The 144,179-nt window shown below is 36.4% G+C and overlaps 1 protein-coding gene across 2 annotated transcripts; it reads right to left on the reverse strand.

The window, feature by feature from the left end:
* Window positions 1-14,516: 14,516 nt before the first annotated feature.
* On the reverse strand, window positions 14,517-74,783 carry LOC131061494 (uncharacterized). 2 transcript variants are annotated; one of them, XM_057995196.2, is made up of 9 exons: window positions 74,624-74,783; window positions 74,344-74,508; window positions 71,957-71,978; window positions 48,893-48,949; window positions 48,680-48,761; window positions 15,630-15,725; window positions 15,357-15,481; window positions 15,211-15,229; window positions 14,517-15,117 (listed from the first exon to the last, which is right to left on the reverse strand). In XM_057995196.2, exons 2-9 carry the CDS (start codon window positions 74,441-74,443, stop codon window positions 14,863-14,865), a joined length of 756 nt encoding a protein of 251 aa, XP_057851179.1. In that variant the 5' UTR covers window positions 74,444-74,508; window positions 74,624-74,783; the 3' UTR covers window positions 14,517-14,862. The 2 variants fall into 2 exon arrangements, with proteins under 2 accessions (XP_057851179.1, XP_057851177.1); XM_057995194.2 differs by having other exon boundaries at window positions 74,601-74,779.
* Window positions 74,784-144,179: the final 69,396 nt, after the last annotated feature.

The raw sequence follows: 144,179 nt of genomic DNA on the forward strand, positions 1-144,179 counted from the left end.
CCCAAGGTAAGCTCCTCAACTAGAACCTACATTCAGGCCACTTCAAGCGGATGTCGGATACAAGAGTGGCACAATCTGTGGTTCTTCCCTATTTGATCACGCAGGTTTAGGTCATCCCACTCCTTAATTAGGGTCTGCCCTAAGAGGTTATGCCTATAAAGAGGATAATTGATCATTTCATTTGATCAGCCATCCAATTCAATCTTATTTATCTCTTTTTCTACCAGACAATGAATATGAGCTAGGGAAAAAAAATTGAGCAATAAAATTCATTATAAGAAGGATACAACTTGATCATCAACCAAGACAAATGCAACCTCCTATGTAAAATTCAAACAATTTCATCACTAAATCAAGCAAATTCGACACATTGTCACAAACATAACGATTTTTTCTTCAAAAAAACATCTTGTGAATGAATTGGTTGATTACCCTACCTTTTTTCTTCAACCGGATCTTGGCGGCACCCCAATCCAGAACTGTTTCCCTCCTTGTAATGCCCAATTTTTTTGTGATGGCAGAGGTTGACGAGACGAAGAGGTGAGATTAATGTTTATCAAATGATTTGGTCTTTTGTTTGTTTTTTTAAGTAATGCCTGCGATCGTCGGAATTTTGACGAACGCGGGCACTTTTTCTCAAAAAACACAAATTTCATTGCCAATTCCTTCTTCGTCAAAACCAAATGTTGAATTATTGTCGGAATTCCAACGAATGCGAGCATTTTTTCAAAAAAAAATCAAATTTGGTCACAATATACCTTCTCCGTCGGAATTTTAGGCCAAATGTATTAGTGTTAGATTGCACTTTCATTTACTCTTACATTTGCCTTGCATCTTTGGAACTCAAATCCTTCACGATATATATCAAACATTTATACCAAACTATTTTATATTAATCCAAGGTTAATTATTGACTATTTGGACCTTGCATTTTACATATCACTAGTTTGGCCTTTATCTAAAGTAAGATCAGTTTATCAACATCTCTTATCTATTGGGCTTGTACTTATTAGTCTAGTGTAAGTTTGACAGATTAGTCATAATCCTAATCATTATCACTCAAAGTCTAGACATAATATTTGATAATCTTGGATCATCCTGTAGGTTGCATATTAGTCTTCATTTAAACTTTTCAAAAATACAAAAATATTAAAAAAAAATCAAAATCCCAAAAAATTAAAAAAAAATCATAAAATCCAATTTTATTTTTATTTTCCCTATATTAGATCCAATTCACACATCACTACAATTAGAACAATAACTCGTGCTCTTTAGCTCTCTTTTATGCCTGTTGTATAAGATCCCAAAGCAAGAAACCATAGATGGACCCAACACAACCAGAGCCTACAATTAGATAGTGTAGATTGTGTTGCATTGGTAGACTCGTGGACTTTGCTTTGACATTGATATGCAATCTATGAACCTCTACCTTCTCATCCACCTTTATATATCAACACACTTTAATCCCATAATTTGTGAAGCCTAAGAGATGAGAACATATCTTGATGTAGTTATTTTTAAAATTTATTTTGGAAATGCAGCATTTCACGATCCTTTTAAATTTTATTTTATTTATTTTATTTTATCTAGATCTAAAGCATATTAGAAAAAAAGTTTTTTGAAATTAAAAGATTCCTTGCATAAGATTTTCAAATAATGGAAGACACTCAAATGAGTTTTGTGGAAGACTCTCATATTGCTTTCTTCCATTTCATGTTCATTTCATTACTCTTAATAGAAAAGAAGAAATTATATATTTTTTCTTTAAAACTGAGAAAAAAAACTCATGGAAGAATCATTCACCTCTACCACTTCTCTTGTAATGTCTCCATTTTTGGATTCCTTAGAATTTCTGAAAATGTCGGTGCCCTCAGATTGTCCAAAAAATCACATTAAGAGACGTGAGTTGTTTTCTTCTATGGAAATTCAAACATTTGTGCGTGCAGGACGAAAAGTTTCGTGGAGGTGAGGACAGAAACTCTCCTGCAACAGAGCGGATCAACATGGCTTTTCAAATTCCCCGCTCTTGCTGCTCACTCAGAGTTCCTACTTGTAAACAAAAAGAAATCTCTTTAGGTGAATCAATCCATTGATAGTTTATTTTGAAATTTGTGAAATCTTATGTTAAGACTCGGAGACTTTTAAGACATATTGCCATCTGATATGCATAGGCAAGTATTTATTGGACGCCATGGAAAATATAATATTTGAATATGTTGGGCGATTCACATTGGGTTTGAGCAATAAATTCAAATATTTATTAGTGATCAATGCTTACCACTGCGGGAAACTTGCTGGAGATTGGCGTGTTATTTCTCCTAGTCGACTATAGTGTGTATTTACTCCTTATCACTGTGCATAAACAGGAATATTTCCGCATTCTCAGGAGGTCGTTGGTACTAGTGTGAATCATGTGAGTTTGTTTGAGTCTAAGACGTGAATCATTGTGGCGTTTATACAATTAGGTTTTTTGGAAACCCTTTGCACTTTATATTCAGCGCTTTAAGCTTTGTAGTGGGACGTAGTAAGCAGTTTTGACTTGGAACTTGAAGAGGGAGGAACCTTTTTAGCCGCCATTACTTCTCCTCATCTTGCTGTTAGAAGCTATCATTTAGAAGTGGGTTGTTTTCACATTGTTTGCTGATTGTGTGTGGAACAGTTGGACGTACACCTGCAAGGTAGCATTTTTTATATATATTGGATTGGGGTTGGAAATCACTAAGCTTCAGCAAGATTGTGGGGTTTATGCTAAACTTCATTTGCTGCTGTTCGAAAATATATTATACTCCATCCAGCTTATACATCAAATTATATATTGAGCACTTGAAAATTCCATTTTCTTGTGGCTTGCATCAGGTCAGATACAGTTTGTTATTTCTGGGCTTTGGAGGATTTATTTGCATGGATGTTCCTGTTATTTTTAAAAGAACTCTGCTTAGACATATTAACTCTTTCAAAGTAAAACACACCTCTGCAAATAAACGATATAAGTACTTCTGGAAGTTGCAAACCGTTTGACAAAATTACTGAGGGAAAAAGCAAAATTTTGGGTCAAAATCCATAGGGGATCTTACATCTCTTGTTAGCTCACTCCTCACAAATTCAAATTGTATCTTCAAACCCCGTTCAAAATAAAAAAAATTCATTCAACTTGGCTGCAATTTTTTTCATGTAAAAATGAGATAGAATGAGGGAGGCTTCTTTTTGTTCATTTTGGGTAAAAAGAATTTAAAATAATTTGAAAAATGGTTGATTTGTCGTGGGACAATTAGTCATTTTGGTGTTAAGAAATAAGGTTTACATTTAATAAATTAAGTTAAGTTAGTTAGTTTGGCTGAATAATTAACTCCTCTAAATTAGTTTTGTAGGGAAATACATTAGATTTTATTTATAATGTAGATTTTTATATTACTATTCCAACATTAGTATCAGAGGTGCTATGATCTATGATCTGAGGTGTGGCATAAATGGAAAGGCAAGATCGAGGGATTTGTATGGAGAGGCTCCCTCCAGGCTCCAATGTTCAGTGCATAAAAGGGTGAGGGATTTGTGTGTCGTGAATCAAATCAACATATTTATTCGTTGAAGAGAAAGGCATCCAAAACATCTGCAAAGCCTTTTTATCATTTGCAAATAAACCTACACCAGTTATCGTACTTTAGTGGAAGCTTAGTGGAAGCGTGGGATTCTATTTGAGTGGCATTGAAGTTGTACTCAGAACGCTGCCCATTTTGCATCTCCATATTACCAGCCAGTCAATGATTTATAAATTTGTAAGAAGATTTAATGGTTACCTTGCCTTCCATTTTTGAAGTGGCATACTAATTTTCTAGTGGAGTAATAAAGGGTTTTGGCAGGAAATTAATTGTTTATACATTTCAAAACTTACAAGGGAGATATTTAGATTTTTTTTTTTAATTTTGAATTTGCATATTTTAGGGTGGTTAGTAGGTGAAGAGTTCAATTCTAATCAAATTTATGTCTTTTTTTTACAAGAGGATTTATAAGAATTTCATTGTAAAGGTGTATTATCGTTTGAATGTGACACCTCTCTTGATTTTAATTATGGTCATACATATTGATTGTATTATAGGGGCTATCAATGGAACACTTGATAGGGGAGACTCATATGTCAAATTTGTTAGATAGAGTGTAAAAATATTTGTTGTAGGTTGGAGGATATTTATCATCCTGAACTAGCTTCTCATTCAGGGATGGTACATTGCATGAGAAGCATCTTTTTGTCGCTAGTCCTTCCAAGAGAAAGAGGGGGCATGTAGTGGTATGTTGGTTTGTGGATTGTTGAATCCACAAAATTGGTGAGTTGTTGGTCTATGGATAGTTGGAATCCACAAACTAATTATGGACAGTTGTGTGTTGGATGATCAGCGTATTTACCCAAACATGAGGAGTTTGGGTTGATCCAGCTACAAAGTTGGAGATTCATTTACCTAGACCAAGAATTTTAGGTTGATGTTGATGAAGAGTTGGAGATTCAAGACATTTGCCTAGACCAGGAAGTTTAGGCTGATGCAACCCAAACTAAAGGGTAATGACATGGCAACCTCCGATATACCCACCATAGTCTCCTCTAGATTGTTTTATAGCTAGCATCCAAATAAATTTGACACAAGATGAAACTGATAATGTGTTACAAGACCCTAGAATCCAAACAATCATGGATGCACACAAAATGGAGCCAAATTACCACCAAAACAACTTGTCATCGAGTATAGATCCCTTTAATTCAACACCCCCACTAGACAACTCAATCCTACTACCAAACAATCTGCAACCAAACATGTCCTTGTCACCATCATTTGACCTTCAATTCAACTATCCCCTTTTCAACTTACCATCAACACTTGAAACAAACACAATACCCTTCAATCAAAACACATCTTTCAATCAAAATACAACACCTGTCAATCAAAACACAAAAACATTGAATCAATAGCATGATTTGATTAATAATTTGCCTCTTTATTTGCCTCTCGATATATATTCCTTATTGAATAATCCATTCCATTCAAAATCCCTTGGAGCCTATTCACCCACATGGTCGATTTCCAACTTGGAGCTTTATCAAAAATATCTGCTCAAATTACATTGAGAGAGTCACTTTCGATAATAATATGTCAAAGGTTCTTCTTCATGCGTAGTTTCAAGCTAACAAGAAGAGTCGCATATTCAACATCGTTATTAGTGTCATTGAGGAGTTTGACCAATCCCCCCATATCAATTCTCCTCTTCCATTTCTTATTATGAAGCTAGCACTAAATGATCCACGATTACCCCTAGATGCACTGTCAAAATTGAGTTTCAATTGGAAAATAGAAGATTAGTTAAGAAAGGAATGAAAAAAAAAACATTTTTGGAAGAAAATTAAAGGAGAAAAAAATGTTTTTGTTTCAAACTAATGGGTTCACGAAAAATGTGTTGAATAATTTAAGATACTATTAAAATTATATGACACTAATTGAATTGGTAAAGAATTTGAGAGATGTTTAACAAAAAAAATTGGAGATTACAAAAAATAGGGTACAAAAGCGACAAAATATATGTAAAATGGAAATAGCAAAAAATAAAGAACTTGACACCAAAAATGGAGCTCATTGTCTTAAATGTTGTTGTAATGTGTGAACATCCATGCGATGCATTATAGTCCTTATGTCTTGATGTTCCATTCTCATGTTATCATCCAAAAAAGTTAAGAAATCCAAAGTGTTTGCTAGGTTTTTAATTTGTCTACAAAACATGAAATAAGGAAAACCAAAACAACAAACTACGGAAGACCGGATGATATAGAAATGAAATGAAATTAATTTAATCTATGAATTCAAGAAAAAAATGATAAATAAGAGGGAAGGGAAAATACAAACCCTGTTTTAATGAAATCGTCTAATGAAAACCTGTAACTGAGAACGGAGAAATTGTTGAGGCTACTAAGGACCTTGACAAGAATGGTCAAGCTCCTTTTTTTTATATTTTGAACTATACAAGAAACCAAGATGTAGATATAACATAAATAGTGTGTATTTGTTTCCTAATTATGTTTACAGTTCAACAAAGTAGTGACAATACAATCTAGAATCTAAAATGAAAGTGATCAAATAGAAATGAGATCCCAAGGTATCAAGGGCACTACAAAAGGATTCTATAATAATAATAAATGAGATATATTGAAAAAGTTGGAGAAAAAAAATCCAAACTCACCTCACAAGCCTAGTGAATGCAAGAAATAAAAGAACTTGTTGTAAATGTCATTGAGCTTTCAAGGAGTGTATTAGTATATTGTGGTCTTCACATAGAGATCTCAAATGCTCAATAATGCTAGCATGAAGCTAGAAATGCTAGTAAGAGAGTGATATAAAGCTAAGACACTAAAATATTGAGTGTTAGATTGCAAGATAGATTCAAAAATGAGGAATAGAATGGAGATAAGAGAGTTAGGTAGCCATCATATTCACTCCAGACTAGTTACCATCAACCTACGTAGGTAGCAAGTGGAAAAAACTCCAAAATGGTCATTGAATTACAAATTAGCATGGAATGCAAGCACATCACACTAGTGTCCAAATAGTTCCAACTTTTAAATGGGCAGAACACCAAGAAGTGACTAGAAAAAGATAGTTATAACATCAAATTTGATAAAAACAACCACAAATGGCTAGGCATTAGCACCATGGGCAAAACATTGATGAGGCAAGGGCTGAAATGAACCTAAAAACATGCCAAGAAAGATGGACACCAAATTGAGTCCAAAAAAATATACAAAATTATAAGAGTATATATTTTCATCATTACATATATATTAAAAATTATAGCAAAATATGTTCATTATTGTAAACTTCATGTATTACAATTAAGCCAAATAATTATAAAAATTGGGACTTTATCAGCCACTTCCACTCCCAAATCACCCATTAGAGAACATTTTAATGTATATTTTTTAAGGGATACCTATGACACAAAAAGGGAATTATTATTTATTTGTTGTGGCTAAAAAGTTTAGCAAGATGTGTGTTTTAATTCCATGTAAAAATTCTTTTGCGGGTAGCAATGAAGCTTAAATATTAATTATTAATGTGCTTCAAAGTGTAATTTTACATCAATATTCCAATTCGCCAAGTAAGTTTGTGTGCACAATTTAAGAGAGAATAAATACTAAGCTAAAGACAAGTGCCAGTTTTCATCCACAAATAGATGGATGAACTGAAGTAATTAATAAGACACGGATTCAACTACTTCATTGTCATAATTTGAAGCATCTAAAGACATGGGATAAGGGAATATCATATGTTCAACATTATTTTATCTAGGCAATGAATTCATCTATGAGTATTTCACCATCTGAGACATGCTACATCTTCTTAACTCCTAGCTTGCTAGATGTGCTTGTGGGATAACCATGTGAAAGGGGAAAAAATTTTGATGTAAGTTCCTACCCCTTCCTTGTTTACTCTTATTCTATTAGCTAATTGGGTGTTTTAATAAAGCTTTGTCACCCTTATACTAGTATGCTTGTGATGACATATACTTCAATGGTTCATCTAATTGTTGTTTTGATAAAGAAATATATGTTAAACATAAATCATGTGATGGTACGTACCAAGTGGACTATTCTAATGTCATGATAAATCAATGAAAGGGGAGAAAAATGTGTGATCCTATTATCAATTAATTTTAAGTTCATGAACTTCCTTTGGGGAATATATATATATATATATATATATATATATATATATATATATATATATATATATATATATATATATATATATATATATATATATATATATATATATATATATATATATATATATATATATATATATATATATATATATATATATATGGTGACAATGGTTCAAAGTGAATAGTAATTTTTATATAGAAGTAAATAGTTATATGGAATTGTGTATGGATCCCATATGAATTGTGGTTAAGCTGATTTAGTTGTTTTATGATATAATTGTATCACATGTGATTATGTCATCCTTTAGTGTGTCTGTGTGTGTGTGTGTGTGTGTGTGTGTGTGTGTGTGTGTGTGTGTGTGTGTGTGTGTGTGTGTGTGTGTGTGTGTGTGTGTGTGTGTGTGTGTGTGTGTGAGACCTCTAACCCCAAATTATGCATATGCCTTTAATGAGGAATTCGAAGTGTTTTGTTTAAGTGTGTCTATAAATTATTATAATATTATAGGATTAATGCTCTTGTGATTGATTTAAAATACAACATAATTAGAAATTGATTATTCAAAATCATTACCATAAACTAAAGACAAAAGTTGGAAAATGTGTTATGGATTATTATGATGATATATATGAGCGTATACATATTGGATTAGATTGTGTTGACTCATAATATTTTATTTAACATGTTATGATGGGTCATAGATTTTGCACATGTGATTTGTCTCAATTATTGCAGTTGAGTAAAGTAGTTTTAATCATATTGCCTCAACTATAACACATATCTTGGATATATTGTATGTGCACTTTGAGTGTTTAGGTACAAGTCAACCAATGGGAGAACAAGACAATAAACAAGAACCCCATTTTTTCATTCCAACTTCACCTCTTGAAGGAAGAGGTAACTTGATTGTAACTCTTAGTTACACGTCAACTAGTCTTGGTCTAGTGTGATTAATGTTGGAGTAATTAAGACATTTATCTAATTATTTATTAATTAGGTTCTTCGTTACTTATTCACCTAACCTAAACTTAGCTACCTTTCCTTATCTAGAGTTTGTTTTTCTAGATGTAGTTGAGCTTAATTTGGCTCCTACTTCGCATTTATTTAGTTCTCCTAATTTTAGCTTAGGCTTTTGTACCTAGGATTTTGTTCATCCTTTATAAGGATTCATTCATTCATTATAATTGTATCTCCAATATTATTTTGTGCACTAATACATAATTCTATGGTTATTATAGAGTAGACAATCTTTTCTTGATCTCTTCTGTGTGGCAGGTGCTTTGCTTGCACATGATTCCTGGCTCCTATGGTTTAAAAGGGGGGTAAAGTTAATTTTTTAATTTACAAAAGTCAAACCTTTTTCACGTGAATAAAAAAAATGCAGCATTTAATTTCCTTGAGTAGAAGGTACAGAAGTCCTTACAACGGCAATCTTTAACTTTTCCACTTGGAGGTTTTCCCTAAATTTAGGGGTACCTCTATATTTAGTGACCCCTTACTATATTTACCTGGAGAACCTTTGGAGAATATTTGAAGGGAACATTTTGAGGGTGTGATTTTTTATGGTGGCCTGATTTTTTTCAAAGGTGATTTTTTTCGGAAAAGAGAATATTTTGCTGACATCAGCAGTTGACTTTTTGACCTAGTTCGCCCTCCAAGCCCTAAAAATCAATACCCTCATTTTTTTTGCTAACTTCATCATACAAAGTCAAAATCAAGCAAAAGAGATATCGTTGTAAATTTGGTTTTGGTGCTGATTTTCTCATGGAGGTGGTTTGATCAAATTTTGTACCAATTTTCTATACTGAGCCTCCAAAGTCATCCTTTAGTTTCACGCTTTCGGGGCCATATCTTGCACATCTGAACTCCGTTTTTTGAAAACCAAATATCCTCGGAAAGCTCTCATAGTCCCCTATTCAAATCTTAGGTCCTTTTTTGTATATTTTTCATCTTGTATGCAGAGATCTCAATCTTGTCCTTTTGGGCTACATGCAAATCAAGTATATTTGTATTGAGGGTTTCTATTTTTGTATCTTTTTGGAGATTATATTAAAGAGTAAATCATGTATAAGTGTTGTAGGTGTAAATATTGTGGGAGCAATGAGCATGGGCATGAAATGTGTCCTAATATCTCACATAATGTTTTTCAACTCTTCCTTGAGAGTGCATTAAAATCTCAAGTTGCTCCTTTAGTTGTAGAGATAGTTGTACCTTCATTTATTGAAACTCTTATTCCTGTTAAGCAAGATAATTCAATTATTTGTCTTCCTGGTTGGGATTTCTATTTGACAAGCATTGCTTCATTGTTTGTGGAGTCTCACATTTCAAATTTGGGAGACACATTTGAGGGTTTATCTCTCCTATTTGATGATAGTTGTGATGCACCTATTCTCACTTCTTATTTGTATTTGGAGCTTGTTTAAGGTTAGTTCCCAGTGGTTCCTTGTTTGCCACCTATTGTGATTTAGAATGCACCTAATTGGTTTGTGGCATCATCTTCCAAGGTCTTGGCGACACATGAGCATATTTCAAAGACATCATCATCCTACATTTGGATTTCACTTCCTATCAATTCTTATCCAAAATGGGAAGCATTCCTGCATTTGTACTTGGTTTATCTTCTTCCCAAGGAAAGAAATGTTGTTTGTAGACATTAGACTATATTTTGTCTTCAAGCACTCACCATTTCTATAGGACATTATACATTATTGGGGTCTATGTAGTATCTCTCTTTTCTTCCTATGGAGGGATACTTGATTGTATATACATGATGTATGTAATTCTTGGGGAGTATCATTGAGTCCTCCATGCATCATCTTGTTATTTTATTTTCTCTCTTTTGGATTGTTTTGTCCCATGGGGTTCTCTTTTTCTCTGTTTCTAAGAGTTGCATTGATTTGTACATGAGTACCTAACCAATCCTAGTTCTCGGGACTCATTCATGCATGCATTTTGCATTCATCATTAGCCATTTATCTTATCCCTAAATTAATCTTAAGGGGGGTATTGGAGTAATTAGGGCATTTGTCTAATTATTTGTTAATTAGGTCTTTTATTACTTTTTCACTTAACCTAAACTTAGGTGCTTTTGTTATCTAGAGTGTTCTTGTTTAGATGTAGTTGAGCTTAATTTAGCTCCTTCTTTACATTGCTTTATTTCCCCTAATTTTAGCATTAGGGTTTCATTCATCCTTTATAAGGATTCATTCATTCATTGTAATTGTATCTCTAATATTGTTTTGTGCAATAATACAAAATTCCTTGGTTGTTATAGAGCATACAATACTTTTTTGATCTCTTTTGTGTGACATGTGTTTTGCTTGCAGATGATTCTTGGCTCCTAAGGTTGAATCATCAACTCCTACAATTAAGACCCCTCATTGTTGCCTAGAGTTACATACGATTTATATATTTGGATAATTATATGTAGTTGTGAAGTGTCCTTAGTGTTTTTTATTATTCAAATTTATTTCCAACTTATAATTTTGGATGGATGCTAGGGATACTTGTTTAGGTGAATCTAAGTATGAGTCAAGGGTCTTTGTACCTAATTATGACCTTGGAAACATCATACAATTATGAAGCATGGTGAGCTTGTATGTGAAATATTTGGTCAAGCCTCTCATTCTTTTATGTTTATTATTTTTTAAAGTACATTAAACTTTCATATTTTTGCATAATAAATCCATGTGGTTTTCATATGGGCTTGTAATGTGCATTTATGTGATGTATGTTGCGGTTGTATGGGGGTGTGGGGAAGTCATGTATAGGTGACATGTCACTCCATATAACCCTTCTTTCGTTTGGGAAGGTTGTTTTTTCTCAATCCTATTTTCCACTTAAAGAACAAAGAAAGAAGAAAGACGGCCTCTTCAAAAGAGTTTCCAATCTTTTTTGGGAAGAACTTCAAGATGATTTGGTTGGTATGTGAAAGCTTAAAAGGGGAGTTTATGGAGGGCATCTCCCAGATAAGCGTAGGATTGTTAGGAACCTTATGAAGAAACATAATCCTATTACTTTACTTTTTTAAGAGACAAAGTTAGCAAAAAGTAGTTTTTTTATTATTATTAAGAAAAAAAATCTAGAAGAAGTCCCCAGGAGTTGGTGTTAATGTTGTAGGATCTTTGAGAGTTATGGCTACTTTATTGAACCCTCAAATGATGGGCAAATGGGGAAGTTTCATTGGAGACTAGTAACCACCTAATAGTTATATTCACCTACAAACATTATAGTGAAAATTAGATTGTCTAATATTTATGCTCCTAATTCTCAATCAAGGAGAAGAGTTATTTGGATTTAAATATATTCTTTCAGGATTTCTTGAAGAGATTTGACAAGATGGTGATAGGGGACTTTAATTGCCCTTGTATCCCCTAGAGAAGCAAGGGGGCTCTTTCAATTACTTGGACAACGTGGAAGACTTGGTTGTTGTTTTTTTATGGAGACTAGTCTTATGAAGTTAAATTTCAAAGTCTCTATGTTCACATGGGCGAATAGGAGATTGGTGATAAAGTTATTCAAGTGAGACTACTTCCTTCTATCACTAGGTTAGTTACCAAAATAGTGTAACTTGCTTTCCTCTCTACCTAAGATTGGCTCAAACCACAATCCTTTAATTCTTCATCCATAAGAGGAAACAAAGTCTAACCATCCATTTAGATTAGAGAAGATGTGGCTTCAACATGTGAGCCTATGAAGCAAAATCAAAGAACAGTGGGAGGAACAATTCCAAGGTTCCAAAATTTTGAAGGTTTTGAGAAAGCTACAAAATGTAAAATTTAATTTGAAAAAAATGGAAGAAATAAAACTTTGACAATAGTTTTTAGCAAAATAGAAACATTATTGATGAATAATTGACTATTGTGAGCATTATTGGTAATTGAGGTTCAAACCATGAGCTGTTGTAGAAAGAAAAATCAGTTAATAAGCAACCATCATTTGCTTGAGTTCAAAGATAAAAAGCTCTTTGAAAAGAATATATCAAGATGCCTTTGGCTTGACGAGGAAAAGAAACTCTAGTCTTTTCACATATCCACAATCATGCACAAAAACTCAAATGAGATTAATGAGCTAGTTATAATGATGGGTCAATTTTCTCTAAGGAGGTTGTTGAAGTGGTCCTTTTATTTAAGAACCTTCTGTAAGGAAGGTTTTGTTGGTGCACAAAGTAGTAGATCTCAAATCCCTAAAGCCAAATCTCCTCCTAAGTGCCAGGGGTATCAAACTCAATTTGAAAAAATGGAAGAACTAAACCTTTGGTAATAGTTTTGAGCAAAGGAGAAATATTATTGAGAGCATTATATATAATTCAGGTTCAAACCATGAGTTTTTGTTTAAAATAAATAAATAAATAGTTAATAAGCAACCATCATTAACTTGAGTTCAAAGACAAAGCTTTTTGAAAAAAAATATCAAGATGGCTTTGGCTTGAGGAGACAAACTCTTTTATTCACATATCCACAATTCATGCACAAAAACTCAAATGGGATTAATGAGCTAGTTATAAATGATGGGTCAATTTCTTGGGGAGGAGGATCTTCTTGAAGAAGTGGTCTTTTTCTTTAAGAACCTTCTATAAGGAAGGTTTTGTTGGTTCTCAAATTTATAAGGTTTTGTTGGTGCACAAAGTTGTATGTCTCAAATTCCTAAAACCAAATCTTCTCCAAAGTGCCAAGGGTATCAAACTTGAGACAAAAACTTCAAACTTATGATTAAATTGGGAAACAATGGACCAATTTATTGTGGGTAAAACCTTCTTCAAATTTTGCCTCTACTAGACCATGGGAGGATGATTCTCTAAGGTGCTACTTCTAGATACAAATACATGTACCTTACCACAAGCCATGCCCAATGCAAAGCTAATGATCGTGCATAGCACCTTCCAACTTCAAATATGACAAACTCCAAAATATCAACAAACTCCAACTTTACAATGACATGTTGATCTCAAAAATGCCACATAGATTGGTATAGTAATGCATAAGGGATTGGTTTGGGTTCCATTCGATGAGACAACTTTTCATAGTAGCAGTGACTTAGACTCCAATTTTAATGCAATGTTATATATTTTTGCCATTTTTGTAACTGAAATTTACAGCCTCGAACATTTTGTTTTAATTTTTATAGACATTGACAATGAAACAATTAAATTTTGATAATTTATTTATCAACTCTTATGAAATCTCAATTTAACTCCAATATTATGTATTTAAATTCATATATATATATGAAATTTCCTATATTTTTTAATTTTTCCTAAAACAAATTTCCCAAAAATCAGTCCTGCAAAAAAACACGTCCACATATCCCCTACCATCCTCGTACACATCCCCATCCCAACAACTTGGTGTAACATATAATTAATCAAACAAAATCACGTCGCACAATTTTATATCAGATACTAGGCCCGATACGATACTACTACAAAACAGAAATCGTATTACCATACATTGAGCGAAAGTCGATGGTAGTGATACTAATCAAGAGTTTGTATATCCATTCATTGTGATAAGCAGTTACCTATACAGAGTTAAATTTTAAGTATGGAATTGAATATAAAAAGAAGTTGCATTCTACCCTCGTGTCATTATTAATGCTTTGCACAATTTGGTACATAAATTTGCGGAGAAGCATAAAACATCTCTACATATATGTGCACTTCTTTAGAACTATGGATTAAATACTATGTACACATTGTTACCGTTAAAGCTAAGCTTCTGAAAAAAAACAAATACAGGAGTGGAAACCATACATTATGTCTTATATTACTAGGTACTACCTGCCATTTAATACGGTCTCCATTCATCATGTACTCTCTTGAAAATTTAAATAATTAATAGGGATTTCCAAATAACCACTTTACACACTCATAATAATATTTAATCCTTAAAAACATCCACATTACAAACCCACAGAAGCTGATCCCTGCCACTAGCGCTAATTCGATGTGCAATACCTTATGAAACTCTTTATCATTTTACTATTATCTCCACAGAAATGCAAAGTTTCCCTACACAACTAATACAACAAAGCAGTTTGTAATATGTTCATACTGTTAACAAAACAGTAATATGACACCGTAGTTTAAGAGTACGTACAATTCAGTCAAAGAATCAGATCGTTCACATGCCAGAAGACAGAACATAGATAAATGGTCTCCCCAAACATTACTTAGGAGGATATCCTGCGGGAGGGTATCCAGATGGAGGATATCCTTGAGGAGGATAGGTCTGATTTGGGTAACCATATGGTTGTGGATATGCAGGCTGTCCATACGCAGGCTGAGCGGGATAAGTAGGAGCGTATCCAACAGGAGGTGGTATAGCCTGATCAATGCGAGACATCTGTTGCATGGGAGGTGCTTGCATTCCAACTGGTCCGAACTTGCCATCTCGTTTGTCCATTTCGACTTTGTGTTGTGTCTGTAGACAGATCAAACAAAGTAATTAAACATAATTGTGTATATCTGCTAAATAGGATGCTTCGTTATTGCTAACTAGTAATGACGCACATACCTGCATGCATGCACAAACCCTGCAGAATACATAAAACAATTCTCAGTTACATATGCAGCAATGATTTAAACAAAAAGTGAGATTCAAGGACAAAAAATACATGCTTTTAGCATATTCAAACAAGGTTACAGTTTAATTTATCATACGTGCAATAAACACCGTCTGACAAACAGTTCAACAATTGTGAAGCAGCTTGGATTTCATCACTGCCAACAATAGCTGCAATGATAGAGAAGATACAAGCCAATTGTTGGAGGCACAACATGAACCCCTGCAATACCATTAGACTTCTTATCATCTATCAAAGTTGGAAAAATCAATCAGAAGATAATAGTTGCTTCTGATAAAGTCAAGGAGGTTATGGATAAGTTCCCAGTTGACAATCATCGGTAAAGGAACACAAATTTGTTACTGCTTACAATGATAAAATTGTCACACTTTGTTGTTTGGATATTGAACTCATCTTGAAGGAGGAAGCGTGTAGAAGCAACAGAGTTTCCAAAGCATAAGAAAACCTGGCATACAGGGAAAGAATTAGACCCATGACACATTTAAAACAAAACTAACACGAACAGCAGAGCTTATACGATGCAACAAACACTTACTGGATATGAATGAATGTAGATACATTACATGTGAGCTCAATTATAAGGTAAAGAATACTGGAAAGGAATTGGCAACAAAACACATTCTTGTCTAGCAGCAAAAGTGAAGATATGTTTTCCATTGTGCAATCATTTATAAAAGAAGTTTACATTTTCTTTTCAGCTGATATATCCAGGTAAATTCAATCTTGTATCAGTAATGTTCTAGACTAGCAATATCTCCTGAATTATCAAAAGAAAAAAATAGGGTAACTACTTTCCAGCATGGTTGTTTGTATACTAAGCACTTATGTTACAAAATATATGCAAATTTCCTCACTCAGCATTTCCTATTTGTGGCAAATTAGCTGGAGTATAGACTCATTATACAAGACTTGTAGTGGCTCACACCCAAATCTGCCGTTGTATTACAACTCATAAGCCTTCCAATTGTGTGGTTAAATAAGTGTTTTAAGCAATACTAGGGACACCCTCGAGATCCCTACCCTGTTTTTTCCAGGACCTAAGAGAAAAAGAATAGGAGAATGGGAGCATGCATTATTAGAACTCAGGAATCTCATGGGGAATTTTTCCCACATCCCGCCAGTGTCCCCAAAACAGGGACTGAGTTTCTGTTCATGTTTTCAGGGAAACTTATCCCCAGAACCAAGAGACTTCTCTACCCTACTATAAGAAATTTGACTTGGTCAAAGATCAAATAAAATGAATGCATGATTAATTTTGAAATAGGAAAACAATAACAATATTCAAATATACAAATTTTAATATATTGCAAAATTAACAAATTTAATACAAAAATATACCATCAGATTTAAAATTTTATTAATGTATTATAATCTTAATTAAATGCAAGCTTAAGAACCCTTTTCCACCCACTCTCGAATGTTCAGCAGAGTTTGAAAAAGGGAATTACACCAAAAACAAAAAGCTTTCTTCATTGGGACACCTAGCTCCCCTACAATCTGGGAACCAGAAAAAATAAAGGTGTGATGCACAGATGAAAGTGCAATATTTCTAGGCATCCATAGAAAGACGATTATAGTAGGCTTGTTTGTCATTTTATCAGCATCACTAGCAGAGAAATGACATTATGAACCGGCATCTCTGTTAATAAAAGAATTGAAATGATTAAGCTACAAAATGTGGTTGAATTTATGGGAAACTTTTCTAGCAGAAATATCACAAAATTTAATGTGTTTAAAAGGGCGCAGGTAACAACAATGTTGTGCCTCAACAAAATAGTACCAGAGCTCTAACTACAAACTTCCAAGAGTAAGGCCCAACTTGGCAGCTCACTCACAGGAATAATAATATGAAGGATAAAGGGGAAAGTAGATGAATACATTCCAGTTCTTTTATGCAATGACATTGCCTCGAGTGTTGCTAGTCGGAGAAGTAGAATAAAAAGCCACAATACAAGTCCAACTTAAAACTTTCTATAGCTATTCAAAACCTTAAAAATCTAAAACTAGAAAACATCAGATCTCTGAATCTGACAGGAAATATGAGACAAGCGTGATGCTCTAAAACAATGCCTAGAATCTCTGTTATGTAAGTGTCATCTGAAAACGTTGTAAACTACAATCTGAAACTTATGAAAAACTGAAATGAGTTCTTAAAAAAAACAATCTGTGGTTCTAATATTTCTGAAAATAAAAAAACCGGTCAAGAACAGAAACAGATCTTCTTTTTTAAATAAAGTGTGTGTGTCGAAAAAGGTCAAATCCAGGGCTGCATGGGCAAATGCCTTGACCAAACATGGTCTTTCAACACATGCAGAAGTACTTGTTTTCTGCAGATACATACTTCACTCCACTCTTTATGAATATATTTATAACATTTTCCCCAGTTTAGGTATCTTGTTTTATCATGTGGGATAATTAGTCTTTCCATAAAAAACTACCTAGAGTTCCAAACACAATGGCATTTTGATACACCTGAGAACTTCCCAAGAGTTTCAAACTCAGGATGTTCTGTAGTGCATTGAGGAAATATCTTTATTCCTAGGTATATCTCAGTTTCTCAAATAGTGAGTACCGAGGCAATCTGAAATCAAGAGACCCTAAGAAATCCTAATTCCAAGGCAATCTTCCAATACTGAGAATGTACCCAGAGTTCCAAACTCTTAGGCAATCTTATACACCTGAGAACTTCCCCAAACAAAGTTCCAAGATCTTAGGCAATCTCTTCATTTCTCCTTGCCACTTCCTCCATATCACACATGAGAATACACATATACAGGCATAACAAGCAAGGATAATCACAGTGTTCACAATTTGCCGTACCAGGGAGGTGCCGGATTCATGAAACGACCGAACATGATGAGATCAATTGCTTGACATTCTTGTCAAGGTTAGAATTGGCTCTACAAGGAAAAATTTTCTTTTGGGATGTTCCAAAACCAGAATTGTGCATAAAGCCTGACGATGAGGGCAATGGAAATGATCCTTTCTCAAGGTTTGTACTTAGAATTCAAAATCAGATAGAACAAGGTAATATTCACTTGAAGGGCATGTTGCTTCCTCGTTGGTGTAGGATTCACAATGAACCACATTCAGAATTCACTTGTTCTATATGTGAGGAGGCCATCAACCAAGCTAGATGTTACTTAGGATTATCAGAATTGCCAAGGAAATGCATCTGGAACGAGCATCTTAACCCTGCATCAAAAGAACAAAGCATCGTGACATCATCAGGTTATGAAGGAAGAAAATCGGAAGAAGATATTGAATCAAGCATTCAAGTGGATGAAGATTGTTCCTACATCACACTAAAACGAGAAGCCATTGGAATAAAGATCAAAGAAGAAATGGAATAAATCCAAGCAAGGGGAACCGCCTAAGGCAGTTGTCAGCATATGGAAGCAAATGAATATACAGAATTGTAAGTTATTGAAGATCATCAAGAGCCAGAAATAAAGGACTTAGTTCAAAATAGAGAAGGTGCACTTCAAGAAGGAATAGTCCTTGAGGAAAAAGTCCAATCATGCATGAACAAGATGGAATGTTTGACAATCAATGGGCTACCAAGATGGAAACAGAATATGAAATGCATTTCGCGTCGGCGCTTGATCCAATGTTCACAGTCATGGAGGAATTGCTGGATGAAATTGAAAAAAATGGAACGCTACCTAATTAACAAGTAACCGTGACAGAGACAGAAAATGAAGAACAATTCGGGCTGGCAGCGAGGCTCTATCCAAGGCTGCTTTTGGAGTTAAGACAAAACACTTAAAACTACATAACTTGCCATGATGGAACCGAAGAGTCATCTTGCTCTTTTGAGACGGGAATGAATGCATTTGCACACACTTGTAATTGAAGGACGAAAGATCTTGATACAATCTAGGATTCCTCTTCCTTTTTGAGTACCCTTTCTTAGCCGACGGGTAAGTTTGTTGAAAATGTTAGCTAGTTTGGATACCTGATTATCGAATTTTAATGTTGTCAAATGACAATTAAAATTCATATGTATTATCTCAATTAAATTTGTTATTGGGCTGGACCCAAATGTAACGTGGGAAGCAATTAAATATATTATTGGGCTGGACCCAAATGTAACGTGTAAAGGGAATTACATATGTTATTGGGCTGGGCCCAAAGGCAATGTAGAAAGGCAATTCAATGACTATTGGGCTGGACCCAAATGTCTAACGTGGGAAATGTACAATGACAATATAACATTATTAACATGCAAGCCGACTTTAGGATAATTGGCGCCAAAATATTGATATATAACCACTTCAAGATGAAGTCATTTGAACACACAATAATAATCAAATGCTATCTGCTCTCCTAGCAGCGATCCTTCCTCATGCAAACTTGTATAAGGCGATTGTGCAAACTCTTCAAAGTTGATTGTGGCGAAGATGTCAAAGCTCTTCATAAGATCTCTTTTGCGAATCTGATCTGAACATCTGCTGCTCCTCCTAATCAGCGGATGTTAATGAAGGGCTGCATTCATCACCGATATCTTGAACAGCAATCTTAGATAAGTCATTGCCTTGTAAACTGTCTACATTTGAGATAATACAAATCACATTTAAAGGCTGGGTTTTTCACCTCCAAGAGGAAGGTTTTCCAAGGGTATTGGTGTCTTGTGTCTTGTGTCTTGTGTTTTATTGCTGTTACTGTTTATGCACACTCTGATTATAATCTAATTGGTTAAATTAACATCTGATTGCTTAAAATTAACAAAGTTAGCTATAATTAATTTTTGATTCTAGGTTTGAAATAGGTTTTATCTTAGGAATGTTCAAGAACATTTATTCGGGTTGGCGCTAGATGTTGTGACCTTTTTCACACATTGCCCCATTGCAAATGGGGACCCTCCCTTTTTCCTGCTTTCTAGGGTTTTTGTTAGAGCCTTGGGACCTTCCAGCATCAATACTGCCAAGATTGTTAGTTTTGAGTGGCCTGAGTTTTGAACATTATGAGTCAGTGTGTGCAAACCATGCTTAGAACAGAGTCTAGACGTCATCATTGTGTCTAGAAAGCCCAAAGGACGAAGTTCACATTTGATATGAGCTAATTTGGACAACTTTCTATTTTTGGAAAGTTTTGCTTTTTTGCTTTTTCCTATTTTTTAGGAAGTTTCGTTTTTGGCATTTTAAGTGCAATCCCTAAAGTGGCTGTTTTTAGAAAGTTTTTTCCTATTTTTTAGGGATGCTTGTTTTTTTCTATTTTTGGAAAGGGGTTCTAGGGTTTGCATTGTTGGCTCTGAGATTCACTGAAAATAATCGGCAAATTCCTCCTAAAATCCAAGTTTTAACCCAAAAAGCTGAGTTCCTAAATTTTAGGGATCCTGAGGAATTTGATGGATAAATGGGAGGTGGTTTTCAAATTTCAAGATGATCCGACAAAAATTGCACAAGTTATGGAAATTTCAAGTTTTGATCATGTGGTTCCTGAAATTCACAAAGTCCGCCCTCCTTGGTCCCTGATTTTGGTGAAATCCGCCTTGAAAATGAAGCAATGGGTTATGAAGTTCATGAAGGCCACCCTTGTCTTGGTTCCTGAAGTTGGCAAAGTCCGCCCTATCAAGAGTTGAGTGCACAAATTTGATGAAGTCCGCTCTCCATGGTTCCTAAGGTTCACCAAGTCCGCCCTTGTCTAAGAGAAAGATGATCCAACTCCGCCCTCACCATGGTGCAAGGAAGTGATAAAGTCTGCCCAAGGTGATAAGTCATGATGCCTAAATCTCATGAACTCCGCCCTTAGTTGATGATATGGTGCACAAGAATGATGAACTCCGCCCTTAACTTGGTACACAAGATTCTTGAAGTCCGCTTATCCTTGGTTCCTAACGATCACAAAGTCCGCCCAAGGACATGAAGATGGTTCCTAAGTCAAGGCAAGTCCACCTAGCAAAGAAGCAAACTGGCATGAAGCTGATGAAGTTCGCTCTCCATGGTTCCTAAGGTTCACCAAGTCCGCCTGTTGTGACCTAATCACACATCACCCCATCCCAGATAGAGACCCCCTAACTTTTGGGCCCTTTTGGTCGTTTGGCCTTGGTTTTTGTGGGTTTTGGTGGCGGTCTTGTCAATCTCTCTGCTTTGCAAGTGTTCGAAGGTCATTTTTGATTTAGTCTACTTTTCGTTTGAGCGACTTTGGTGAAGTCTAGGGCATGTTTTTTTTTTAGGGTTTTTGCCTTTTGTCCTAGATTTTAGGGGTTTATGTTAGGGTTTTGAAGAAACTAAACATACAACTGGAATCAGGACCCTTCAAGGAACCTCCCCGTTAAATTTGAGCCAAAACGGAGCCACTTTCTATTTTTAGAAAGTTCCTATTTTTTAGGGATTTTATTGAGTCCCAGAATGTCATCATTTTGCCAAAAATCAAACTTACTATTTTTAGTAATTTATATTTTTAGTAAGTTTCTATTTATAGTAAGTCATTCATGTGTCCTGTCTAGGGATCTAACACTGACACTTCAAAGGATTCTGTTTTTGGAAAGTTTGTTCTGACATGACCATTCGGGCAAGGTGACAAAGATCAGGCATTTGCAACTACTTCTAATTCCAGAAAGTCAGAAAGCAGACAGGGAGAGTCAGAAAATGGTTAAGTGCTAGAAGCCCATTCCTGAAATGGAAAGCTCAAGAAATTTGTCTAAGTCTGAGAAATCACCTCAAGTTCTTCTATGGTGGCCCGATCCGAAAGAGGCTCAAAATCCATCCAAGTCCGAAAGAAACATGAAAAGATGAATTCCTCCTTCATAGTAAAAATTCGCCCCAAGCCAAGGACAGGCGCCAGAATGAAGCATGCAAGGAGAGGTTGAAAATTGCAAGAATCCATGGATGTGAAGAAATAGCACCATGAAATGGAATTGGGCGCTAAAGTTTATATGCCCTGGAATTCACAAAGAACAATGAAATTCCTCCTTCACAATAAAATTCCGCCCAAACACTCAGCAGGGCGCCAAAATGGAGGGGTCATGGAGGATTCAATATTCAAATAAATTCCGCCCAAACACTCAACAGGGCGCCAAAATGGAGGGGTCATGGAGGATTCAACATTCAATGAAATTCCTCCACAAGCAAGAATTCATGAAAAGTCAAGTAATCCTTGACTTGGTCAAAATAGCCTCTAAGGCATGAAGAAGGCGCTAGGCTTAGGTAGTCATGGAAAATGTGAAAAGCATGAAATTTCCTTCCCAACTGGAATCTGCGCCCATGCACACAAATGTGCTCGTAAATGATTAATTCCAAGACATGGTGAATTCCATGCTCAAGCTTGAAAATCGAAAATTTATCTAAGGCATGAATGAAAGTCAAAAGGGTCAAGAAGGAATCAAGAGTAAAAAACCCATCGGAAAAATTTTTGGATTTTCTATTTTTTAGACACTGAATCTTATCAAAATGTGGAAAATTATATAGATTCGGAATCGTGGGGAATTTCTCTATCCAATGAATGTGGCTCCTAAATCTTAGGAGGATCCCTAAAAAATAGGGGATGATGAAAAGAGGGTGAAAATTCCTTCAGAAGCAAAAGGCAACAAATTAGAATGAAAATCAAGCGAATCTTAAAGAATCTTTCAATTTCCCTCTGAAATTTGAAAGAGTGGGAGTTAATGAGTTGGCAAAGGGAATCTTCCAAGTATGACGCATAACTTAGTGCATTAAATGAAACTTCTAAATTTGAACTCACTCACAAGGGAAGTTTCTTTTGCATGGTGTAGTGATTGGGAAAGTATGACGCATCATAAATTCAATTGCTAAATTGATGCCTCCTAACTTAGCAGTACGATTTGTGAAGGTTTCTATATAAGCATGGAGAGGCATTTCATTTCTCATGTGAAGGATTCAAGAAAGAAGAATTGGAGAAGTGAAGAGAAGTCATACTTAGTCTTTGTTTTCATCATTTCCAAGGTGCTTTTTCACGATGTCGGAATCAAGCAAGGCAGCTACCCTCTCCAAGCAGGCATTGATCAAGGCAGAGATGAAAGGTTTCCTTCCTCATTCCCAGATGAATTCCAGATGGGAGGAAATTAGTGATACACATTTGGGCACATTCAATCTGGCTACATTCAAGTTCAGAATGCTCGGGACAGCGGGGCACAGTCCATCACCAACAGCTGTCAAAATTGTCAAGAGTGGAATTGTTGCGGCAGCTCGTTTTCCTTCTGCTATTCAGTGTCCAAACTTGATTCTGGAGTGTGCAGAACATTATAATCTGGAGCGGAAGACAATTTCAACGTCAGATGGCAAGTTGCTGGCGACATTGACTCCGTAGTCAATTGGTGAGGCTTTTGGAATTCCTTCACACTATTCCATGACATACAGGACCAGCAGCAGAGCTAAGGCAGTATATGAAGCAGGTCCACCTTGATTAATAAACAATGGTTGTTGAAGCCTAGAATGCATGCCTCCAAGATGCCAAAGACTCTCACTATCTTTGAGTTCAAGCAGGAGTATGTGGACCTGATAAAGATGTTGAGCAGAGTAATGGGGTGTTCACATTCTGTGAACTTTGAAACATGGATGTTCTTCTACATAGGCGAGATCATGAATGCAAATGGGTTAGTTGACTGGGCCAGATTGATTAGTCATTACTTGCACGAACAGCTAAAAAACTTTTTAAAAAAAAGGTCTCAGTCCTTCTATATGAGCTCCTATCTAATCTATATGCTTGCGCGAAAGGGAGGATTTGATGGTCTGCCAGTAAGTGGAATCATGGGTTGCGGACCAGCGTAGCTGAAAGTATACGAGTGTTATCCTCAGTTGCATCTTCACAATGTTAGTTCTTATAGGTTGGCGAATGACACCTTCACTATGTACTTGACACGGCTTATGCAAAAGAAGTTGCACGTAAGGGTGTCGCCGCAAGCAAGTGCCTTGGTCCAAGAGTATGGTGCTACATTCTTACAATTCCCTAAATTCACCTACATCAAGACGTAGAGATTTTCGTTTCAGTCATACAAGCTGCCGAGGTATCCATCAAACAAGCTCATATTGTTGGAGATCATGAGGCAATTAACAGCCTATGATCAACTGCAAAAGAAGAAGAAGAAGCAATCAATTGAATTCTCAGTTGTCCTAGGTCACTTCATGGAAATATGCCCAGGCTTGGAGGCCGCTGAGAGTGCAGCAGGGGATTTGGCATTCTATCGCCTACCATTTTATATCTCCAGGGCCCAATATGATCCTTGCCGCCAAATCAGGAAGGTTGTTGGCATGAAATTCATACGCAAATTTCACTTAGAAGATTATTGGGCATGTGTCGAGGATGACCTTGAGGTTCGGAAGAAAATGCATTCCAGACTACCCCTTGACACCATCAGGATAAGTGAAATTTATCAGGTACCAGATCAGGTGAAGGAGGATTCAGATTTAGTGCAACCTGAATTTGAGAAAGTAAAAGATCAGCCCATTCAGTTGCCAGATTGGTCAAAGCCCGAAATTGATGATTTGAATGTCCTGGCCAGACCAGTGCTGAAATTCACTAGGCATTGGGTTGACCGGTAGATAAGGAGGTTGGCAGAAGGAAATGTTCATTTGACTCATTAGCTAATGGGAAGTCTAGATTCCCATAGTGAGGCAACGAAGGCCTCTTCACAGGCCCAGGCAGGAGGGGAAGTCCAGATTGATAAGGGGAAAAATGCCCCGAAGAGACCAAGGACAACAAGGAAGAAGGATATTCAGCAGGAAGTTCCATAGGAGGTTCAACAAGAAGTCCAGCAGGAGGAACCTCCACAAAAGAGAGCAAGGATAGAGAGGGAGCATTCACCAGCGAGTTCCTCGAGTGTACAAGAAGTAGAAAAAAATTTCACATCCAACAGGTCCACCTCCAGAAAACATTTCGGCACCAGATATACTCAGCATTAACACTTCACACGGACACAATCAGCCAAGAAGTCAAAGACTAGAAAGTCCCCCACACCAGGAAGAGACTCGTCAGGATAGCTTCGTGGAAGTTATCCTTGGCAAAATGGAAGAAGAATCACAGGAGCAGGAGCATGTGGAGGTTCATAGTCACTCCATCCCCGCTCCAGATTGGTTGATAGGAAGACTAAGAAAGGAACCAAAAAAAGAAATCGATCCAGCCCAAGAGTTAGAAGAATTGTTGAAAAGGATGGATCAACAAGCAAAAAAGAAGGCTCCCCGGAAATTCTCTAAGGTTGTAAGGGATGAGTCTGGATACCGGACCCTGCACATTGTTGAGCCTGCAGTGGACAAAGACAGGAACGAAATCAGGCAGGAAGATTATGTTATCAGACAGATTGATCTTGGCCATGCTTCCACAAGTCAAGTAATGGGAGACTTTGAAGAATCTTCCTTAGCCGTGAAGGAAAAGATGCTGAAATCAAACGCGAAGTGTAAGAGGTTGAGGGAAGAAAATAGAGCCCTATGCCAATACATCAGAAGTTTTAAAAGGCCACTCAGGGAGGCAGGTCCTTCATTCATTCCTCTTTCTTCCCTTCCTAAGGAAGTTGTTGATGATGCGGAAGTTATTAGAGCAATAGCATAGAATTCCAGGGAATGGATAAAGGATGTTTACATTGAAGTGGGAAAATTCATCGAAGACCTGGCTCAGCTTCATTCAAAGTTTGTGGCCCTCCTGAGCAGATTGGAGACAGCAGAAGGATTGTGGGAAGATGTGCATGTATACCAAGACTTAACCATTCCGCAGCTCGGGGCTCTGACAAAGATTCCAAGGCAAATTCTAATTGATGGGAAAGTAATTCAGGAGAATGAAGCTTATGACTTTCCCCGATGGTTCTACATCGTTTGCTCAGGAAAGAACACCTTCGATAAATTCAGCATAGAGTCCTTAACTTTGAAAGATTCCATCAGAGGGGTACAAAAGGAAATCATCAGTGCAATTGAGGCATTGTTCGTAAGGAAACTCAATGACGATGGAATAAGAGTGAACTCCCTGAAATCTCAGTTGCACGAGTTCTTTTTCGTAGGTTCATTCCCTAAGGAACACTTTGCAAATGTTTCTTCATTTTCCAGTATAATGAAGAAGACACAGGAAATCGTGATGGAATGGGAAAGCTTATTTTCCAAGAGCGGGGAAAAAAATGCCTTGATGGAATTCGATATTGAAAATGTGCCAAGTGTCTCCATCGGAGAGCTGAAAGCGGTCGTCAATAAATTCATTGCCTACGCCATAAATCAACGGGATAATGGTCGTCCATTCTTGGACGAGAATCTTTTAGTTGAATAGGGGTGGCATATTTACTGCTGGGGGAATTTTTGACTAAGTGGTGGTCCAGTCAATGCATGTCGTCATCGCATGAGGAATCTTCTTGCATGCAGCCACCTTATTTATGATTCTATCACAGATTCTTCGTTCATGTCGTTGTCGCATGAAGAATGATGGGCATTTATTTCTTGCAAGGGGATGTTTATTGTATTTTGGGCATGACCGGTATAGTGGGGTGCATTTAATGCACTAGTGGACGCCATTTTGGGTTCATGAAATAATTGTATATGGGCTTTATGGGGCATTCATTGTTGATTCCCACCTTGTTGCATCTTGAGTGGGGAATCTTCTAAGGTGAAACCCTAATTAGGGTTTGCATGGCCTGAGGCCTATATAAAGGGGTGACCCCCCTCATTTGTAAGGGAGAGAGATTATTATCTGAGATTGTTGCATCAGGATTGTTGAAGTAGCCAACTTAATACATTGTTCGATTTTGATGGTGTATTCTTGTTCTATTTTAGCAATTTGCATGGTCTTGGTCTCTTCAGTTAGAATAGATTTGCTTACATGTTGTTAGGAGAACCAGATTTGATAGGATTACTTGTTGCACAATCCGAGCTCATACTTTTGGTGTGCAGTTGATTGTTGCATACCATGCAAAGTTAGCCTGAGCCTTTTTGTTATGTGTGTACACTTAACTTCGATCATCAGTGAAGATTGTTCGATTCGATGGTCAATATTGGTGATCTGAAAAACCTCTACATACCCTTTGAAGATTGCACCGCCTTCGCGTAGTTGTGCTCTGTTGGTGAAGCGAAGTGTGGTTTGATTCTACATGAGTGATCATGTCTCCTGTTCTTAGGATTAGATTAGCTCTAGCCTAGTTCTCTCTACCCTACTCTCATTTACTTTCTGCATATTTCGAAAAATCAAAAAATCAAAAATTACGGCTTTCATTGCAAATCATCCATATAGAAATCCTTGAGCTTGCATAAGTTTATTATCTTCTTCAATTGAACACACGTAAGGCCCCTTGGGTTAACAGCAAACCCATCAATCAACTGAGTCACGTCCACGCACTGGAGGAACCTTGGAATTAGCCGTTTGAACTTTTGTGCAATCTTAGCATACGGACTAATTTTGATCAAGAGAGGGTAAGGTGACCGTTGGTAACTTTATTCGGTGTTCGATGCTGTCAAAAAAACAGGTCAACACTGCCCTTGATTGAGTGTAAGGTGCATGAAGTTAAGAAAGTTCGCCCAAGGTAATAAGTGAAGTGCCAAGAATCAGATCAAAAAGTAAAACACGTGGTGCCTAAGTGTGGAGAAGTCCCCCCTACATCGACATACACTTGGTGCATAATATCAACAAAGTCCGCCCTACCTTGCAACCAGCAGTTCCTAAATTTGAGGAAGTCCGCCCCATGATAGAGAAAGAAACTCACAAAGTCTGCCATGTGCAAGGAGAAGAGGGAGAGAAGTAATTCAAGTCCGCCTTGAAGTGTGTGAAGACAGCAACATTTTATAAAGGGAAACAAAATAGACAAAGTCCGCCCTCAAAGAAACATGCTAAATTTGGAGTAAAAGAATATTCCCTCGTACTGTCAACAAAGATCTTGATCAAGTTCGAACTAAGGCAAATTTAGAAAGTTTTTGAAGTGGGAAAATTGAAGATTAAGTTCAAATCATGGACTGAAATCCAAAATAGAAACTTTCAATTTAGAAATCAGAACTTTCTTAAGTGATTCAAATCGAGCTCATTAACTGAATGTCCAAGTTCAATGTATGAAGGACAAATTAGAAACAAATTTTAGAAGATCTTCTGTGTTTCTAAATTAAGAATTCAAACTCCAATACAAATACAATTCAGTCTTTCATTTTCTCACATGAAGTTCGAATTTTGGATAGCAAGTGGAGAGAGTTTTTAAGAGGTTTTATGCAGGTGAAGGACATTTTGAGAGAATTTTTAAGAGTTTTGCAGGTTGAAAGAAGAGAATTTCAAGTATAAGTCTGAGTTTTCAACCATTTTCCACGAATTTGCACACAGATTTTGGAAAAACCTTGATTGATTGGAGGGCAAATTCATTAATTTTCTGAGTTAAACTTCTGATTTTACCTCCTTGGCAGCTTCTTTTCCCTTCTTCCTCATTCTTCCAAAGGTGAAAATGGAATCTATGGGCAAATTCATTAATTTTCTGAGTTAAACTTCTGATTTTACCTCCTTGGCAGCTTATTTTCCCTTCTTCCTTATTCTTCCAAAGGTGAAAATGGATTCTATGGGCAGAGTATTGGGTTCTCAACCTGGTTTTTCTTCAAAGTTTTCAAGGAGAAAGAATGAATCCAGCAGATTTTCCTTCTTTTCTTTCTCATTTTCTGCCTTGTGAACAAATCAGTATGATCTCAATCAAGTTGTCTTGGACTTAGTTCTGATTCTCGATTGAAATCAGACATGCAGCTCCCTGAGTTTGGTTATTTTCAGGAGTTTCTCTTGAGATTTCCAGAATATCCAAGTGTCGAGAAACCCCATTTTAAGGCAAGTATTGGAGAAAGAGTGAAAATCATGATATACTTAGCCACCAAATTCGAAATTCACGCTCAAAATGAGGATTCTAACTTAATTTATTTTGGTTTTGCAGGTTTTGGATGAGAGCTAGAGCAGGATCATCGCAGAAAACACAAATGGAGTTTCAAGCCAAATTCAGAATCAAAGACAAGTCTACAAGCAAGGTTCGTTCGAGCATAAAGATGGCCAAAATTTGGCTAAGTATGGGAAGAGCTATTATAACGAAGGCCTAGAGGAATTCTTCTCCAAATGCAAGGCACTTGAAAGAATCTCAAGGCATCAAGAAAGAAAAGACCTTGGACTTGAGGATTTCCAACTTCTTGAAGGATTTCATCTCCTAAAGAGTCAAAGACAAGCTCCCAATCAAAATCAGATGATGACAAGAAGAAACAAATTTTCATACGTAGACAGTTTCTTCACACAGATTGGAGAATTCAGGGAGGACATCCAACACGCTGAGGTGATGCCTCGTCATCTTCCAACCAATCAGATTGTTCCAAGTCGGCATGTCCAGGTTCAATGAACCTGACTTATCCACAGAAGCTTCTAGAGGGCACACTTCACCATGCAATAACCTTCTATTTTCATTGTTGGTTCATATTTAGCAAGGACAAGTGTCCCCAAATGTAATTTTCTCATTGGTCGAGGGGTAGTTAGTTTTGGGAAAGCCTAATTAGGGATTTTATCTTTCAATATGGTCCCTTTATCATTGTTTGATCTCGGCAGTTCATAATTTCTAGACTACCATATAAGGTAGCCTCCTCTCATTTGGAGAGTGATGAGGTTTTTGAAATATTGTTGCATGAAGGTCATTTCCAGATAATATATTACACGTGTACTTTCTCTTAAGGCTTTGAAATCCCTATTGTTTGAGTGATTAAGCAAGGTTTTCAATTTCTTCAACACATTAGTTAAATTCATTTCATGTTATTAGATTGAATGAAAGATTTGATAAGTATTGGCTTACGGTGTATCTCCACTCATACTTTTGGTGAATGGATGATTTTCATTCACTGTGCAAAGTTAGTCTGAGCTTTCCTTTGTGCATGTTTAACTTCCAAATCATAAGCACATCCCTTGAAGATTGCATCCACTTTGTGTAGTTGTCCTAAGTGAGGCGAAGCAAAGTGTGGTTATTGAGTTCACTGAATCAATATCGTCTCTAGAATTCGTAAGATTAGAGTAGATCTCTCAACCCTTATCTCTTTTACCTTTTTTTTTATGTCTTAATCCCGAAAATCCCAAAAGATAGAGAGAGAGCTTTAATTGACAAATCCATCTAAATCCCAAAGTTGTTGACAATTCGTTCCAGCGTAAGTCCCTTTGTGTATTACCAGCAAATCACAACACCCATTGAGCTTATCCACACGTCAAGACTTGACAAAAGAAACCTTGGAATCGCTATATGATCTTCTAGCAATCTTAGCATACGCAGTGATTTTTCAAGAGAAGATAAATTATCTTTGGGTACTTTATTCGAATGTTTGGTAGATGATAAAACAGACACCAACACCACCCAAATCCTTACCCTTTGCCATGCCTTACAATTTTGCTCGTATTTTAATTTCTATCCTGAGGTGATACTTATTATATACCATCTATTAAATCTTGGTATGGTGTTGTCACCACACCTCTTCCTTGATTAATTTCTATCAATCCTACCCTTCCCAAAAGTCTTCCCCAAATTCAATTTGTTATTTGTATTTATTAAAAACAGCTTTGGTGCCTTCCATGTTTCCTCCATGATCAAAATAATTTTAAATCTAGCAACTCAATTCTCAGATCAACCACCAATTTCTCAGATATATGGAACTACATAGCCCTCTTCAACTCTGCTTCGCATTATTTTTATCCTTGTATACAGCACAGAAACTCAAAAGGATCATGAAATCTTGTTTCACAAATTAATGTAATTGATTTCCAAGGATGATAAACACCAAGTATGAACACAATATCAAACACATTGTTCTAAAATACCATAATCTTAGGATTTATGCATCTGGTATCCATGGTTTTGTGATTAGGCTCATGCCTATCACACAACTAGCATACCGAAATTTAATACAAAATATGAATATCCAGATGTCTTAACAGTTTTTTTAAAATCATATAATCCCGATTAAATGGTCAAAAACTACATGTCATGGATGAGGAGTGCCACCAAGAGGGGCACTACAACTTCTACACTTATTTGATTGGCTATAAGATCACAAGAGTGATGATAATATTTGCATTCATGGTGTGAGCCTCAAGGAAAGTTTCAAATGCATGGAACCTAGAGGTAAAGTAATAACGGTCATACAAACATGAGAGATCGATCTCATGAATATAAATTTTGAATTTGGTCAAGTAATTCATTGTATTTTATTTTTCATTTAATTTTCAATTATCAATTAATGTCAAATGATGAGATGGAAAAGTTAGAAAGTATTCAAATTTTACTAGTTTTGATTGTAGGATAATGTGTGTGCAATGGTTCTTCTACCTTGAATTGATTCATATTTTTTATCAAGTCATTATTTAGTTATTAAACTTGTTCGCTCCAAGCTTTGAACAAGGAGGCACCCCTTCTCGTAAAGTTGAAAACCATTCTGATTGAGTTCCTTTGTTAGAGTTGTCTTGCACCGCTACATACTCTTAGACTACCCCTGACATCAGTTTCAGGGTACTAGTTCCCATTTGTTAAAAATCATTTAAGCTTACATAGAGAATGGAATTTGTTGAAACTAGCATATATTGGAAACACAAATAACTGAAATAACCAGGAGTTGTTTAGCTACAATACCGATAAGTATAAATTGGATTCTTGGATTTGCAGTGTAGAGGCATACTTCAAGAAACAACCTTCAAAAAGCTACAATGCATTTTGAACACCAAAATTCATATGAAGGATCAAGCTTCTGGGAATAAAAAACAAACAATCATTGCCACCAGTATACCTCGAGACACAAATGATCCTCGCAAAGCCACAATTCATTTTGATTGCTAAGGTCTGTATGAATAATCAAGTACTCACTTGGTTGCAATCTAATGTCTATATTCTTACTGCAGAAAAGCAACCAACCATTGCCCCCAGTACCTCGAGACACAAAAGATCTTGGCAAAGCCGCAATTCATTTTGATCACTAAAGTTCATATGAACAATCAAGCACACACTTGGTTGCAACCTAAAGTCTAACTTCTTATCACAGGAAAGCATCCAACCATTTCCATATGAATACTCCTCAAAGAGACTTCCTGGAAGCATTTTACCCTTAGGAGTGTATAAGATGGTGATCAGGTCTTCCGCATCAAGTTTGTCTGAGTTGTCTAGAGATAGTGAGAGCTCTTCATCAACATTTAGAACATGCTTTCTAAATTACTTGAAAGGTGGAGGCCAAACCAAAAAAGAAGCTCTGAAACCAAACTGATTTTTCACCCCCCCAAGAAGAATACATCTTTTCTCCTACCAGCTCTTACCCTACCCACTCATCACCAAAGAACCAAAAAACTTCTAAGTGTCTACACTAAGCATTTAGCTCTTTCATATAGCAATGGAAGTGTATTGTTCTTAAGTTCAAGCACACTAGACATTCTATTAAAACTGAAAAATAATGTACATGATGTAAGCAAAAAATACCCATTCTTCTTAACCCATCCCAACTACTGTGGGTACCTGTTGTGACGTTTTCACACATCGCCCCATTGCAAATGGGGACCCATGTTTTTTTGCTCATTTTGCTCGTTTTCGCTTTGCTTTCTAGGGTTTTGGTTTGAATCCAGTCGGTTTTGGGAGCTTTTTGAATTTCCTTTTGTAGGAGGTAATTTTGAATGAAATGAATTCGCCAGGAATGGTCTATTTTCAATTGGAATTTTGAACGCAGAGTTTAAATTTGTCTAAGTGTTGATGATGAAGCATGAATTTTGTCCAATTGACTAATTTTGACCAAATTTTGACTTTTTTGATATTTGATCCTAGGCATCTCAAATGATTTGTTTTCGCCTTGTGAAGTGTTAAAATGTCTAAAATCATGTTATTTTGGCCTGTAGGAGCAAAATCGCTCCTGTCCCTCAGTGAAGGACGGGAGCTCGTTTTCAAATATTTTACTATTCCTGCAGGGTCAAGATGAATTACGAATTGGAAGTGATGGAGAAAGGCGAGATCTTTCCATTGAATATAAATTGAAGATTTTCATGAGCACAGAAATGCCTCCAGGGGAAAAATCGCTCCTGTCCCTCTCAGGAGGACCAAGGCGATGCGCTCCTGTCCCTCTCCAAGGGACCAGAGCGAAATCCTTCATAGGGCATGTACTAGGCAAAGATCAAGCGAGTTTTATGTTTGAAGGCAAGGAAGAGCGTGAGAGGAACTCATTGAATACAAATTGAAGATTTTGAAACCTCCACAAGAGCCCCAAAATGCCAAGTTCGCTCCTGTCCCTCAGGAAGGGACCAGAGCGATTTTTGTTATACACGATTTTCTTGCCAAGTTGCAGACGATGTCAAGGCATGGATGAATGGGAGGACGCATTACGAATCCGTTGAATATAAATTTGGAAGCTGATAAAGTGAAATGAAGGCCACAAGAGTAGGATCGCTCCTGTCCCTCTCCAAGGGACCAGGGCGATACAGTGGTAATGTTGCGTCTTATTCAAGTTTGAAACCGATCCAAGTCAGGAACAAGGAGGCAAAGGACGTCTTAAGGCATTTTCAATCAAGCACAAGTCACAAAGGTCGTCACAATGAAAGGATTTGCACTCTAAGACCCAGATCGCTCCTGTCCCTCAGGGAGGGACCAGAGCGAAATTTGCATAAAGGCATAAAATTTGAAAGTTTATCAAGCATCAAGTGATCACGAAGGATCAAGGAACTTTATTTTGCACGATGATAGCGATGACAAGTTGAACGAGGCAATGACAAGCTCAAAATCATGAAGTTCGCTCCTGTCCCTCAGGAAGGGACCAGGGCGATGTTGGATATATTGGCCATTTTATGCAAGATTTACGTAAGATCAAGGGTTCGCAACGTCTTAGAGGGTCCATGGTATGATAAAAAGATGATACACAAAGGTTTTGAACGTAAAATGATCATCATTTTGAGCATGGAGACCATATCGCTCCTGTCCCTCTTCAAGGGACCAGGGCGATATCACCAAAAAAGGACATTCAATCGCAAGGATAAGTCAATCAAGTTCGAAGATCCCAAGGAAAATGGCAAATTCAACGTAGAAATGAAGACCTTGGACGTAAAAAATGCAAGAATTATGATCAAATTGATGGATCGCTCCTGTCCCCCAGTCAGGGACCAGGGCGATGAGGTACGTATCTTCTCACTTTTTCATTTTGGCGCTTAAAACACATTTTTTTATTTATTTAAATGCTAACAAAATCGATATTTTATTAAAAATCGCATTTAAATATTGCGCTTAATGTTAATTAATTATTTTGCCTTGTAAAAATCGAATTTGATAATTTAAATAACAAAGGCATTTAGTTAATTATTTATTAATTAATAAAAATCAAAAGGAGCGCTTGGTATTTATTTGTTTTTGAAGGTCGGCCTTTTAAGTTTATTTTAAATTTGCCTTATTAATTATCAAGTCGGCCTAAGGTGGTAATTGTGAGATGAGCGCTATAAAGGGAGGTGAGAATCATTATTTTCACATTATCATTTTTCATGCGATCTCAAAGGGAGAAGTGCGAAATTATCTTCAAGGTGCGAGTCTTGTCAAGGAAGGCGCAAACATCATCAAGGGAGTGCGAGTGTGTTTGAAGGAGCGAATTTCATTTCAAAACAAAAGAAGGCACTAGTTTTATCCAAGGCGAAACATCTATCCAAAGGTGGTGCGAACTTAATCTCACTTGAGCGAACTTGCCAAGGACATATCAAAGGTGGCGAAGTTGTCATTTTGAAGAAGAATCACGTTGATGACCATCTTACGTCAATTTTGCCTAGGCAATTTTATTCATTTTGCATTCTAGAGTTAGCTCTTAGCTGAGGTATGGCGACATTGGTTTTATTGCTTTGATTTTAATTGTAGATCGTCATAGCTTAGATTTTGAAATTTTGAATTTCAATAAGCTCAATCTTTTTTAGGAAATGATTAATAAAGGACTTATCATTAGGTTTCCTAAATTTTGCTCTCTAATTTATGTTATGTATTGCAAAATCATATTGCTAATTTTGAAATGTTGTGTAGGTATCAAATGAAGATCTCATCAAGAAAAATCAAGCCGGATCAAGGACGGTCTTCGCCAGGACGATCAAGCTAGGACAAGGGCGACCTTTTTCAATCCAATGTTCCAAGGCGAGGTACATCATCTTCCTGCACATCAAGGACGCAAGGAGTTAGAACAAGGGCTCGTTGAAGAAGTAAATAGTTTCAGATGAATTAATTAAAGCAAGCTTCTCAACAACATCAAGTTGAATATCTACCAAGTTACAAGTGTCAAATGAGGTGGCATCCTAGTCATCATTTCTCCAATCAGTGAGGTCCATCTCAGCATGTCCAGATTCAATGTACTTAACTCATGGAAGGTGGCACAAACTCCGATGTACCTACCCCGGCGATCCATTGGTCGATTTTTCTAGAAGGGACATGTGTCCAAGCAATACAATTTTGTCATTGGTCAAGCATTAAATGTTATGTAATGGTTGTAACAAACCCTAATTAGGGTTTTCATTGTAAAGTCTTGGCCATTGATCTTGAATTGATCTAAGCCATCAAATTGTATTGTGGGCACTATATAAGCCCAGGCATTTTCATTTTGTAAAGAGTAAATTAGCAATTGCTGGAGATAGTATGTAAATAGTTGGAATAGTTAGAAGAAAGAAATAGAATAGCAATTAGAGTAGAATAGGAGGACAAGGCAAGAAATTGTTGCCATTGATTGTAAACAAACTCCATTTTCATTGAAGTAATGGTGAAATATGTCGTTTTCTTGCAATTTGCATGGTTTCTTGTTGAGTCTTCAATCTTAGATGGTAGATGATTAAATGAATGGAGGAAATGTGATTGATTGATGGTGGAATTCGTATGTCCATACTACTAGCAGTTTGTTGATTGCAGACTTGCCTTGTGTAGTCAACTGGAATCATTCAGCCTAAGCTCAATTTCAATTTGTCGCTTCTTCATTGATATGCATCAACTTGGATGGTATCTATTCCTGCGGTGATGATTTGAACATCATAAAGCTTCCCTAGAAGATCGCACTAGCCTTGTGTAGATGTTCCATTGATGTCAAAACAAGATCTAGTTAGAGTTTCATCAAAAAATCAAGTCATTGTTCCTACATTCTTAGTATTAGGATTAGATCCTCTCTTCGCCCTTATCCTTTTTTCATTTTTCAAATCTAAGTCAGTAAGAGCCTGTGTCCAGCAAAGAAGATCGGAAATTCAATCACCAAATGTAAGTCCCCTTGTGATTCCAGCAAATCACATCGTACCACGAAGAGCTTATCCACATGTAGAGACCCTACCAAAAAGAACCTTGGAGTCCACCTAACTGATCCTTTTTGCAGATCTTCAGCAGTTAGAGACTATTTTCTCAAGAGAGGATAAGATGCCTTTAGGTATTTTATTCTGTGTATGATGGTGTACAAAATACACGTCAACAGTACCCAGACAGATATTTTGTAGTCGGCAATTGAACTTCATATGGTAAATTCTATGAAATTAGGCTCTTCTGACTAAGAATTATGAGTGTGACAGACCTTCCCTATATTGGTGGAATTATCATTGGCCATAAGAAGTTCTAGGGATTACAAGTGTGGAGATTGGATACTTATCTCTGAATCATCAAGTTGTGGATTCTTCTTAGTTAAAAGGGACAAACTCAAGGCACTCTATGATTGGCATCAAGTACCTCATTCTTTCCAAGTGGATGATTGGGTTTGGCTTCACTTGGATAATGAATGAAAACAACATAACAAGTTGAAGCCTACAGGATTGATGCCTTACACTAGTTTCCAAGAAATCAGACTCAAGCCTTTGGCCTAGACCTTTCGGCTCAACTTTACATACATATTGTTAATGTGAGCTAGCTCAAGTTATATGAACCATCACACTTGTAGGAGTGTTCCATAACTCATTTTTTGACTACCGCACTAGACTTCCAATTTCTGGTGATCCAAGTTATTCTATGTTTCATCTATAATAGAGTGGTTAGGATGAGGGGAGGGTGAAAAGGTGCAAGACATTATCTTTAAAATATGAAAATCATTGTAGTGCTTCCGCAAAACTTGTTTGAATTATTGGCAATCAGAAGCTTTCGCATTAAATGTAGTTCTGATGCTAAAATATTGTTCATGGATTGGTGTCAATCTCGAAGAATAAACATCTATGATTATATTGATGAGTCATTAGGGTATGCTCACTATAAAGTTACTTGACCTTGAAAATATACTCACCACCATCTTTCACCAACTTATGAAATGAATTTCATCTTTAGCCTCAATTTATTTTGGCTGTTAGTGAAAGTTAGGCTTACTTTATTGAATTGCCGATATTGTTGGCATTTAAAAGTCATCCAAGTCCATTACAAATAGTGAAATGTTGATGCCAACCTTTATCGCTTAGTGATTATTGCAAAGATCAAGTCGCTTTGACTTCTTAAGTCAAATGTTGTTTTAACCAAGGTTTCCTTGATTTTAATATTCATTAGAAACAACTACCACTTCTAGCACACTCATTTAATCTCCTCTTTGCAGCCAATGCCAACTGATTTCCAAGTCTCTAGCAGGACCCCTATTACTTTCTGCGGAAGATGTGGAAGCATACAATCCAACACTATATTTAGAACACACATAATCTACTTTGCCATCTTATGGTTGATGATGTGTTAATTGATCTCACCTCCTTTGCTTTTTATTTTGTCCTAAGAATAGACATGGAATAGTATTTATTTTTAAAATTTTATTTAATTCAAACAAATCTATAACTAATTGGTTCCTCTAATGTTGTCTCCTAAAATAATTCCCACTTAAGCAGAATCTTCCCTCACATGTTTAGAGTACTCAAATTACCTTGAGGAGGAAAAGTATCTCTCCATCTAACCAGTCTAATCATCCTATTCTTTCCACTCATTCTTATGTCATAGTTATGGATATCTATCTGAGCTTCTGCCCTAAACAATGCACTAAGGATGCATCCACAAACAGTGCTCATAGAGTCATTGACAACATGACTACTCTTGAAGCAATACAAGATGTCTCCACAATATAAAAAATGGTTGAACATGTTCTCATTAGTACGTGAAAAAGGGTCAGGAGAGTACACCAAATGTAATTATCATATTGCATTGGTAATGCTACAATTATGAATGTCTAATAATAATCACTGAACGCATACAAGGAATCAATGTTTATACACCATAGTCAATCTAGTCCAACCAATTTGCCAACTAAGTTCAAATATGAACACTTCCACGAGGGCATGTTGTATGATGACTTTAGGAAGATGGAACTGCACTAGTTCTTGGCCCTTGGATCCATATTCAGGTCCTTAGTCTTGTTAGATTGCATCACTTTGTCTAAGCAATGATACCAAAAATAGAGAATAGGCTTGCTACTGGTGCAGAATCATTTTGGAAACAAATTTGCACAACATTATAGATCACTGTCAAATCAGAATGTAAGTACAAATTGACTCTTGGAGCTAACCGGGCACGGTTGAATCTATGTCTTTACTGATACAATATATGTAAGAATTTATGTTATATTCTAAGTTACCGGTCCTGGTATTGGTTCAAATTTGATCAAAAAAAAAGGGTGTTGAATTCGTTTTTGGTTCGTCCATACAAAAACATATAAAAATAAATTAAAAATAAATATTTACAGCCTCAAATCAAGAATATAAGACATAATATACATATTTGATATTTCCTAATTATTTTAATGTTAAATAACATTTATAAGCTTTATACGATATTTAATAAAGTTAATTTATAATATTAAATATTAAAATTAATATTAAAAAATAATTTACATTACTTTAATTAATAGTAATAAATTACATAGATGGAATACTCGGCGAGTTTTGAAAAACTCGGGAGTTTTTCTGCTCGATGAATATTTACGCCATTAACTTGCACAAAAACTTGTAGAGTTTTTGAGAAAAACTCATCAAGTTTTTGGCGAGTCTCCGGCAAAAACTTGGCTGCATAAAAAAAAAAGGACCCAAACACATCAAAAATTATCCAAATATTTTTTTCCAAGTCAATCTCATTTTTTTCATCAGAATATATACATGAAATATAACATTTAAGTATTTGAAATGTGACTTATACTTTAAGTTATATTTCATGTATATATTGGTAAGATGTTTGAGAGTGGTTTCAGATCTCTAGGAGTTATTATGCAAATTCTAGGTTTTAGAAGATCTTTTAAATTTTCAGACTTTTTCAAATTTCAGTAATCAATCTCCTATCAACATTCTCTTGCTCTCTCTAAGTGACTCACTTTATCTACCCCGAATTCTAGACCTATCTATCTTTCCTCTATCCCCTCTCTCTGCCACTCTCTATCTCACTCTCTCCTCTCCCCCACAAGATCTAGACCTATCTCTCTACCTCTCTCTCTCTCACCCTCAGACCCCCAGGAGGGGTGCTACACTCAACCTCATTTTGGCGAGGTGGAGGAGCCACATCAGACTCCTAGGGCTAGACCCTCTATTTCTATCTCTCCCCTAGTTTTCACTAGAGCTGGGAAGAGGAAGATGCAAAATATTTTGATGTAGCATTTACTTTTAGTTTTACAAAAGCAATTGCTATTATTTTGTTTCAATCTATCAGCCATCAGCATTCCACATGAGGATGCCATTTTGTACCCAATTTGCATTTAAATCAATCAAATATATCTAAACTCAGCTTGTTTCTTTTGTGTACTCATTTATTGATTCATTCGATGCATCTCCTCATTGAAATTTGAGGAAAAAATGCATTTCTAATTAAATTTAAGCAATTTTTTTAGTTGTCAAGTTTATGCCAAGTTTTTTTCGAGCCTTGGCAAGTTTTTGTTTTTGGCAAGTAGTTCAACTATGGTAATAATAATAATTTATTTAAATAAATCTTTATTATTAATAATAAATTTTATTAACATACCAATATTAAATTTTTCCACATTGATATTTATATATGTAAAAATAATTAATATATAAAAAATAATATATTTTAAATTAAATATTTAAACTATTAAATGTTCATATTAAAAAAATAAACATTTTTCAATTTAATGTTCATTTATTTCACCTACGTCAAATTGTTCTTAATATATGCAATGCCTAAGAACTACACCATAACTTATGTGATGCCTGCTTCTGCTACCTCCCTTATCTACCACAGAAATTTCTTGTACACTTGTAACATCTTGACACTCGCCTCAACAGAACCTATTATCCACAAATAAAGTCTTTGTTGCAGCAGCAAAGGAAATATTATGCATGATTTTCAGGGGAAAACTGCAGTTTTGTTGCAGCAAAAGAGCAAAACACTGGAGAATTTGCCCCTGGTTCACCTGCGATGGACCCATAGACGATGAACAGGACCCTTCCTAAACCTTAAGGGATCGAATCCAAACCCCAAACCCGAGATGGACTGTACCGAGACTCGGGCTCTATAGGGGCTGGACCCATAACATGGTTTATATTATAACTTGAAACTACAAAAGTATATAATGTATTCACAAATAGTGTGAATTTAAAGTAGAAACTTGATCCTGTTAAAAAAATTGGTACCAAACAACTTGAACAATTTGCAATATACAAAATACAAGAGTATAAGAACTTGGTACAATTATCTGCATGCACCATGAACAATGGCAATCTGATTGTCCTAGTTTCTGGCTAACTGTTAGCAAGAATATTTAGGGATGACAATCTCAGTGTAATAATTCTAACACGACTACGGATGTAGGCCACAACTATTGCCTAGACTACAGGGTGATCCTAATAGTTATTGATAAGGTAACAAAGTTATTGATATTGAGCATTAAATCTGCAAGGTAGTTCTCTTTCTAAATTTTACTTGAAGCAGTGATCCATTCATCGTTCATATTCTGAAACCCCTTTTTGAATAATTTACTACTCATGTTCATAGAAAAACATAGAAGTTTATTCTTAGAAAGTATAGCCAGAGTGGTCTTCAACCAAGATACTCCAAGAAACCCGAAAGCAGGTTCTATTCCCGTAAAACCTGAGGACGTCAATAATAACCCAACAAATTGTATGCTTGAACCTACTTATCAAGTGGAGTAAAGATTCTCAGAAAAGACACTAAGCTAAGTCCATCTGCCTAGAAAATTACCAAGTGGCAGCTTGGGTGGCCAGGAGCTCCTAGTGCCAAACTTTGACAATAAAGTTGTTTCTAACGTCCCCTAGACACCACACTACTAAATAATTTATATCATTTTCCCCTTTAACCTATTGGAGTCCCTAGGATAATGCATATGAGAGTCATTTCTTCAACATAAGATAAAGGAATCACTAAAATTTTTGAGGTTTGGCATTTAACACATAGATACTAACAACAAAATGCACAACATTACTGATCCATATGGGGCTCTATGTTTACAAAATACGGGGTCTATGGCCATCTCCTAATTTTTTAATTCACATGACAAACAAATTTAGTCAAATTGTTGTTACTCAATCATATATGAACTCCACTTCTAATACAATCAAGCTCACTACTGGGAAGGTCTCTAACAAAGATTACTAAACTCGAAATTTACTAGTCAACCATGTCACCTAGTGCAATAACAGCTTGGTTAAATAGGCAACAAGGCACACAACCCAAAGCAAAACAAGGAGGAAACAATGGAGCAACAATAAAAACCAGATGTTGTTGCAGAAAATAATAGAAAGAATGCAAGAGCCACCAATATGTAAAATCCAGATCACAATATGCTACCCAATCCTAGAGATATACATTCAAAGCTACCATAAACCAGATGTTATTGCAGATAATAATAGAAAGAATGCAAGAGCCACAAATATGTAAAATCCAGATCACAATATGCTACCCAAACCTAGAGATATACATTCAAAGCTCTACCATAAACTCCCTACAACTACAATCAATCTCTAAGCTCTACCATAAACCTACCAATTCAACAACTCAACCAAACCATCCAAGAACCTATTCAAATGGCCAAAGCTCTTCATTATACAGTGCATGCCACTTGCATTGCCACATAGGATAAAAGTTGGTAGCTAAAACAAGTGCACAAGCAAAAAGGTAGCCCAACAAGGTGTCATCTAACAAAGAACAATCCACCTATTCCTTGATAAATTTGAATTGACATTCTTCTAACTCCAAAACCAACACATCATCAAAGGATCTAATTGCATCATCTAATAGAAGCATTGTGCCAATATGTATGATTCCCTAACATTTGACATAGGTCAACCACTACAAATAATGCACACCAAAAACAGGTTTTGCAAAGTATAAATGTCAAAATTCCAGCACAAAGAAACTTGTACTCAGCAAAGATGCACAAGGACGTACCAACAAGTAACGTAACACACTTCTCATCAAAATTCATCCAACACTACATAGAGTGCACAATTAAGCCAACACGTAGAAACACAAGATAAGTTCACACACAAAAAGTCACCTAATTTTGGGTGATGCAAGATTGCATTGACCCAAGAATGCTCCTACATCAAACACCCCTAGTAAAAATATTGTGAGTATGGTGGCTACAATATGGATTGCACAAACAATTTATTCAACAACCCAAGTTGACATACTCAACTTCAAAAATCCACAACTCCATCAAGTCTTCGAAGTGCAAATCCAAGATTTGCACAATTTCTTCTCACCATTTTCTTCGTAGATCCTTTCTCTAATCAAGCACTTCCACCAACTATGCTTCTAAACCTTCAAGCAAATGGTAGAAATACAAATCAAATACAATGAATATCAACGAGATATCCAACCCTTCTAAAACCTCAATCTCATAAGCATTCTCAAAAAACTTGTGCAAAATGCAACATGGACCAGTCTTATTGGGCTTCTACTTGCTATACATTCCTCTTGGTAACTACTCTTTTCTCGCATGCACCATGACCAACTTGCCCTTCGAGCAAGCTATCTCCCTCCAAAACTCATTTGTGTTCAACTTGTACCTTGTGCTTACCCCCTCCAACTACTTCTTCACTTGCACAAAAATCCCCTTCATGTGTTGCATGACATCAAACTCTATGCTAATGCGCCTTCCTTCAACTTCCACACCCAACAAATTTATGACTCTTCACATTAATGTCCCATACACCGCTTCAAACTGCACCTTCCTTAACAATCTATTGGCCAAATTGTACACAAGCTCCACTATTGCCAACACAATCCTACTAAATAGGCTTATCTCCTACCAAACATTTAAGCACATTGCCAAGGGTCCAATTTATACGCTTATCTCCTGCCAAACATTTAAGCACATTGCCAAAGCTCCGACTAACAACCTCAATATGTCTATCCATTTGGGAATGATATGTAGAGCTATAATTGAGTTGTGTCTTATTTATTCCACAAAGTGCACCAAAAATAGCTAAGGAACTTCGTGTCACCATCTAACATGATGCTACTTGGCAACACAAGACATGCAATCAAATTATCTCCTTGAAAAACAAATCTATGTTAGACATGCCATTCAACTTCTAACAAGAAATGAGCATGCCATTTTAGAAAACTTGTTCACTACTATAAACATAGTCATTGCCCCTCAAAGTGTGACAATCCAAGGACAAAATTCATGGACAATTTCTTCCATGATCTATCTAGCATGCGCAATGTCTTGTACAACATAGTGTTCAGCAATGTTCCCATTGTTTGGCAAATCTTGCACCTTTCCTTGATTTTGCTGACATCTTTGCAGAAACTTGGTCAATGATATACCTTTCCTCCAACATGACCTATGTTTTGTCTACACAAAAGTGTCCATTGGTCACCTTCATACAACTCTCTAACGAGGTTCTTCCTAATGGAACTCTGCAATATGCACACAATTGTTGCCTCCTAAACAAGTATCTCTCTTGTGCAAAATACTCACATTGGCCTCTATCCCCAACCTAGGGCTCTATGCATGTGCACCATGCACTTGCAATATATAAATCTATGTCATTCAAATCCTTCATCACCTCTATGCCTACTAGTTCAACCATATTTTCAATAATTTCAATTTCTTGCTTAAGGAGTCTACAACCTTGTTGATCTTGCCTACATGATGCTTCAACACAAAAAAGTAGCTCTACAAATATTGCACCTACCTCATGTGCCAATGGTTGAGCTTGCTTTGATTGTTGATAAATTCAACAATCGGTGGTTTGTGTGCAACACAAATTCCAATAGTAGCAAGTAATACCTCCACTATAGCATAAATTTTCTAGTCGTAGGCAAATTATCATTGTCTAGCCTTATTCAACTTCTCGCTGAAATACATGATTGCTTCACCCTCCTACCTAAATCTCGCACCAACTATCACTCTACTAGCATCACAATTGACTTGGAAAACCTTTCCAAGGTTGGGAGCACAGCACAAGCTCCTCTCACACTTCTTCAAGAGCATGAAACTCATAGTAATAGTAGCCATCGACTCAAAGTTGACGTTTCACATGTGGTGCATCAAGGGTGCACAAATACCACTGAAATTCGTAGTGAGCTTCCAATAGAAGTCTTCCAACCCAAAAAAAAATTCTAACCTCCATTTGGTTTCTTGATTCGCACCACTCAATTGCATGGAACTTCTCCAAATCCATATGCAATCCACCTTAAGTTGTCACAAATCCCATGTATGTCAACTACTTAATGAAGCTAAATTTCTTCAAGTTCATCGACAAGTATTTTCTCAATTAAACCAACACCTACAACATGTACATAAGATGCTCCTTCCTAACCTTGTTGAACACAAAGATGCCGCGAGATAGACCACAAACTTGCTAAGAAACAAAATTTCAAAACCTCATTCATTGGACATGGGGAGTTTGTCAACCCAAGTGACATTATCATACATTCATATAAGCCTTCCTTTGTTCTAATTGTGACCTTCCATTCATCTTGTTCCCTAATATTGATTTAATGATATCCACTTTTGAGGTCTATCTTACAGAAGTTGCACACTCCACTCAAGCAAATCCATTAGGTCGTCCATGCAAAACGATGGAAACATGTATATATTGGTAATCTTATTGGTCACATGGGAAGTTGTGCACATCCTCTAAACATAGCTTTTCTAGACTAAGTCCCACCACAAGACAGTATGCTCCCTTACAACTTTGTGGCAGCATGATTCATTGGGTCCTAGATATATCTTTGACCTTTAAATATCTCTCTGGCTCACTGATCCAGTCAATCAGCTCTTCAAGATTTAAACTTCCTTAGTAGCTAGGGAGATCAAACCTCAGCTTGTTCCAAATGTTCATCAAGGTGATAGCAAAGTTTTCCTCTACTGTGATGTTTTCCTCATCACCATCTATATCCACAGCAACTCCCTGAAAAATCACAATATGCTCTCATCTTCACTAACGTCCTCCATCGCCTTACAACCTCATTGTTGTGCAATCTAAATAGCCTCAAGCCAAGCATGAATGTGTAATGTCCCCATTTTAGCAGACTTGGATTTTGTGAGATTAGCCTATTATCCTGACCCTCGTAGGCTAATGTGTTGGATAGAGGGTCTTCTGAGGGTTGCATCTTCTCCAGTGTTCAATGCGCTCCGATTTGGTTTTCGTTTGGCTTCATTTGGACTTCATTTGCCACACTTACTATTTATAGTAAGTCTGAAGTCATCGAGATGGACCCCTTACTATTTATAGCCGAGCAGTTGGTCACATGGGGAATTGCAGTGATGACTCCCATTTCAAACAGCCATGTGAGATGTTGAGTATTAATGGAGATATTAATATTTTAATGACCCATATTTTAATTATTGCACACTTACCAAGGCATACATTTAATGATTAATTAAGATGTTATATTATTTAATATCATTAAATGTAATTAAAGGCATTTATGGAGAAAATCGAACCCTTTTGTGGAGAAATATATATATTGCTTTAAAAGAATTCGAATCATTCCTTATTAAGAATTGAAGATTGATGAATTTGTTTGGAGAGGAAGAAGCCAAGGGTTCCAGACTTTCAGCTATTGGAGAACGTGCGAATCTTCAGTGTGCAGCTGCTTTGAAGTAGTGAAATATCTACCGAATTGTGGCATTGAAGAGAGCTTCATTCAGAAGTTCTAATTGTGCAGATTGGGAGTAAAATTCACTGAGTTTCTTATCAGATTTTGGGGTCAATTAACAGCAGTATTGTGAGCAGCATATTTGAAATTATTGGGAACAATTAAAGGCAGTCGTACAGCCCAGAAATCAGACCTTGTTGCTAGAAGGCGCAACCCTAGAGGTGGTGCGATTTTATGTATAAAGGCACAGGAAAATTCTGAAATTTATTGCTAATGGGCGTGAGGGTTAGAACAGATCAAACGCATCATTGGAGAGCATTTTGCCTACAAACAAGGGCATTGGCACACACCCCTATGTTGGCCGTACACCCCAGCAACAGCAACAGCAATCTGTCAATCATCATCATAATTTATCATGGCCAGCCAATATACGGGTATGATGTATTATGAACAGCTATTGAATAATTGAAGGAATACATAGTGCATTTGCAGCTGTTAGTTTATTTGTTAGTTGCAGGCCAGTTATTTGATAATATGTCCATATTCAAGGTGATAGTGGTTTGCAAAACATGTGTTTGTGAAAATGACAGTTGGTTGTAGGTGCACATTTACATGTATAATTTCTTATATATGCATTTGAAATGACCCAAAGAAGTTGCATTTGCCTCTAGTTCTTTGCTTAGACACTGTAGTGTTAATTTGCAAGCATTTGAACATCATTTGAAACCATTTCAAGCAAACAAAATCAGTCTGAAACAAATGACAGCAAATTAGAGGTTTCATGACAAGTGTTTGACGATATTCGTTGAGCATTTAAATCAGAAAATTTCAATCAGATTTAGCAAGGGATACTACAGAATGGCTCCAGAGGCATCAGCTAAATCTGCAATGTTGAATACCTATTGGTTCCTTGCACCTCTTCTCCTACTCTATGAGCCATCTTCACTGATTCACCTACAATACAGCAACACTTTGCAAAAAGGATTTGTTAATGGAACTCTTGCAAGCTCACCTCTAGGACTTGAAACAGCAAACTCTAATACCAAACTGGTGCAACATTATTTCAGGAATCAAATGAACAGTTGTTGAACAGGCACACAAACAGAACTGAAATAAGGAAGAAACAATGAGGCAACAATGCAAACCAAATGAAACCCAACTCATGCTATGCTACCTAATGATAGAGACATACGTGCAGAGACTCTCTGCAACTACAATCAAGCTCTAAGCTCTACCTTAACCCAACAATTCAGCAGCTCAATAAAAACAAACAACAACTTGTTCAAATGACCAAAGCTCCTCATTATATGATGCATGGCAAGTGTGCTACCATATGTAATAGAAATTAGTCACTGAAATAAAATTGCATTTAGAAAGGTAGCTTGACCAGAAAGGTGGTCATCTGCCAATTAACAATCTAGCCATTCCTTAATAAATTCAAACTAACATTCTTTTGACTCCAAAACTCACACTCTATCAGAAGATATGATCATATCATTTAACTGAAGCATTTTGATGAAATCATCAACACCCAAATTTTGACATCAGCTAATCACTGTGAAGTACAAGCATAGGAAACAGGTTGTGTTAGGAATCAACAACAGATTTTGGATGCAAAAGAAATTGCACTAGCAAGATGCATAAGGACAGGCCAAAATATAAACAACAAAATGCATAGGACAACAAAAGCCACCCAACACTACATAGAGCACATGCAAACACATGGCAAACTACCACAACACAAGGCACACGCAAGATTAGCTTGCACACAGAAAGATAAACATCTATTTTTGGGCAATGCAAGATTGCGCTTACCTAAGGATGCTCCTACATTATCACCCCACACTACATATTCATCTTTCTGTCACAGCGCCTTTAGAACACCACACTACAAGAAAAATGTTTCATGTATTCCTAGTTTTTCACTAGCTTGCCTAGATTTTGCACAAAGATCTCTTAGGTTTTATGGTGCCACTATCTCATATCCCCTAAATAGTCACTGCCACTCTTCTGCTTCTTGGACATTGTTCTTGACACAATGCAATAGAATCATGTTGATCAAAAACACAACAGCAAAGCAAGAGTTATTGAGAAACTCTCTAAGCTTTAGTTATTGTTCTTTCAATGATCTGCACGAAAATAATGGCCTTAATACATCTAGTAGCCTCCTAAATATTTTCCAAATTTTATTTGTTTAGTTGGACAATTTTAACAATTTTAATCTACCAGGCTGCCTCATTCATCCCATGCCTATTAGCTTATCATTGTCATTTTCCTAATTGTAATTATTGCACCCTTCATCTGTATCTCGATCATGAATAGATAATTCATAACTATGTCTTCCAATTGTATAACAATTCAATTGGTATGAATCCAACTTTACAATCACTTAGAATATATTAGTTTTGGTATAAAATCGAGATTAAATGTGAAAATAGAAGATATTTTTGGCATAAACCAGAAATTAAAAACAAAAGTCTCACACGAATTGAAAATCAAACCTCTGTGCAAAGGCAAAATTCGGGACACCGACTTTCACCACATCTTCCACTACATGGCATGTATCCAGCACAGCAAACATATCTGCAAACGGCAACAATAATGGTAAAACATTATTATCAAACATCAAACTTACAAAGTATTTAGTATAATGTGTCGTGTATACAGACAAAAAAAATAATCATTATCAAAACTGTGTTTAGAAAGACAATTACCTTGACATGTCATTGTATAACGCTCGCTTCCGTAGTAAATAAGAGGCACAAGGAGCACTACAACAAGATAATACATAACATCATAAATAGATGACAATGGTATAGATTGATGACATCATTTGTTAATAGCAAAACTGCAGTCACGGTAATTCATATCCTTTTAAATAGGCATACTTCTTTCTTATATCAATCATAAAAATATTAATCAATTAAAATCAAATTATTAATATATACTAATACTAATACTAATACATTTATAGTTCATACAGCTCATGTGTATTAAGGCATGCCCTTATCTCCTATGTTTAGAATATGTGTTAAGATCCAAATATCCAATACACAAAAATAATGTTATTATATAAACAGTATGCTCAAGAATACAATATCTTTGAGGTAGGGTTACAGAATGAAATATTTCTTAAAGAAGCTCTCCAAGGGATGTCCAACTACAACCGCCAAACCTGCTATGTTATGCTATTTTAGTTTTTTACCACTCGATACTTGTGATATATATTCCATGATCTAACAAAATAATATGAGCTCCATATGTAACAACATAACTAATAATATTTACGTAGGGTATAGTTGTAGCCAAAAATTAGAAAATTGGTTGATCCATGTTACCTAATCCACAATCTACACATTAGGTCCAAGTTGGCTCCCAAAAATACACCAGTTGGCTACTCCCTAATCCATATATACATCAAATATTATGGGCTTTGGTACACATTCCGCCCACTTTAGCATCATTTGCTGCCAAAACATGAATAGAAACCCTATAATAACAATTCTATAAACTTGTGTAAGCTTCATGTACTGCTTAATCATCCATTCATCCAATTAAGACCTTGATAGGTGATTGTATTTTTATGAATCTGCATTTCCAGTATGCTACTTTGATTTTACACCTGCCCATATTTGAAGCTTTGACAATGTGTATAGTTCTAATTGTTCTTTCTCTAATTCTGTGCATAGACATTTCTGTTTTGGTGGTCCACCCTATGCCTCTTGATTGTCTCTCATGGCGCCATGAATGTTGACACATTGCAGCCTTTGTATATTTAGGTTCTTGTTTTCGCTTTTTCTACTCTCCTTTGTCTTCCTTCAGAAGTGCCCATACTCTCAAATTCTTACTTGTGGTTTTCTTCAAACTCCTTTGTGTTCCCATCTTCATATCCGTATCCTCTTCTTCTATTCATTCTTTGTTCTGTTCCTTTGATACTTTCTAAATTCTTCATTGTCTTCATTATATTATTACTTATCGTCTTCTTACAATCCTTCTTTGCTATCTTCATTTATATATTTTCTATACGTTCTCTTCTTTAGATTTCTCTTTGTGCTCTTCTTAATTCTTCCTTGCTCACTTTTAATCTTGTCTATTTTCTTTATTGTCTTATTCAAATTTCTCCTGATGCTACTTTTAGAATTCTCCTCATGCTCATTCTTAACACGAAGAGTAACAGCCTTTAGTTTCAACTTCTTTTTCACTATCTAGGTGCAAATGAACCTTTTTGTAAATCAATACTAAAAGTTTGAAAAGTGTCTAACAAAGAATATCTAAAACTTCATCTAAGCCATCCATAGGAATGGCATACAAACAACTAATTTTGCGAATAATGATATTTTTGTGTTCAAATCATACTTACCAAGAGAACTATATCGTTACCCTCGGTACTTGTCTCCCATATTAGGAATGTGCCCATCTCAACGACCAACATGGGGATGTCACCAAACATTAAGAGACTTTAGATGAAGTTTCTTTGCTTCTCTATATGTCCCCTAGAAGCATCCCTTGGATTTGACAAAACTTCTTATAGAGGCTTTTCAAATAAATTGTATAGGTTACACTTGGTTTTCCTAAAGTACTGATATATTGTTGACAAAAGCTAAAGGAACCAAAGAAATACAATAATAGACTTGTAACTTTCTATTTTTTGCATGAAAATGTGCAAGTTTTTGGTACAAGAAAAATTTATTATAATTTCCCAAAAAAGTAACAGTATGAAGAGAAACAATGATAAGCCTTAAGATGTGTGTGTGCCATAGAGAAATCACAACTCCACAAAACTTGGCAAACCTAATTTTGACTCAAACTAAGCAAATGAACAAAAGATGGGTAGAACTCAGCAAACTAAAAAATCACTTAAATTCATTAACTAATGAAAAACTTGGTGTAGGCAACTAAATGGGCAAGTTTCTCAGCTATCATATTTTCAAATGAGTTCTTGCCTTGAAGTTTTATCAATTGATTGAAAAATGTATCATCCTTGAGGACCCGCATACCCTGTTTTAAAATTTTAGCACTCCCTTCCCAATCTCTATCTGCCATCTCCATGTGATTATGGTTTAAAATAACTTTTCATATCATGAAGATGATTGTCGAATATCATAATAATTAATCTTTACTTCCATTAATATTTGTTTCAATCATTAAAAATGTTGATTTTTATTTTTATTTTGAAGCATTTTAGTAGTTGACATTCTTATAGGTTGCATGTTCACTGTACAATTTTTTTCTAAATTTAAAAAATATAAATGTTCTCATTGTTTTAATCGCTATGTACATTTTTCCAACATATGTTCTTGTCTCTAGTGCCAATATCATCCCTATCTCCCCATAACTTTGGTTCAAACACTTAATCCTTCTCACCACATACTTGTGGTTCCTTGATACTCATTGCTTGAGCCACCAGCCGCTTAAACCACGTCAATTCTTACAAAGTTGTATTTGGTGCCTAGGGCATCAGATATGTATACTAGTAATTTTCAAGACCTGATACTGATACTCATTGCTTTAGCCACCAGCCACTTAAACCACGTCAATGCTGACAAAGTTGTATTTGATGCCTAGGGTATCAGATATGTATCTAGTAATTTTCAAGACCCCCTAATATAGATGAGGCTAGGTATAGAAAGTATGAAAGTAGGCATATATTTAATTATTTATACATCTAAAGCTATCAAACGTTAGATTGAAAATATTTGTTTATAGATGGGGCTAGGTATAGAAAGTATGAAAGTAGGCATATATTCAATTATTTATACATCTAAAGCTATCAAACATTAGATTGAAAATATTTATTTATATATATTTAAGTATTTATATTTTTAATATTTAAAAAAAAATCTACTTTTGTATATATATATATATATATATATATCACTAAGGACAAAAATAGATATATACATATATATATATATGAACAATTAATTTTCTTTTATTTTTTGACTAATTTTAAATGTAATACAATATACAAAAATGAAAAAAAGTAACTTTAATGTTCTGCTTTTTGCAATATTTTAATGTTTTCTAACTAACCCAAACTGGATACAGCACAAGACAATTTGGCACCATATCTATGCATATCAAAAATGAGCTCTCATATGGATAGGTCTTGATACAGTATCCATGCTGTTTCAAGGAGAATCATATCCATATCTAGTATCCAAAACAAATATGATATAGGAACTGATTTAACTGCAAGTATTAGCTATTGCCCTCAAACAAATGGACAAACAAAAAATGTAAACAAGTGTTCAACTACATACTTGAAAAATAATGTTGTTGATCAGCAAAAGTAATGACCAAAATGCTTGCATTTGGCAAAGAATTGGTTCGCTAAAGATTCACACATGCCAAATGTTTGTGACTTCCTTGAAGAAATGTACAATTTTTGAAACTAAAGGGCAACTTCAAGGTGACCCAAGATAGGATAAAATTTCAATAGGACCAGCACCAAAGTGAGGTAGATGATTGTCTTCTTAAGGTTACAAGCCTATAGGCATAACTCTATTAAAGCAAGAATAATTAGGCCTTGATACCATAGGCCCTACAAGATTCTGGAACTTGAGGGAAAGGTTGCAAGTGCTTATATTGGGAGTGCTGATGTAAAAATGCAACCAACATATGTTATTATTCTTGAGGGTTATAGCAATGTGCGGCCACTTCTACAAGACGAGTAGCAAGATTGATCACAGCTGGGAACATGGGCTTGAGGCTTTAAACAAACTATGGTCGAGGAGAGAATGGCATCTGGTTGCTCGGACCAACATACCTCCCATGGCTACTAATGCGAATTGGATTCCCTTGGCCAGTTAAGGAGAAGGAACCCATAGAGGCAGGAAGGAAGAGGCCGCACTAGGGCAAGCCATTCATGGGCAAATATGAACTTTGGGTAGTGGAGGACCCAAACAGCAAAATCAAACACAGAAGGAAGGTTTTTCAGAAGGGAAGACCTAATGCAGATGCCCAGGAGCAAGGCAATGGTAACCCCATCTAAAACCCTAGATCCCTGCATGCAAAGATTAGAGGAAATCACTTTCTTTGCAAAATGGGTAGGTCGCTAGTCACACAGAGATGAGGTAATCAAATGGTGGGAAGATAGTTGGGACGATGGAGCTAAGGTAAGGGAGTTAGCTAATGGTTTTTTCATTATATTGCAAATCGGCAAATGTGAAGAAAGAAATATTGCAAAATGGTCCTTTGATGATGGAGGATGTTGGTTTTTTTATTTTCATTAAAGAATGGAAACCCAATTACAATCCCTTTGTGCAAAATCTGGGTAAAACGCCAATGTGGGAAAGTGTGAATAATTTACCCATCTAATACTAGAATGAGGCAGTCCTAAGTCTCATTGGAGAAGAGTTAGGAATGTTTGTAGAAATAGACAAGAATACGGAGTCAGAAGAGTCAAGGTTAGCTGCATGGATCTTCAAGATAGTTTATTTGGATGTAGGATGTTGGGAGGAGTTGGAGCTTATCACTCAAACAAGAATCTGGGAACAAAAGATCGTTGTAGAGTATCTGCAGACCAATTGGAGAAATAAGTTGGAGAGTGAATAACCCAACATAGAGGAGGTGGCTCTTCCTCGACAAATCCAAACTAATAGCATTGAACAGGTTACAGTAGAGAGAGTAGAGAACCCGATGGAGTCCCCCATTGATGGAAGAAGATGGGTAAGAAGGGGTTGGAGAAACCATGAAAGAGAAGGTTGGGGATTACTCTAAAGCAAGAGAGGTTGAGGAAACAAAGCAGAAATCCATTTCTGAGGAGGCAAAGGTAAGAAGCCCAAGCCCTTCAATAGCAATGCCATATCAAAGCCTAATCAATCAAGCATTGGAAAAGGCCACTCCAGGCTATAATCATCTCATTCCACAACCTGCAAATGATGGGGAGAAGGCAATATCTCTGAAGCCCTCTAGAAAGTTGAGGAAGGGTAAGAGATAGTGGAGTTGACACAAAGCAATCAGAGAGCCTTTGAAAAAAAGAGACAGCAATCTTCTGCAAGTAACATTAACAAATTAAAGCAGACAAAAAATAGACATTAATGCAGTAGTCATAGAATTAGCTAGGGACCTTTTTGGGATTTCCAATAATCAAAGGGACAGTTTGGAAGAGAATGAATAGGCAGAGAACAAAAATTTTCAGAGCAAGCAAGAGGACTTTGAGAATAAGGAAGAGACTAGCGATATAGGAGAGGGTAAGCAGCAACCATCTCTAGATAAAGAGGAAGGATCACCTACATTGGCCAAAGGACCAAAGAAGATCAAGATAAGTCGAAGGAAATCAGCTAAAGGGTCACTAGATTGTGGCAATGGGAAAACAGTTGGAAGAAAGACAAATCAAGAAAAACGAAGCATAGATGGTAACACAAAAGGCCAAGTCAAATCACGAGGCTATCACGATCATCAGCAATGAAGCTCATATCATGGAATGTTAGGGGCGTAACAAGCAACAGATGGTTAGACACCACCTGGATACGGTAGAGGTAGATATTTTCATGTTTCAAGAAACAAAACTAACTAGTGCAAAGGGAGAGTTGTTCAAAAGACGACTTAAATTATGGCAAGGTGAATGGGTGCAAGTAGATGGAACCTCGGGAGGTCTAGCAATCAATGGTTAAGCTGCAAGGTAAGAAGTTTAACTTCCAATCTCCATTTCATTTTAAAAAACATTTATGGACATCTTGCATCCACAAAAGGGAAACTTGGTTAGAAATATAGCATTTCCTTTTAGTATGGCCAAAATGATTTCCATATTCTTGGAGGAGACTTTAACACAATTTTGCAAAATAGTGACAAAAGGGGAGGTGCGAATAGGAAAATTCAATCAAAAATAGACTTTGAAGAATGGATAGAGAAGAGCCAACTAATGGAGCTTCCAACCAAAAATGGAAACTACACATGGACTAATCGAAGATAAGCTTTCAGTAACATAGCAGAGAAATCAGACAGATTCATTTGGAAAGGAGAAATGCGAGCCTTTCCTTTTGTCCCAGAGTATTGTATACAACCTTGGTCACACTCAAATCACTTTCCCATCAGCTAAATGTTGTGGGGGATAAGAGACCATTGATATGCCCTTTCAAATTTGAAAACATGTGACTGAATCACCCAAATTTCTTAGGACTTATTAAAAGATGGTGGGGGGATTGCCAAATAGATGGTTCAAAGATGTTTCAGATTGCTTCCAAATTAAAATTGATAAAACGGCAAGGAGTGGAATAGGGTATATTTTAAAACCATCTTTGACACCAAAAGAAGATTAGAGGAGGATTGAAAGGATCTAAATGAGGAAGTGCTTTGTCAAGGGATGGATCAAGAGAGGTTGTTGCATGAGAAGCAATTGGTGGAAGAATATGAAAAAATATTAGAAAGAACAAAGATTTTTCGGAGGCAGAAATCCAAAGAATTGTGGCTGAAAGAAGGGATAGGAACTCCACATTTTTCCACAAAATGTCAAATTTCGTAGGAACGTCAATAGAATCTTGAAGATAAAGATCTCCAATGGAATAGTACTAGAGGCCAGAGGCAATTAAAGAAGCTATTGTTAACTTCTGTAGTAATTTGTTAAATAATGGGGAAGGTTCAAACTTGTTGGCTCAATATGAAATATTGCAGAACATTCCAAAATTGGTTTTGGAAGATCATTATAGGATGCTTGCTAGGAGTTTTACTAAAGCTGAGATCAAGGCAGCAGTCAATCAACTTCACCCAGACAAGGCACAAGGGCCGGATGGGTTCCCAACTGCTTTTTTCCAAAAGTGTTGGGAATTATTGGGAAAGAGGTAATGGAAGCCATAGAAGACTCAAAAGCTACCAGGAAGTTTTTGAGAAAGATCAACAACACCTTCATAGTTCTCATACCCAAGAAAGAGCAAGCTGCTCCATTTGATGAGTTTAGACCAATTTCCCTATGCAACACCCTCTATAAAATCATGGCGAAGGCTGTAGCAAACTGTTTGAAAAGTATACTTCCAAACATCATGTCAACAAAACAAACAAGATTTGTTCCAGGCAGATCCATCCTTGATGGGGTAATTATAGCACAAGAAGCGTTGCATTCAATACAAAAAACAAAGTTTTCAGGCATGATGATCAAGTTAGACATCAAAAATGCATATGACAGTGAATTGGAGATTTCTCCTCAAAGTCATTGAGGCTTTTGGTTTTACCAAAAATTGGTTAAGTTGGAATTACAATTTTATTGCCAGCCCAAGATTTTCAGTTCTCATCAATGGTTCACCGAAAGGTTATTTCAAAGCTTCGAGGGGCCTTAGGCAGGGAGATCCACTATCTCCTTTCCTCTTCATCATCATGGCAGATGCCTTGAGCAGGTCACTTAGTAAAGCAGCAGCGAAATTCAGATTAAAAGGCATAAAAGTATCAAGCAATTTACCTCCTATTTCCCATCAACAATTTGCTGATGATACTATGTTTTTTGGGGCAGCTAGAAGACAGGAAGCTTACCAATTCAAGGAGATTTTGCATCTTTACTCAAAAGCATCTGACCAAGACGTTGGGAAAGAAAAATCAGCAATTCATTTCTTTTTCACATTAGAAAGGAAGGACTGAGAAATTATTAAATTGTTGGGCTATAAGGATGGTCAGCTCCCTTGAATGTACTTGGGTTTACCATTGGCAAAAGGCATTAATACTAATAAATTGTGGGATCCTTTGAGGAAAAGTATTTCCAGTCGGATGGCTTCATTGAAAGGTAGGTGGTTGCCTTGGGCAGAAAGGATCAGTATGCTAAAGGCAGTAATTGCAATGATCCCCATTTACTTGATGTCTTCCCTATCACTTTCTGCAGGGACAAATTAGAAAATTAATCAGCCAATACGAAAGTTCTTTTGGCAAGGCAATAAGAACAAGGATAAATTAGCTTTGGTGGCTTGGGACAAAGTATGTAGAGCGAAGTCAGCAGGGGGTGTAGGCATCATAAAGCAGCTTCTACAAAACAAAGCCTTGGGAGCTAAAGCTTGCATGGGGGATGTACAAAGAACTGCATTTGAAATGGGTGAAAATTCTACAACACAAATATATGGAGGCCATTGAACCATCATTCCCCCAAGGTTCAATAATTTGGAATTTCATGAGAGATTGCAGATCTCTGATCTCAGAATATCTCACCTGGGACATTCATGACAGTAGATCAGCTAAGTTTGGGGAAGATTCTTAAGGTGGCTATGCAATCAAAGATAAAATTTTGGATGTGGCAGCAACAAAAGAGACTCTTAAACAGATTTAGGGAAGCCACATGAGGGATTACTTACAGGAAGATTTGGGGAAGCCTTTAGAGTCTCTAGGTCTACCAAGGGACCAACTGGCTTGTTTAGAAAAGTCCTAAAGAATAGGACAGTGGCCATGAGGGAAGGGCAAGACAACATTTTGTGGAACAGCAATAAGTCAGGCCAATACAATGCAGGCATTGCCAAAAGAAGGCACTTTTTGATGGGCTGCTCTCCAAAAGAAGATTCTTACAACTGATAATTTCAAGAAAATGCATTATCACAGCCCCTCTAGATTTCTGTTGTGCAAAAGTAGTGAGGAAACAATAGATCATTTATGTCTAGTTTGCCCCTTTGCTCAAGAATGCTCATCGTGATTGTGTGCGAAATTGGGTTGGATAAGTGCCCTATCAAATGATATTGTGAGTCTATTCAAATCTCAGCTAATACTAAAGAGCTCTGCCATATTTCTAGTCTCTAGATAATTAGTCCTTCAGTTTTGATTTGGGAAATATGGAAAGAAAGGAATAGAATATTTCAAAGAAACAGAGATGGAGGTTAATTTGCTTTTAAACAAGGTGGAAGTGGTGGTGGTGGAAGTGGCCAACAGCAGACTAATGGAGCACAATGGTCGGCCCTCTTCTTTTATGGAGTGGGATGCCTTTACGAGAAATATATGGTTTGGTTTGAAGGTTCCTCAAGCTCAAGAGCCTAGAGGAGTTGAGTCGCAGAAGTTAAAATCACAAGCAGTTTGGAAGCCGCCTCAGTTTGGGTGGTATAAGTTAAATTTCAATAGGGTTTGTAGAAGCAATCCAAAGGTGTCTGGAGCAGGTTGCATTATCAAAAATTGGGAAAGTAATACTTTGTGCCGAATCGCAGGACCTTTAGTGATACGGACGAATAATGAGGCAGAGTTCTAGACGCTAATTCAAGGGTTGAGGAAGTGCAGAGAACTCCACTTTGACAAGGTAGAAGTGGAAGGGGATTCTACCTTAGTCATCAATGTTTTAAGGAAAGGTCAAACTCCCAGCTAGAAACTACAGTGGTTGTTGGAAGGAGCTTTCAAATGGCAACTGCCAACCATATCTTTGGAGAGGCTAATGGGAGGCTGATTGCCTTGCCAATTTAGCTACAAAAGGGACAAAATTATGTGAAATAAATTTAGATGGAGGCCCCTTGATTTGACCTTGACAGGGACAGGAGCATATCTTTTTTTAACTCTCTTGTATCCAGCCGGCGAGTGGTGGTAAGGGAGTTGGTTCGACATTGTATATCTATGTGTTCTGTGCAAGGTTTCATTTCAGAATCCAGAGCTTGTTTAATCTGTACGGGAAGAGTGTAGCATTGAGGAAGCAGATAGGGAGATAGTTGTTTTGGCCGGTAGCAGATGGATTGCTGCTCTTCATCTGCAGTCAAAGACAGAAATGCCTAAGTTGGAAATATCAGTAAAGACAGCAAGAAAGTTGTTGTAGTAGGTTCTCAAAGTCAATACCCATGATGTTTTGATATGAGGTAGGTTGTGTTCTTTGGTGCTCACCCCTGCGTGCCTTTTGAGTGCCCAATGGTTTGGGGCAAGGATGAGAACAAGAGAGTGGATTCAACTACCCATGGACAATTGTAATTCCCTTTGAAATCAATAAATCATTCTTACACATCAAATAAATATCTTGTTTCATAACATATTCACAATAAATAGATTAGAGTTCATAAATTATTAATATAATAACTGTTTACTATTAATATAAGTATTATTATTATAAATTTCAAATTTGCAACTCTAGTATTTCCATTTCCTTTATATTCAGTAAAGTTATGCAAATTTCCAAACATATAAGGATCAGATTCAATCCAAAAGCATAAAATGCATCCCTTAGAGCTTCTAGTGCATGTAAATGTAATGTTCCAATTTTACAGATCTCTTGCACTGCAATTGACTTTGACTTTCTCGATGGGTGTCTGTTTGATCAGATGTGTTATTTGATGTTTCCAGTGAGCTCGGGTGATCTGGAGGACTCAAATGCATCTTTAAGATGTTATTTTCGGCTTTTGGTTTGGTCTCCAAGATTCTTGGAGAGGCCATCTATTTTTAGTAAGCCATCCCGTTGACTCTGATTGTCATTATTCTTCGTCAGGATCGCTCCAGTGCGATCAGATTTTGATTCCGATGTGTTCCGACAATTTTCACTAGTTTGGAGCATTAATGGTTTATTTTAATTATTTTTACTAAGGATGCTTAAATTATATTTAAATATTTTACAAGCACCTTAGTGTCATAGCTCATCGGAACCACAGCGAAAAGCTTTAAATCGTGGGCGCATTTAACAAGGACCTTATGTGTCAAATTTTCATTATTTTAATGAAAAGATCATTTATGGAGTTTAATGGGAGTTTAAAAAAAATAAAGTGTTTTTAAAATGGAGCTTTCCAAAAGTTGACTGGAAAAAGTATGAAAATGCATTTGAGGAACTCATTTGATGTGTTGAAGATTATGACATTTTGTCTTTGGAGAAAACCCTTGGGGTTTTGAGGATTGATTGTTTGTTTCAGCCTTCTGGAGGACGGAAACCCTACTGAAGAAGATTGACTTCGGTAGTGAGAGATGCACCCTGCTTGATGTCATGAGATTCGTGCAGAGTCTCAACTCGAGCGAAATTGATTGCAGGTTTTCAGGTCGAAGTTTGGTATTTTGTTCAAGTTTTGAAAGGTTTGAAAAAGATTTAGTTTGTGAAAGTTTATTGAGCTGTTTGTATGTGTGCTTTTTATCCTTTGTTGGACGCTGATTTAAAGGAGGAAAAAATAAATATTATTCCTAGCTTGAAATGAACTGAAATTTGTGAATAAGACAAACTGGGTTTGTCTTAGCACAGCTATTCAAGGAGTGTCGATATTTCTCTTTGGAAGCAAATAGAATGTTTTGGCGCTAAAAACAAATCAGAGAACAGACAAAAAAACAGAAGTATGTATCGGGAGGTGCTTGAGCTTGCTATAGGCCGTCTCTTCTTTTCAGTGATTTTGAATGAAAGCTTGAATCAGAAGCAAAAAGGAGCCTTTGGAATATTTAATCGCTGCCTATAAAGTCCAAATTACAGAGAAAGACAAAAAATATAAAGGGCACAAGGAAACAAAGATCTTCAAATTAACGCAGGGGAAAGCCGATGGAAGATAAGACCAAAAAGGGCCAGCACAGCATGAGAAAAGGCAAGTGAATAGGACAAAGAGGAATAAGACAAAGAATTCAGCAGAGATCACGGAAGCTGCAGCTTTATGAAATAAATAGAAATTTGGCCTCTTTCTTTGTGACGTGGGTCTATTGAGGAGGGGAACACAAATTGCAAGGAAATAGGAATCACAATTGAACATATATGGAAGCGTTGATTTATGCTACAGAAAGTAAAGGTCAGAGTTCAGACATTTGAATCTTTCTCTATTATTTTCAGTTGTATTTGCATCAGAAATTTCTGAGCACTAGTTTGGTATAAAGTTGGGTAAAGTTGGGACGTTTGCTCCTCTTAAGGTGAATAAATAATTACAGACCTTGTCTCTGTACTTACTTTATGAATTAATAATTCATTCAGAAGCTGATAATGAAATCTGTGATGTGTTGTTAATGATTAATATTTGTATTTCATGAATTGGAAGATTCTGTTGTAAGTTTCGATATAGTCTTGACTGCTGCAAGGATAGTTCTCTGTTCATGCATTACTTTGCAACTCTGATCTGCTATAAACAAAGCAAAAGATACAAAATAGAAAAATCGATAATTCATAACAAAAACCTCAGTAAGAACTCAGACTAATCTCTTCATTTGAGAATGTATGCAAAATATCTAACGTAATGCCCGATCAGTAAGTCTTTGGAAAGAATGAAAAAAAAAAAAAACTGGTTGCAAATCAGGGGTTGTTTCTACAGTAAACCATTCCATACAAGTCAAAACACGAGCAAACAAAACAAAAACTGCCCTTCCTTCCATTGAGTGCCCTAATGACTATAAAACTGTTGAAATTGTATGCACTAACACCTTACTCCCCTTGTTTGGATTGTAGTATCCACCTAGATGCCAACATGCTTGAGCTGTCTAGTTTATATTCAAAAATGATTTCCCTCCAAAACCCTAATGCTCATCATAGTGAATTTTCCCCTAATAAATACTTGGCCTAGAGCACTCTATTCATACACCTTTGACACTCTCTACTCTCTCTCATTCCCTCTTCTCTTACACATGCTCCTATATTCCTCCAAGATTACATTCTAAGGTTTAAGATCTTCATTGCAAAACCTCCATTGTTGCAAATCAACCATCCAAGAAGCTGCATTAACAATCCCCTTGGGACAACTTGTAATCTTCCATCACCATATTCTCTCCTCCATGGCATGACACAAACCACCATTGTTGTACTTGCATACATCTCACTCACTACTACACCATAGGAAACATACATCCAAAAAATTTCAATACTTGTAGGCTGAAACATGCCAAACTAGAGGCCTGACTGAGGTAGGCTCCCTAACACATAACCCCATTTTTCCCCCTTCAAACTTTGACAAGTGATATCTCAACACTAACATCACCCTTCTAGAATCTGCACACATCACAATTGAAGGGAAAATTAGGTGAGCAGCTCCAGCACATTTCAAGGTCACTTGTGCCCCTCATCATGAGTGCACCTATCGAGTCAACCACATCTATCACACTTCCAAATTTCTCTATACAATGCCAAAACACTTCTTAATTGTTTCCCTGGCCTTCTATCACCTTCTAATCAGCTCCAATCTTCAAAACAGACATATTTTCTTCCCATTATTCTTCTTCATTTTCTAGATATTGTTCCATTTTGATTTCCAGCTCTTCGTATTTTTATTATAATTAGCTTAGAATCTCAATATTCTTTAATTTCTATCATATTGAAAAGACAACCAGATTTGTTTTAGTAAAATACATTAAAACTAGAGTAAAATCACGCTTAGTTTAGCACTAGGGTGCAATTTATTTTCATGTCAAATGCACATCATGATGACTCGAAGGGCATTTTTTCTAAAGATGTTTTTGATTGAGCAAGGATTTCAAAAGGGCCCATACCCTTGTACAAAGAAAAAGATAAAGAAAAAAGCCCAGCAAGACACCAAAAGATGACCAAGAGGAGCAACTATGACACTACAACAGACAAGTCATTACAAAACCTACCAAAAAAACCAACCCAAAGCCAAGGTGGCTTTGAAAGGTTGTTCCAAAGACTTTTGCTTTGCCACAGTACAAGGATTCTTCTCCACTAAACTTCTTTTCTTGTAAAAGGAACATTCATAAGACTACAAGCAGATCCTTCATCCAACCCTAACACTTTAAAAATGTATCCATCGTTGTACAAACAATAGAAGATTTGCCCCTATTATCTTTCTTCTATGCCTCCTCAAATGTAGTAAACTTCTCAATAGTAGTGGGCATTTGTTCCTTTTTCCTCCAAACGAAATGGTCTTTCTTGTTGCTCAAGCAGGTAGCATTAGCATGGCCCACTTTACCACAAGAATGACAAATAACATGAGAGCCTTCAAATTCAACCTACTCCACCCAATTGCCAAATTTTGAAGATAAGGTAATGCAGCTCAAGAAAATGACTATAATGCAGCTTGTTTTGATGAAGTATCTTGGATTCTCAACGCAAAGAAGCTAAATAAATTTTCTAACCACTATTACAATGCCAATAACTTCTATTTATATCTAAATGACAAGGCTCGTCTCACTTGGATGATTGGCACTTGTCAAATAGATTTACATTTAGTCACAAAAAAGTTAAAACTTTTTAAAGTTTAACCTCAATCCCAACTCTTAAAAGGCGAGGAGTTGCGCAAAGGATGTAAATGTGCCAAGAAATATAGTCTTCACAAATATTCATCAACACCCAAAATCAATCAAAATACACCAATAAAGGAAGGAAAATGCCATGAAGACAATTTTAGATATCATTCCTTCATGGTCAACTTGAAGTCCTCTCTTGAGTTGGGAAGCGCCTCTATCAACATGAGGGAGGTGTGTGTTGAAGCAGCCTCTCCATCAACAAGACCGAGTGCCTTGTGAAACATATCTCCCTATCCAATTCCATAAACTATTTAATATTACCTATTTCTTTCAAGTTGTAGAGAGAGATTCTCTTGAATTTTTTGAACTTTGATGCTAGCCAAGACTTTGTTTTCTTTGTGTTGATAACAGAAAATAGCAAGACACTTGAACCTATACCAACTTATCCATGATACCTCTTGATGCTGAATCAAACTTGACTTGATAACAGCATTGCTTCTTCTCAATGATTCCCTTAAGCTTCACTCTAATGCGTTCCACCACAAACTGCTTTTGAATGAACCTCTAATCCATAGACTTGTGAAAATACTCGAAACCTCCTGCCATTGTATAGGAGTACGCCCTAATGACCCTTTCCTATTATTGATCATGTGATTTTTCTAATTCTAGCAATGCATGATCACTTCACCTTTGCAATATTTGTCTTCCTAATTGATAGTACATAACGCTCATATAACATCAATGCATGTCAACATCATACTTTGCTTCATCTTTTACTACAATGCCTGATTGACTACTCAATTGTTTCAGTCATCAAATATAGCAGTCAATTCTTAATTGCTAACAATAGTATAGCCAAATATCAAAAATATTAAAAAAATGGAAAGAGTATGTATACTATAATCAATAACTTTTTGTATAATCCTCTATTTATTCAACAAACTCTTCATCCCCGGGCCAATTTGCTTCAAGGGTCATCTTCAATTTATTCATGTTAGTAGCATATCTAGCATCCAAGGCAACCCTAACTTTCCTAATGAAGTTATCTATTTTGATATCAAGGGCTAGGGCCTTGTCAATCTAACAACTAAATAAAATGAGACTCACCTTTGCTTCTTACAAAGGTTTAACAAAAACACACACCAAACCATCAAAATCACCCTTCAAAGTCCATTACACCCCTTTCTCTCCATTGGGCTCCACTATGGCAACGATGCATGAAGCAACCAGAGACTAGAGATCCTCCATCTTATCCTTTTATATGGTTTTTATTTTATTTACAAATGCAAAGACATCATATAATGATTTTGACACCTTATATGTGTTTGTACTTTTATTCAAGCTTCTAGGTGTATAATTGACATTTTTATCAAGTCTTTATCATAACCAACCACTCTAGGAAGCCATTTCATATTAATACCTACCGATCTTGGGCTCAAATTATGAGCTTTGCCTATGGCTTTCTGAATATCAGCATGACATTCCCATAGCTCATATGCCATCCTAGCTTTAAATATGCCCTTGATTAGCTCCTCAATGTCCTGCCTTGCCCTCGTTGTCCAAATCTTTTTCTCAACCTGCAAGGCCCTTAATTGATCCAACACTCATCTCCTCCTAAGAAATATTTACCATCCTAGGATGTGCTAGAAAGGAGCATAATAGTTCCCAATTTTAATGATTGGAATTAAATCAAGTATCCCTCTAACTTGGTTCTTTCTTCTCCAAGTTCCTTGGTTAGCTTAATAACATCATATAGAAATTGATCACAATAAATTTATAGCTTTTTAGAAGTGGCCTCAAATTGCATAGTGTGCACCACTAGTGAGGCTGCTCCTAGTGCTAGAGTATCTACCACTCTTTTGACAATTAGTTGCCCAATTAACCCTTGTGCATCATCATACACCTATGGCTTGTCATGCTTTGGGGCAATTGCACACATTGCTAATCTCCTAAGTGTGGCTATTTTCTAACCCCTAGTACAATTTTCTTGCTTGTTCAATACTATAAATTAAATTGCATACCTCACTACTTCTCAAAGTTTCAAAAGCAACTACTAAGCCAAAATCCCACTCTGGAAGCAACAAGCAACCACTTTGTCTTCCTAGTCTCTTGGCCTACTCAACAATCATATTATCAATATTAACTTCAAAAATCAAGGCACTATCTACAATATCAAGATCGTTTCCCATCATCTTCACATACTCCCTTCTAGCTACCAAATCTCTATTTGTATGCTTGTTTAATTTGAATACAAAAAATTTAAATTCTTTTAGTTTAACAAAATTATCATTAGAGATGAAGCTTTCACATGGCTTATTTCTTACATCATTTATTAAGTCATCACCATCAAAATCACCCAACAAAGTAATAGCTCTAGGAGCAATGACCTCAATTCACCTGATGCTCAAGGGACATGACAATGTCCATGATACAATCACCAATGAATACAAACTCATCATATCCCTCAATATCATCATAAGAAACAAGGGGTTGTGAAGGGATCAAATTTCAATGTTGGCCCATAGCAAGCATAGTTTGTAGTTTTGTTAAGGAAATTCCCATCATGGAGGCTTTGTCCTTTGACTACTCTAGTTAATAAGAGCCAACCTCATGTTGTGCTACTACCTCACCCAATGGTGCCATCAAAGAGTCATGAACCATAATGCTTTGAGCAATAATCTCAACTACCTTTATTTTGGGTAGCATCAATCCAAGGGTAACAACATGCTCAAACATGACCCTCATTCTTTACATTGGATCTTGATTTCACAATATGCCCCCCTATAATTCAAATATTCAATTTTCCTCTTTGTTTTACCATCATTATTCTTTTCCATTTGTCTCTTCTTAAATCCTTCTCAATTCTATCTCTGCAAATCCTGATGGGGTCCTCTCCTTTGAGATACTAATGCTCATATCTAGCCCTTCCAACATGTTTCCTTAACAAATGAATAAATCCGTTAGGATCACAAGGTCCAGCCTTATTCAATTCCATGTTATAATTGTAAAAAATATCTCCAAGCCTATCATATCCTTCCTTAAAATAACAAAACCAAAAACTCTGCCCAAAGTGGCAATATGCCTTTTCTCTTTTAGATCCTAAAATGTTCATATATAGCATTATCCATTTGTTGTATATCTTCTAAGAAAGCTATCTTTGGCAGTACCCAAATTGGTAATTTGTGTGGCATAATGGTAGCTCCAAGAGTCCTAATGACAATTTATTTTTCATTAAGGAAGCAATCCACCCAATTGTGGTCTTTTGTTGGGTTTTGCTTGAGGTTGAGAGGTTTAAAAACTCTTAGAAATTCTTTTAGTAACCTAAGCCTAAAAACTTTAATCTCCTCAAAATTGGGATAAAAAAATAATCTCCAAATACACAATACTAGGCATTAGGCTTATGCTTGTTAAAATAGGCAATCCACAATTGGATAGGCTTCACCAATCCTTTCAAGAATTCTTTCGACACTACCTCCACTCATATCTTTTTATCCCACTCACTAGATAACACATGAAAATATATGTGGCACACTAATGAATACTACCTAAAAGACTTGCGTTCTCTTTCCTTCTTCACATTCTCTAGTCCTTCCTCCAAATGCTTTGCAAGGAAGCTTACATAGTCATAGATTGTGTTTAGTTGTGCATGTTGGATGTGGGAATCCTCCTTTTTGAATCATTTGTTTTACATCAACTCCTATGACCTAGCAAATGCCCTAATACATGTCCTTGAAGTAATCTTCAAATGTCTCCATGTTCTATGTTTAGGGGCTCAATCTCATAATCAAATATCGGCTCCAATTTGTTGTCCTCTTCTTTCACTTTATAATATTGAAACCACTTTACCCTATAGCTTATCCTATGTTCTACTCTATGGGAAATGCTTTCATGTCCAATAAAACCTTTGCATTGGCCTCCAAATGGAACACTAATTGGAATAACTCTTTGTTCACACTACCCTTCTTGTTAAATTTTAAAGCTTTCCATTACACATTGGATCAACTCAATCAAGTCTTGAGAGGATCTGTGCTAGGATGACATCTTCGTGGTTCTAAACTAAGGATGACTAGGATTTCAAAAGACTTTGAACTCAACCACAAAGCATGACACAAATGACATGTGGTATGATATAAGCAACAATCACATCAACTAGCAACCCAATCTTGATGGGATAGCAATTTCCAAATTGATACAAAAAAAATATAGAAATACAAAAATTAAGTCGCCTAGTAGAAAATGCTTGAACTAGAGCTTAAGAATTGTAGTTGTAAATATAGGACATCCTCAAGATTTCAAACTAACACTTGGCAAAGTCACTTTATCTTGTATAACAAATTCCAATTAGGTTGAATGCAATAACAAGCTAGGGCATGGTAGACACTTAATAGCAAGAGTGTAGATATGTTTGCATTGTGTTTCAACATAAATGGGATGCCTTGGCTAAATGGAAGATTAATTAATGGCCTCACTCATGTGCATGGTCAAACAATAGGACAACTCAAACATTGATTAAAGCTTTTAATGACATCGTGAATTCCAATTGTTAATAAATAAGAACCCATAGAGTAACAATAATGTGCTCGAGCATTAAGTCAAACTTCAACTAAGACTCAAACTTACCGCAAAGACCATTTCCAGCACAATGAATGGGAACTAGCCATTTAGAAATGCACTTAGTAAGAAAACAAGCATGTGTTATAAAAAAGGCAAGCTTGATGTGGCAAGGCCCAAATGAGAAGCACAAGCTTATAACTGAAGTTTGATATCAACAAACATGGCAGCATATCAAGTCAATGAATGCCAAGTGGAGGTAGCTCGGGCTAATTGCACTAATGCACTATGTGCTTGTTAGAAAATGACATTTGACTCGACACATCGAAGAGCATTTAGCACAAGGCTTATGGGGAAGCCACATGGAAGTAAAAGGTTGGCAAACATTTTCAAAATATAACCACAACTTGGCATTGTAGGACCTATGAGGAAAAATATAAGCAAATTGAAATGCGCACATCTTTTGTTATGACAACACAAGATAAGCAACACATGGCATTATGCAATTTGATACGTGACAATGACTCAACAAGTAGAGGCGTGCTATTGTAAGCAATTTTTAGAAAGGTGGATTTCTTTCGACAATGAGCTAAGTCAAACTATAACCAATGGCAATGACTCAACACATAAGGAAAAACACTGTGCAATCCAGTTTTAACATGTATTTATCACCACTTGAAAACTTTTGCTCACCACTACCTTCCATTTTACACATGACTACAAAATACACAAGTTTAATATAATGTGATATTGTTGATGAATAACAAAGGGCTTCTAGATTGTTAGCATCAATACAAAGGGCTTCCAGATTGTTTGTGTCAATGCGTTGGGTTTGATATATCAAGTCAAAATGTCTTTGCAGTGTTTGCACATTGAGCACAAAGGTGAACAAAGCCACAAACTGAAGAGCTTGACATGCCAAGATATGGCAATATATGTAAATCATCCACTAGGTAGGGCATATGGTACAACCCCAAAGAACCAAAGGCTATCTTATCAAGATACAAGGTTTATATAGAGAGAATTTAGCCTTTGATTTTAAGAAGCATACTCAAACACAAACAAGAGATTCTGAATGCACATGATAATAACACTATAATTCAGATTGTAGGCAAGGAGGCCAAAAAAATCAACTCAATAGGCAGCTTTCCAACAGTAACTGTGCCCAATCTTAATCAAGAGAAAACAATACTAGGCAAGCTGCAACAAGAAATGTTCAGAGATGTAATGTTCCCTACTCTACGTGGGAATCGCGCATAGTGAAGTTGATCTTGAATGGTGTGGATGGATGGGACAAATCAGCCTTTGGTGGTGTTTGCAGGTGGAAGGTTTACAAGAACAAGTAAATAAGCAAACTGTATGGTCTGGTTTTTTGTATGGGTTATAATATGTTTGATATTTGGCCATACTGTATGTAAAGGATATAGGGCCTGAAAATGTTTAACATCTGCCCATATTTTCTGTTAGTATAGTTGTTAAAAAGTAATGGATATATAGCTATATAGTGATATGTAATATGTTAAGGACTTATCAGTAGATAGCTTATAATATGTAATGAACCTATTTTCAGGTGAGAGTCCTGATAGATCACTCCCTACATCGAAAGAAAGGATAATCATTCAACGTTCAATGATCACAAAATATAATTTTTGTAAACAGTTGATGCAGTTAACGTCTGCATAACATTTGAAAGTAGATAATCAAAAAAATAGTGAATACATAGTAGGTTCTACAAAAGGCAAGCATCTACCACCATCCAATATTGAATTAGTTTCATTACACCTGGGATCAACAAATGGATTGTCAGACTACATTTCTAGTGCTAAATTTGATTTAACTATGGGCATCCAGCACAGTCATGGAATGTGCAAAAATTGTTGTAAAGTATGGAGAGGCAATAAAGAAAAAGGTGCATGAAATAAAACTTGTAAACATTTTGTAGGTCATCACTGTAGCATAACGACAATGTTTTAGTTGATTCCAGGAGCATCTGAGAAAGTGCAGATCATGGACAGGTTTCGAGGATGGGGGTACGGGAACCTAAGTTTGGGGACGGCAATGGGGGGTGGCAGGTGAGCGGTGCTGAATTACATATAATACTTGAAAATTAGTTATAAAAAGATATATTAATGTATAAGGAATAAGTAAACACATTGCAATGATTGCATTGAACTTTGAACATTAAGTTATAAGTAGAACGATTGTGTTGAAGTATCTTAAAAGAATCTAACCTCAAAGACAATAAAAGCTCTAATTAACCCTATCATTTCAGCCCAAGGTATGGAAATAATAGCACAAATCTATTTCAATTTTGTCATCAAGAAAAACATCTTTATATGTGTAATGACAATCCAAATGATTTTTCATTTTTTACTGGGCATAAGAACCATGAAAACTGAAACAATGTTATCTCTGCTATTTAAGTACTGACAACGATTACAAGCTTATACAAATGCTGGTACAGGGCAGCACATTGGAAAAACACTTTCTAGATTACCCTAATTGCATGAAACTAGAACCCAATAGAAAAGAAAAAATAGGAAAATACCTTGAAAAAAGAGCTGAAATGATCACAGCAGGTAGTGAAGACACATTAAATTACTGTATACGACAATGCACATCTGATACAACTGGAAAAAATATGTTGCAAGTCTGGAACATCACTATTGTAGATCCAAACAACCCCTTTAAGCCTCCTAAAACTCACTCTATGCAACCGTGTTCACCCCCAAACAATGCCAAACAGCCTGAGATAGGCTTGACAATACCCAATACCTAACAGCCTTAAAAATTTCCAAGCCAATTTGCAAGTCCCTCTAAGGTCGAGGAACATCTGGAAATCTCAGGGACATCCCAGCGTCCCCTTATGGTGTTTCCCAGCATGAAATGTCTCGAAGACATCCCCTATCAGAGGAAACGTCCCAGAAACACCAAAGGGTGCATGGTGGTGGTGAAGAGACAGCAGGGGGATATTCCCCTGGAGTTTCCAAGTCTCAGGGATGTCCCCGTCTCGGAAACACAAGGTTTTTCTGCGGGGACGTGTCCCTGTGGAACACTGCAAAAATCTCAAATACATCACAATAATCACAACTCAGCATGTCGGCTAGTTTTTTAATCCAAAAAAACACTTTTTTAAAAAAAGAAAACAGTCAAAACAAGTTTTGGCCTGATAAATCATGGTAAAAATGATATTTCCAACATTTTGGCCATTTTTCAAATTTTTTTGCTTCGTGCTGTGCATTTTTTCTGATTTTCCCAACCCTGATCTGATTTTTTCCCAATTAATTAAAAAATCTTTATCTTTTGGTTTAGCAAATTATTCTGAAGAAAGATTTTCACTGCCATGTTTGAAACCAACATGTTATAAATGAAATAAAGTAAAAGGAAAAAATCTTTATCTTTTGGTTTGCCAAATTATTCTCAAGAAAGATTTTCACTGCCATGTTTGAAACCAACATATTATAAATGAAAATAGGTTAAAGAAAGAGAGGATTTCTACATAATCGTTTCCATGCATATTTATCAAAAATAAGGCATAATGTTGCATGTAGTTGTAGTTAAGAAACAAACTCATAAAAGACAAGAAAACAAAAATATCGTCTTGCAGGAGTATGGTTGGGAGCTGGTTGACACCAATGAACAAACCTAGTAAAGAGAAACTGAAAAACATGTTATTCTGCAAAAACAAGAGTTCAATGACATGTAGAATTAAAAATATATTAGCCAATTGAGCCAGTATATTAACTAGTAAATCTCAAGACATGACAACAAGCTGAGAAATATTTTAGGAGCCTCTGCCAATAGAAGAAGTGCTGTGCATTATGATGATAATTTCTAAATAAAAGGTAGCAATAGGATTAACAACTAACATGCATTATTCATGTTGACGCTGTAGAAAAGAAAAACGTTGTGTCCTTGAATCCATATAAGGGAGATAAGTGTTACTATAAGAAAAAAAATGATACTACAAGTTTGAAAGTAATAATAATCTCAAACTCAAACAAAATTGTTTCCTAGTGTTCATGTCTAAATGATACTCAACCCTGAGCACATATCCTTTCATTCCTGGCTTAGAACTCCAGTAATTTTTCCCTCATTCCATATTATCAAAATCATTTTTCATTACATATCCATTTTGCAGAATGACTCAAATGCAAAAAGAAATAGGAAAAGGGGGTTAATCACAGAATATGAAGGATTGATGTACTCACCAAAATAGTGCGAAGCAGCAATCTGTATGCAAAAACAAGAAAAAAATTAATGTCAATTAACAAAAATCTTGATTTCTGCAGGGAAACATAAATATATTTTTGTTTCCTATGAATACAACCGTAATCTCATTTAAAGGACAATGGTATAAATGTTACTAGAAAATAAGGCAAATTCACAAAATATCTTACTGGTACTCTTGAAATTTTACCTTGCCATGACATAATGTACATACAATGGCATAATATTAAGTAAAAGAGTAAAAATTGGAAGTAAAATAAGAGGCCGTGACAAGTAAATATCAAAACTAGAATTTGACGCTCTGAAATTCCTGCAACACCATGCACCAGCTCAGCCTCCACACTCCTCTCCAGCCTTGGCTCTTACTCCTAAAGCTCCTTTCCTGCTGTTAACTGGTGGTGTTCCAAGCTCTTCTGGTAGCACCTAACTATTGGTGTCTAAATGTTTGGTTTTGTTTATTTTGTGACCTCCGTTGCCCTTTCTGCTGTTTTGAAAATCTGACCGGTTTGGCAGTCTTTTCTTCTCAATGTAATTCTCTATACTAATAAACAAGTTCCTCTTAGCTAAAAAATTTACAGGCATTCACCTAACTGGAATTTTATATTTTTATAAAAGGCAAAAACAAGCCTGTTGTTTTATTAGCATAAGTAGAAACTTGTATTTGAGTATAGAAGATTACATCAAGAAGAAAAGTCCATCGATCCTGTCAGATTTTCAAAACAGCTATCTATCTATCTATATGAAAATTATATAAAAAAGCAGTGGCTTGTAACTGAGTGTAAACAGGCTATTTTGAACTCCATACTTATTTGTGGTTAACTCAAATAACTTATGATATTTATATCAGGATTCAACTGTATAGTTTTTTGAGTCAAATTCATTTACACATATTTAATGAGTAGTGGTTCACATGAACCATCTCTTATAAAAATAAATGGTCAACTTAGCACTCATTACATCTAGGAGAAATAACTTACTAATGTAACATGTAAACTGACAAAATATTGAAAAGTAGGAAAGCAGAATAAAATTAAACAGAAACTGCAAGCATGATAAAGGTTACAGTAGGCTGAGTATTGATTAATTTGGAAAAACTTAATGAAAAATTAAAACATCAAAACCCACACTTATAATGGGCATCACTGTACATAGAGAAATTAGAAAGGAGACTAGGGCACATTTCCCTGTATAGCCCTACTATTGTACTGCTGAAACGGATAACGCAGATTAAGATTGTCAAATTACATAGAATTATACAGTGAAACTAGTTTGCTGAACTAGAGGGGAAATTATGCAGAAAGTGAAGGTTACGCATGGCATATACATACATATTATGGAATTCCGCAGGGGAAGTTTCGTGAAAACTTTACACGTGACATTAACAAAATACAAGATAATGTAAGCAAAGTCAAGTATTTACTATTGGAGTATTATGTTAAGAAGATAAAAGGCACAGTGTTGAAGAAAACTGCACCAGTATATGGAGTGTGGCCCTGACAGAAAAAATGATAAAGGAAAAAAACACTAAGGCGTGGTTGTGCACTCTGATCTAGTGATGAATCCAAGGGATTTTACCGAAGCTCCCATCTTATTCCAAGAACCCATAACAAAACCAAACAAATATATAAGGCAAAATAGAACAGGTGTCATAATAACCCTTATATGAGATTTTCAAACATGCAGATTAGGAAACACTTCTTGCATATCTCTAAGGTTGGATAATGAAGTTGGGTGAGCCAAACCAGATAACGTTCTGCCGCGTAAGTAATGAGCATGCTATTATTGGACATTGCACTAAAACACCTTCACAAGGGCCCTAGGATGAGATGCTATCATCGGAAATTGCACAAAAACTCCCCTTCACAGGGACCCTATGAAAAGTCAACTACCAATGGCAAGGGAGACTGGATCCTGCAGCCAGTTGTAATAAAGCATCCCTCCATTGCGGGAAGATACGGCACAAGGCTGTAGCATATTGTTTTTCAATGTATACAAAATAACACAAAGCAACCTGCAATTATTATCTTTGGGAAGGTAGGCGCTCCAAGGAGAAGTTACTTAGACCTATTTGAAAATGTATTGTGGTCTTAAATGTAAATCAGACGAGATAAATATGAAAGATCCAACAACATAATGGAATTCTCAATGTTAAAATGCAAATTAAGCAAGACTCGATATTTACAGACAAAGCTTAAAATAAACGATGTCGATGAAAACTACGAAAGCTTCCGCTTGTCATAAATAGTCAAATGTTCGCGCACACTCTGAATTGACGGAAAACAAAAAGGACCCGTCGACACAATTTGTAAAGCATAAGCAAAAAACAATTTGTAGAAAGCCCTAAAGAGATATTTGAACAGAAACGTACAGGGAGTATCCGCGGTGATTGCACTGGTGAGATCCGTGTGCCACAGATTGCGATAACTCTGGCGCTGCTGCATCTTCTCCATATACTCTGTCGACGCCATCTTTGTCTTCGGAATCTACACTTCCTGTATTTTTTTGCAAGATGTTACCTCAGCAGCCCAAACGCCTGCAAGAAGAACCACATTTAGGTGCAATGTCCAGAGCGTATTATTACCAGGCAAATGATAATACTAGTCAATGGCGACATTCACGATTGACCTGGAACGGTTCAAATTGAGCACCTTCCAGTAATTGATTGACTTTTGGTGACCGAAATAACGCGGAAATTGTTCCCGATCTCGTGGATTTATTTTTTTACTCGCAAGTTCGCAACACGTACTGTGGAGGTTCGAATCTTGGACGCGCCGCTCATTGAAGGTCGTGCATGCCTTTCTATTTGGTAAGATGCAAAAAGCCAGAGTGTCTTTGTCCACTCATATGAGGCGGGCCTCACATGCCACCACATACCGAACTTTGGCCCTAAATTGCTAATTAGTACTTTTTGTCTTTTAGAATAAGCTAATTACCATAGGAGTGTTACAAGAAGAATGTCTATGCAGAATTCACACATACTTTTGACCAAGTTTTAACTAGTATTTGCATTCTAACGAAGCAAAATAGTTATGATAGTATGATATGTTTTAGGTAATATATTGGACAGCTAATAATAAATAATAAATAAATAAAAGAATATTTTGTATGATTTGAGAAAATAAAATCTACTGAATAAAGTTATATAATAGCTATCATAGATATATGTCACTGAAGTGTAAGGATATTTTTAAAAACAGGGCATCACAATATTCACAAAAAATCCACCTTGAAGACCTCTACAATAACCCTAAAAATGATGGCATGGAAGAGGAAAAGCAAGGTCATCATGGAATTCGAACTTGTTGCTCATTTTCACAACCACAAATTTGATACTTTTGAAGTTTCAAATTCAAAATTTAAAGTGGACCCCGAGACATCTATTTGCCTCTACCCAAACTATTGTCAAACCATAAATTTTCAATTCCATTCCCAAGATCCAATATGCACCTATGGATTAGATCTACCCCATTTTCACAACCAAGAGTTCAACCCTTTAAGTTTCAAACTCAAAATTTTAGATGGACCCTAAGCCAACCCCTTTCTATCAAAAGATAATTTACCAGCTCTTACATCAAAACTTTTCAAATTCAAAATTTTAAATGGACCCTAAGCCATCCCCTTTTTATCAAAAGATAATATACCAACTATTACACCAAAACTTTTCAAATTATATCTATATAAATGGACATCATTTGTAACTAATTTTAAATATCTATAATCCACTCCAAAAAAAATCTTATCTAATTGTGAATCTCTTATAACCACTCTTCCCTTTGTCATAGAATCACACTACATTAGCATCCTTTAGTTATTTCACTTCTTTGTTGAACACAATTCCAAACCTTCATTTTCGCTTTTGTTGGGAGCTACTTGTCTTAAAGGTAAAACTTGGTGAATTTGAATGCCCTCTCTTTTGGCAAATTCTCATGCTTCCTTGCTATCTTCATATTCCACAAGATTGTCCTACCATGAAAAATATGCATATATAAACACATTTATATTTATAAAAAAATTGTGAAAAACAGAATATATACAGTTGTAAAACTATAAATGTGTATATACATTGTTGCAACTACTACCATAATAAATGCATACCACTTCCATTGTAAAATTAGTAGCAAACATAAAGAAAATTTTGCATTTAGGAGTTAAATGACACTAAAATGGGGAGGATAAGGATATTTAGATAGTATGGCGAAGAAAGTTGGCGAAGGGTTTTGTGAGGAGAAGAAAAAATCAAAGGATAGCTCAGAGAATCACGATTCTAAGGAACACCAAGATATGGAGTGTTAACCATGTTCGACAACAACACACAAAGATCTTCAAATAATTGATCTTTTGGTAGAAATGGATGTGGAGACTGAAATATTTGGGTATCTAGCAATCATATGTAGATTAATCGGGCCAAAATTCAATCGTAGGAGAATTAGGGCATGGATTGAAGAAAATTGGAAAATACAAATAATAACCAAATTTCTTCCAAAGGGGTTCTTCATTGTAATCTTCACAAAAATTGAAGAAAAAGAGAAAACATTACAACATGGATTGTGGTCAATGAACGAGTACTTGTTGTATATGCAATTGTGGTTTCCAAATTTTGATTCGTTAATTTTGAACCCATATGGATCAAACTCCACAATCTACCAATCAAATATTGGTCTAAAGATAGTTTGGAAAAGATTGGGAAATCACCTAGGACCCTAATTGAAATTGATGTGGATCTGGTGAACAACAATTTATATATTTATGCAAGAATTCGAATCAAAATGGTTAGATCAATACCAAAGCAAATTCAGTTATGCATACAAGGTAGACATTGGATACAACAGATTAAAATAGAAGAGGACAAGAAATATTGCTTGAGATGTAAAAAAGAAACCATGTCGAAAAGGATTGTAAAATAAAGCCCAAAACAACAGACAAATGGGTACTTAAAGAACGGACTAAGTTTCAACTGAACGAACCAATTACACGAAGTAATGAAGAGGGGCATGGCGATGGGACTACCTTAAATAAGATCATAGGTTAGACCAAAGAAAATTTAAAGGAATTCGCTCCCTCCCCCACCCCCCTGGTAGAAAATCAAAACACAACTACTATACATCACAAAAGTCCCCCAAATAATGGGATGGATAAAGATAATTGGAGGGAGGATATGGATAATGTTGCAAATGAATTGGAGGATAGTTTAGGGTCAAAAGAGAGCTTTTCAGATGAAGACGAACTAGGTATTGTAGACGTATAAAAATGACCATATTCCTAAATGAATATTCAATGTTCATTTTATTCTCATTCCTCTATTTAGTTAAATCTAATTTAATTAAATCACCCACATTCTTCTATTTAAATTAAATAAATTATTCAATTTATTTAGTTAAATTCACTTAAGCCTTTTACATCATTTAATTGAATAAATCATTTTATTTAATTAAATCCCTTCTTCTTGCATTTAATTAATAGTTTACCCCAAATTGAATAAATCTAATTTATTTAATTTTCCAACTTGCAACCAAATTGAAATAAACCAATTTATTTTAATTAATTCTATTTTCCCTCACCCACTTGCATTTTCCTACATCTCCCACTGGCATCCTAACCCTATTCCTAATTTCTTCTAGAATCCATCTAATCCTAATCAATTAACCTAAGTCCATCCATTATCCATTTTCCCTAAATTTGAGGAGGTCACTTCTCAAATTTGGAGTAAAGTCTTCAAAAGGCATTAAAAGTCTTTATGCCTTCAACAAGCCAACTTGTTGAATATCCCCAAATTTGGAAGGACTCTTACAAATTTGTCCCCAAAGTCTTCAAACCATTAATGGTTAACTAACCTTTAGTGGCATGGTTAGAGACTTTTGACTAACTTAACCTCCATCTAACCCAGGGGTCTCATCAAGCATTCATTGCTTTGACCATGGTTATCCCTTTAACCTTTGCACAGGAGTTTACCCTTTCACAAGAGTTTACCCTTTGGGTAAAAGCTTTATCCATTGGATAACCTTAACCTAATCTTAACCCTTACCTCCTAAGGTAACCATGAGGTCTTCTCAAGCATTTAATGCTTCTTGATAGTTTTGATACTTAATGTAAGTACAGATCCAATAGCCAACAAGATGAGAAGGGGGGGTGAATCATACAAACTTAATCATCCATAAAAACATCAGATTCAACCTCGGTAACATATATATCAATCATAAAACCAAAACTGTCAAACATGCAAACTTAAAAGCATATGAACAATATAAACCTCATAACACCATATTTAACGTGGAAACCCAAATAGGGAAAAACCACTGTGGGATTTCGGACCCACTAAGAAATATACTCTTCTAGAGTATGCTCTGTTAAAAGCAAATCCTGTTAAAGATTACAAACATATTGCTAGATGTAACCCAGTTAAGGGATTTCCCTCGGATCTGTTAGGATCTTCACTTTTTTAGAAGTGACCTTGTTAAAGGATTTCAAACACTCAATAAGAATGTCACCTTGCTAGAGGATTTACATATAAGACTGTTAAGTCCACTTGGTTAAGAGATTTTCTGCTACTTCTCAAAATAACAGTAATAAAAAAATGTCTGCAACTTCACATCTAAAAATGCTAAAGCAGATTCTTATTTGCTCAATACAATCAATTCATAGGACTTATCTTGTCCCTCTGTTGGGCACTATACTCTGTTATCAAAACAGGTCTTCAAGCTTCTGTGCTCGGTAATCACTATGTAGCATCCATGTGCATACACTTGCCCGCATGCATTGTTTATCAACAGTTTCCTATTTATAAACAATCTTCTAACCGCTTAATCTCCTTGATCACATTTCCCATGATCAATCATAGCCATCAGATCTTCAATCTTGTCTAGGTTCAATGTATCCTTCGATCTGAAAATGTTTTACCCCGCCTTGGAACTTGCATTTTCACCTTGGAACTTGTGTTAGGGTATTGCAGTTCAATCTGAGTTGTAGATCTTCCTGTCGATCTTTCTTTACCATAGATTCTTTAACAATCTTCATACACGGCTTACCAATCATTTTATTTGCTCCATCTCATCATCTTCCTTCATTAAATATCACATGTAAACATTTAATGCATTCTCTTATAACTCGGTTGTAACTCGGTAAATACTAAACCTCACTCGGTAGACATTCTGCCTTCATTAACCGATAGTGATAACCTTAGGGTTTACTGACTAGGTTCCTTAGGGTTTACCGACTAGGTTCTTTGCTCGGTAACATAATATAGTATTAACCTTTCAAACAATAGCATATGTAGGATATCAAAACAATCTAAACATCATGATCTCATCATTGTCTAACTCGGTAATAGTTGCCCATTGAATAACTTATCCCCTTATTCATCATATTCTTTCTGTGTCTTTTACCGACAGATCTTTATACTCATCAAATCATACTTCTTAAGATATGGCAACACCATACTGAATTAGAAAATCAATTTCTTGACATCAATGACAAAATAATAATATTAAGACAGTAATCTTCCTTAATCAGTTATATCCATAGTCATCAACAACCTTCTCAATATCCTTATTGAAATGCCAACTATCTCTCATTGTAATTGGAATGCCAACCTTCTTCTTGTTTGTTATAATGCCAACAATCTCCCCCTTTGGCATTGATGGCAAAACCAATTGATTTGACCTTAATAGATTCGGATTGCTATGATTCTGAAATGCTGAAATGCTCTCCCTCCCCCATACATTAGACTTCTCTTGTTTTCTCAGTCATCTTTCCAATCTGTAGTCTTCTCTTCTTATGTATTCTCCCCCTTTGCATAGGTATTCTCCCCCTTTGACAACAATGCCAAAAAAAAAAAAGAACTAAAACATAATTTGTTTATGTAAGAAGTTATTTCCTACTGTTGTGTATCAACTGAGTCTCGGTCAGAGCATTTGTCTTCAATTCCTGTTCCCTATTTATTGTTTCCTGCACACCTTTAGAAAACCTCCTAAAGTGTGTAAATCAGCATCAACTCCTAAAAGATATTTTGTAGAGTCATCGAATTGATGCTTTCATCGAACTCGGTCAGTGAATGGAAGATAGGGGTAGGACCCCTAACTGACTTCTGAGATATTCAAAAGTGTCCTTTGGCAGTGGCTTGGTGAAGATATCTGCTATTTGCTCCTTTGTATTAATATATTCCAACACCACTTTCTTCTCTTGAACTTCTTCTCTTGAACTTCTTCTCTAAGATAATGATATTTGATAGAGATGAGCTTTGTCTTAGAGTGCATAACAGGATTCTTTGAAATGTTAATGGCACTAGTGTTATCACAAAATATAGTTACTGGCTCGGTAACTTGCTCATTTATCCCTTCCAACAGTTGTTTGATCCATGCTATATTGGTGCAATTCAGTGTTGCAGCAACATATTCAGCTTCTGTTGTTGACTGAGAAACACATCCTTGTTTCTTGCTAAGCCAACTCACTAGTCTTTCTCCTAAAAAGAAAGCTCCTCCACTTGTGTTTTTCATGTCATCAATGTTGTCTACCCAATCAGCATCAGTATAAACTTTTAAATCAAACTCATTTCCTTTCTGATATACTAAACCATAATCTTCAGTGTCTTTTAAGTATCTGAAAATTCTTTTGATTGTCGTCATGTGTGTTTCCTTAGGATCTGCAGAAAATCTTGCAACAATACCTACTGCATGTGCTATATCTGGCCTGCCATGAACAACATATTGCAACTTTACAATCATAGATCGGTAAAGTGTCTCATCAACAGATGCAAATTCATCATTCTTTGATAGTTTACAGTTGGTAGTCATAGGAGTACTTACTGGTTTTGAATCCTCCATTCCAAATTTCTTCAAGATTTCCTTTATGTACTTGGATTGGGTAATGAAAATCTCATCTTTCATTTGCAGTATTTGCAGACCTATAGAATATTTTATCTCATCGATTAATGACATCTCAAACTCTTTACTCATTTCATTTCCAAAGTTCTTGCATAGAGAGTCATTTCCACTAAAGATAATATCATCAACAAATATGGCTGAGATCAGTTTTCCATTTTCATCATTCTTCATGTACATATTGTTGTTTTCACTTGTCCTTATAAAACCAATTTTAATCAAATAAGAGTGCAATCTCTCATACCATGCTCTAGGTGCTTGTTTCAGACCATATAAAGCTTTATTCAATTTACATACCTGATCATTATTCTCTCCTTCAACAAATCCTTCAAGTTGTTCAATGAAAACTTCTTCTTCTAATATACCATTCAGGAATGTAGATTTGACATCCATTTGATATACCTTGAAATTCTTGTAAGCAGCATATGCCAACAATGTTCTTACTCCTTCAAGTCTTGCCACAGGTGCAAAAGTCTCACCATAATCAATTCCTTCTTCTTGGGCATAACCTTTGCAAACTAGTCTTGCTTTGTTCCGAATGACCTCACCCTTTTCATTTAGCTTGTTTCTGAAGATCCACTTTGTACCGATTACATTTTTGTCCTTCGGTCTTGGGACTAGTGTCCATGTGTCATTCTTCTTGATTTGATCAATCTCTTATGTCATAGCATTTGTCCAATCTTCACTGTTAAATGCCTCTTTCACTATTCTCGGTTCAAATTTAGATATCAAACATGTGTTCTGTCTCAGTTTGTTCCTTGTCATCACTGGATCATCCTTATCTCCTATAATCTGACTTGGTGCATGATGTCTTCTGACATACTTGGCTAATACAGGCTCAGTAGGCTCTGTATGATCTTCTTCATCACTCAGTAACTGGATATTTTATTCATTTTCTTCAACAGTTATCTCAGTAGGACTTCTCGGTTACACATAGACAAATCCTTCATAATCTTATGGTTCTTTGGAGTTTCCTTCATCATTTCTTTCTGCAAATTCATCAATTTTCACATTTGCACTTTCTACTATTTTGTTAGATGATTTGATCAGACATTTAAATGCTTTGCTTCTAGAAGAATAACCTAGAAACATTCCTTCTTCACTTTTCTGATCAAACTTGCCATTTTTATCATCTTTATGAACATAGCATCTACTCCCAAAGATTTTAAAATAACTTACATTAGGTTTCTTGTCATACTAGATTTCATAAGGTGTCTTCAAAGTACCTTTCTTCAATTGAACTCGGTTCAAGGTGTAAACAGCTGTGCTTATTGCTTCTCTCCAAAATGTTTGTGGAACTTTCTTTTCAATCATCAAGGTTCTGGCACAATCCACAATAGATCTGTTCCTTCTCTCAGCTATCCCATTCTATTGTGGAGTTCTTGGTGCAGAGACTTGTCTTTTTATACCATGATCATTGCAAAATAAGTTGAACTCGTCAGATGTAAACTCTCCTCCTCTATCTGATCTGAGACATTTCAATTGTCTTCCTGTTTCATTTTCAACTCTAGCCTTGTACCATTTAAACATTTGAAAAGCTTCTGATTTAAAAAAAAAAAAACATTATTGACATCATCCTTGAGTAATCATCCACAAATAATATGAAATATTTATCACCAAAATAACTCTGAACTTTCATAGGACCACAAAGACCAGTATGCACAAGATCTAAAATTCCCTTAGAAGTGTAGGACTTACTTGTAAAGCTTGATCTTGTCATCTTACCCATCTGGCATCCTCGGCGCATAGCATTCTCGGGTTTTTCAAGACTCGGTAGGCCTCTTACTCGATGCTTCTTACTTATTTTGATCAGATTATCAAAATTAACATGACAAAACCTTTTATGCCATAACCAGGTATCATCTATCCTTGCATATAGACATTTATTCCGAGTTGAGTCAAGATGAAATGTATTAGCTCTTGTTTGTGTCCCGGTAGTAGCTAACTTTCCATGCTTGTCATGAACTTTGACAATTCCTTTTTCAAACTCTATTCGGTAACCTATGTTGTTTAGTCGTGCTACACTCAACAAATTGTATTTCAAACCTTCAACCCAATAAACATCATTACATTTAGCATTGTCAAGAAGTGTTATGGATCCCTTACCTCTTACCAGACACGGTGCATCATTTCTTACATAGCCTCCATCATAATCATCTAATTTAATAAACTTGTGCTTGTCACCTGTCATGTGACGTGAGCAACCACTATCTATGATCCAAGAATCATTAGTATTTATATGAGATATTAAAGCTTTTTCTTCATACCTTTCTTCATTTGATCCATCTTTAATAGCCACATAAACAACTTCCACTGTATCAGTTTCATCTGATTTATCATCATTAGATTCCTCATCAGCTATTAGGCATGTCCTTTTATCTCTTCTCCTGAAGTCTCGGTGTCCTCTATAATGATTATCTTTCTGTCTGTCATCTCGGTAATCTCTCTTTTCACTAGATTCTTTGTTAGGACAGTTAGAAGCCATATGTCCTATCTTATCGCAATTGAAACATTTTAAAGGTAGCCTTCCTTTATACTTACCTTTTCCTCTCGGTAGCCTTCTGGCTAATAGTGCTTCAAACTCTTCTTGCTTTCTGATTTCCTCATACAGTTTGTGTACCTCCTCCATGTTTTTGCGAAATCTTTCACTTGCTCCACTATGATTCCCTTCAGAGTACTTATACTTTCTATTATTGTAATCATCAGTTTCATCAATATGAAAAGAACTGAATGCAGATTCAACTTTATTTACCGATGACCCACTGTTATCAAAGTTACTTAACTCAAATGCATGTAGCTTACCAATAGTAGCATCTAAAGAAACTGGCATATTGAGTACAGACCTCAATTCATTGATTGCGGAGACTCAAATTGCATAGGCAGGTAAAAGGGTTCTTAACAACTTACTTGTTACATCCTTTTCTTCAATAGTTCCTCCTGCTCCTTTGATTTGATTTACAATCTCCTTTAGTCTTGTAATATACTGGGTTATGTTCTCACCTTCATTCATCCTCATAGATTCAAGTTGTCCTCTTAAACTATCCACTTTTGCTCTTTGAACATGTTCATCCCCTCCATATACTGATATGAGCTTAGTCCACATTGCCTTTGCATCAGTACATCCTTCTAGATCATTAAACTCTGAGTCGGTCAATGCAGATGTTATTGCAATCATTGCTTGAATATGTTCTTTCTTTGCCTTTATCTCTTCTATTGTCAATGGATAGGTGCTTGGTGTGATGAAATCATTCTCCAGATAATAGACAACATATTCTCCAATTCCTGATAGATGCAACTTCATCCTTTTCTGCCATGTAGAGCAACTTGACTTATTCAGCTTCGGTGCATCCCTCTTATACATCTTTGGATCTTTAACTCAAGTGCCTTTAAACTTTTCTTTCGGAGTCCAAAGCTCTGATACCAATTGATAGTTCTGATACTTAATGTAAGTACAAATCCAATAGCCAACAAGATGAGAGGGGGGGTGAATCATACAAACTTAATCATCCATAAAAACATCAGATTCAATCTCGGTAACATATATATCAGTCATAAAACCAAAACTGTCAAACATGCAAACTTAAAAGCATATGAACAATATAAACCTCATAACACTAGATTTAATGTGGAAACCCAAATAGGGAAAAACCACTGTGGGATTTCGGACCCACTAAGAAATATACTCTTCTAGAGTATGCTTTGTTAAAAGCAAATCCTGTTAAAGATTACAAACACATTGCTAGATGTAACCCGATTAAGGGATTTCCCTCGGATCTGTTAGGATCTTCACTTTTTTAGAAGTGACCTTGTTAAAGGATTTCAAACACTCAATAAGAATGTCACCTTGCTAGAGGATTTACATATAAGATTGTTAAGTCCACTCGGTTAAGAGATTTTCTGCTACTTCTCAAAATAACAGTAATAAAAATATGTCTGCAACTTCACATCTAAAAATGCTAAAGTAGATTCTTATTTGCTCAATACAATCAATTCATAGGACTTATCTTGTCCCTCTATTGGGCACTATACTCTGTTATCAAAACAGGTCTTCAAGCTTCTATGCTCGGTAATCACTATGTAGCATCCATGTGCATACACTTGCCCGCATGCATTGTTTATCAACAGTTTCCTATTTATAAACAATCTTCTAACCGCTTAATCTACTTGATCACATTTCCCATGATCAATCATAGCCATCAGATCTTTAATCTTGTCCAGGTTCAATGTATCCTTCGATCTGAAAAATGTTTTACCCCGCCTTGGAACTTGTGTTAGGGTATTGTGGTTCAATCTGAGTTGTAGATCTTCCTGTCGATCTTTCTTTACCATAGATTCTTTAACAATCTTCATACACGGCTTACCAATCATTTAATTTGCTCCATCTCATCATCTTCCTTCATTAAATATCACATGTAAACATTTAATGCATTCTCTTATAACTCGGTTGTAACTCGGTAAATACTAAACTTCACTCGGTAAACATTCTGCCTTCATTAACCAATAGCGATAACCTTAAGGTTTACCGACTAGGTTCCTTAGGGTTTACCGACTAGGTTCTTTGCTCGGTAACATAGTATAGTATTAACCTTTCAAACAATAGCATATGTAGGATATCAAAACAATCTAAACATCATGATCTCATCATTGTCTAACTCGGTAATAGTTGCCCCTTGAATAACTTATCCCCTTATTCATCATATTCTTTCTGTGTCTTTTACCGACAGATCTTTATACTCATCAAATCATACTTCTCAAGATATGGCAACATCATACTGAATTAGAAAATCAATTTCTTGACATCAATGACAAAATAATAATATTAAGACAGTAATCTTCCTTAATCAGTTATATCCATAGTCATCAACAACCTTCTCAATATCCTTATTGAAATGCCAACTATCTCTCATTGTAATTGGAATGCCAACCTTCTTCTTGTTTGTTATAATGCCAATTCTTCTTACATCTCCTCTCAAGCAGTCTCTTGTTGACAATTATCACCGTTTCATTGGTGAGAATTGTAAACATGGATTGATTAACTTTCAATCCTAACCCTTGATTAACTCCTCCAATCTTGACCATCCATTGCCCTATTTTCACTACAAATAGAGCTCTCAATCCTCCATTTTAAGGATCCATGCAAGCTTTTATTATCTCATTTATGCTCAAATTTATCAATACATCTAGCTTCTCTTTGTAATAGGAATTAATCTAATAAGCATTTTAGAGTATTTCCTTTATCATTAGCTTAAATCATTAACTAGTATATCATGTTAGGATAGTATTGCTACTAACCTTGTCATCTTATAATCTAGTTTGCTTCATTTGTAGAATCATGCATAGACAGGATGCATTTCATGGTAAAGTTAATTTAAAGCATCCCTCGTTCTTGCATTCGCCATCCCTAAGCCACTTTGCTCAGTGATCTGAAAGTAAAGGCATTGGCTTGAGGGACCTTGTGAGATAGAGAACCATGGAACCAACCTTGGGAAGTTGAGTCATTCTTCATGACTCCATTACTTGCACCAAGAAGTCTTGTTGGTGTGTGAACAAACTCTTTGAGACCACATTTTCACATTTTAAGTTTCATCGACCCGCTTTTACCGCACACATTTTTGGAGCCCACCGTGGGGCTCTACCCCATTAATCAAATCAATTTTTAAATATAATCACTTTTGCAGGTACGTGGGAAACAGGAATCAATGCGTAGGGAAGGACCCTTAGCGCATCTAGTTAATCTTCCAGCGCATCCGACTCATTGTTTAGCGTGTGGGACTCATTCCCCAGTGCGTGCAGACCATATCTTAGCACATCATCTCTACTAACATTTTCCTGTAGGTATCGATGCGGGAGAATAACAGAGCAACGCATTCAGAAAACAATTCAGTGCATCAGGTCTGTCTAATGGCGCATCCCGGTTATCTTGTAGTGCGTACAGTCTTTTCTGTAGCGCATCACAAACAGAGGCAAAATTAAAAATTGTAATTGAATTTGAAATTAGAATTGTTGAAGTCCACAAAATCCACAGATTTTTCTAACTGTTTTACTTGGTATTTTGCAAGGTTTTTGACAGTTTCTTGCAGATGGGAGCTTAGTTTTATTTCTAGAATCATAAATAGTTTAAATTTTTACTAACTTATTTAAGTTAGTTAGAATTTAGAGTTTTTTTTATTCTTGTTGGATAAAATTGAACTCGCTTTGTTTGGGCTTTTAAAAAAACCACAAAAACAATCCTTTTTGCTTTTCCTAGGAAAACAAATTTTCACTTTGGGCTCTAAAAAGAACAAGGCAAATTTTTAGTTTTGCAAAACAAAGGGGCTTAAAAAGAACTTCATCATCCTTTGGTGCATAAAAGGATCCACTTCAAAAAATTTACAAAGTAAAGGATCACACATGTCCAAAGTCAATCACAACTAAAGAGGGAAGATCTTCCCCTTTTGATCGATTTATTTTGTTGACCAAACCTCAAATTTACTTTGTTGACCAGGTTCTTTAAATAGATCTAAAAATTATTACCTTGAAAGGATAAAATAAACACCATGTTTTTCGTGGAGCAAAATCTCCATATAGATTTTAGCAAATCATTGTTTTGAAAGATAAAAAGAACCTTGTTTGCCTTGTCTCGAAAGTGGAAGGAATATGCTCTCCCCTCAACTGGGTGATCAAAAAGCTAGACCACTCTTATGCTTTCAGTCATATTGCATTAAATCCTTTTAATAGGCCTGCCTTCTCGAGGGGTTGAAAAACTCTTAAAGCCATTTTTGGTCGGTGTGAAGGGAATGACCTAAGTGGGAAACGACTTTGAAGCCAAGTGTTCCAACCCACTATAATCAAAAGTTGAAAGTGATGAAAGTCTTTTTCAACGGTTGTGCGCAGCGATTGGCCTTCCCCCAGTATCCTTGAGATACATAAAGTCTTTGTTCTAAAGGTTGGGAAGCCTCCTGAGGGAGTTTATCACTGACGGTCGAACGAGAAACCTGATTACAAACCTTAGCATAGAAACTTTGAGCCGAGTCAGTATCCAAACATTTGTAATATCATAGTGCAAGGGTGGGGAAGAATCCACCCCCAAGATCGCTCACCATATATCTCCCAAGATAACTACTCAATTGTGAAGCAATTTACTTTGGGTTAATTTCTGGAAAAAGACAAAAAAACGGGCGCCCCCTAGGGGGTGACACAATTGTTTGAGCTGACGGAGTATCGAGACTAGTGGGCTATGATATTGCTTATGACCCTTGAATAAAGAGTCTGACTGAAGTGCATGTTGTATCTAAACCTGTCAAAACATTGAGGATTTGAACACATCCTCATAGAACATACACTTATTGTTTAGATTAAGCAAAATGGTTGTCTCTTTGGTGTTGTGTCTTCATTTGTTACTTCAGAAAATCATCTATCAACATTGAAAACTCAAAGCAAAATTTCAAAAATCACAGAAAAATAACCAAGTCAAACTATCAGGGCAGTTTAGCGCATAAGAGCAACCTCTTAGCGCATAGAAATCATTTTTTAGCGCATTAGACCTTCCCCTTAGCGCATTAAGTGTTAACGTTAGCGCTTCATCAGAATCCAAAACTAGCAGTTTCAAGTAGCACATTTTGAAAATAGTTTGGCGCGTTGAAGCATCAGATTAGTGTGTAGAGGCTAAATTTTAACGCGTAGGGTTTAACAGTTAGCACATTGGCGACCCATATTGGTGCATAACATTTCGAACTGAGACAAAATCAAAATAAACCAGTTCGCACGTAACAGGGGACAACTTAGTGCATGGAGTCATTTCTCTAGCGCATTGCATCTCTGTCTTAGCACGTAGCCAAAACCAGGAAAACATGGGGCAAAACAGAGGTCATTTTTGAAAAAATTGAAAACAATTTTAGAAACTTTCCATCCTCAGCCTGAACTTCTTCAAACAGAAAACCAAAAACAGAGTATCAAAAACTATTTCCAAAAGCAAGTTTTCCATCAAACAAAGTTGTCCAAAATCTGAAAACTAGTTGCAAGATATCACATCTCTCTTATCAAAATTAGGAAACCTCATCACAAGTATCAAACAGGTCCTTCAATCAAATGGATTTCTATCCCAAAACACACTTGTTTTAAAACTCCAAGTTGTCAAATCGAGTTTCCATATCGGGAAAGCTCGTATTCCATATCATTCGACACACTTTGTCGTGATGGGGAATCTAAACCTTCATTTTGATAAAGTAAAACTTGAGTTTCCAAAACAAGCTAAACTAAATCCAAAACAAATCAAAGGAAACCAGTGATCGCTTGTGCATGACTAATCCTCATATTCTGAGAAGAAAGAATATTTATCATAACACTAAGTTGAAAAAACAACAATCCAGTTCTCTAAAACTTGCCAAACAGAATAATTTTTTATACATCAATCGCCAACTCTTCAAATCTCATCAAACATTCCTTCGTCATATGCGCTTGTATCTTCAAGACAAATCAAACGAATTTGACAAAGAACCATTGAGGAGTAGAGCATTTTGTCAAAAGTCAGCATTCAGTCAACGCCTGAATCAAGGAAGAAAGATCAATTCGGCCTTCTTTCCCAAAGAGTGCATCACTTACAACATACCTCGATTTGAACCACCAACCCCTAAACAAAACATCGAAGAGGAGTTAGTTCCTTTTATCACAGAAAGATTTTATTAGATGCATGTTGTTACTCGCTCTCAACAAAACAAACAAAGCAAAATGCAACCAGAGTCCAGCATGAATCGAAGATTATCAAATCCTTTCGAACGTCCAAATCTAGAGGACACCAAAATTTCTGAGGAACTCCTCCAAGAGTGTCAAGAAAGTGCTTCATTTCAAAATCTTGTGGAAAGGCTAATGGAAAATGAGAAAGAAAAATATCTACTCATGCTCACAAGCAAAGGAGTTAAACTTTTGGAAGATTTGGACATCGACATTTTTAGAACAGGTTCTCGACATTATAACTATCAAGAACGACAAAGAGAGGAAGAAGCACGTGACCCTGAACAAAATATCCCAGAGCAAAATATCCCAGAGCAAGACATCCCAAAGCAAGACATCCCAAAGCAAAACATACAGTTCCACACACCATTTCAGCTTAGGACTAATACAAGGGAAGAACTCTTCCCTCGACAAAATAATGCACCTTTGATTGCTCTCACTCAACAAATGCAAATGTTGCAAAGACAAATGCAAGACATGCAACAAGGGACAATAATACGGTACTCCTTGACTGAAATTTGTCCTTATCCTTTTGACAGATGGTTAAACATGGTACCGTTTCCCCCAAACTTAGACGTTCCCAAATTTGACAAATATGATGGGAAAAGTGATCCTCGTGATCATGTTCGGGAATTTTGTACCATGAGTCTTGAATTTGCCCATGATGACACCTATTTGATGAGGTTATTCCCAAGAAGCTTGGGAGGGCAAACAATGGAATGGTTATCCAAAATCACACCTCCCGTCAGATCATTCGATGAACTAGTCAACAAATTCATAACTCAATGTTCCTATAACATTCAACATGCTATCACTATGCTAGATGTTTGTAATACCAAGTAGAAAAACAATGAAACATTCATGGTATTCCTTCAACATTGACGACGTATGGTTTCGAGATATCCTCGTGATGTGCCCGAAAAGGAAAAGATGGAAATTTTCATCGACAACTTGAATACTGAGATGAGTTATAGACTCAAACTCCAATGCATACCATCTTTTGCTAAATTAATTGAGAATGGCATCCAAGCAGAAGAGGCTCGTGTCAAGAAAGGAACATTAAAAATTTTCAAAGAAGGAACAAGTTCATCCAATTACAACAACCAAAACAACAACAACTTAGACAAATCCAGATTCTGGACTAGAAACAAAAACACTGGAAATGAAGGAGGAAATGAATCAAATGATCCAAAATCCAAGCAACTAGTGCTAGCGTTATCAGGTAATCCTCAAGTTACAAAGAATCCAAAAGGTGCTAACCAAAGCACTAACACTTATGCACCAAATACCAATCAAGATCAACTCAACACCAACAATGCCCAAAACAATAATACCAATTGAGGACCTAATCCAAACTCACGAGGTAACACAAACAACTTTCAAAAACGCATTTACACACCACTAGGACAATCCTTGGAATCAACATTTAGAGAACTCTTGGAAAACAAAATTATCTCCTTACTAGCAATCAACAACTTTGAACCACAAATCAAACCACCCTGGTGGAACGACTCACACTTTTATGATTTTCATCGTAACAAAGGTCATCAAACAAATGATTGCATGAGACTGAAAAACATTGTTCAAGACATGATTGATAGAGGCAATTTAACAATCGACGGTCTCAAGACAAATGGTGACCATGGAGCCTTTAAAAATCTTCTTCCAAACTACAACAAGGATGGAGCTTCAACCTCAAACAATACACGTGGAGCCCATATCAATCACATATACAATAACACCATCAATCATATATTAGCTGAGGACAATCAAGTCAACGTCATCACAATCAAGGACAAGCGTGAACATGAATCCGTCAATGTAACAACCAGAGCTCAAAAATATGTCTTGAAAGGGCATATGTCAACGACAAACACCGTACCCAAAATTCAATATGATCTAGTCAGTGAACTATGCAAAACTCCTACTCAAATATCTATACTAGAGTTGTTGAAACTTTCACCAAAACACAAAGACATATTGGAACAAGCGTTATTGGAAACAAATGTACCTCAAGATCTGGATGTTGACAAATTCCAAGCCATGGTAACTCATATGACAGGGCCTCGTAACCTCACTTTTTCTGAGAAGGATAATATCTCATTGAGCCATCCACACAATACTCCACTCCACATTGAAGTCTTGGTCTACAAGCATCGAGTCAAAAGAGTATTAATAGATGGAGGAGCTGGACTCGATATCTGTACCTTAAAACTTATATGTGCATTAGGCTTCTCTGAGCAATCTATTGATCCATGCAAAAAGATCACTATCAAAGCATATGATGATGAAGAAAGATCATCTAAAGGAACAATAATGTTGCTAATTCAAGTGGGACCAATACAAAAGGACACTATGTGCCAAGTCTTAGACATAGACCTCACATACAATATCTTATTGGGTCGACCTTGGATACATGAAATGCAAGCAGTACCTTCTACTTATCACCAGTGTGTTAAGTTCCCTTACAATGGACAGGAGATTTCTATATTAGCAGATCATAATCCATTTCAACATTGTGATGCTATGGGGGCAGCCCAAGACAGCTTGGTTCCACATAATAGAGAAAAACAAAGTTACTCAACACCAGATCTTCAACAAGAAAAGTCTACATCACTATCTATGGATTTCAAGCAAAAAATGAAAATCAAAGAGCAAGGCATGGGAGAATACTCTTTGGAACCCTTGTGTTTGGCCAATTTACCAGCATTGCCTAAATCTCATGGATTACCTACAACATCAACGCATCAAGCAACCCAGCCTGTCACCAAATTTGATGGCAAATTTATTCAACTAGGCACTCTAGCACATGAATCAGAGGAAAAAGACATCCTTAGTTGGTTGTACAAGGATGAGGAAGAAGACAGAGCGGCTACTGTGGAAGTAGTATACCAACACACCTGTATGGAAAAGGCTACTTGATCATGCAACAGATGGGATACAATGGCAAAGGACCTATTGGTAAGCGTTAGGAAGGCGTCACAGAACCATTAGATCCTCCTTCACAATTCAATAAAGACAAAAAGGGATGGGCTATGAATACATTTTACCACCAAGGAAAACACCAAGCAAATACAAAAAACCTCAGTGGAAAGCAAAGAAGAAATACAAGGAGGACTCCTGGCAAGAGGCACTATTTGAGTCAGTTGAGACTATATGCAAAGAACGTGAAAATCAAGAACGAAAACAATATCAAAGGAAGCCCGTCACACAAAAGAAGGAAACATCTACTGCAGAAGTGCATCATATTCAAGAACCATTATCTAACAAAGAAGAATCACCTCCCAATAACATCATTCTTCCTCGAGGAGAGACAGTATATGAACAAATGCAAAGAGTGGAAGCAGGATCTGACACAGAATCAGAGAAAACTATCAAACTTGTATCAATTATCAAAGATCTGTTCTCACCCTACAACATACCAGTCCACAGCACGGCCAAGATCTGGGATAATACCTTTGAGACTGATTCCAATGAATATGAATGGGGCAATTGTTCTAATGTTACTGAAGATATTTGTGCAAATGATAGTCATACACCCATCTCTTAAGAAGAACACGACACAGAATCTAGACCACTTGAATTTGGTCCACAAAATATCTATGACGCCAAGGAAAACGAGTAACAACATTACGAGCAAGTCTACACAGAAGACGATACCATCAAATACCTTGACAAAATCCTTAACTTCTATAACACCCCGGCCAACCATGATGATATCTCCATCCCGACACTTACAACAGCTGAACTTGATCCACCTAATGACTCATTACCACTTATCTTTCCTGACCTCATAGACTGGGACGAACCTGAAACTCATGATATACCAATTTTCCTAAATGATGAATCCATTATCCATTACTTATGTGTCGTTAACCCGAAAACAGACTCTACAAGTGAACAAAGTAACGACAACTGCAATCAGGGGAGTTCCAAGTCTCTCATTCACAAAAATGAACAACATAAAAGATCTACTATTGAAAACTAGTCAATGGCGGCAATAGATCACAAAAGAGTAAAAATAAAGGATGCATCTGAAGGTGAAAACCTTTTTAAGGCACCTAAAGATGGGAGACTTGACACTCTTCTTGAGCATTATCACGAACGATCACCCATATTGATTGAGCCCACTCAATCAATCAACATTGGTATAACAGAAGCAACCAAAAATATACACCTGGCAGAATCTTTGACAGAGGAAGAAAGATCAGAGTTTATCAATTTTTTTAAATAAAAGCAAATCAAATTTGCTTGGTCATATGCAGATATGTCCGGGATTGATCCATAATTAATCATGCATCACTTATCCATTACTCCAGGAGCTAAGCTAGTCAAGCAAAAACTGCGAAAGATGAATTCACATGTGGCACTCATGGTTAAAGCTGAGCTAAAGAAACTATTAGATGTCAGATTCATTCGACCTATCGACTATGCTGAATGGATTTCCAACATTGTACCAGTATCAAAACCAGATGGCAGTATTAGAATATGCACTGATTTTAGAGATGTCAACAAAGCCTATCCCAAGGATGACTTTCCTTTACCCAGTATCGACATAATTGTAGACCTCACAACAGGCCATGCAATGCTATCACTAATGGACGGTTTTTCAGGCTAATAATCAAATCAAGATAGCCCCGGAGGATCAAGATAGAACAACATTTACCTGTCCCTGGGGAACATACTATTGGAATGTCATGCCTTTTGGCTTAAAGAATGCAGGAGCAACTTATCAACGAGCAATGCCAACAATCTTTCATGACATGATGCATACCTTCATGGAGGACTATGTGATGATTTACTGGCCAAATCATTCACTAGGGCAGAACATTTAAGCATCTTAGAAAATATTTTTGACAGATCGCAAAAATTCCAAGTCAGACTCAACCCTAAGAAGTGTGTCTTTGGGGTTACATCAGGCAAATTACTAGGCTACATAGTTTCAACTAAGGGTATTGAAGTGGATCCAATAAAGGTACAAGCCATTATGGAGATGTCACCACCAAAGAACATCAACGAGCTCAGATCTCTACAAGGATGACTCCAATCAATCAGGTGATTCATCGCTCAACTAGCAGATAAAAGTCTACCGTTCAATCATTTGCTACATAAAAATGTACCTTTTAGATGGGAAGCCAAATGTGCAGAATCATTCTATAAAATCAAGCAATATCTAATGAACCCACCAGTTCTAGTACCACCGATAGCAGGGAAGCCACTCATTCTCTACATTTCAACAACATATATCTCACTTGGGGCATTATTAGCATAAGAAGATCAACAAGGCAAGGAACGAGCTATATATTACATCAGCTAGACATTGAATGGATACAAACTCAACTATACATTCATTGAGAAGGCTTGTCTAACAATGGTATTTGCCTCTCAAAAGTTCTGACATTACATGCTAGCTCACACAATTAAGCTAGTTGCAAAAATTGATCCTCTCAAATATTTACTCAACAAAGCAGCTCTTACAAGCAGATTGGATAAATGGGTCATGATTCTCAGTGAATTTGATATCCACTACACAGAGCGACGAGCTATCAAAGGACAAACAATTGCAGATCAACTGGCGGAAGCACCACCACCAGGAAAAGAACCTATGGAGATCGAATTTCTAGACAGAGATGTTCTTGCTATCTCCACCAAACAATGGACCTTATACTTTGATGGATCCTATACACAACATGGTTTAGGTGCTGGCATTCTGGTTCATCACTCATGAAGGGCACACCATACCAAGATCATATAGGCTTATGTTTCCATGCACAAATAATGTTGCTGAATATGAGGCACTGGTTATAGGCATCAAAATGGCCATGGAATGGAGAATCACAGAATTAAAAGTCTACGGAGATTCACAACTAGTCATCAATCAAATCAACAATGACTACTAGACGAAGGATGACAAGCTACTACCATACAAGTGAATGGTGGATGATTTTAAACAATATTTTGTACACATCACCTTCGAGCAAATACCAAGGTTGGACAATAGAACAGCTGATGCAATGGCTACTATCGCTTCACTACTACAAATTCCAGAGCAACAAAATCGTTACGAGTTTCAAGTAGAGCAACTGTTCTCCCCAGCCTATGACCATTTTGATTCCCATGTTATCTATGCCTTGACCGGTTCGGACTCTCCATTATATGGACCGATATACGACTATCTTAAAGAAAATATCCTACCCATTGACCTATCCCAAAACCAAAAATGTAACTTTATCCGGCAAGCCGCCCGTTATACTCTTACTGCTGATACTTTGTACCGTCGAGGTCTAGATGGTACTCTTCTTTGTTGCCTTGATCGTAATGAATCTGACTCCTCTTTACAAGAGCTTCATGAAGGTATCTGTGGGACACATTCAAGTGGTCCTACTCTTGCTAAAAAGCTTCTAAGAATGGGATATTACTGGCCGACAATGGAAAAAGACTCTTATCACTTTGCAAAGAAGTGTCCTAAATGCCAAATCCATGGCAATCTTATACATGCACCAGCATAGGAACTACAACCATTCACAACATCCTGGCCCTTTTGCCAGTGGGGACTGGACTTGGTTGGCAAAATTCATCCTTCATCTTCCAATGGATACAAGTTCATTATAACTGCAACAAAATACTTTACCAAGTGGATTGAAGCAGTCCCCATGACCACAATGACTTGGAAACAAATAGCATCTTTTATCCTTAATTATCTAATCTACATATATGGAATTCCAAGTTCCATAACATAGATAATGGACGACCTTTCAAGAACCAAGATGTGCGAGAACTGTGTGAAAAATTCAAAATCCAACATTGTTTCTCCACACCTTACTACCCACGGGGGAATGGTCAAGCAGAAGCATCCAACAAGACAATATTGAAAATCCTAAAGAAAACAGTGAATGATACAGGAAAAGATTGGCATGTACAACTCAATCCCGCACTTTGGGCATACAGAACTAGCATCCACACACCTACGAGGGCTAAACCATATTCATTGGTATATGGATCAGAAGCAATCTTACCATTGGAGGTAGAAATTCCATCTCTCAGTCTCTTTGAAAGGCCTAATTCCAAATGAAGAGTATCGAGTTAATCGACTGTAGGAGCTTGAACTTCTAGATGAAAGATGCCAATGTGCCTACACTCATCTCAAAGCATATCAACAATGCATGTGCAGAAGCTACAACCACAAGGTCATTCCTAGAATTTTTAAAATTGGTGACCTAGTACTCAAGGAAAATCCTGGAAATCAGCAAGATCGAGAAAAGAAAGGGAAATTTGAACCTAACTGGTTAGGTCCCTATGTCATCATATCAGCCTATGGATCAGGTGCTTATCAACTAACAACTTCAGAAGGAGATGTGCTCGATGAACCAACTAACAACATCCATTTGAAGAAATACTACACTTGAGCAGTCTAATGCACGGAAAAAAAAATCAAAAATCAAAAATCAAGAAAAAGCAAATAAAAAGGTACAATAAAAGCAACTGGTGAAAACCTGGCAACAGGCACTATTGTGAGAGGATGACTCCTCTATCTATCTTTTACTACCATACCGTTATATCCGTAGTCAAGCACTATCGGCCATCGCCTGAAATTTTATCACAATATCCATCCAGGACATACTTAACGTAGTCACTATCCTGGTTTATCCGCTATCCTTTTGCCGCATCTCACCATGGCTTGGTAATCACTGTACATATCCACATTAAGAGGACCATTTAGCTAGGGGCAGCTTTGATCAGAGCTTACAACACATTCAAGACGTCAAAAACTTGTAGCAAACTCTGAACATCATATCCAACAAACAAGCTCAACAATCACAAAACCACACATTGATCATTTAACGGGATTCACAACACATGATGGATGATTTTCTGAAGTATCAAATGTTGCATACTGCATAAAGTTTTGACTATTTTTGCACTTGAACTTTTTGAATTATTGGATCCTTTATATTTTCTCAACAAATGCTTCACGCTAGAGAAAGTCTTGGGGACTCCAATATTTTTTAGTTTTCTATCTATGAGGTGATTATTTGTACTGTGTAGATACTTGTCTCGAGACGTGATTCACAACATATCACTGGAGACATGATTCCACTTTGCGCATACAAATGGTTTAATCTTGTCTATTTATACGCAATCCGCACTCAGGTTGTCCTGGTTCAATTATACCTTGACGCTTGTGCTATCTTGCAAAATAAAAAATCATGTAAATTTTTCTCAGGTCATTATGGTTCAATTATACCATTATGCTTGTATAAATTTTCAACATATCCCAAACAAATCAATGCTCAATGATGATACCTACAAAGAAAGCAAACAACATGTGGCTATACAGGGATGACCAATGCAGAATGAGGATGCTCAAATCAATTAGTTGCATATCATTTTACAATTAATTGCATATCATCTCACAGCATATCATTATCATACATCTCATAGCATATCATTATCATCTCACAGCATATCATTATCATACATCTCATAAACATTATACATTATCACATCATATCATATTCATCACATATCACATCACATGCATCTATCTAAGCATTGCATCATCATAGAAACAACAAAATCATATAGAAAGCATAATCCATAACACATCACACGAGGATCAAAGAAAATGGTGTCATATATATCTAAAAAATGATCAATGTACAAAATATGTCATGTCTGTGCCAATACAACAAAATGATCAAAATACAATGGAGACAACGTCTCTCAGGTATGATTATCTCCTGAAGGAGACGGTCTCGCTGTAGATGCCCCAGCACCTGGATCTCCAGGTGGATCTTGTCTAGGAGACCCTGTCACGCCTCTGCTCTCTATCCTCGACCCAGTCTCTCGAGATCAACTGGATCTTGACGCTGTGAAACTCGACACTCAGGGCTCCTTGGGCACCACATCCTCATAATGTCTCCTGTAGTACTCTGCCTCCTTGGCTCTCAATGCCAGCTCTCTCTCAAGGTGTCTCTCATCGGGCCACCTGTTGTCGCTCTCTGCAAACTCCCTGCAAGCTCCTCTGCTTGACCCCAACGCTCTATCTCTGTATCCCGCTCTGTGGTCAGCTGAATAATCTGACGCTGATGTGCCAATAACTGTGTCTGCAATTGTTGCACTGACAACTGCAGAGATCTAATCTACGCATCATCCTGATGTGTTGAAATCCGCATCTGCAGGGGTACCTGTGAAGGGGTACCCCCTGTCCCTCTACCTGTCCTCGGTGTTGGTGGAGGTAAAACATCTGACCTCCTCCTCTGGGCTGGTCGCCTAAAATCATCATGTCCTCCCACCACCACTATCACCTCTCCAACCCTCTCCTCACCCCCAGCTTCGATAGCCAAACCTCCTCTCCCTCTGTCCACCACAGCCCGCCGCACTACTCTCTCCACCCGCATCCCTGTGTCACCACCATCTCCACCCCTATCTCCTCTCCTCCCCCGATCCAATCTCCCCCTATCCCCTTGTCGACCTCTCCCACCTCCTCCATCGTCTCTGCCATCGCCTCCTCCACCATCACCACCTCCCTCATCTACCTCCTCACCAGCCTCTCCCCATCTCCCTAGCCTCTCAGGCTGATCATCCTCCTCATCATCAAAAGCGAGAATCATCTCCGTTGGATCTGATATCCTGGCCACTGCATGCACTGCAAAAAGTCCTGCGAACTCATCAATCATCCCTGCATCCACTATCTTAGGGGCATAGTCCCATATCTGGCCGACTAAGTGAAAGAACTCCTCAACTGTTGTTGCGCTATCAATAGTGGGTCCCCACTCTGGAACATCCTATCTCCGTCAAACATATAAACATGCTCCCTATGGTATCCCCTGCTGTTGACCATATTGCCGCAACACTCGGCTATGCAGAAACCTCTCATTAACAAAGGATGTTCACCCTATTAGATACTTGGACATGTATACATAGGGCATATCCATCCCATCCTCTGCCCATACCTCACAACCTGTATATGGTCGCCAGACGACCGTATCAATATCATCCAAAACTCTCCTCTAGTGCTCTAGTTTGCCCAGCTTACGTTGGACAACTATCCCTCGATATTCGTGTGCGTAAGCACACCCAACAGGCCTATCTTTGTCAGCCAGTGGCCTGGCTGCGGGAATATGCTCCCATGCCCATACCTGTAGTAGTGTAACTCCAGCGGATAGACTTCCATAACCCAAGTAAACCACTTGATGCAAATCTTTGTATAAGTGGGCCAACATAGCTGACCCCCATGCAAATCGGTGACCCTGTCTCACCATGTCCTCCAGGGCCAACCCCCATCCCATAGCCAGTCCCTTCGACCTTCGGTCGGGACATAAGAAACCACCTATGAAACCTGCCAGCACTGATGGTAGAGGAGCATAATCCAAATCTAGGAACTCCTGCCAGGGGATCTCGTATCCATAAACTATATCATCCTGAAGAATCCGACGAGGTGCCTCTGTCCCACCCTCCTCAGTCTGCTCATAGGGTAACAATGCCCCTACCATAAGAATCCATAGAATCTGGTAACAATCCTCAGGCGTCACTGTGATCTCGCCTGTCACCAAATGAAAGGTATTGGTGTCGCTATGCCACCTCTCAGCCAACGCTGTCAATAAACCCCAGTTAACGATAAACTGAGGCATCTCTAACAAAGAGGATAGGCCGCACCTCTCAATAATATCCCTGTTAGCCTGTGTCAAGTGTGGTATCAATGACCACGGTCTCGAAAATCGCTCTCGTGACTAAAAAAATCCAAGGTGCTCCTGTCACAAAGCAAAACAAGTCCAATATCAGTTTCCTCATCAAATCCATTGATATCAAAATCAAATTCATATCAAAACTTGAAACTTTGAAAATCTAATCAAGTTCCACATCATATCAATCCATTTTCATATCAAATCATATTAGCTTGTAAAACAACTCAAGTTCCATAATCATATCAGCTTGTAAAACAACTCAAGTTCCACAATCATATCAGCTTGTAAAACAACTCAAGTTCCACAATCATATCAGCTTGTAAAACAACTCAAGTTCCACATTCAAATCAACTTGTAAAACAACTCAAGTTCCACAATCATATCAGCTTGTAAAACAACTCAAGCTGCACATGTATATCAACTTGAAACAATGCAAATCAAATCAAGTTCATATCAACACATCCCTATCAAAAACCACATCATATCAAATCAACATCAACTTGAAAAATTACAAATCAAATCAAGTTATATCAGAACTCTTATTGGACAACTTATCAAAACAATGACAACAGGCACGTAGACTGACACTTCGCACTCATCTTGACAAAACTAGCAAAAACTTACGTAACTTTCTTCATCCAAAATCCTACTTTACCCAAATTTTTCTGCCTATGCGCTAAACAATCTTGTCTATGCGCTAAACTATTGGGTATGTGCTACCCTGTCCTCTCAGCGCGCTACACCATTCACCCTATGCACTAGCCAGCATCTACGCGCTACCCTATCCTATTTCTGCATCACCTAAACTACCCTATGAGCTATCTTATCTTGGTCTTGCGCTACAAACCTAACCCTATGTGCTAGGGTATACCTACGCGCTACCTATGCCTACCCATGCGACCCCCTAGGAACCTTATGCGCTAGGTATGTCCTATGCACTACCCATTTTTCCCTGTGCGCTACCCTGTGCTCCTAGTGCGCTAACCTAATCCTAAGCGCTATCCTAACCTACCGCTGTGCAATCCTAATCTTTTCGGACGCTACCCTATTTTATTGAACCCTACGCACTATGAAACCTATCGTATGCGCTACGATTAAACCCCGATGCGCTAAAACGCCAAATTCGTGTGACAAAATTGAAAACATGATAAAAAATGACAAAATAAAAATCCAAAAGGGGTCAAAAGGCTGACTTATTGGTGGTCCATACTTGACGGGTCTCCGATACCTCCGCACGCGCTCAAATCGATGAGAAGCATAAGGAACCAACATGTTGACTTTTCTCCAAGTGTCACTTTCTCTAAAGTCAACAAGCACAAATGAGACAAAAAAGAAATCACTTTTTCCCTTTTATAGGGTAAATCAAAATTAGGGTTACATGGAGGAACACGTAAATTGCTCGTGGTGTCTCATACAACCCTACCAAATATCAATATTGGGAGATGAATCAAATAACCGCATTCAACATAGCCAAAAATTTTACAATGCAATGAAATTTATCAAATTTATCTAAATCAAATCAAATGTTCAAAATTTTTGATTCATCTCCCGAGGGGGCATTATCAACATCATTTATCAAATCTAGGGCATCGATTATCAAATCTGGGGCACGGCATGAAAATCTCAAAATGACATAAAATTTGATCATAACTAAATCATGACGACACATCATTTTCTTTGAATCAACATGTGCACACACGTCACTTCAAAGAGGGGCAAAATGTAGACGTATAAAAATGACCATATTCCTAAATGAATATTCAATGTTCATTTTATTCTCATTCCTCTATTTAGTTAAATCTAATTTAATTAAATCATCCACATTCTTCTATTTAATTAAATAAATTATTCAATTTATTTAGTTAAATTCACTTAAGCCATTTGTGTCATTTAATTGAATAAATCATTTTATTTAATTAAATCCATTCTCCCTACTTTTTAATTAAATTTACATTTAATTAAATAGTTCACCCCAATTAAATAAATCTAATTTATTTAAATTCTCAACTTGCAACCAAATTGAAATAAACCAATTTATTTTAATTAAATCCTATTATCCCTCATCCACTTGTATTTTCCTACATCTCCCACTTGCATCCTAACCCTATTCCTAATTTCTTCTAGAATCCATCTAATCCTAATCAATTAACCTAAATCCATTCATTAGCCCCTTTCCCTAAATTTGAGGAGGTCACTTCTCAAATTTGGAGTAAAGTCTTCAAAAGGCATTAAAGCCTTTATGCCTTCAACAAGCCAACTTGTTGAATACCCCCAAATTTGGAAGGACTCTTACAAATTTGTCCCCAAAGTCTTCAAACCATTAGTGGTTAACTAACCCTTAGTGGCATGGTTAGAGACTTTTTGACTAACTTAACCCTCATCTAACCCAGGGGTCTCATCAAGCATTCATTGCTTTGACCATGGTTATCCCTTTAACCTTTGCACAAGAGTTTACCCTTTGGGTAAAAGCTTTATCCATTGGATAACCTTAATCTAATCTTAACCCTTACCTCCTAAGGTAACCATGAGGTCTTCTCAAGCATTTAATGCTTCTTACATCTCCTCTCAAGCAGTCTCTTGTTGACAATTGTCACCATTTCATTGGTGAGAATTGTAAACATGGATTGATTAACTTTCAATCCTGACCCTTGATTAACTCCTTCAAACTTGACCATCCATTGCCCTATTTTCACTATAAATAGAGCTCTCATTCCTCCATTTTAAGGATCCATGCAAGCTTTTAGTATCTCATTTATGCTCAAATTTATCAATACATCTAGCTTCTCTTTGTAATAGGAATTAATCTAATAATCATTTTAGAGTATTTCCTTTATCATTAGCTTAAATCATTAACTAGTATGTCATGTTAGGATAGTATTGCTACTAACCTTGTCATCTTATAATCTAGTTTACTTCATTTGTAGAATCATGCATAAATAGGATGCATTTCATGGTAAAATTAATCTAAAGCATCCCTCGTTCTTGCATTCGTCATCCCTAAGCCACTTTTCTCAGTGATCTGAGAGCAAAGGCATTGGCTTGAGGGACCTTGTGAGATAGTGAACCATGGAACCAACCTTGGGAAGTTTATTCATTCTTCATGACTCCATAACTTGCACCAAGAAGTCCCGTGGGTGTGTGAACAAGCTCTTTGAGACCACATTTTCACATTTTAAGTTTCATCGACCCGCTTTTCCCGCACACAAGTATAATAGACCCTAAGTGTATCAGCTAGTCCGCCAACATACTTATATGGAGAACAAAAAAAGGAAGGAGTAGGAAAAGCAACAAGCAAAAGAGGGAGGACAGGGCCACCGAGAAAGGGATCGTCAACATTGTTGTTTTTTTTGAAAATGATCAAGGGAGTGAAAGCCTCCCTTGGGGATCAATGAAGATCCTAACGTTGAACGCCAAGGGTTTATCAGACCCTAAAAAAAGGCGCTTGGTTAAGCACTACTTGGAAAAGATCTCAATTGATGTTATACTACTTCAAGAAACAAAGCTTGATCAAGATAAGGTAGATAAGTTTTTAAAATTTTGTAGAAGATGGGACGATATTTTTCAAGATGTGTGTGGTTCCTCTAGGGGTTTGCGAGTGTTATGTAATCCCTATACAATTGATGTCGGATCAATGGAGAAGGAGGCATAATGGATGTTGTGTAATCTAAGGTGTTGGGTCACCAACATGGTTTTTCCTATCCTCGATGTATGTGGTCCTACCCATACAGAGGACAAAGAAAAGTTGTGGGTGGTTCTACAAGAGAAGATGATTGGCATAAATAATATTATCATCGGTGGAGATTTCAATGCCATCCTTGATCTAAGAGAAAAAAGTGGTGGCATTTTCAAAACTAATATATGAGTGATTTTTAAAAGTTTGTAGAAGAAAATGGACTTACTAATGTTATACCAAAGAAGGAGAATTGGGCTCACCAACATATCATAAAGGATGGATCATTTATTTCTTGGGCATTCATGGATGGACAACAATATGAATTTATCCTCTCTTACCCTCTCAATAGCGACCTCATACCACTTTCTTGTTCAACTAGAAATGGGTAGCAGTTGTAAGGAAGTTAAGAAGCATAACAACTTTCTACACTAACCTTGAGAGGAGGGTAATGCAAAAACTTTTATACATCATCACAACAATTATAGAAAATAGAAATAGATATAATAACATTCAAACCATAACACAATGATTTACGTGGGAAAACCCTTTCAGGAGAAAAACCCCACACTCCAAAAGTTGCCCAATATATTATTCTGCAATCAAAATATATTACAATATACTTGCAGAGCAAGCTCTTCACAGGAGTACCACTAATCAGAGATTCAGAGGTAACTCAATATCTATATGACTCTTACACACAACCTCTATCTCACACACCTCATATATAGGAGATACAATACAAGAAACTGTCATATAGTATTACAAAACCATGGGCTAAAACCACCCAATAAGGTGTAGCTGACCTTATCTCCCTTCTAGATGCCCTATGACATGTCCCTCCCTTTCTACAACTCATTTATGTGTCCGATGTATTTTGTATTTCCTATTTCAGGATTACAAACTTCCAGAGGCCATAACTTGAGAACCATGTGTCCTATTGATGAATCATTTGAAGCACTGGAAAGCTTGCAAAGTGCTTTATTGCCTTGTGAACACTAAGTCATTTACGCCCACTTTTCAGGGTGTTTTGGGGCCTCTATCCTCAAAATAAAATTTAAACCTTTCATTGGACCCCTCCAAAATGGAAAATTTAATATCTTCAAAACTAGTTGTTATCTTGCGACGTAACTTTACCGGAATGCTTATCTAGCCAACCAGAAGATTCAGGGAGAATTTCACACTATTTTGTGCTCAAATGAAAACTTACTATAAATAGTAACCTCATGTAAATACAAGGTCAAGACACCATTTTCCTAACAAATCTCCCACTTGTTGAACACCTTGCAAGATAAAAGGGAGTATCAACACGATAAATCAATTGCTAGGGGCCAGGAGGCCCATAGACTTCGAGCACCATGCTCACAACCTTAGTTAAAGAATCTACAACATTCATCAAAGTTTCTACCTTAACCAACTTCACCTTGCCATTTTTGACCATATCTCTGACAAAATGATAGTGAACAACAGTGTGCTTGGTCCGGGCATGAAATGTCGGGTTCTTAGCTAGGCAGATCGCACTTTGACTATCACAATAAACTGTCACAACTCCTTATTTTTTTCCAATGTCTGAACACAGTCTCTTTAACCAAATGGCCTCTTTACAAGCATGAGTAGCTACCATATACTCTACTTCAGTAGTGGACAAAGCAACCACAACCTGTCACTTACTCATCCAACTAATTGTACCACCAAATAAAGTAAACACATAAGCACTGGTGGATCTTCTGCTATCAATATCATCTGCCCAATCTAAATCCACATAACCATGAATATCAAGGGAAATCATGTCTCCAACTAAGTTACCATGATAACATAAAGAATACTCTCAGGTACCCTTCAAATATCTGAAGACTCTTTGACTGCATCCCAATGAAATCTACCAAGATTAGACATATATCTGGACAAAACTCCCACTGCTTGGGCAATGTCTGGTCTAGTATCAAATAATTTTGTTCCAACTATAAAAGGAACACACAATGGTCTACAATCTTGCATGTTGAACCTTTGTAACATTGAATTCACATACTTACTCTGGCCTAGCTATAGCTTTCTGTTCACTCTATCTCTTCTAATTTCCATGCCAAGAATGTATTTCATTGCACTAAGATCTTTCATTTTAAATTTAGCAGTGAGCCGAGACTTTAGTTTTGAAATCATACATTCCCCTATACCAATGAATAACATATCATGAACATACAATGCAATGCACAAGAAATGATCACCATCATATTTATAATAAACACAATGATTTAATTTAGAACGCCCAAATCCCAAACTCAACACATATGTATCAATTTTTGGGTACCACATCTTAGAACTCTGTTTGAGGCCATACATGGATTTCTTTAATTTACAGACCAAATTACTTTTACCTTTCACCACATAGTGCTCTGGCTGTGTCATATAAATATCCTCCTCAAAATCACCATGAAGGAAAGCAGTTTTCACATCCATTTGCTCAACCTCTAAATCATAAGCAAGAACAATAAAAATAAAAAATGTAATGGATGTCATTTTGGTAATAGGAGAAAATATCTCACCATAACCAACACCCTCAACCTGAGAGTAGCCATTTGCAACCAACCTTGCTTTACACTTCTCAATGCTTCCATCTGAACCAATATTTTTGTTGAACACCCATTTGCAACCAACAGGCTTTTGTCCTTCAGGCAATGGTATAAGATCCCATGTATCATTCTTTTTCAAAGCTGTCATTTCTTCTTCCATAGCAATCTTCCAGGATTCTACATTGTTCATACCTAATGTCTCTTCTACAGATTTTGGTTCATCCACATTAGTATTCAAAGCAAAAATACATCTCCAATCATCAAGTGGATACCTTTCAAATGGTTGTCTATGTCTTGTAGACCTTTGAACAAGCTGAGTTGGAGGTTCTTCCTCCTCTTCTGAAGATTCAGAGCTAGACGAGCTCTCCTCAACTTCTTGCCTACCTAGGGGTCTCGATTCACCTCTTTCAGGTGTAGAAGGAAATTGAATCACATCTTCCTTTTTCGTCTGTTTTGGCTGCAATGTAATAGAAGGAGACTTAATTTCTCTAAAAACAACATTTCTACTATGAATTACCTTTCATGCAACAGAGTCCCAAAGCTTGTATCCTTTCACACCATAACTATACTCGATGAAGATACATTTCACACCCTTGTTTTCCAACTTTGTTCTCTTCTCCTTTGGCACATGTACATATGCCTCACAACCAAAAACTCTACTTTATATATATATAAAGCAAACAAGAGGGAACGAAAAGGAGAACGAATATAAGAGAGCGAACATAATGGCTAACAATTAAACAAGCTTAAAAGTGTTCGGATTCAAGAACACTGAGAGGGGGGGGGGGGCGTGAATTAGTGTTCTACTGGTAAGATATGACTTCCCTTTTATAACATACACATATAAACCGGTAAATGAAGAATCACATAACTTGAAGCAAATAAATCATCCACATAAATGAACACCATAACACACATAATTTATACGTGGAAAACCTCAAAGAGGAAAAACCATGGTGGGATTTGTGACCCACAATATCAGTTCACTGGCCATATGAAAGATATTACATAAAATGGGGGCCTCCACATGCAAGAAGGCATACTGCTTAGAGCACACTGCTCATCACAAAAGAGTCTCACTGACTACAAGCTTATGCTGAAATAAAATAGTAACAATGAACTCACAAAATACATCTACTATGCCAAAAAGAGTTTCGGTTATAGTTTTGCTCTGTACCGATTCATAAACCCTGAGCACTTCTACCGGTATCTCCTCTCCTCTAAGAATGCTTTCCAAACTATCTACAGATCATTGCATGGTATAAAATTCACATACAAATGATCTACATACATATACTTCGCATTACAGTCTCCTATATCCTTATTACAATCTTTCACATCGCTCTTTATAATGACTTTAACAAACTGACCTATATACCCTTCACAAGAAATATGCCTTATGTCAGCTTACAATGCATTACAAAAGATATACAATGTCAGCCTTATACAATAATTACAAAATGATTTTACAAATAAAACTTCCTTCGGGGCCAAGACTGATGTCGACTTCACTGAAGTGTTGGATTTTGGTGCCGGTGTAACCTTGGATACTCCAATGCCGGTGAATGCCTCCTAATGCCGGTGTATGCCAGTGTATGCTTCCTTACGAATCTTGTTGCCATGTTGCCATCAATGATGACATATGAATCCAATGAGTGTCAATTGCCAACAATCTCCCCCTTTGGCATTGATGGCAACACTCATGTGAAAAATGGATTCCCTGCCAGTTCAACCTAAAGTATGCTCCCCCTGAGCAATACACTCCTTTCTGATATCCTTCCCATATTTTTTTATCTAATATTTTTCACATTATATACACTCCCCCTTTGGCATCAATGCCAGAGACCGGTGAAAGAATTTGGTGGAGAAAAAGAATGAATAAATACAAATTACTTTACCGAAGCTTGACCAATTTCAAAATTTCCGGGTAAGCCTTGTCTAGAAACTATAAATATGTATCCCAATCGGTTTTGAAGGTTTCAGATATGGATACAAGTCCACTTAGTAAGTGTGCAAGTGTTTCCTTCTCTTTGACTTCTGCTGGTGTGGGCTTAGCAATCATATCCATACATTCCCTTTTATGTACACCGAGCGAATCCAATCTTGGACTCACCAATCCTCTAAGACTCCTTGCTCTCCGAATGATCTTGTCTCTTTCCTTTTCAAAAGAAAAAAATTGGTTCTCCAAAGACAAAATTTATCCATCAACAAATGTTGTTAGTGAGGTTAATCCATCAAAATAATTTGCAATATTAGCAACCTTATCATGTAACTCCTTTAATCTGCTATCTACATTTGTTGTAAGAGTTTCCATGTTACAACAAACCCTGTATATATTTGTACACTATTTCAAACAATTCTCAATAAGAATCAATTTTCCTTCAATTTTCTTCTTCTTTGTTTTAGTAATCTGATCAAAAGCGACTCTCTTAGCCATAGTAAAATCTCTCAAGTGCCTATTGGTCTGAAATTTGCCGCAAATATTGAAAGTATATGCTCAGTTAATGTCTTAAGCTTGTTGGAAGGGCTTGCTTCATTTTCAATCTTACAATCAGGAATTAATCTATGCAAAACTATGATTAAGTGATCTCTTATTCCTTTATTTGTCGATCCCTCCTTTATTAGTTTCTGAGTAGCCATCAACATTGACTCAGTGGGACTCATCTCAGTGATTGATTTCTTCTCAACTTGAGAAGTGTCAATTTCCAAAACCTTTGTCGGGGAATCAATATTAACTGTCAGTATGGTCTCAATTCCCTTTGCCTTATCCTCCTTAGCATCGGTGATTTTGCCACTTGGTGCAGTATCAATTACTGTTGGTGGAGTATTATCCACAATATTGTCAGTACCCTATACATTGCCTTGTTCAAAAGTTGTCTCTGTCGGTGTTGACTGTACATTCTCCTTTACTGTCGGTGGTGTCTGTATACTTATAGTTACTGCCAGTTTATTCCAAATTGGAGCTGAACTACCCAAAATACCTTTCCCTTTAGATCTGTCAGGGATGGTGGAAGTTGTTGTTTTTACAAATTCTTCTTGGGAGGTAAGAAAATCAGGATTCTTTTGGAAGAATTTGGTCCAACCATCTCTGGTCTCATTTACTACCTCATTTACCCTGCCCATCATTAGGCTTATCAATCAAGGTTTGCTACTAAAAAATGTTTTGTTTGCAACATCAATGCATCGTTTCATTTCCTCATTTTTTATTGAACCATACATACCCAAAAGTTCTACTTCCTTAATTTCTCTATCCCTCTTGATTACATCAAGTCTTCTACCATCTAATTTATTGTACAGTGATAGAGGAATTTCCTTCAAAATTTCTATTGGCTTTCTTATATATATCCATGTGTAACAAAATTGCTTCTTCAATCTCATTTTGCTCATTATCCTCTAAATCTTCATAATAAATAGATACATTCTTCAAAATTTCATCCTTGGTTATTTCATCAATCAATTCAACACAGGTCATTGTAGCCTTACCAGATTTAGTAGCATCATCACTCTTCTTCTTCTTATTGTGGGTTGCCAGAGTTGATGTGACTTGTTTCCTCTTCTGAATAGGTTTCCTTGCCGAAGGTGGGGGTGCAATAGGTTTTGTTACTTTTCTCACAAGCTTCCTCCTTGGCTCCACCTTCTTCTCCTCTAGCGGAGGCTAGTCGACTTTCTTTCTTTGTACCCTTATGAATGCTAGAGGTTCATTATCCTTTGGATCAGAGTCATAAGTGACAGAAGAAATGAAAGTTTCAAGCCTCTTTGCCTCAGGAGCACTAACCATTGTTGGTTCCTTTTCCGATTTGGATCCAGAACCCAGTTCAATGTCTATCTTATTGATTACATTATGTACAAATGCAAACATCTTATCAATTTTCTTCTCTCTTCTTTTCCCATCGAAGCCAATCTTGACTTCAAGAGCCTTTTCTTCAGCAGTACCAAAGTGTTTTGTCTTATCATCTAATGGAGCTTCAAGCAACATTTTTGTGTAAAGTTAAAAAATGCTATCATCCACTTCATATCCAAGCTCAATGACCCATATGGTCCTAGGTTCTACTACCTCCATAAGAGTTTCAGTAGTCTTCACCATAAAACAGATATCAGTGGAGTACTTCTCCACAATGTGCTTTGATGTTCTTTCCCCCTATCTCATATTTTCCTGAAATGTTTTGAAATAGCCCCAAAGCTTTTCATCCCTGCTAGTACCAAGACCGGTGATTGCTTCCTTGATTTGCATACCTTCTGGTATGTCATGAGCCTAATGCTTCTTCCCTAGACCGGGTAGCTCATTTATGAAGTAAAGCATTAAACAAACAATGAGATTTCCAAACCTAAAATTTCCTTTCTTAACACTCTTAATCTTTCCAAGATGCCGCATTAGTTCACTTCTCAGCCATTCACATAAGTCATATTTTCCATTACTCCTTAGCATTTGGTGTGCAGCATGAATGCAGGAACTGGCAACAAAGTTCATTTGACTAGATTGATTTACCTTATAACCGATGATCATGTTGACAAACTTCACACCTATGTCCTTGATTGTGCTGATCCTCATTGATCTTCTGTCATGGGTTGTGTCGGTGAGCTTCTCAACCCCCATGTTGGAAATTTTCTTGCCAGGTTCTTGTCCGACTTTGGGTAAGCCAGTGACTGCTTGAATTGATTCCTTTGTGATCATGTAGGGTCGATCTAGCCAGATGAACTCATTGTGAACCCTGCTTAGAACATATTTGATCACCTCATCTTTGAATTCTGGTATGTACAGGATATCGGTTAACCCTAGATCCTCGATGATCTTATATTTTGGCTTGATTGTTCTGGAGCTTCCCAGTATCATAGATTGATACATGCCCTTTATCTCTTCTATACCTAGATCTTCCAAGGTACAGTGAATATATGTCCTTACATCTTCAACATACATCACATCGTCAGGAACCCTAGAGAATGCGCCCGCAGAGTCTTCTTTCTTAGCTATCTGGGGAACTTCCTTGAAAACAGGTCTCAGCCTATCCTTAACTTCAACAATGGTGGGATTTGCAAGGAAAGTAGGAGTAGATGATCTAGATGCCATTTCGAAGAAATACCTAAAAATGATCGTCGGTGTGAAGATTTGATTGCTAGAAATACTTTCAGAATGCCTTTGCTCGCTCTTAATCATCCAAGGTTCCCCTTTGATTCACTCTGGATTTCTTGAATGCTGGGTGAGTGAAAATGAATTCTCTTTCCCCTTTTATCAACGAGTAAACCCTAATCATTCACTTTCATAAATGCTTCGCGATGTACCCTACCAGATGTCAATTTTACAGTCTTATGCCAGGTAAACCTTTATCAATGATTAAGATAACTCTGTAGATCTCTTCTAGATCTCCTTCGAGGAATATGTAAGATTTGCAATAAATTTGCCAACCTCTAAGGCGTATGCCTCAGTTACCGGTGGAATTTCCTGCCGATGCAGGAATGCTCTGTTCTACCAGTGGAGTTACTGGTGTAGATCCATCTCCACTTGGTTCTTTAGACTTTCTAACCCATCTCTTGGTGTGATCTTGTTGTATTTCAACTACCTTCTGGTTTCCTTTCTCATTTGCTTTATCATTGCTAACTGGTTGAGTCTTGCTTTCGCAGTACTTAGCAATATGACCTATTTTGTTGCATGCATGACATGTAACATTGTTCTTTTGAATTTATATATATCTGGTGTCATTCCTAGACCTACATTGATTAGCCAAATGACCAAACTTTCCACATGCATGACATTTGACATTCATTCTGCAATCTTCTGATTTATGACCATATTTCTTGCAATTTTTGCATTGACCGGGAACAAAATTGTAGTTTTGATTTGCTCTATTTCTACATTATTTAGCCATATGCCCAAATTTATTACAAACAAAGAATCTACCATTGAATTTATAAGCATTAGATTTCCTTACCGGTTTCCTTTGGTCTGATGAGTTCTGCATACCAGTTGTCTGATCTTCATTTGTAGTACCGAAGCTTTCACCTTGTACAAATCCAAGTCCTCTAGAATCATCATTCTGCCTTTGTCTTTTCAATCAGTCATTCAACTGTGCAACACTAATCCTGAATTTTTCTTTATACTCACTTGCAGTAGTCAGATCATCTCTCAAAGTAGTTATTTGTCTTTCAAGCTCTTGTTCATTATTCTGGGAGTGTACCAGATCAGTTCTTAACAGATTATTCTCATGAGTCAATCTGCCACATTCATCAAATTTGTTCTTCAGAGTAGGGACAACTTTAAGAAACCACCCCCCGGGCAACTATGTAAAATCCTAGCGAATCAGACATTATTTTCGGGGGGAATTTTCATATTGATTGCGAATTTTTTTTTCAAAATAGGGAAAAAAATTATTTTGTATTGCCGATTTTTTTCTAGGGTACAAAAATTCCATAAATGTCTAGCGAATAATACCTTGTTCTATGGGGAAAATATATATTGTAGGAGGCTAATATTTTTTGTTAAAAGGAACAAATATATAATTGTATGGGCAAAAAATTTTACTCTGAAGGAAAAATTATTTAAATGTATTGGCGATTTTTATCCACCGCTTGAAAATTATTTAAATTTTTTTGGCGAATATTTTGTTATTTATGGAAAAATATATAATTTATTGGCAATTTCATGAATTCATTGTTATTAATAGACAAGGCATATCACATCACATCAGTACATCACATTGAGTCTGAACTCTGCACGTTGTATCAATAAGCGTGGCCTCTTTGACACATGAAGGGTGACACATACCTAAAATCCATCAATGATTTTAAACCATTCGATGATAATAGATCAATGGCTGAAGTTTTATTTTGGCCCAATTTTTTGAAGAGAACATAGCTCACCAGAAAGTGCCCGGAATAGAATTGGATTCAATAGACACGTATCAAATGTCACGAATCACGATCGATAATTTTGGTCATTTAATATATATCTATTCACTAACTGCAATCCACTATGTCCCCACGACTTCCAATGTGGTACTTGCCAACTTGGTATTGGTTTATAGTCGTTTCCAATTTCGCACACTAGTGCATTTATGGGAAAGATTTGCAGAGATACGAAAGATTTAAAAAAATTTAAAGCAATTAATACGGTTAGAGAAGTAATTATTACAATCAAGAGCTTCAACTATTTATATACAATCTCTACTTCTTTCATCTTCAATTAGCCTTTGCCATTTGGTAGATAAATCGTTGGAGCTCACGATATTTAAATTCTTCCTCTGGTTTAGGTTTGTAGGCTCAGGTTGTTGAATTTGTTAATTTGATTTCCCAAGATGGACACTCCCATCTGCTTGAGAAGCATTTTTGCAAAGAACCAGAGGGCCTTTTTGGGCTCTGTTAGAGTCCCAACCCTCCAATCAGTTTGTAAGGAGGTTGGGTCATTCACCAATGAGGCTGTGGGGATGGTATTGAGCAGAGAGTTTCTGCGAAATGAAAATAGATACTGTGTTAAAACGAACATTACATCTCGGTTCTTGGCGTCTCTTCTGGACCCCAGAGGAGACAAGGTGTATATGTTGATGTTGTTAAGGAAGGTTTTTAAGACTTCCTTAGAGACGACATTACTGGTGTTGTCCTTGCAGAAGTAGGGGTGGGGATCCCTTGGGCAAGTGAATTATCCAAGATTCTCCTCCCTGACCAAACAGTGCCAGTGGCCAGGCAACCGTTTCTCCTGAACCTGAATGCAGAGCACTTGACGCGTCACAGGAAATGGGTGCAAATTGGCAGGGACTTCCTCCGGAAATGGTTTCTCCTAGACGACTTTCCAAACTACATGTGGCTTGAAGAATTCTATCAACTTATGTTGTCTGAAGAATTCTACATGGAAGGAGGGCCATATTCTTAGGGCAAAGTTGTAAACCATCCACTACCTGTGCGGTTGTGCCCTAGCCCCGACCCCCTAGTAGTTTTTTTTTGCCTATGTCCTCGAAACCTCACAGGCTCAGTGGCTCACTCATTTTGGCTTTTAAGTTTTTGAGGGACTCAAGTCTCAAACGTAAAAATTATAAATTTCCAAAGCATAAATATTAATGATAATTTTTCAAATTCTAGTTTGTTTCAGTTTGCCTCTTAGAGTCTTATGGATATAAAAATGCCTTCTATAATTCTATTTCTTTTTTATTAATGAAAGTTTTTCAAATGCTTTTTGTCTATGAGCTACGTTATTTCAATATTTTGTTAAAAAATGGAAATAAATTTAATACTGTAATCTTTTTTATGGAATGCTTCTTCCTCTATATTTAATATATATATAAAAAATCAGTTCATTCCATTAATTATTTGTACATTGATTATGGTTGATTATAATTTTATAAATATATATAAAAAAGAAGTTTATCTCGTGAAAAACAAGTGAATTAAACTAAAAGTCCAGCTTACTTGTTGTTGAAGTTTTGAACTAGTGCATGGGTGGGTTGGTACTGGGTACATGCTATGATTTATAGTTAAGATTTTGTCATAATGAAGAAATTTGAGACATTTATGAAGGGTAGATGGGATCACTTTCATGGAAGAGAACCAAGGGCAAGGATGTCCCAACTTCACACAAAATTGATCTGAAGTAGGATTTAGGAATGATAGCAAAAATGACATCTAAGCACTTAGTACCAACCTTAATGGGAAGAGTAATAGAACCTATAGTAGGACAAGAGAAACCATCTAATATCTTAACCACTAAATCAAATTTATCATATCAATATGTTACTTCATGCAATTGTAAAGTATAAAGATATTCTTAACTTATTACATTCACCATACATGTTGGATCAATCATCAACGAGAACCCCTCGTGAGAGTATGTCTTTGATCTTTGTAGGTGATATATAGACTTATAGTGGGCCATCAGATGTTTCAAATTTCAATAGTCTCACTAGGATCAAAGGTAATGCATATTGCATAGGTCCTTGGGAGGTGCAGGTTTATCAATAAGATTCACCACATTATTTATCAATAAAATTATATTAAATTAAAATTTATATTAAACTAAATTTATGTTGAACTTTTATATATATTTTTAGTCTTTATTTATTTATTTATTAAATTAAATTAAATTAAAATTTATATTACACTAAATTTATGTTGAACTTTTATATACATTTTAAAACTATTTTTTAAAATTATATATCGTAAACATATTTTTAAAGAATTTTGTTAAACTTTAAATTAATATTTTAGATTTAATATTGAATGTTTTCTTTTTTATATTAAACTTTTACCGTTCAAATTGTATATCAAAATTTATATTTTTATTTAGTTATTTTTTTATTCTAGAAACTAAGTTTCATGTTCTATACTATTTTTGAATTTCATATTTTTACAAATAATATTAACATTATATTTAATAGTTATCTCAAACTATTGCACATCTTTAAATGTCTCTTATTATGGGACCCACGACATCTGACAACATGTACCATCGTCCGTCCAATGAGCAAAGATCAATGACTTAGGGTGGATTTCGGCCCGAATGTGGGAAGCTGACGGCCACCCCTACCTGTCATATAATTTTTTATGACAGTTTAGTAATTTTAATGCCTTTCATTTTACGTTTTTAAAAAAATGTTTAAGTGTCAATTTTTTTTTAATTTGTGAATAGTTTAATATAAATTCTTTAAGCTTCATAGAATTGAAGTTCCAATAAAATTCAATTGAGGTGAAAAGAAATAATTCCATAAAAAAGAGTAAAACTTTGAAAAACAATGATAAATTAGTAATGCACTTAAAAAAATTTAAATTTACTTGTAAGTTTCTAAATTCAACCCAAAAATCTTGTTTATTATAAAAATAGAAACCATTTAGATTTTTTTATTACAATATTTAAAAAAATTAGAAATGATTATATCTTATCATTTCAATTGTTAGAAGTTTCTATATTGATATTTAAGACAATCTTTAAAAAATATTAAAAACTAAATTGACAAAGTTTCTAAATTTATATAAGAAAAACATACTAAAAATTCATATAAAAAAATATAAAATTAGAAATAATTATATCTTAATCATACCATTTTCAAATATTCTAAATAAATTCATATATTTATAATAAACATTGTAAAATAATATATATCAATATATATTACCTATTATAATATTTTACACCTTATTAATAATTTTAAGTGTCATATATACGGTTTGTGGAAAAAATAGCATGTCGATACTTACGGTCCACTAATTTTATTAGTTGTAATATACGGTCTAAAAGTGCAAAAACGGCCATATAGCCTGTCAAATTCCAGGCCTGGTGGGAAGTGAACACATTTGTGAGAACTTCGCCTGGAATTAAACGTTTTAAATTTAATTAAATATAATTAAGTCTATAAAGCTCTTTTTTCGGGCGGAAGTTTAAAACGATTAAACAGAGTTAAAAATAGTCCCGACTCCCGAAAAGTGACACGAGTATGGTGACGTGCCTGAAAAATGGCAGAAGTCGTGGGACCCACGACATCTGACAACAGGTACCATCGTCTGTTGGATGAGCAAAGATCAACGACTTAGGGTGGATTTTGGCCCGAATGTGGGAAGTGAACACATTTGTGAGAACTTCGCTCGGAATTGAACGTTTTAAATTTAATTAAATATAATTAAGTCTATAAAGATCTTTTTCGTGTGGAAGTTTAAACTGATTAAACAAACTTAAAAATAGTCCCGACTCCCGAAAAGTGACTCGAGTGTGGTGACATGCCCGAAAAATGGCAGAAGTCATGGGACCCACGACATTTGACAATAGGTACCATCTTCCGTTGGATGAGAAAAGTGTAGACACCTAAAAATGTCTCATTGATCATGTACTAATTATTCCTCTAATTGATTAAATAATCTTTATTATTTAATTAATTTAATTAATCTATTTCTTCTAATTTCATATTTCCTCATCATCTTATTAATTATTCTATTTTCCTATTCTTTAATCATTTTAATCATTTTCTAATATTAATTAAATTATTATTATTTAATTAATTGTGATTAATTCCCCAATTTAAATAATCTTTATTATTTAAATAAGTTACTAATTATTAAATTTCTATCTCTAATCATCTAATCATTCAACCCTCTTCTAAATATTAATTAAATATTTCTTATTTAATTAATTATGATTTAATCCTTTAAATTAAATAATCTTTATTATTTAATTAAATTCCATTTCTAAACAATTAAATAGTTTCTTTAAATTATTTAATTAGCTAATTAATTCTTCCATTTCCAAATCCCCAAATTCTAATTTCATTTAATTTCATATTCTTCCAAATTCAATTACATGTGCATGATTTCAAAAACCAAATTGAAAATCAAAGTCAAGTTCTAAATATATTCAAATGCTAAATTGAATTAATAAATTCAATTATTTGAATAATATCTCATGCAAAGATTAAATTAATAATCTAAATCTAAATGCAAGCACATGCTAAATTAATTAATTAAATCAATTATCTCTTCAACTTCTATTTCCATCTTTCAGCTAGCTTTTTCTAAATTAAGCTCTTTGTGTCATCTTCTTTATTTCCACCAATCATTATTTCTAATTAAATCAATTATCTCTTCAACTTCTATTTCCATCTTTCAGCTAGCTTTTTCTAAATTAAGCTCTTTGTGTCATCTTCTTTATTTCCACCAATCATTATTTTTCTTCCCTCAGTCAGCTTTTTCTCAATCAATTGACTCAATTAATCTATTCAATCTATTGAGTTTCACTCCTACAATCAACAGTTCAACTATCAATTTTCATTTGAGCTCACCTGAGTTCACACCTCTTGATCATTCTGTTCCACCTTTCAGTCAATCTCATGAAATTTTCTATAAATTGAGCATCCAATCTCCATTTTCATCAATCACGAACTTTGAATCTTTGTGTCACTTGCAGGTTACCAGTGCAATATTTGAGAGCCATCATACCACGAAGAGGAGAAAAGCAATGGAAGTTCTATGCAGTCACGGAATAGGGAGTTTTTATTGATTTGATTTATAATTTTTATTTCTTAATTGCATTATTCCATTGTATTGTTTGTTAAATTCTGATTAGGATAGGGATTCATGATTTCCCTTGTTTCTAATTGATTGCTTTGTTAATATGAAGATGAATTTTGCATCCCACATTTTAGTGAACCCGACGTGAACTAACAACAATTTAACTTTTTCTGTGTTCTGTGTGATTTTTGCAGATTGTGCGGATTAATCATTTTTTTTAGGTTGCACGAATTTCGAGAAAAGATTTTCCATCACGCATTCGAGCTTACATCGTCACACAATCGCATAGACAGGATCATGCATTCAACCCTTCGGGGTCACGCATTCGTTCAGACAGGGTCACTCAATCGCCCTGTCCAGATCACGCAATCGCCCTTTTGGGATCATGCATTCACAGGAAGCTTTGCTGTTTAATTTTTTTCTTCCATCTGTTATCTGTTCTGTTTAATTCTGTCTTAAAATTGGTTAATTTGGGATCAAATTGCTTTTTATTTCATAATTTGATTAACACTGTTTATGGCAAGAAAAGTTCAGTTCAAGATTTTAGGTGCAAGAAGGACGAAACAACAAAGGAGAGAAGCCAAAAGATATCAAAAATTTCTCCAGGCAGAAAAATTGATATAGGATTCGAAGGAACAATTGGCCTTAGACAGATATAATAGCCTAGTTCTTTCTTATACGGTTAAATATGATCTAATCAATATTGAATGGATGATGAGGGATTTGTCTAGGGCTTCACAATTGGTTTCACAGGTTCCTGATCGGGTTTAGTTTTCTTGTATTTTTCTAAATTTTGTTGTTGTCTGCATTTTGTCACGCAATCGAGCTGTTAGTGCTACGTAATTGACCAGATAACGTCACACATTCAGTTTGTCAGATTTACGCATTCGGTCTGTAAGTATCACGCAATCGCTCAGGTAGTATTATGCAATCGCCTTTGTCAAGTTTTGAGATTCTATTTTTTTTTGTTGATTTAATTTTACTACTAATCTTCTGTTTACAACCTGCAGTGGATTCGTAGAAAGGATTAGATTAGTAATTTTGCATGCACACTTCACACTTCAATTTTTAGTGCTTAAAATCAACAATAGTTAAAATTGACATGCATGGATAATCTCATACTTCAATTTTTAGTGCTTAAAAATCAACAACAGTTAAAATTGACATGCATGGATAATCTCACACTTTGTTGTTGGTGCTTAAAATGAACATGGGCTAAAATTGACATGCGTGTATCTCACACTTGGTTTTTAGTGCTTAAAAGTCAAACAAATGGTTAAAATTGACATGTATGTCTTCATTCTTGGATTTGGTGTTTAAAATTGACATGCACATGCGGATCTAACACCTAAATTTGGGCTATAAAATGAATGTGAATTAGGCTGCAATAGATTAAATCATTTTTTAATTTCTTAAGGGAAAAGAACTTTTCATTGTGTTTGGGGTGGACCTACAGTTGCACTAACTGACTTTCTACCCGCCATCGGGCTCTTGGGAGAAAGAAGGAAGGTGACAATGACATCCAAATTTTCTTTTGTTCTATGTAGTGAGGGGTATCTTTGACCGGGGATTTCATCACCCCACAGAGGTACTTCGAATTGGGATGCGTTGGGGATATCATCTCTCCTAGCGTACTCTTGAGCAGGTTTTTTGAGCCGCTATATAAATATACTGGTCAGGCGGCTAGAGTGTTGGGTGAATTCGACGTATGTGGGGGCCTTCCCTGCACCGATAAGCTCAACTAAAGCCTTAAGTGGCTTGCTCTGAGAATCTGTCGTTGGATTGGGACCCCTCGAAACCTAATACTAAGAGCCAATTTAGTTGCCAAAAATCCTACATTCATTGGTTCCGGGAGTGTGGATCGTACCCCATAGATACCCCTCATGTACCTTACATTATGAGACAAAAATCCCTCTGTGATAAGATCTTCAGATCTTCAGGGTAAGAGAGACTGGCATGCCCGAGAAGTGTGTGCCGTGGAGTGGAGCCAGTGCTGCCAGACTCTCTATCTGTCCATCTTGTTTCGGTATTTTGCTGCGGGGGCCTCACTGAATGGTGTCCACTATCCAGCCTAAGATTGTATTCCGTGCTTTTTTATGTATCGTTGTGCTAGACTAGTATTGAGTTAGTCCCTTGGGCTATTTCAGGCCCTGTCCCACGTATCTCCGAATTTTCCAAGATTGTGTGAAAATTGAGTCAGTCAGCTATATATACCTAGCAGCAATTGTTCTCAGATTTGGAAAACTACAAAACATTGTCCTCCATACGAAGTTACAGAAAACAAAGTCCATTTTGAAACCAAAACTCAAAAGTCCTTACATACTTGTGACCCTAGGCAGTCTTTTACATAGTCTTTTGCATAGTCCCACTTACATCCTCATTATCGTCCTACGTCTTTTTCATAGTCCCACTTACGTCCTCATTATCGTCCTACGTCTTTTTCATAGTCACACTTACGTCCTCATTATCGTTCTAAGTCTTTTTTGTATTATCTTCCATATTAGTTACATTATCACATACGTCTTCATCTAGACCTCATATACGTCTAAGTCCATTGTCAGTTATAGGTTCATAACATGTGCATTCATGGGTCTCCCAGGTGATGGTTTTCTCCCCTTCGAGCAACCTAATCTAGTTCCAAACAACGGTCAAAGAGAAATCATTGATGGTCTAGCTAACTTAGCTTGGGATTTAAGAAGAAGCGCACCTCAATATATAGGAGTCATACACGAGATAAACATTGAGTCTAGGATTTCCTGCATAATTGATAGAGATTGAGGATGAACAACTTCGTCAACAAATGGAAAGACTTGCATTAGAGAAATCTAGAAATGCTAAAAGGGTCTCACATCAAAATCCTCAATAGAGTCTAGTATAGTCTTGCATACCTCATATTTATGTCTACAGTCTAGTGTTAGGCCATCGTCTTGCATAGAACCACCTTCATATAGGCAATTTTAGATGCCCATCACAAGGTCCCAGAAAGCGAAAGGAATAACGGACCCAAACAACACACAGTCTATAAACCCTACTTGGAACATGGACATGTCAATAGGTCAACACTCAGGTACACAAACAATGTCCACCATAAACGAATTACAACAACATTTGACAAAAGCAGAAATTGAGTCTGCACAGCAAGACCCACATGTCCTCATGATCCTAGATGCACTTATACATAGCGATAGGGACAAGTATTTTTTGCTATTAATACAAAATGGGGCAAAACTACCTGAGGATTTTGATGTCACAAAGATTTTACCACTAGGAAAAACTTTAGGTCAAGATAACAGTCAAACACCACCCTTGACACAAATACAAGCAATGACCTCCAGTTTTCCTCAAAACGTACCTATCCAAACAAATGTCAACACAAATACAAACTTTCAAACAAGTGTGTCATCCTCAGCGATCAATGCTAGTATACCATCATAGAGCATACCAATAATATCAAGTGTCTCAGTACCTAGTGCAACCCAACCTCCAGTTTCCTCTTCTATGGGATCCACATATAGTCAACAAAATGCAAATCTAGGTATTGCTAATACAACAAGTACAACTCAACCAAACATGGGTTCGCATATCAGCTATTTCACAGTACCTAGTGGAACGCACAACACACAAGGTTATAATCTTGGTACCTTCCAACAACCTCCTAGTTATGCAACCACGAATCCTTTTGTGGGACATACACAAACACAAGGTATACCTTTGACACAAACAGATATTCTAACACAACAAATACAAAATTTGCAACAACATTAGAGAAGGGTGATCCTAGAGATCATATTAGAGAATTTTTTATGGCATGTATAGACGTTGCCTCAGAAGATACTTATCTAATGAGACTATTTCCTAAAAGTCTGGGAGGTCCAGCTTTAGAGTGGTTTTCACATTTACCACCAACCATCACATCATGGGGAGAATTAGTTGAACAATTTATAGAAAACTTCTCGCACAATATTGACACCCCGGTTACTTTGATGGACTTATGTGCCACTAAACAATATGAGAATGAAACATTTGCATCCTTCATACAATGATGGAGGGCTCTCTATAGGAGGTGCAAGACAATTATCCCAGAAATAGAGCAAGTGGATATGTTTACAAAAAAATTGATTCCTAAGATTAAATATCCGATACAAATGCAATGTCTAACCACATTCAAACAAATCATAGAAAAGGCTCTCAAATGTGAGAAGGGATTAGTAGAACAAGGTCTTATTAAGTATGGCAACACCAACAAAATGACAAATCTAATTTTTGGTCGAAAAACAAAAATGTGACCAATGATGGTATTGTAGACGCCAGAACAATAAACAGAACTCAACCTGTTTTATCTTTGGGAATGAGTTAATCAACAAATCCACATACATGGAATAACACAACATCAGCAAATGTAAATGCTACGCAAAACACGAACACAAGATACCCCAGGGTAAACGCTCCAAGAAGAAATTACACACCTTTAGGAGAACCAATTGAGTCAACGCTCAAAAAGTTAATACAGACAAACATGATCACTTTACCTGAAGTAAGAGTGTATGAACCAGGTCCTTTCAAACCCACTTGAGCTAATGTTTGAACTGTAAACGCTAATGTTTGGACTGAAAGTGCATCTGTTTGGACTGAAAAAGCTAATGTTTGGACTGTTAATGCGACTGTTTGGACTGTAGATGGGACTGTTTGGACTATAGATGCGACTATTTGGACTGTAGGTGTGACTGTTTGGATTGAAAGAGCTAATCTGCTGCAAACCTTGTAAATTTGACAGTTTGAAGTTTGAGTTTTCAATGTTTGTTGTATTTTAATGGATGATATCTTGACTTGACTTACAAACGTAGAAATCAGATTATATTTTTGTTTCAAAGGTTTTTAACAATTAAAAACACATCAATCAGTCTATCTTAAGGAGATTGGCTGAGAATGAAAACCTTTGCTTGCTGACTTAGGTACACACCCAATAGCTAATCAGAATATGACCACTGAGTCTCACACAATGGATTCTCAATGCTGTATTATCCGACTCCAAATGCTAATGGGGGCACGATATGACAAGTGTCTTGGGAGAGTTACTATTTCTCTTGCACAAAGATTATCACCCTTTCGGAGGTGAATCAGGTAGCTTCTATTTTTATAGTTCTTAGTCAGGAATTCTGTTTGAAATTACCCCTTGAAGTCACGCAAGCATGTTTGAGGCCTATAGCCCGACAAGGTACTGAAACAAACTGTAGTCACGTAAAAGTGATTAAGACCGCGAGGCCCTACAAAATGCCCGATATGAGAGATCTCAAAGAGAAAACTCAAATAATCCCATCCTCTAAGACTTTAATCATCAGAGGCCTATTTATTATAGTGAGTTGGAATGCTTAGGTCCAGCTGTACTCACTTGGGTTGTTCTCGCAGGGTGATTGCTTTTTCCCACTGTGACAGGCCCGCTAAAGATATGCACTATTTAAAGCAAAGGATGAGTCTAGCTTTCTGATCACCTAAGAAAGGTGAGATCATACTCACCTATCATCAAGACACATAAGACATGTTTGTTCATTTCCATTGTAATTAGTCTATGTGCCTAATTTAACAAATATAAGTGCAAAATCCCGCAGCTGCAAACAAAGTTAGTACTTTATATTGTATTCTTTGGCGGCGAAATAGTTTATAACTCCGGTCTTTCACAGTGAAATAAGTACCTGTAAAACCAATAATTTACAAATTAGGTTCGGGAAAATTACAGTCCAGAAGTAGAAATGAGGAATGCAACATACAATATTTGCAAAATTAATAAAAAATTGAAAATGCCATCAAATTGACCAAGAACGCCATCATATGTGCTAAGAACGTGTAATGTCCCCATTTTAGCAGACTTGGATTTTGTGAGATTAGCCTATTATCCTGACCCTCGTAGGCTAATGTGTTGGATAGAGGGTCTTTTGAGGATTGGTATCATCTCCAGTGTTCAGAGTGCTTCAGTTTGGTCTTCGTTTGGCATCATTCGGACATCATTTGCTCTACTTCCTATTTTTAGTAAGTCTTGGGATGTTAGAGATGGACCCCTGCTATTTTTAGTAAAGGGGGTATGGTCATATGTAGTCTCCTCATGTTAGCTCCCAGTTCAAACGACGTTTGAAAATACAAAGTATTCATGGAGATATTAATGTTTAATTGGCTCAATTAAATATTAATTATTTGGAGATTATATTATTGTTATAAAATGACTTTATATTATAAAGCACTTAAATGAGGGTCTATTTATCATGATAAGGGGGCCAAGTTTATTAATAATTTATGAGCACATAACCCAAGGTTTAATTACATTATTGATGCCAATGAAATATTATAACATTTTAATGTTAATTAAGAGCTTTTTGAAGAAGTTTGAACTTCTTGAGGAAATATAAGTGTGCAAAAGGAATCAAAATTCATTATGTGATTGGAGTTTTTGATTGAAGTTTCTCTGGAGCATTGAAGTGTAGAATATCAAGGGTTTTTGTAGGATTCAAGGCTTGTCGGCATTGGAGAGTGTGGCTTCTTCATTGTAACAACATATAGAGGGTGTGCAATATCATCTGATTATGCTTGTGAGAGTTGGCTTCATTCAGAAGTCAATATTGAGCTGATTGGAGGGTTTATTTCAGAGTTTGTTTGCAAATTGAAAGAGACTACAGTGCGCTACAGTGTTGTGAACAGTGCGCATGAACAACACGCTACAGTGCCGTGAACAGTGCGCATGAACAGTACGCTATAGTGCCGTGAACAGTGTGCATGAACAATGCGCTACAGTAGTTTGAATTCTATAAAAGGGGATTTAGAAAGGTGAACAAATATATATATTTGACAAGGGCTTTGCGTATGAGGAGAATCAAACCAATATATCAAGGCAGCCATTGAAATTCCAGGTTTTCTATCTATGGTCATTGTATTAGAAAATCATTACTTCATTGCATCATTTTCTATTATGATTATATCATGAAATACTTGGAGGTTGCATATGTTTAATGGAGATATAAGTTGCATATTCCACATTCATGGTAACATTCAACATTGATCAGCCACTTAGCTTTCATGCCAATTGTTTGCTTAAATGCCTAATGGCTGTAGGTATACATTGGGATGCATGACAAGTGTTTGTCTTAATGTCAACTAGCTGTACTAGTTAATTTCAGTCATTACATGTGTGTGTAAAGGTCTAAAACAGCTAGTATATCATTTCTATAACAACTTTGCATTGTTAGAAGCTTTCCATAACTTCATTTGCAGCCTACAAACCCAAAGAAGACAAATAAAGAATTCACTACAGCGGATTCAAACATTGTCTGCCAAGTATTTGACAATATTCCTTGGGGTTCAAATAAGTGAAACAGGGTCAGATTAGCCAAGGGATATTACAGAACGCTGCACTACACACCAGAAACGCTGCTCTGCAAACTAAAAATGCTGTTCTGCACACCAGAAACGCTGTTAAACAGACTGAAAACGCTGACAAATTTGCCAAAAATACCACCATACATACCAAAAATGCTAAAGTGCAGACTGAAAGCGCTAAAGTACAAAAAAACATAAAAACAGAGTTGAGGAATCTCCCATAGATGTCATTTAAGGTGCTGGAACGCCACAAAAGATGCCAAAAATGCGATTTGGGAGCCCAAGAGAGCGAATCTGCACTTCGAAAGAGCTAATCAACCTGTTAATGAAATTTCCTGCAAGCAAACTTGTTAAAGATCAAAGGGGCTTGGCCCCACGGTGGGCGCCAATTAATGTGATGCTAAAAATGTGGTTAGTATAAGAGGCATACACATATAATGAGATAATAAAAACATAATTGAAAAACTAAATCAAAGATGCAAACCATAAGCCTTCCTTGAAATGTCCCATTTTCCTCTATTCTTGAGGACCTTGAAGGTGTTGGATTGATGAGCTCTCAGCGGAGCAATGACCTCCAAAGTGACAACTCAAGAGTTGAGTAGCTAATTGATCATGATTGACTATGGAGATGATATGAAATGCTTGATTTAAGAAACTAGATTAACATGCTATGATAAATCCAAAAGCTAATTACTAGATAATTGAAATGTAAATTGCCTATAGTAATGATGCCTAAATTGATATGAGATGGGATCCATATTGCTCCAAAATGAGGGGTATTTATAGGATTTCCAAGGCCAAAGCTGAGGTGGCAGGAATCGACGGTCCAGATTTGATCTGAAGATATCAAGGGCCAAGATTGAGGAAGTTGGAGAAGAGGTTGGAGGAAGGGATGCTTGTCATCTCTGTGGTGACAAGTGTCAAGGAGCCTTGCTCATGAGAGGGCAAGTGTCCAAGGGAGGAGACATGTGGCAAAAGTGCCATGTGTCTCAAGGAGAGAATATCCACACCATGAGAGGTTAGGATAAGGAGGTTAGAATGTGCAAGATAGGATAGGTTTAGTTAGACCCAAGATTAGATTGAATGGGTTAAGTTAGGGGATGGTTAGGTTGGGTGGTTAAAGTTAGGAGCCATGTGCTCATTTGAATTTAGAAATTCAAATAATTGGAAAATGGTAATTAATCTCAACAAACTTGAGTTTGTTAATCTTAATTAGGGATTAGAAGAATTGATTAGTATGGGGAGACATTAATTAATTGAGAATTAATTAATCAAAGGGGGATGTGAGATGAACTATATAAATAAATCATTTAGATTTATTTACTAGTAGATGAATAGAGAAATTAATTAAATTGCTTGTGAATTCAATTAATTGGGAAGGGGAATTAATCAAATAACTGCGTATTTAATTAACTATCTTCAGACCATTTTTAGGTGTATACACTCATAGATGGGGGAGCCGGTCGCAACATTTGTACTTTAAAGCTGGTCAAAGCACTGGGATATTCTGAACTTCACATTGATTCTTCCAAAAGGATAAATATCAAGGCTTATGATGATGAAGAACGTCCATCTAAAGGCATTGTAACATTACTTGTACAAGTAGGACCAATAACAACAAAGGTCGCTTTTCAAGTCTTGGACAAAGAACTAGGATATAACATGTTATTGGGCTGCCAATGGATCCACACCATGCAAGTAGTACCATCCACATTTCATCAGTGTGTCAAATTCCCATACAATGGTATTGAAATCACCATAAAGGGTGATCCAAATCCGTTCCAACATTGCAATTATCTGAAAGACAGTGTGGATAATCAGATACCTATCAATCAGGCCGCACCTCTCACTACACAGTTGGAAGCATTAAAGATCACAGAAACAAAAAAAGATATGCCTACAACATCCTCCTTACAAATAAAGGATATGGGTTGTGGAGGATACTCTATTGCAAATACATTAAAAGGGAAACAATTATCTCTTTCTCCTAAGTCCTTTGGGAAACCTCACACTACTGTGCAAAAGCAAGACAAAGGAAAAGAAATTGTCAGATACACAGATTCATACTCTTTCATTAGATGGGGTGACTTATAGGAAGAATCCTTGAACGAAGATGTTAACCATTGGATATATAGAGAAGAAGATCATATGACAATACCCAGAATACACATAGATTAGTATGGCAATGGATTCAAAATACTCCAAAGACATGGATATGATGGTACCACAGGCCTTGGGTTACAGAAACAAGGAAGACTAGAACCTGTTGTTCCTAATGATAATCCAAGGAATCAAGGATTGGGATACAAGCATGTACAACATATTACCGAAGCAAGACAACACACTCTTGATATACTAAATCGACCAAGCAAAACAACAGATTACATATCACACAAGAATTTGTCCACATAGGTGCTTCCATCTTCATCTCAAATGAGTAATCAGGTACCTACATCACCAAGTGCAGAATCAGATGGGGAAGACATGAGACAACTCTTGCAAGAACCTACCACTGAGTTACGAAATGATGCAATTATTGACACAACAGTACAGGCTAATGTGGTAACAGATGCAGGATTACCCCCACCACCTGAATCCCACCCATGGTTATTGTCACTACTTCTACCACGAGAAGCAACTCAGGCTCAACCTACTGATACAGATGAAGAAAGATTGCAAAGGCTTATACCAGGCTTACAAAGGGCCACTAATGTGCAAAGAAGACTAGTCAATCTACAACGAAATCAGGGATAGGAACAAGAAGAAATAAGTGATGATAACTCATATGATGAAACATATATTGAAAGCGAGACAAACTCTCATGATTACGAATTCTTATCACTCCATGATTCTAGCCCACCAGAAAGTGTAATATTAAGGAATCAAATAAGGCTTATACATGATGAAGATACACAAAGCCAGTCAAACAATCAAGTCTTCATGTTATTGGAGTCTACTAAAGAAGGGAGTAATGATTTACCCCTAGTACATTCACACTTGATTGATTGGGGGCAAGAAGGAAAACCAACGCTGGATTGGTTTGAAAACGACGAAGCAATCTCAAAATTTCTAGGAGTGAGAGAGGGATTTCCGCAAGGTGATCATAAAGTAGAGTTTGCTATAGACCTAAATAGAACGACATACTTTGGAGAAGAAAGTACTTCTCCAACAAAAGATAAGGATCAAACTACCCATAATGACAAAAGTGACTTGGGTAATCTTCCTATGGAAAGAGAAAGTTCAGCATTACTTACAGAGGAAACAGAAGAAGTAAACATAGTAGAAGGGGAGGTTGTACATAACATCCATCTAGCAAAATCACCGAGCAAAGAAGAAAAAGACAGATTCATTCATTTTTTCAAGCAACGACCTATCAACTTTGCTTGGTCGTATTCAGACATGCCAGGCTTAGACCTTGAATTAGTGTTGCATCACTTACCATTGATACCAAGAGTTAAACCTTACAAGCAAAAATTGAGAAAAATGCATCCAAGTATCGCATTACTGGTTAAAATAGAACTACAAAAGTTGCTGGATGTAGGTTTTATTAGACCTATTGACTACACAGAATGGATATCCAACCTGGTACCTGTGACTAAGCCCATGGGAGGCATAAGAATCTGTATTGATTTTCGAGATCTAAATAAACCTTGTCCTAAGGATGACTTCCCACTACCCAATATCGACATGATAGTTGACCTAATAGATGGAAATGAGATGCTATCCTTAATGGATGGTTTTTCAGGATACAACCAGATTAAAATTGTACCAGAAGATCAAGATAAAACGACCTTTACATGCCCATGGGGAATGTACTGCTGGAATGTGATGCCATTTGGTCTTAAAAACGTCGGAGCAACATACCAAAGAGCAATGACAACGTTGTTTCATGATATGATCCATAACATAATGGAAGATTACATGGATGACATATTGGCTAAATCATAAGCCAGAGAAAGTCACCTTACAGTTCTTACATAGATATTTGATCGGTTAGAACAGTATAGTGTTAGATTAAATATGAAGAAATGTGTGTTTGGCATAACAACAGGTAAACTGTTAGGGTTTATAGTGTCAAACAGAGGAATTGAAATAGACCCTGCTAAGGTCAAGGCAATCATTGATATGCAACCTCCATCAAAACTTAAACGACTTAGAGGATTACAAGGAAGACTGTAATCTATAAGGAGATTCATAGCACAGTTGGTAGATAAGTGTCATCCATTCCAGCATTTACTCAGGAAAGGAGTTACTTTTAAATGGACAGAACAATGCCAAGAAGCTTTCCAAGCTCTGAAAGATTATCTTTTGAACACACCAGTGTTAATATCGCCTACTCTAGGACAACCTCTATTGTTATACATATCAGCAACGAACTTAGCTCTAGGAGCTCTATTGGCACAACATGACAAAAATGGAAAAGAAAGAGCCATTTACTATATAAGTAGGATTCTGATCGGGTATGAGCTTAATTATACCCCCATAGAGTGAGTATGCTCAGCAGTAATCTTTGCATCACAAAAGCTCAGACATTACATGTTGAGTCATAAGGTACAACTCATTGCACACTTTGACCCACTCAAGTATCTATTGAGCAGAGCAACATTGACCGGGCGATTGGCTAAGTGGGTTATGATCTTGAGCGAGTTTGATATAGAATACATAGATAGAAAAGTCATCAAAGGATAAATCATAGTAGATCAATTAGCAGAGGCTCCTATACAGGACAATCATCCGTTGCTGATAGAATTTCCAGACGAATTCATGTTTACATTAACTGCCTTAGTAATGTGGAAATTATATTTTGATGGGTCATTTACAAATCATGGATCTGGAGCAGGCATTCTCTTCATTACTCCTCAAGGGTATGTTATACCTAAGTCATTTAGGATCAATTTCCCATGCACCAACAATATAGCTAAATATGGAGCTCTCCTCATAGGGCTTCATATAGCTGTACAATGGAAAATACGAGAGTTACAGGTCTATGGTGATTCACAGTTGATTGTAAACCAAGTCAATGATGATTACAACATGAAGGATGACAAACTCATGCCTTATAAGAAGTTGGTCGAAGATTACAAGGAACACTTCAACAAAATTACCTTTGAACAAATCCCAAGAATACAAAACAAGGCAGCAGATGCAATGGCAACCATAGGATCTCTTCTCAATATGCCTGCTAACGAAACTCAGTTTGAGTTTATCATAGAACAGTTAATGCTACTTGCATATGAGACTCCCTTATCAGACTATGTATGTGCAATTGTGGGTCCAGAATCACCTTGGTACAATGAAATATATACATATTTACACACCTAATACATGTCACCTAATTTGTCCAGAAATCAAAAGAAGACCTTTATTCGTCAGGCATCTAGATACACCATTATAGCTGATACTTTGTATAGAAAGGATTTTGATGGAACTCTTCTCCAATGTCTGGATGAGAATGAAGCACATCTTGCTTTAAAATAATTCCATGATGGAATCTGTGGGGCTCACCAAAGTGATCCGCCATTGTCAAAGAAATTGCTGAGAATAGGGTATCACTGGCCAACAATGGAAAAAGATGCTTACAAGTATGTACAGAAGTGTAAACAATGCCAAATGCATGGAGACCTTATTCATGCACCAACACAAGATCTTCAACCCATCACATCACCGTGGCCATTTTCACAATGGGGATTAGATCTAGTGCATAAAATTAACCCTACTTCTTCTAATGGGTACAAGTTTATCTTGACAACCACTGAATACTTTACTAAGTGGGTTGAGGCGATTCCTTTAACATACACCACTGGAAAGCAGATAGCAAAATTCATGCTCAACTACATTATATGTAGATATGAAATCCCAATGTGCTTTGTTATAGATAATGGGCATCCATTTAAAAACCAGGAAGTGAAAGAGTTGTGTGACAAATTCCACATAGAACAGAGATTTTCCATGCCATATTATCCACAAAGTAATGGGCAAGCAAAGGCTACAAATAAAACAATATTGAAAATTCTTAAGAAAGTAGTCATTGACATAGGACGGGACTGGCATCTCCAGTTAAATCCCACTCTTTGGGCCTATAGAACAGGAGTACGCACACCTATAGGAGCAACACCATATTCCTTGGTCTATGGGACAGAAGCGATACTCCCCCTTAAAATAGAAATACCATCTCTAAGAGTCTCCTTACAGAACATCATATCAGAGGAAGACTATAGGGTAGCAAGGTTACAAGAGCTCGAAACCCTTGATGAAAAAATACAAACAACGTTTAACCATCTACAAGGATATCAAAATAGACTGAGACAAAGTTATAATAAATGGGTCTGCCCATGAACTTTTCAAGTGGGAGATCTAGTACTTAAAGAGAATCAAAGGAACCTAGCGGAACAAGAAAGGCCAGGGAAATTCGAACCTAGCTGGCTAGGTCCTTTCATTATAACAAGGGTCATAGGCAATGGAGCCTATAATTTGGCTACCATGGAGGGAGATCCAATCTCTGACCCTATGAACAACATGCACCTTAAGCGATGTTATACCTAAGGGCTGTTTAGTTTAGGTTTATTTTTCACATTGCATATCATATCATTTAAAACACAACATTACATATAGTTTCTTTTTTTAAATGCATCGCATTCTCAAAGTTTCGGCAATTACATATAGAAACATCAATAAAACAAGGCAACTGTCTAATTTTATCATTTGTTTGCATTCAAGAGAAGCAAAGGTCATCTCTTTTCTTAATTATTCAGACATGAAGTCTTTGAGGTTCTAAGGTCATTCATTCTCAACATTACCCTATGACGACGCTTTACTTATGGTTGGGTAGCAATTTCACTATTTGAGACTTGTTAACCCACAATCTATCAATTGCTATATCTCACACATTAAGAAAATCTCTAATTCATTCTAGATACCTAGTTGATCATATGACTAGTGAAAAATCTAAAATTCTACTTCAGCGCCGCTGTAATTGTCACACCCAAGTATGTTTCATTACTTACAAGTCAAGAAAAGAAAAGAAAAAAATAGAAAAAGAGCTATGCCAAATATACATCTCAAGGCAAAAGAGCAATGATATATAACTGAAAATATCATGTATACAAATGTGATAAAAAGCTTGACTATGGGAACATGCAAGTAACTCCATCAGGGCTATGAACGCCTACTGGCAATGGAGCATTATTTGAGAAATTACAGTCTATAACCTCGTCGGAGCTCTCAAGGCTTGCTGGAAGCGAGGCTCTATTTAGGATGCTTTTGAAGTTAGAAAAATCATGTAGCTAGTCATATAGGATGCTAAGGATCTTTAGTGAACATAAGAGCGGGAATTAATACATTTTGCACACACATGGGCAAAAAAAGATCAAAGTTTCAAGCACCAATGGGGAAGTTTTCCGCGTCTCCATTTGTAAATCCTAGTCACTAAGTGTGTTGAGATGAATGTTCTGAAGGGCCTTAGAGATCGATTGACCACTTATCTATGAAATTTTTTGGACCTCCATTTCAATTGGTGTATTCAAATGCAAAAACAAACACAGTCAACCATGTTCGAATAGGAAATGCATCTTCATCCTGCACGTTGCATTCACATAGGTCATATCAAAAAATCATTTGTCTCCATATACATTCTGCAGATCATCATGTCATATAGGTTTGCACACTGGGGGCATAACTGAAAAAATTCAAAAAATCAGATAAAGTCCTGAAAAAATCCAAAAAAATCATATAAAGTCCTGAAAAAATATCCAAAAACATTGAAAAACTCAAAATCCAAAAACAATGAAAAACTCAAAATCCACAAAAATCGAAAACCACAAAATCCAACAACATTGAAAAACTAAAAATACCCAAAAAATCCATATAATGTCTTGAAAAAATACCAAAAACATTCATATACGATCCTGAAAAAAATCAACCAAAAATATTCAAATACGATCCTGAAAAAAATCAACCAAAAACATTCAAATACGATCCTGAAAAAATCAACCAAAAACATTCAAATATCGATCCACATAATCCAAAAGCATTGAAAAAAGCTCTTGGAAAAGAACTAAAAATAAAAAATCAATCAATAAGAAAAACTTGCAATAAAATGTGTTGTGAGAAACAAATACCCTAGCAGATATCTAGCAAACACTTCGCATGAAGTTAACAAAGGATACGACTATCCAGTCAAACATCTGCAATCAACTGATCAAACTGTCTTATCAATCATATCATATCCATATCAACGTGATCATTATCTTGTCTTAAACAGAAGAGGATACACTCGAAATCAGACAGGTCAGCCTTAAACGGGGTCCGCAACTTTCTGAGATCAGACATTATCAACCATCACATCAAACAACTGAGAACGAAGGCACAAGGTCAATATAGCTACTGAATTTTGCTCGGGTCAATCTTTATCTTTTTATCATTTGGTGACAGATATTGTTCCGATGCTACTCAAGGATGTCCACAAGTGACTAGAGGAGCTATGATGGGCATTATCTTTTTCTTTGTTTGCTGTTTGTGGTGTGAACCGATGAAATTCTAGGAAAATTGCTCTAGTGGGTGTCTGTGATAAGAGCCTTCACATCAAAGTGAAATTTCCACACATACCTCGACCGCTAACGCAATTCCCATAATGGAGGGTTCACTCCTTGTCTACTACGTGTTTGTTTCTTCAATGAGATATCTTTACATCTTGGTTCCTTATACCTTGATGTGCTAAGCTTCATTGTTCAATAATAAGGCTCAGTGATGAATATATATTGACACAATAAAATATGTGACACAGGTTCATGATTCATTCAAATTCATTCTTATTCTCATCTCAATTGCTTATTGATAGTTTGTTGATTTCTCATCTTCTGTCTAAATCACATTCTTTCTAACATTCTTTCTATCATCAATTTTTCTCTCTATCAATCCGACTAACATTCCTTCAATTTGTATCTGAGTTAAAATTGGTTCAACCATTATCATACAAAAAGTATTCATCATTATAGAGTTCATTTGCATTCATTATAGAGTTCATTTGCATTCATTATAGAGTCATTTGCATTCATTTACATCATTACTACAAACATGAACTACCATTTCATTTAGAATCATATAGAATATGCATCAGAAAACTTATAACATCATACATAGATCAATACCAAAACCTGCATGACATATATATATATATAACTCAAAAATGATAATATATGTGAATACAATAAATAAGCCCAAAGGCTCAGATAACATGATCAACCAACACTGCCTCTGTCAGCAGGTGGATCCTGTCCACTAGATCCTGCCCCAGGATGTCGAGGTGGTCCCATAACACCATCATTGCTAGTCTGTCGTGAAGTAGATCTACTCAATCTCTTCCCCATGTATGCACTAAAGCTAGGATCTCTCTGACCCTCAGGGATGACTCTCTCATATGCCTGCCGATAATAAATAGACTCCTGCGCAGCAATGAAATACCTATCTGCCTGGTTGCGCGCATCTGTCCCTGCTCTAAAAAGCTGATTGAAGGCATCCATAGTAATCTGACATCTCCACACTGCCTCATCTCTCTCCCTCTGGAGATGATCACTCTCAGCCTTAAGGGCACCATAATCTGCATGGTAGGTCTCTCGCTCGATATCTCTGGTGACCTCGTCCTCCAAACTCTAGACCCACACTCTAAGAGTCTCCAGCTCATCATCAACCTGTCCTCTCCCATCCTCAGCACCAGGCACATCCTCTAGCTCCGACATATCCTCATCATCATCTCCATCCTCGCTACTCGATGAATCAGAAGAATCATCACTGTCATCACTGCTAATAGACTCGGTGTCCCCACCAATGTCTACATCCTCATCTCCATCATCTCCCCCATCTTCTCCCTCATCACCCCCACCTCCTCCCTCATCTCCACCATGTCCTCCCTCAGCTCCACCCTCTCCTCCTCCTCCATCTCTCTCCCCTGTGTCTATCCTCAACAGTTGTCTAGGATGGCGAATCTGCTGTGCTGTAATCGGAACAACAAGATCGGTCAAAGGCACTGGCCCGTGCCTAGCAAACCATGCATCATACTCCGCCATCGTCCCTGGATCCGCTCCACCTCTACCCCAACCCTAGAGTAATGGCTGCAGAGAATTGAACTCAGTAGAAGCAACATGTGGCTGTATGCACACACCCCAATCAGATACCTCTCACGATACATGAGCAAAATAGGCAGTAACCACAGGTGTCACCTATACCTCACCGAACTGTCTAAGAACCCGCCCTGGAAGATACATCTCGAGAATCCGCTGGGTCTCAAAGGTCCTCCCAATAAGATATCTCTGTTGTCAGCAGAAAGACAAATGCACTACATCATCAGGCCAACTGGGGCAATCTAAGTAAGGTCTCCAAATAAAATGCTGCAATATGTCAAACTGATGTCTCCAGTACAAGGTGTTCCCCGAACCCCTTTGTCTGATACCTGTTGTATACTTGAAAGCATAAGGCTAACTAGGTTGCAAGTCTACATGAATGACAGGCCTAGAAATAGAAATGTGCTCCCATGCCCATGTTTGAAGCAAAGTAACACCACAACTGATAGAATTGTATCCCAGATAGACTATACCATGCATCTGATAGCATAACATGGCTAGAAGACAAGGACCCCATGCATATAGTCGACGATGCACAATCATATCATGGAGCACTCTGCCCCATCCAACTGGAAACCCATGACCTCATTTGTCAGGTATCGGTAAACCACCGACAATACTGCATAATATAATGGTCAGGTCATCATAGTCTAATCGGGCCCAAGGGATCTCATAACGACCACTGATCTGCAAGTCTCGAATCTCACACTCAAAAAGTGCACATAGTCTAGCAATGCCATCATCATGGTCATATAAAACCCTCTCACCATGAATGGGAATACGCAGTATACGCCATACATCCTCTAACGTAATGGATGCCTCACCAGTCGGAAGATGAAACAAACAGGTCTCAAATGCCACCGCTCTATCAAAGCTGTAATCATGGCCCTGTTGGCCATAACCTCTGGCAAATGTAAAACATGGTATAGACCAAGCTATTAGACATGCTCAATCTCCTCATCCGGTAAGTCAACTCGAAGATCAAGTCCACTAGGTCTGCTCTGTCGGCAGTATAACACTCCAATGTTCTCCTAGAACGAGAAAATGATCAAAATATCAGATATTGGATCCCAAAAAAACTTAAATATTTTTGAACGCATGACAAAAAAAATTACATATACAACGAATGCATGACAGTTATGACTTATGCGGTACAAATAAACTCTTGCGTAATGATTAAAGCTAATGTGTAATGAAATGGGCGCATGCGTAACGATTGACACTTATGCGTAATGATATACATGAATGCGACATGTTAACACTAATGCGTAACACTTAGGGCGCATGCATAGCATTTACAACATTTGCAGTACACTTAACACTAATGCGTGAAATTCGACAAGCGATTGCGTAACAGATAGAAAAAATTGATCATGGAATTTTTTTTGAAAAACAAACACAAAACATGCATAAATCGAGGAAAAATTGGAAAAATACCATGCCGCTAGTCCCAAGAGGTCTTTGATATGAACGTACTCGGTCAGACAGGTACAATTGAGCTCTATAACCAGCCATGATGATCAAATAACCAGAAAAAGCACACAAATTGCAGAGAAAACCAAGGAATTACCAAAGTGCAAATGAGCAAATGAAAACCTAAAAATCTCTATTTATAGCTCAAAATTAGGGTTTTTTGACACCTCGATGCTCGTGGTCCCCGCCAAGTTCAAACACCTCGTAGCCTACTCAAGCGATCTCGAAATCACACGAAATTCCACACGCTTGCTCATTACACTGATATCGAAAATATGGTCTCAATTTTGGAATTTTTCAACCACCTTTTCCGAGTGGGCATATTTACACTATACAACAGTACTAAGGCATACTGGGGCAAAATTTTTCATTTTCTTTGAAACAATGTCATTCCGACTTTGTCTCAAAGAGGGGCAAATGTAGACACCTAAAAATGTCTCATTGATCATGTACTAATTATTCCTCTAATTGATTAAATAACCTTTATTATTTAATTAATTTAATTAATCTATTTCTTCTAATTTCATATTTCCTCATCATCTTATTAATTATTCTATTTTCCTATTCTTTAATCATTTTAATCATTTTCTAATATTAATTAAATAATTATTATTTAATTATTTGTGATTAATTCCCCAATTTAAATAATCTTTATTATTTAAATAAGTTACTAATTATTCAATTTCTATCTCTAATCATCTAATCATTCAACCCTCTTCTAAATATTAATTAAATATTTGTTATTTAATTAATTATGATTTAATCCTTTAAATTAAATAATCTTTATTATTTAATTAAATTCCATTTCTAAATAATTAAATAGTTTCTTTAAATTATTTAATTAGCTAATTAATTCTTCCATTTCCAAATCCCCAAATTTTAATTTCATATTCTTCCAAATTCAATTACATGTGCATGATTTCAAAAACCAAATTGAAAATCAAAGTCAAGTTCTAAATATATTCAAATGCTAAATTGAATTAATAAATTCAATTATTTGAATAATATCTCATGCAAAGATTAAATTAATAATCTAAATCTAAATGCAAGCACATGCTAAATTAATTAATTAAATCAATTAATTAATTAAATCATTTATCTCTTCAACTTCTATTTCCATCTTTCAGTTAGCTTTTTCTAAATTAAGCTCTTTGTGTCATCTTCTTTATTTCCACCAATCATTCTTTTTCTTCCCTCAGTCAACTTTTTCTCAATCAGTTGACTCAATTAATCTATTCAATCTATTGAGTTTCACTCCTACAATCAGTAGTTCAACTATCAATTTTCATTTGAGCTCACCTGAGTTCACACCTCTTGATCATTCTGTTCCACCTTTGAATCAATCTCATCCAATTTTCTATAAATTGAGCATCCAATCTCCATTTTCATCAATCACGAACTTTGAATCTTTGTGTCACTTGCAGGTTACCAGCGCAATATCTGAGAGCCATCATACCACGAAGAGGAGAAGAGCAATGGAAGTTCTACGCAGTCACAAAATAGAGAGTTTTTATTGATTTGATTTATAATTCTTATTTCTTAATTGCGTTATTCCATTGTATTGTTTGTTAAATTCTGATTAGGATAGGGATTCGTGATTTCCCTTGTTTCTAATTGATTACTTTGTTAATATGAAGATGAATTTTGCATCCCACACAAAGACCAACGACTTAGGGTGGATTTTGGCCCGAATGTGGGAAGTGAACACATTTGTGAGAACTTCGCCTGGAATTGAACGTTTTAAATTTAATTAAATATAATTAAGTCCATAAAGCTCTTTTTCGGGCATAAGTTTAAAATGATTAAACAGACTTAAAAAAAAGTCCCAAAAAGTGACTCGAGTGTGGTGACGTGCCCGAAAAATGGCAGAAGTCATGGGACCCACGACATCTGACAATAGGTACCATCATCCGTTGGATGAGCAAAGATCAACGACTTAGGGTGGATTTCGGGCCGAATGTGGGAAGTGAACACATTTGTGAGAACTTTGCCCGGAATTGAACGTTTTACATTTCATGTCCTCAGAATTTAGATTGAAGTAATGAATATTTTGTCCTTCGGCGGCGAATAGATATTAATAATAATTAATACAATTACAACATGATTCTAGATATTTTGCCTTAAGTATTATTTTTGTACCTTTTCAGAGTTTTCAAAATAAGTGACTCATAAATCATAATCGTATTTCATTTCATGGACAAACTAGTAAATCAAGGGAGATTCTGAAACAACTACTAGATCGAGGAATGCAAGTTACACCAGAGATTGTCTGCGCCAATCTAGTGAAATAGAAATTTCGGGTAAAATCTAGAACACATCCTGCCTTTTTTAATTTTTCTAATCTCGTGGTCCAATTTGAGGGTTAGCATTTTCAGGTTTGTATCTAGCACTATTTTGAATTATTAACAATAACAATGATGGGGAAAATAGGAAGCAGTAGTTCAACAGGAAGCCAAGTGAAAAAAGAGAGTACCTAACCGAATTGGTTAAAACACCAGGTTTCACTGATGAATACCATGATATTTATGACCCTGCTATCCATGGTCAAAATCGTATCATAGATATTAGATATGCATTGTCTAATAAGGCGACAGATCCATCTAGGGCAAAATTTATTGTTTTCAACGCAATGTTAAAACTAAGAACAAATAAAATCGCATCGTGGGATGCTGGATTGGGAAGCATGGTGTTACCCGAAGTATTCCCTTGCCCTGATTTTGTCATGCTCTGCGCCAAAAATTATGATGAAGATAAAAAATCAATTGTCAATAAAAATACAAAAGAGGAAATTCTATCCATAAATGTGGGAGAATTTGCTCGTTTGTTGAACCTAGGGTTTGAGGTACAAAACTCAAACATCCAAATTGACCTAGGAAAGCTGGCAGAGAATTATGAGAGTCTCGATCCAAGTCACAAAGATTCATTTATCAAAGCTCTAATAAAGCGTGGTACTCAGTTGGATCAAAATCATAATCCTCCTTGTGATTCTAACATTTTTGTTCCACGAGTTGGGGATACTATTTCCTTGTTGTCGTTTTGCCTGGGATTGGAAAATGATAGGGAAGTGGGTGCAAGCCTTCTTGAAATGATTTTTAGGATCCATTGTGTAGGTCAGACAATAAGATATAATTTTATTGAGCACATTGTTCAATTCATGCAAAAACAATTACTAATGATCAAAAAAAGTTCTTGTAAGACATTTAGGTTCTCATCCTACTTGTGCTATCTCCTTCTATCCAAGTATCATGCAATATTCGAGACCAACAATCTTCAAATTGTGAACTATAAGATTGATGAGAAGACTCGAAATAGAATAGAGTGTCTAATATATGAATGAACACCAACAATAAGGATGCATGATAACAGAAAGAACTACAACCATTTTGTAGACTTCTTTTTGGCACCAATGTATAATGAAATTACAAGCACTCCAATGCCTAGATTTCCTATGTCTTGTAGAGATTGCATTCAACTCGGAAGTCAAATACAAATGGCTGACTGGTTCTTCATGGAAGAATTCATTGTGTTAAGGTTTTACGGATCAGCAGTAAAACCATACAGACTTCCAATACATGTGACAGAGAAGGTATGTGCATTGGAATATGTATGGCAGTTGGAGAGCACAGATAGGCATTTCCATGGTCAACAAAAGAAGAGCATATTTCCTTCCTTGCCTTTCTCATCTGGAGGGTTCACATTTGAGAGAAAAGCATTCAATGTGGCACATGATTTTTTGATAGTTTTTAGCTTCGGTGATGAGGGTCTCTGACAGTATGATCCAATCGGTGTAGTTCAAGCAAGGCTTAAGAAAAATGGGAACTCTTCAGCGTTATGTTAACACGAAAGTAAACCATTGCTAGAAAAGCTTAGAAACATGGACTCCTGGGATGGGGTAAAAAAAGAGATGGAGAAAATTGCCGCTGACAATAACATTTCAACAGTAAAAATGTCATCACAAATTTTGGCATTCACACATAGAGGACAACAGAGGAGGGCCAAGGCATCCAAAATAGGAGGTCCTACAATTTCTACCAAAAATCTGCTAATCCATCTAACAAATCTATTCCAAATCAATTATGCAAGAATGTAAAGAGAGTTATTGGACTCAAACCAAAATAAATGATTTTTGGACTATGAGGAAGAATCTCGGTGAACCAAAGACCAGTGCAAAATTTGAGACCATCGACGAGGATGAAGAGTTTAGCAAATTGTGGACTATGGAGTATCCTACAACAACATATGACAGGAGTGAAGATGATGATGAGTATGAGGTTGACCCCACTCTAACAACTACTACAGTCCCTAAAATATTAGGTGGAGTCAATGAGTCCATGAAAGAAAAATATAGCAAAGGGGCAAACATTGTGGAAAAAATGAGTTTTGAAGGTGGTGGTCTAAGTCCCAGAGGAGAAGGCATTTGGTATCCACTTGAGGTACAACTTTCATCATATTCAAAATCAAAAGCTCTTGTTAAACCAGTCATTGGACTTGATTCTTCATATTCATCATGGAAAGGTACTACTCGTTACCCTCAGGGTCCACCTACATTTGTTTCATGTTCAAATCCACAACCACCACCACACCATGGTATTCCCATTGGTGGTGAATCAAGTGCCACTGCCACTGGTGGGGAATCCGGGGATAGTATTCCTATTATTGTTCAGTCAAGTGTGGCTGTGATTGGTGGGGTTGGCATGGGTACTACTACTGATATTAGTTGTCTTGGTGTTGGACAAGGGCTACAACAAAATATCTTTCGCAAGAGGCCACTAGTGGTAGATACTCAATCTCATAAATTGAGAATCCTATATCAAGTGCCACTGACACTAAAAATCAATCATTTGCAGCTTCAGATTACACACCTCAAAAGATTATGAAAACTACACATGAAAGTGTTAGTGGGACAGGACCAGGAAAGGTTGTTCGTAATCCTAGTAATGCATTAGTTAAAACCACAGGCATAAGTGGAATTGGAGCCTCTATTATTCCTATGTCACCTTTCAAACATTCAATTGCTTCAGCAAGCCCAGATTTTCAATTTCGTGATTACTATGAAAAATTTGAACACAACAAATGCAAATAAAGAAAAAAAAGAGAGCATTTCATAAGGTTGCCCTGATTGAAGTTTTAGACAAACAGCTTGCAAGGAACAAGGTATTTCCAACATATGACCCACACAAAGATATGATGGAGTTCATGGTTGTTATGCCCCCAACTAAAGATAAAAATCTACCACACAGTCAGATAGATCCCTCCAAATTTCAAGTTAGCACCTTCTAAATGGATTTTTTCAAAGTACATAATGTGGACAAAATTAGTGTGTCAAAAGGAGTAATGAAGTCATCTACACTTCACTACTAAAGGTGGAGAGAGAGAGAAAAAATAAAATGGAGAAACAAATAGAAAAGTTATAGGCAGACCCGACTAACGAAAAATCAAAGAGGAAAGTGTAATACCCTAAAAATGGTTATCTAAACCATGGGCCCATAATCTCGACAACATCACCAAGGTCCTAACCAAAGGCAATTAAATAAATCTTGAGCACACAATTAATTCTTTAATCATTACATGTCACATGGCAAATTAATCACTCAATATTAATTAAATATTTATTTAATTAATTAAATCATTCCATGTAAATCATTTTAAACAATTGTCTTATTTATTCAATTAAATATCCTAGCATATTTAATGAAATAAATCAATTTGTCATCAAATCTTCAAAAAAGGAATTAATTGACCAAGAAAGAATTAAAATTTGAGAAAAGAAATCAATTGGAGATAATCTTGAAAAAACAAATTAAAAATTGATAGATAATCTCAAAGAAAGCAATTAAAACAATTAAATCTCAAAATTGAATGAAATAGAGAATAAATCAGTTTTTTCTGATTTTATCTTAATTTTAGTTCAATTTCCTTTAAAACTGAGAAAAACATCCAATCACATCAATTCACCTGGATTGTGCTTCCTCTTGGAAAATCTTGACCGCTCATCATCATTTGATCTTAGCCATTGGTTTCTTTTTGAATTTTCTATAAATTCAGGCTCTCATCTCTCATTCAAAATCCTCGGAGAATATATTGTTATTATGTTGTTTTTTTGCTCTAGGTTCATTGAGAATTTAAATTGAGATATTGCATATTAGTTATTTCATATTGCTTAAATCATTTAGCTTGAATATTCATATATTGCTTAAATCATGTTGGATTAATCTTGCATCCATTTAGCTCATATCCATGCTCATATAGATTAAAAATCCTTCGTTTAGGTGTTGTCTAGTCACTGGATAGCTTAGCAATCTGAGAGCAATCTAAACTCACATCTATTAGAAGGCAATGGGTCGCTTTGTAATGGTTTATTATTCATTGATTATTGATTTACTAACCATGTATCTAATGACTTAATTGAAGTGTTGTGTATTCCAGATACAAATACAGATGCAGGTCCACTTTTCACACACATATTTTTGGCGCCCACCGTGGGGCCGAAAACTAATTTTTCAGCCTCAAAATCATTTTTTTAAATCCTGCAGGTTTCGTCCGCACAATCTCTGCGAAATATCGTACAAGTAGTTTCACTGCATCGTACGATATTATATTGAAGCATGTTATTTGTCGTACGAATCAGAAAATGGTGTCGTGCGACATACTATTCTAATTATCTGATTTTATCTTCTATCGTCCTTTGCTCAGTTCTGACTCATATGATAAAATATTTTTGTCGTTTCATTCTATGATAGTTGTCGTATGATTTTGTTCTCTGTTGGATTA

This window comes from Cryptomeria japonica, chromosome 8 (assembly GCF_030272615.1).
Source record: "Cryptomeria japonica chromosome 8, Sugi_1.0, whole genome shotgun sequence".
NCBI classification, from domain to species: Eukaryota; Viridiplantae; Streptophyta; class Pinopsida; order Cupressales; family Cupressaceae; genus Cryptomeria; species Cryptomeria japonica.

Bases quoted from the DNA above. Each gene is read 5' to 3' on its own strand.
- LOC131061494 (XM_057995196.2), bottom strand. From the start codon at position 74,443: ATGGCGTCGACAGAGTATATGGAGAAGATGCAGCAGCGCCAGAGTTAT. The intron at 71,979-74,343 runs GTACGTTTCTGT...TTTTGCATACAG, and splicing joins AATCACCGCGGATACTCCCT to ATTGCTGCTTCGCACTATTT. The intron at 15,482-15,629 runs GTAAGCAGTAAC...ATGGTATTGCAG, and splicing joins AGTGTGACAATTTTATCATT to GGGTTCATGTTGTGCCTCCA.